Here is a 144,179-nt window from a genome sequence, read left to right on the forward strand (position 1 = left end):
AGAAACCGAACATAATTAATAAAATATTAAATAAATTGTACACGGGATTAACATATCTTAAACATTATATCACCCGTTAAAAAAAGACGTAAAGACACAATGCCAGGATTAAAGATGTAACAACTCGGGTTTTTCCACGTACAACTTATATCCATAACCCGACCCGTTTTAGGTTTGGGAAATTTTAACAATAAAAAGTATCACGTTTACCAAGGAATTTACATACAATTTATATTTATTTATTATATTTAACTAATATGTATTAAACTTTAGGAAATATACATTTTTCATCCTAAACTAAAGTTTAACCCTCTAATGTTTCCATCTTCAATCTATAGGAACTAAAATGCAATTTTTAACATTCTCTTTATGATCCATTTAATCAGATCCGTAACCAGGACCCGTATACCCAATCCGTGACCCGTTTAGGTAACTGGAGCCACAATTGTCGACCTAAACTTGGAATTTAATCATGTTTATGATTTCCCGTATCAATATCGGCCTAAACAACTCAATCAATTAGGAAATAAGATCACATATAATGCATATTGGCATATCTTATGAACCGACTTAACCTAAGAATTGATATATATTCTAAGATTCATCATAATTCAATTCATTCTGTCTGCACACCTCTCATACCAGCGCGAACCAAACCCCTAAGGTTAATTGAGATATCAACATCTGGATTAACTGTTCGTCGTTCGTCCGTGGCCGGCATTGATGTGATTCAATTAAGCCGTGTATAATCATCCAAATAGGTAATAAATTATATGTACAAGTTCGTTTTGATATGCTGATCATTAACCTTAACCTTAATTTAACAAACACGTAACGGATTTATCAATTGTTTCGGCTAGGGTTTATAATCAAATCCGGGTTAATCAGTTTCTGTATATAATAATTCGTTTACGATCCTTAAACAACTGACACACCAGCTCAGTTCGCTGGTGTGTGCGTTAAACGCTAGATCGGCCACGGGCGCGGGTTCGAGTCCCGGCCAGACGAAATTTTTGGATTATTTTTTATTTTGTTATTTTTAATTTATTTTAATGATTTATAGTATATTATAAATAATATTAAATACTAAATAAACAATATTTTATCTAAACCGACATCATAAAGTTAAAACGTTTTGTGTCAATCGGGTTCGTTACAAATTTTCGTGTATATATATATATCATATTAATAATAAACCGTTACTATTTTATTACAACTCGACACTAATATTAAGGTTTCTCAAACGTCTTTGTAAATTTGCTAGTATTTGTTATATATATGTATGATTCATTTTAAACAAAATTATAATAAACGTATTAAACATATTAAGATATTTTTACCATCGGATGTCGTTAAAAACTCCAAGATATAAATTTTACGATAATCATATATTTAGATGTTTATTATTATAATATATCTTAACTTATATTTGTTCAAATTAATTATTCGTAAATCTGATTTTATGACAAACAATGATTTTTATAATTAACTAATAATAATAATTCGTAGAGATCATTCGTTCCATAACGTACAAATCATGATTATAACTCAATCCACATCGAAATCCTAAATTCGTTACACGTATTATATCCTCTATAATGCACTCATAGTATTATTTAATTAGGATTCTTGTCGGTAATTCTCGAATAGGGTGATTATCGTTTTCTTGTCGTAAACATTTCCGTTTGGCTTATTCAATCAGGTGAGTTTTATCATTCCCCTATTTACTCAGTTTTCTAAAACGTTTTGGGGACATATGCGTATATCATACTATATATATACATATCTATACATATATATCAAAAAAATAGCAAACGTGTAATTGTGTGTGATTAATCAAATCTACTTGTTATGTGCTTATTTGTCTCTGTATGCAATCGTTTGACATATCCCCTTGGAGAGGGTTCTCATTATTGACCACCGCCCGATTCGCTTGGCAACGGTTTTATTCTTATTTGCTCATAGTTGATTTACCGGTGCCCGATTCGCTTGACAATGGTTTAGTCAACAATCTATTTGCTTATGGTTTGATTTCATTACCGCATTTATTACGTTTTGCTTATTTATTATATTAACATTATTTTTGGTGTCAAAAATTGGTGATAAACTCACTCAACATGTTTGTTGACAAAACTCCATTTTCTACGCATATGCAGGTAACTTGAAGTTGAAGTATGGACAATTAGAAAGACCTTAAGGTTACATCGAAGACAAAACTTGAATTTAAACGATTGTATATATTTACTTGAATTGTATTGTTGTATTGAATATTGTGTGCACATTTGAAATAAAATAATTAAATAGATATTGTCACATTTACATTATGATAGTATCTTCGAGCTGTGAGCAATCAGATCACGCCCCGGCATTTCTGCCTTAGGTTGGGGTGTGACAAAAGACACAATGACGAAAATTAAAAAAAGACACAATTATAACTAAAAAAAGACACAATAGATCGAAAAATATAACACAATGCCGAACAAAATATAATACAATGTTGAGTAATATAATACAATATCAAGAAAAAAAAGACACAATATCAAGGAAAAAAGACACAATCAATAACGAAAATAAACACAAAACACAATGATAAACAAAAAGACACAATGATCTTTTTTCACTCAACATTGTGTCCTTTTTTTAGAACGAGAAAGACGGTGGAAACATTTTTGTGTTTTTACTTTTTTCGTTTTTTTATTAAATTTTGAGTTATGATTTTTTTAAAAATTTGTTTGGGTTTTTTGTGTGACTACAAATTATTCTCATCATTCTTATTTTTGTCACTATTTGTAAAATAACTTGACCCTTCTTTTTATTCTTATTTTCGTCATTGAAATTAGTATTTAATAGTTACTAATTAACAAACAAATGGGTAATGAATGATTTTAAGGATTTAGCTTGGTTTTATATTGTAGGATTAATATGGGAGTGTCAACTGATAAATGAAAGTAGGTTTTATTAGAGAGCATAGATAAATTGTTTTATTGGAAACTATGGAATTTTTAAGGAAAAGAAAACAATCAACTCAAAGGGAAACCACATTTTATTTGTATTAGGCATATCTGTATTCATTGTATTTGTATGTCAAAATTAGTTGTTTTGTACAATCCTTTGTTGGATCCCGCTAATAAAATAATAACCTTTTGTTTATAACACTATGACCAAAGGGACAAAACAGCCAAAAGTAAAAGTAGTACTACTAATAATAATAATAATAATCGGCTTAAATGAGCTTTCTAATCACGTGGTTACAACTTCCCAAATGAAATGACAGGAAACAAGTAACTTTTCATGCCTACATGGTTTCATTAGAGTATAGTGTAAGAATATACATAACCTTTTGTTTATGTTATTACTTATGCAGATCTTACTATGATGATTACCATTAAAATGTAACCAAGTGAATGGTGCATGTTTCATTGATTTGTTCTATACAACTTAAACTTATTTGTTGCAAAAAAACAAAAAAACAAACGCAGGCACTTGCCTTATAAGTTAATGGCCAATGTTCAAACTTTTACTTAAAGTGGTTTTTCCATTTATTCATTTAGTGAGTGGTCCAGGTTGAAATCTTTAACCCATAGTTGTCGCAACCATTTACTGTAAATATATAATTCGAGGAAGAACGTCCGTTGCTAAGGCTGTAATCATCATTATTCTTATTTCCATGGAAAATAAAGTCAAACATGGTCAATATATATGGAAAAAAATTATGTGCAATTAAATGAATAATATCTACAAGCATTATTAGCGTACTTGGCCAGTCCACACGAGTTCTTTAAATATTCACCTAGCTACTCTTAGAGCAAACCAAGAAAAATAAAATACATCCTACTAAAATGTATAATTGAGCTTTGTACACTTGAAGAATTGAAATCACAATGTTTTCAGCTAAAAAAGTATTTTCTTTGGTCATCAATGTGTGGAGACAATCATAATAACAAATTGCGACTTGTGAAGTGGCTCACAAATTGCAATGTGTTTGAAGTTACATTACATGATTTTGTTCCAAGAATCTATGTATAGTTGTCTAAACATATGGATGCCCAAAGGAGAATACCTTTTTTGTTGGGAGGAAGTAGCACACTGCATGCATTCATTTGTTGTTTCCATCTTAAATCTTTTGATGAACCTTGAACTCTAAATGCATCATCATTTAAGCATATATTTCATTCTCTGTTCTCGTCCCCTGTAATCTAACTAAAAATAATAACTTTCTTATATGTATCTTATATTTTGAAAACCTTCCACATCCTATATAGGGATGACAATGGAACCTGAACTTGATGGGAAAAACCCGAAATCCAAAACATTTAGGACGGGCAATACCCTCCCTATTAGGGTATGGGATGGGTTCGGGAATCTTTGAAAAATTTCACGGGTTTGGGATAGGTATGAGATTTGGAATATGCCTGATTACGCGATCCGATTACCCTGTTTATCCGATTCTATACCCAAGTAGCCTGACGGGCAATACCCTCCCTAAGTTTTCTGTTTTTCCTAAGTTTTGGATTAATAATCGTTTAAAAACTGAATAAAATGAAGTTTTTTAAAGTTGATTTTTAAATTGGTTCAATATACCTAGACGGTCCGTTGTTGGCGTTGTTGGGTTGGGTGGGGGGGATTGTGTAGAAGGGGTGACATTGAGGGTGAGGTAGGGCCTGCATCTTTCTCTCTCTCTCTCTCACACACACATACATATATATGGATATATATAATGGGACGACAAACCACAATGGGGCGTTATGAAGAGGGGCTTCGACACCCCGCTTCCTACGTGGCTATGTTGTCCCTCCATAAAGGACAACCTTATTAGTCGTAAAACAAAATTGTAATATGTAAGTTTTGTTAGTTTTAGATTTCTGTACTTTTTAATCTCACTTAATTGTGATAAAAAGAAATGGTACTTATCCCTAACGGGTATATCCGAAAACCATGTGTTTACCTGACAATTATCCAACGGTTTTGAGATGAGTTTGGGATTAGCTTTATTAACCATGTATGGGTTTGGGAAAGCGTAAACTCATCCCAAACCCGACATATTTTCATATCCATCCTTGTCTATATATATTTTTTTTATTATTTCGTTCTATATAATTTAAATAATATGTATATATGTCGATATTTAATTGTATGGGTGAATATGAGGGATGAATATTGAGCCCTAATTTTGGGTGATGAACATGGTTTTCCCATTGTGAGGCGAGGAATGGAATGGTGAGTGAGATGGAATTGTGTTTTAATCTATGTAGTTAAATCGGCCGATATATCGGTATATGATATCGGTTCCAAGTATATCAGTGATGCCACCGAGATTATCTGTTTGGTCCGATAGGCCCATTTCCGGTTGTGAACTCTAATGCCGGTGATGCTTTTTCTGCCATAAATAACTGCCGAAAATCAAGAAAAAGAAAAAGGATGTGCCGGAGTTGGAGTTACTATCGGAAATGAAGAAGAAGAACGAGCGGCGCTTAATTTGTGTTTTAGCCTTTTAGGGTTAAAGTAAGTTTAAGTATTTTGACATTTAACCCCTCTCTCTTTCACTAGTTTACATAAAAGGTGTTAATCAATTTGTTTATTATAACAAATAACCTTCTTTATCTTCACTAGTTTACATTTTGGTCTTAAACTTATAAATTTATATTTAAAAATTATAAAATTAACATTATATGGATATAAAAATATACATATGTATAAATTTATGCATGATATTGAATAACCGATATCACACTGCAAAAAACGATATATCATGTATCCGTCCTAGAACGATATCTTATATTTTTCCGCATTAACTGCGTAAGTTTTTATTTGATTTCTTTAATTTTTAAGGGTTAAAACGGGGATGATATGTGAATGCTAAATAAGATTGTCCATGTGGACCAACAAATGTAAATAACTCGTACAAGGGTACGTAACTAAAATACTTAATTCCAACAATCATATTTAATTATTCGAAAAGATTTTATATTAATTATTTAAAAAGATTTCATACGTTATTAATGAATAATTTTTTTATATTAGAATATTGGGCATCTGGTTTGTTCGTTAGAGATTTTTTACTCATGTTTTTATTTTTCTTTTATTTTCTTATTTTTTTAATTTTGGGTGAACCTAGGTTCTAATATCAGGAGCATCAAACTTATAATAGATAATTGAAATTTTGCATCAGTGCCGAACTCAGGTCTTGGTGATTGGTAGATCTAATAGCTTATTGAAGAGTTAGAACGCCATTCAAAAAAGAAAAAGAAGAAAAAAGAAAAATATTTGTAAAGTAATAATTAGCCTTCCTTTTTTGACAACACCTTTCACAAATTACAACCAAAATCTAAATAGAAATGTGCATAAAATCGAATTAACCGACCCGTAACCGAGTTAATTGAATTAACCAAACCACTATAACCGAACCAAACCAAGAACTGATGGCCGATTTTAACATTTTATGAAAAACCGAAGTAAGTGGATCGGTTTTGATTATTCAAATTTCCATAGGGGATGCAACCGAACCGACCCGTGATTTAGTAAACCGTGTTTAACCACCTAATACACTACTTTTAGCTAATCTATAACCAAGGATTTTTTAAAAGTTTTACTTGGGTATGATTCTTTCATGTTGAATATTTTTTGTTAATAATATGGATTATATAAAGTTTATTTAATACATCGTAACACATACAAATGTCAAATGGTAGAGCTTAAATTATTTAACCCCAAATGTCTAGTTAATAACAATTTGTTTAGTGGTTACCAAATTTTCAAGCCCAAACTTCATACCCAATTCCATTGTTTTGAACTATTTAGTTAGGCACAACCATTTCATGACCAATTTCTAGCTCATGATTATCCAGCCCATAAACGAATAGCATCAACTTATAAAATCAATTAACCAAGACGGCAATTATCATACGCCAATAAACCGATAATTTAGGTATGGTTACGGTTATGGGCCAAACCAACCAGTGGCGTAGCCAGGAATTTCTTCTTATGGGTTCGGGATTTTTCGGTACTCGATTTTTTTCCGGTGTCAAGTTTTGGGCCTAAATGGGTCGGGTCGGATTGGTATTTCGGTCAAACAAATAAAATACAATATTAGTAAGCAACATTCAACACATAATTCTATTCAAACATAATTGTAAACGAAAGCATAAATATAATTGTAATTATAAATGATAATTAACATATATAATCAAACAAAAAATAAAATACAATTGGTTGGCGCTCTTTTAAAAAAACTATAAATATCCCCCTAAATGCACAAATTCAAAACATAATAGTAAACAACATTCAACACATAATTCTATTCAAACATAATTGTAAACGAAAAGCATAAATATAATTGTAATTATAAATGATAATTAACATGTATAATCAAACAAAAAGTAAAAGATAACCTTGTTTTTTCTTACTCATACTTGATTTGAAACCTTAAACACTTGAAGTAATCAAAGCAAGAGTCAAATTAACCGTTGTTGATCCGGAAAAAAAGTCTTTTGATTAAACTATGGACAAAGAAAAACAATGATACAAATAAATATCCTCATATAATAATATAATAAGAATGTTTTATTTTGTGTCTAGGATTAAAGAATACAGTGGAATGAATCTATATAATAATAAATGGATATCTTTGTTCAATTATACTTTGTCTTTTACTATAAAAGTCATTCGTCTATTCGACTATTCCAGACCATAAACATAAACATACACCTACACACCTGAAAGGGGATTAAGTCTGAAGAGCAGAGGCGGAGCGGCAGAACAGGGCAACCGGAACCGGTAACTAGCGGCGATTTCCGATTGACGAAGGTAGAAGAAGGAGCCAGAAGGTCGATTGACGAAGATAGTATACTAGTCAGGCCTCGTAAGAAACTGTATCGTCCAAGTTTTCGGCTTTTTTTTTTTAATTTCTATTATGTTTAAGATTGTTAATTGGGTTGGGCTTATTAACCCATTTTATTTATAACTCTAGGCTTTTTTTTATGAGTTCGAATATTTTTTTAAAATGATACTGGTTTCGCTCGTCGAAAAAGTATGGGTTCGCTCGTATATACGTATCTATAGATTACATATAAAACCGAAAATTTACTGGGTTCGGCCGAACCCGGTCCTAACTGCGTGGCTCCGCCACTGAAACCAACCCATACACGTCCTAACTCTGGAGCATTCGCGGTAAAGTCTTAAAAGACGTCCACAAACACCATAGAGGCTTGCAACGATAGATGCACGACCCACATACGCCCGGTTGTGTAGCCACACTTTTCGCTATTCTTTGGTTTCTCATTTGTGGGGAAAGACGTCCACGATGGATACATGCAAGGCAAACAACTTTTTTCACTGTTTGTGTAAGTTTAAGATGGTAATTATATAAATATTCATAAAATTTTAAAGAATAAACATATAAGAGACAAGAAAAACTCTTATGAATGTTTTTTTTTTCCTCTTATTTGGAAAGATATATTAAATTCAAAAAATGTTAAATGGGCCGGTTGGAGAATCTCTTCCCGCACCTTGGGCTGTAGCCTGTTAGTGGCAAGATATACTCAAAGTCCAAACTCCAAATTCCAAAATAGACACACACCAAAAAAAAAAGACACTTTTTTCACTGTTTGTGTAAGTTTAAAATGGTAATTATATAAATATTCATAAAACTTTAAAGAATAAACATATAAGTGACAAAAAAAACTCTTATGAATGTTTTTCTTTCTCTTATTTGGGGGATATATTAAATTCAAAAAATTAAAATGGGCCGGCTGGAGAACCTCTTCTCGCACCTTGGGCTGTAGCCTGTTAGTGACAAGATATACTCAAGTCCAAACTCCAAAATAGACACACACACTGACACAGAGGTGCACAAATCGGGTTCAACTGGAAAACCCGAACCGGTTCGAAACCGGTTTTTTCACACCGGGTTGTAAAATGGCACCGGTTCCAATCAAGAACCGGTTCGGTTCCCGACCCGAACCGATGCCCAGATATGCTAACTTTTAAGAACCGGGTAGGGTATGAACCGGAACCGGTTTTTACGTAAAAACCGGTTCCACCGGTTTTTTTTGAAATTTAAATATTATAGCCGTTAGGAACCGGTTCCAACGGCTATATAGCCGTTTTTGACCGTTGGAACCGGTTTTTTAACTATAAATAGGTTATTTTTTTACTAAAAATAGCAAGGTTTGTTTGTGTACTTGTTAAACCACTTCCAAAACTATAAAACACACTCCAAACCACAATTAACTTTAAACCGACAACAAATGGCAACTAATGATGACGTTGTTATGGTGATCGAAACAACAAGATGCCCCGATGTTTGGGTTCATTATGATTTGTGTCTCATGACCGACTCACATGAGTTGGCACGTTGCAAATATTGCTCGAAGTTTCTTAAAGCAGGGTCCAACTCGACATTACGAAAACATACGAATAAATATTGTCGAGAGAAAAGAAGTTTGGATGCTAAAAAACGGAAGTGGGAGAGTCGTCCGGCTCTACAACCCAAAAATAAGTATTCCCGGATTAAAACGACGGACTTTGTTTTTTATGTTTTAGTTGTTATGTTTAGTATCGTTTATGTTTTAATAATGTTTGTAATAGTTATTTTTTAAATAAATAAAATATTCGTCGTTATTAAAAAAGTAACAAAAATTAATCATGAGTAACAAAAGTAATTATAATAAAACAAATCAAAACTAAATATTAGTTGAACAAGTTACAAATAATTTTACCAAAACAAATAATTACAACTCTTCTTCGTCTTCATTCTCGTCTTCACCCTCGTCTTCGTTATCGGAAGAAACCCCGTCCTCCGCCTCCTCATCATGAATATGACGCTCTATTGGTATTTCGTCTTCAAAGTTCGCCTTGTGTTGTACACGATCCACCACATCCAAATGGTCCTTTAGGCAAATGCAAACCTCTAGAGACTCGGGAGTTAGTTTTGTTCTTCGCATAGATAACACCCTCCCACTAAGAGAAAAAACCGATTCGGAAGCAACCGTTGAGGCTTGTACGGCAAGCAAATCACGAGCCATGGCGGATAGAATGGGAAATTCGTTTTGTTTACCTTTCCACCAAACCAACAAATCAATATTGCGAATTTCGTCGACCGTTGCGCCCTCAACATAGTTTGCTCCACTATATCGACCAAGTTCGCTACTTGGTGTGTTTCCTCTTTGCCTCTTAGATGCCGATTCACGAATCCCATTCATCAAGTTTATAAGTGGGTCATTGCACGGCCTACTAGTTGTTGTTTTTTGTCACAAAAGACGATCTCGTGCTTGGACCATACATTTGAAAATAATGGTCATAAAGGTCTTGAAGGTTTTTGTTGAACTTGTCCTTCGCTTCCGTCGACAACTTCGGGTCAATCTCGTGCATACCTAAGTTGTCGAATATTTCCTCAATCGTTGTTTCAACCCCATTAACATTCCAATAGGGGTTTAATGCGGCGGCACAAGTAAAGACCGGCGGTATGTTTTCAAAATATTTTATGAACTTTTCTTTCATCACCGCAACAATATTTTCGAAGAGTTTGTTCTTCTCCGCAAAGCTTTTAAAAACACAAGACATATAGTACAATTCTTGCAAAACCCAACAACTAGTAGGGTAATAGACTCCCGATAATTTTGTTGTTGACTTTTTGAACACGTCAAGATACTCCAACAAATAACCGACTTGGACCCAAACACTTTCCGGAAACATATCGGCCTCGCGTTCTTCAACAAGATTGTTATGAAAAGCTTGTAAAGTTTGGCGTTGGGCAAAAGCACACTTTAACATATGACAAGTTGAGTTCCAACGGGTTGGAACGTCCCAATTCGGCCCCAAATACTTTCTTTCAACCGACTTGCAATAGTTCTTATATTCAAGATGTCTTCTTTTACCACTTTTGAAGACATCTTATAACATAAGTCTAAAGTATTTTAAATCATCACAAATGTTTTCATTGTCAAGACCTATTTGAACAACCAAGTTGATGATATGTGCAACACATCGGACATGAAAAAAATCCCCGAAACAAGGTGGTGAATATTTAATGATAAATTTTTCAGCCGCCTTAGTATTGTTTGAAGCGTTGTCAAACGAAATCGAAAATATTTTATTTCTCAAGTTGTAAGTCGTTATAACTTCATCAAGTAATTCAAACAATTTTTTGGCGGTATGTGGGAACGGGAAGTTTTCAAAAGCGATGGTGCGTTTCATCAATTGCCATGTCACCGAATCAACCCAATGAGCGGTGACACATATGTATGATTCGGGCAACCAGTGTGGTGCCGACCAAACATCGGTAGTTAAACTAACCATGGCTTCTAAAGAATGAAAAGACTCGATTAACTCTTTTTTAGCACACTCCCACAACCTGATACAATGACGTCTTAAGGTAATACGACTTACATGTGTGTATCTCGGTTGTAGAGTTTCGCGAATCAACGACGTCAACTCCGGGTCATTAAAGTGGTTAAACGGCAAACCTCGTTGAATAACGAACTTTGCCATTCTATCTTGAACTTGAGTCGTGTTGTAACGAAACAGTGTACCATCTTTACCCAAGTCAATTTGATCGGTCGCGCCAATCCCTTTCAACGCCTTGCAATATGGCTTCTCGATGTGCTTTCTCAAAGTAGAGTTGGAATCGTGCTTTAATATTGAACCACATAGTTTGCAACGAGCCTTTTGATAACCTTCGTCATCCACAATCAAATCCCAATTCTTCCATATGTATTGGTTGCGGTTATGGTTGACTACCGTAACAACCCTTGGGTCCTCCGTAACAGGAACGGGGGCAACTAAAACACTCTTCTTAGCCTTCTTGTTAGTTTTTTTGATGGGTGCCATAATAATATTTAGTTGGATGGTCGGGTAACGGAACGGGTTTGCTAAAGGAGTAGTATTTTAGTTTGTTTTTGAGTTTGGTGGTGAAATTAGTGGTGGAAAACAAGTTATATATAGGTTTGGGCATCAAAAACCGGTTCCAACGGCTATATTACCGTTGGAACCGGTTCCAACGGATCTATTGTCTCTCAAAAACCGGTTCCAACGGCTATATTACCGTTGGAACCGGTTCCAACGGCTAATTGGTGGCTAAAAAACCGGTTCCAACGGCTATATTACCGTTGGAACCGGTTCCAACGGCTACTTTGACTTTTGTTTGACTCTTCAAAAAAAAAACCCGCCGGAACCGGTTTTTCCGGGTACGAACCGAACCGGTTACAATTAAAAACCGGGTAGGAACCGGGTTGGAACTGATACTAACATACAAATATGAGAACCGGGTACGATTTTCTGGTACAAAAATACCCAAACCGGGTATTGTACCAACCGGGTTGGAACTGGAACCGGTTCCGGTTCGGTTCCACCAGTTAGGTTCCGGAACCGGTTTTTTTGTGCACGTCTAGACACACACACTTAAAAAAAGAAAAAAAAGCAAGGGCCTAACACTCTAAATTATACATATTGTACGTATATATTTTCTTGTAAATTTAACTTTTATAGATATATTTACTTGCAAATTTTACCTTTTATGGAGATATAAATACTTTTTAAATTTAACGTTTTATGGACGAAAGCGTTGAGTACGATACATATTAAACCTAAAACGGAATGTCCATAAATGTGTATACATATCACCTGAAATCTTTTCCGTAATTTAACGCAAAGAAACTCTTTATGCATTTGTTTAGTGAGATTAGATTCTTTTAGAGCACCTAGTAAATTATGTGCAGTGGCGAAACTTTGACGAAAATATTGAGGGGGTTGGGTGAAAACACGTATAACAATTTTCATAAATGGAAGGGGTTGGACTCAAATTTTCGTACATCGGCGGGTAAATTTACACTACGTATAAAAAAATTCAGACGAAAGCGAGTAAATTTACACTACTACGTAAAAAACGGAGGGGGTCGGGGCTACCCCTGTTCCTACTATCTTTCACCAATGATTATGTGTCCAATTTTTATATTTTTCAACTACTTTTCTTATTTTTATTTTTGTTATTTATGGGATTTGATTTCTCATCACTTGAAAAGACAAAAGCTTATCCTAACAGTTTGATTATTAATTTTGATGTTCAACTTTTATATGGATCCAAATATTTGTTTTTATAAATTTTAGAACTTGCATAAGTTATAGTTGTTAAAAAACATACATGTTGCGTTTACATGATAAAGCCAAATATAGGATTTATCTTGTTATTCGTTTAAATATAAGGACACATGCAGTAGAATGGGTCATTCTTCTTGGTGCTCGCTTTAGTAAGATTCACACTTGAATCGACCTTTATGGACGATTTGGCCACTTTTTTTTTTTTTCTAAATAATTATACCTCTAAACTTGAGTCTCGTTAAAACTTAAAACCTTTCAAAAGACCTATTGAGACGAGTCACTTGTGAGATGATATATGAAATTTATTGAAATAACCATATAATTAAAATAACCAACTCTGTGTATATCGCAATACCCGGATCAAAGGGCCCGCTAAGTAGGCACCTGAAGATGCATGAATACTCTTATATGACCTCGCATTACAAAATTTGAATCCTCCATCTGCTAAATAGAAAGAAAACGATGATTCCTAGGCAACGTTGTAAAAGTCGTTAGGCGGTCCTAGGCGGTCGACTAGGGAGTTGCGAGTACTCGGGAGTAGTCGGGGATTACTCAAAAAATACCTAAAGAGTACTCGGCCAAGGCGGGAAGTACTCGATCTAGACGGGGAGTAATCGGAGAGTACTCGGCGCTTACTCGGGAGTTTTACAACATTGATCCTAGGGACAAATGTTAGTATATATAATTCATCATATATTTATATAGTAACCATCAAATTATACAAAACTGATTTGATCAAATAAGAAAAACATGTTTGGTATTTCATTTAACAAAATATTAATCACTTATTGGAAAGGAAAAACGTAAATTATTTGAACCTTAAAACTTAATTTGAAAAGAGACACTAGTAATATAAATTTATTCATAGCTATGACATTTTATAGAATTCATAAATGAAACTTTGGTACGCAATATGAAATTAAATATTCCCGTTATTTTTGCTAATAAGAATTGTTTTTCTAGCATAACTCTTTTAACAAAATAATTAAAGATTAATAACGTCACAAAACAAGAAATGTTTTATCAATTAAGGTGGGAGGGCCGAGAGGAACAACCTTTTGAACCCTCTACTACCTAGCCCGCAGCCAGCATCAAATAATATGATAACACTCCATTTAAACCCACAGATCAATTTACAAATAGAAACAAAAACTAGTATGATGAGAATGATTTATCATTTATATAATAAAAAATCTCCTAAACAAATAATACAAAAATAATAAAAAATCATAACTAAAAATACAAAAAAGAAAACAAAAAAGTAAAACTAAAATGTTTCCTCCCATCTTCTTCGTTCAAAAAAAAAAAAAAAAAACACACACACAATGTTAATTAGGAAAGGTCATTATCTTTTTATTTATTATTGTGTTTTTTGTTTATTTTCATAATTGATTATGCTTTTTTTTTCTTGGCACTGTGTTTTTTTTCCTTGTTATTGTGTTATATTTTGTGATCTATTGTGTTTTTTTTATTTATCATTGTGTTTTTTGTTTATTTTTGTCATTGTGTTTTTTTCATCGTAATTGTGTCTTTTTTTAAAGAGAAAGACGGAGGAACATTTAAGTATTATGTTTTTTATTTATATTTTGAGTTATGATTTTTTTTTATTTTTCATAAATTTTTTTTATACCACAAATCTTTTTTTACACTTCTCATTTTTGTTTTATTTTGTATTTTATCATTTTCCTTAAACCCAATGCTACCCTGAGTTTCATTTAAAGGAAAGGAAATGAAGGGATGGAAAGAAAATGTTGTGTTTCTGAGTTTCATTAAAGGAAGGAAAAAACAATACGTGTGTTCTCGAGTTTCATTAAAGAAAAGAAAGCGAAAGGAAAGGAAAGAAAAATGAAGGCTTTTATAGTGTAATTTCTTTCTTTTCATTTTGGAAGGAATTGAATGTCTGGAAAGGAAAGGAAAATGAAAAGAAATGAAATGAATGAAAATGTTTTCTTTTTCCTTTGTTAAGTGAGCTCGGAAACACAGCGTAAAGGACGACACCGTCTTTCTTACCTAGAGTACCCAAGGCTACTCTCAACAGTAATAATACCCAATGAGCAACCACCCTTAGAAAAGATACATAACAAAAAAACAAAAAGAAAAGAAAGAAAGAAAGAAAAAAAAAACCTTATTTAAGGATTTAGTAAAAAAAGTGAAAAATATTATCACATTAACTTCATTGCAAGTTGGTAATGCATAACTTTCATAAAATGGTATTATTTGACAGTTGTAATATTATAGATATATTACCCAAAATTCATGGGCATATATGACAAATTTGCACATAAAGGAATTCATTCATCTTATGATTGATATCTTACCTGTAATGCTTGATTGTCCATCCTTTGTTACTAATTAAAACAGTCATTTAGTGCTTAAGTTACAAATTAAAGGTTGACTTTATCACTATATAATCTATTAATGCAGTATAACTTACACCTTTACATGCCACAAATTCAATATCTTGACTTTTGTAACTCACAAAAGTCAAATAGTTATCCATGATGTTAACAACAAAAAATTAAATGTAGTGATATCCATGAATTAAAAGTTGGAGATTTTCTAACTCCCATATCATTGTTTTCAATCAAAACCTGAAACAAAGTTAATTCCTCACCTATAATAGCAATGTTTTCGTCAATCTTCATAGCAAGTTATCCAAAAACCTCCATTTTTAATCAAGTTTCTTGTTTGATCATATCTCCAATATGGCTAAGAAACCAAGCTTGGGTCGCCAAAAGATCAAAATCGCCAAAATCCAGATAAAAAACCATCTACAAGTGACGTTCTCCAAGAGACGGTCCGGCCTCTTCAAGAAAGCTAGCGAGCTTTGCACGTTGTGCGGTGTTGAAATCGCTATTGTGGTATTCTCTCCTGCAGGGAAAGTTTTTTCCTTTGGTCATCCTAAAGTTGAGTCGATAACTGATCGGTTTCTAGCAAGAAGTCCTGATAATGGTCTCAACCCAACAAGTTTACATATTGTTGAGTCACATAGGCTTGCTAGCATTCCTGAACTAAACATGCAACTAATGTACATTCTTAACGAGTTAGAAGCCGAGAAAAAAAGAAGCGAGGTGCTAGATGAAATGAGAAAGGATGGCCGGAGCCAGTTTTGGTGGGAAGCGCCAGTTGAGGACTTGAGTCTGCATGAGCTCGAACAATTGAAGGACTCAATGGAGGAGCTCAAGAAGACTTTGGTCATACAAGCTAATAATAAAATTTATGCCGAAAATTTGGATTCTATTTCGCTATTTGGGATTAATAATAGTAGTGGAGGCAGTTTTGATCGCTATGAGATGAAGCCTGGTCCAATCGTTTCATCGTCTTCTGGTGCTTCTCACATCCGTAATTATGGTTATGTCCATGGTATGTAGTGAAGTTCATTCAGTTTGTTGATATCATGGGAGTTTTGGTAGTTAGTACCTCACTAGCTACTTCTTTTTTTTTTTGGATCATAAAATGTTTTACAAAAAAAATATAGTAAAAGTATAAAATAAAGTATAATAATGATGTTTTATATCTTGTTTTAAATCAATAATAATGTATATGAGTTACAAATTTGTTGGTTAAATGATGCAGATCAACTTCAAGAGTTAATTAAATAATTAGTACACTTCTATAAGCAATATTTTGGAGTAACAAGTTAATGACCATAACTTTTAAATCACAAGGTTTTATTTTTTGACTTATCATCCTCACAAGGTTTTTTTGAACCAAGTATTTGGAGACAAGTTGTTTTTTTTTTCATAAAAGGCTTTATCCGAAATATACTAAAAAGAATAATGAGAAAAATACGCCTGGGTATATCGGCCCATAAAAATACTGTCCATGCCTAGGGCTATTCACGAGCCGAGCCGAACCGAGCGAAGGCTTGCTCGTTGCTTGGCTCGTTTACAACCGAACCGAGCGGCTGAAATTCGAACCAAGCGAAAAACGAAACAAGCCAAAATCGAACCGAGCATTTTTCTAACGAACATCGAGCGATTTCGAGCATTTTTAATTTCTTTTTACTTTAAAGTTTTCAATAAGAAACAAGTTTTGAAGGCTGTAAATAATATATTTTGTAAACAAATTAGTACTTTTTAGACAAACGTATAATAGGTTGTAAATTTTTAGGCGAAAGAAGTTTGAAGTGAGATATAACTAACATGTAAACAAACTTTTAGTATTCTGAAAACTTGAATCGAACTAATAAAACTATAAAATTAACGGAATAGGAACAATTTTAAAGGGTTTAAAAAATTGTATACGTATATTTATGTTTGCTGTCTGTATATTTATATATTTGTTCATATATAATTATATATAATAGAAATTAAAAATATTCGAGCCGAACCGAACCGAGCAGACCTTTGCTCATTGCTTGGCTCGTTTACAAATCGAACCGAGCAGAGCGGCTCGTTTATAATTGAGCGAAAAAACGAACAAGCATTTTCCGAACGAGCAGCGAGCGAGTTCGAGCATCGAGTGGTTTGGACGGCCCTATCCATGCCTATACAAAATGACCATATAGTTAAAAATCTTGTTGGGCCAAACAATAACAACACGTGGGTTACATAAAATTGTAAAACCAACCGAATAGGCCCAAACAAATAGGGGTGTTCAGATTCAGATATCCGACTAATAGTTTTCAGTATCAAATATTTCGAAACTCTGCTTTTGTATAGTTTGAAAAATTAAGCCTAATGCAATCCAGCACTCCGGTAGAGATAACTTAGCTTGTTAAAAAAAAAGTCCAATGCAATACGAGTATGCTTTTGAAGGCTTTTGAACATTGTGTCTCAGCACTCCGGGAGAGATAGCGTTGTTCTAAAAAAAATCATATACGTAATTACTTGCATGTTTGTGTCTCAGATTCATAAATGAATAGAATATGGCTTTTGAAGGCTTTTGAACATAAGACATCAATCACATTTTTACCCCTTTTCTTTAAATGCTTTTCTCTACAAAACACAAGGCTAGCTATTTGGGATGATGAAACCGTCACAAATGCATCGCAAATAGCGCTTTACGAGTCTATGATCGATGGAAGAAAATAAGTCTCGAATCATTTCGTCTCTAATTTTATTGTTTATACCATAGGGATGAAATTAGTTATTAATTAGCAATGTCCTAAGGTGATATGATTTAAGGAAGCAAATATGTCCCAACTTGGAACATTTTAAAGCATAAATCATATACGTGTCGGTTTAAGCTCAACGTAAAAGTGTAGATACAACATTAGGATAAAATATATTCCAGCATATATAAAACATTTGGCGATCTTATAGTTTATTTGAAAGGCATAAAAAGATAAACACTTCAACAGTAAAGGCCGGACGTCCGGATGAAGTATTGGAGGCGATTAAGTCCAACACCTTTCTTCGAATCAAGAACAGGGCAAATACGCACCTCTTGGGTTGAAAGACATGGTGCAATTTAACTTTCTAAGATGCAGTCTGTGTTGGAAATCATTATCAAAAGAACAAAATGATTTTGATCAAGAACAACTGTTAAACTCTTTATTAATATAATCAAACTGAATAAACACATAAATTATTAACCCTACCAATCTATTTATACTAAGCTCAAAACTAAACCAACTATTACTCAACTCTTATAATCTTATCCTAATAAAAAGATAATTATAATAACTTTAAATAACTCATTAAACTTAAATAACCGATTCAAACTCAAACTCTAATAATTATCAAGGACTTAAGGTTAATCCTTCAGTCTGGCATAAGAGGCGCCGTGGTTTGTATCTCTTTTCTAGCTTCTTCCTGGTTTTTAGTTTCTATACAATTTCCGTTGTTGATAAAAATAAAACCAAAAGGATAGTAATTGCAGATAATGTTGAAACTGAGACAAAACAAATAACAATGTATGTAGTCATGTAGATTTGCTGATGTTGAGACGAATCGTAAGTCGTAACTCGTAAGCTTTAGGCGGCAGTCAACAAATTCGGTATGAATATTGGCATAAAATCAAATTGGATTGAGTTCGTAAGGGATAACACAATGTAGAGGCGGGAGGTGTACGTGCGTCCATGTGAAAACTTGAATACATTAAACAATCTTAGATGGTGGAAGGCCTATATATGAACACGTACGTAGATTCTCATCTTTTAAGTTTTAATAATCATTCAACAACGAACCAACAATATGTCGATTGCAATACCGATGGAAAGCAAACACTTTGACCTTTTCAAATAAATTAAAGTAAAGTTGTGTACGTACAAAATGCATCATAAAAGGATTTTTTTTAACTGCTAATTTTTCTCACCTTATTTTATGCTGATGTCCAAGTGAAACTAATAAACTATAATCATTTGATAGTATAACCTTTACTACTATACCAAAGTACCAAACTACTTAAGTAGTGGTTGTCATATCATAAATGGATATCCACATAGTACTTAAAAGTATGGAGGACTCATATAAATCTGATTTTGTTTTATAAATTTATAGGTCGTTTTCAACAATATTTAACTTGATTTATGGATTACTCACTCACTATTCAAAATATAGTGAATAGTAAGTTTTGAAAATAACCCATTACAAAAAAAATCCATAAATCTCCACGTTTGGAAGTAATGAAGACGACTTAACGTATCGGTCTTTGCCATTTATCTTGTAATGGTGTGTGTATATATATATATATATATATATATATATATATAAATATCTAAAGTCAACAAATGCCACCGACGATAAACATTACATCATCCATGATTCTATTTTCCGTGACATTATAATAATATATTATGCTATGTTGCAATGAACATATAAAAAAATCATTTCACAACTCATATATATTACATGACAAACAGCCAAAACAAGAAGCAAATATCCACAACATGAAGATATCATTTTTCACTTTCCTTGTTATCTCCACCTTAGCACTCTCTTCCGCATAATCTCCTGTCCTCGACACTAACCAACAGCCACTCGTAACCGGTCCATCATATTACATCATGCCCGCCGTTAGCGGTAGAGGCGGCGGCATAAAACTATCCCCGACAACATTTAACCAGACATGCCCGCTGGACATTGCACAAGAAAACAACGAACAATTAAAAGGTGACCAGTTGAATTTTCAACTGGCCATCCTAAACAGAGGCGGTGTCATTCGTGACACCGCTGATCTAAATATTAGATTCACGGGTGCAACGACTTGTGGTAAGCCTGCGGTTTGGCGGATTGAAGAGGTCAATGGGCAACGAGTTGTGACGAGCCGTGGGACCTTAGGGAACCCGGGCGGGGCAACGATAAGCAATTGGTTCAAGATCCAAAAGTTTGATAATGATTACAAGATAGTTTTTTGCCCCAGTGTTTGTAACACTTGTAGGCCAGCTTGTGGAAATATTGGTACTACGATTGCTAAAAATGGGCGTAGAAGTTTGCTTTTGAGTAATGACCCTCTTAAGGTCAAGTTCATAAAGGCATAAAATTGTGGGTTAATTATGAAACTAATAAGTCTTGTTATGTAATGATAATAATAAATGGGTTGTCATAAAGTCATAAATCTTATTATGTCAATAAAAGATGCGTGGTTGAAAAGTTGAACTGATATCTGGCTATATGTATTATGTTTATGAATTATTGGTAATTAGTTATACATGAACTAATTACGTGTTGAAATATTGATGGGTTTGAATTTGTAATTGATTGTAACTGGATTTTTAATGTCACGTACGTACGTATACGTACTTCGGAATCCAGCCGCCTCCAGCTATCACATTCAAAGTCCGTATACAAAATCACAAACGACCAAAAAACTACAGACTTACCGACGGATTTCTTAGTGTTATGGACAAAATTGTCGTGGGTAAACCATCAATGGCAATATTTAATTTTGTAAAATTTGATATTAACTTTTTAAAAATGTCGTGGGTAAACCATCAATGGCAATATTTAATTTTGTAAAAGTGATATTAACTTTTTAAAATTTTCAAGAAAGCAAAATTAAGTCATACTTTTTTATAACAGCTAAATATATTGTACTTTATAGGATCTTATCCTTGACTTCAACTTTTATTTTACATCTTTACCATCTTACCACCCCCAAAGTGGAAATGACAATTAAGTTATAATTAGAATTTAATAAATCTAATCTAGGGTTTTCATATAGGATGACGCATAGATGTCATTTACGCAGTTTTCTATTTTATCATCTTTTCTTTTAAACACAATAAGGAACATGAACCCATTTAGTTATGTTATAACCTATGACCCGATTTCTCTTTAAATACAACCATCTTCATATGAAAATTAACACTTTGTAAAAAGTTGAAAAATAAATTATTATGTGATACAAGTCTCAAACCCAAGATCTCATGTTTCAAACTAAAGATGCTTTACAACTCCACTTAAGTAGTTATTGTGTTAGTATTATTGACTTATAAATAATATATTGTTAATTTACTTATCATTATTAATATCATATGAATCTATAAAGTATGTTATCATGTATATTACTAAATTTAACTTTTTTGTTGTTTTTAATCACCCGTATATCATACGGGCTCTATCATAGTATATAGTATACCAAAATAAAACTTTAATTATGATAAAATTAAAAGTAATTAATAAATTTTTATACAAGATATATAAAAGAATCTAGTGTGGTCCTGATGATGACTAAGTATAGGAGAGGTTGTCTCGATCCTGAGTCTTGTCTGAATAAATCGTTTATTCTCTCTTAATACCATATTTCAGTCATCCAATTCTGAGTGTTACACGCTTTCCTGCCTCTTTATTGTAATCAGATGCTATTTATCGAAAAAGAATATATAAATCACATGAATATTTTGGTAATTCTGAAAAGTCAAGGTTAATAAATCAATTCAATGACAAAGGTCTTGTAGTCTTATCAGGTTTGTGGTAAGTTGTATCACCCATTGTGGGTGAAGCTTCTAGCTTAATGGCAGATAATAATTATGTAGATTTAAACAATGTACGCACTAGCAAGTATAAAAAGTTTATCAATTTAATTGGTCAAATAACTATTTTGATGAAATCCTCTTAACTAAATTAGATAATTTTGTTCATTAAAATATAAATCACCTCTGTTTTTATGGGTGTAAAACTTTTCTGGTTTTGTAGAACAAGTTTCAAGTCACTACTTCGACAATCTAAACAGTCACATTCTTACGGTTCTCACTTTTATTTTTTTAAAATAGCAAAATGTATTTAATCGTTTGGTACACACCTACCGAACTTCATAATTCCAAGTTGCAAATGAGATATGATCGTTCGACTTTTGCACACAGTTACGTGCCGCCTAAAAATAATAAAGCCCCAAATCACATCCTATATATACGTGTTATACCATGCAACTAAAAGTACACCCCAAACAACTTCAAGACTTACACAATAACACAAGATGAAAACATTAGCCTTGCTTCTCCTTTTCTCCACAATCTCACTCTCGTTAGGCCAAGAATCACCCGATCCAGTTCGTGACATAGATGGAAACATCCTCCGTTCTGGAACCGAATACTACATCTTGCCTGTCTTCCGAGGAATGGGCGGCGGCTTAACGCTAGCCCCCACCCGCAACGAGTCATGCCCACTAGACGTAGTCCAAGCAGACCTAGAAGTGGACAGTGGCTTGCCATTAACATTCACTCCAGTGGACCCGAAAAAAGGAGTCATTCGGGAAGCCACAGATCTTAACATCATATTTTCGGCTTCTTCAATATGTTTTCAGTCAAATGTTTGGAATCTCGAGGAGTACGATGGACAATTGATCGTATCGGCTCGTGGCGTGGCTGGAAACCCTGGTCGGGAAACGTTAAGCAACTGGTTCCAGATACAAAAGTACGAAGATGATTACAAACTTGTTTTCTGCCCGCAAGTGTGCAGCTTTTGCAGGCCGGTTTGTGGAGATATCGGGGTTAAAATTACCGAAAATGGAACACGACGTCTGGCTATAAGTGATGTGCCTTTCAAGGTTCAGTTCAGGAAGGCATGATCGTGATCGAACTTTGTACGGCTACGAATGAATGGATTTGGTTATTTATAATAGCATGTGTTTAAATTGTATATGCAAGAATAAATGACTATAGACTATATAGTCTTTTAAGTTGTAATCGTAATTCAATAAGAAAATGAAGTGGTTCGTAATTATATTTGCATGTGTATAATGTATATGTTTATATATAAACACCTTTTATCATTTGAGTTTAGATCGCTTATTCCCCTCTTTAATCCGTTCAAATTAATCTAATTTGTCTAGTGATAAAAGCCTAGGATGTTGAAGTTTTCAGCTTATGGGGCTTTTTTTAAGTCAGACCCGAAGTGTTAAATAACCATTGTTGAAATCCTCTCGCAAGTAAGAATCAGAAAAGGCGTTGGTTAAAGAAAACCTATAGCTGGTTACTTAATTTTAAATGTTTGTTTAATTTGTTTTTACTCTACATGTTTATTTTGCAAGAAGTTTGTATTTGCCATTTTTTTCTTTTTGTAAAGTACTTATAGGGCTCTAGCTAGCAGACAATTAATATTGTAAATTATTCAATCACTTTGAAGTTATGTCTTTGTTTTGCTTTGGTATGACATAGTAAAATTTAAGTTGGGTTTTCCATTCAACTTCAAAGCAAAAAAGTTGTGGCATAGGTTGCCACTTATATTAATAGTCACTGATGCACACATGTATTTCTTATGATTATGTGCCACTCATCTCAGTTTAATGCAAAATACTAACCAATCATGCATTCCAAAGCAGTCATGGGGTTGGTAACCCAGTGATAGCGGCAAAACCTATTAAACATCTAAAGATCTTGAATTCAAGTCCAGAAAAGTACGAAATTTGTCGTTCAAAAAACAAAATAGTACACATCCATAGCAAACTTGATCAGCGCGACTTCCAGCAAGGGTTCAACCTCTTGGGGCTGTCGAGGCTTCCCCCCCGACCCCATCAGGGTTGTACACCCTTTGAGATTGTATGCATGGCTTAGGGGCTTCACCACTTAGAACTCTTGAGGTTTCATCCTGTGTGTATACTCCCCTTTTAACTTGATTCAGTGTTAATATACTCCCAATTTCTCATTTGGTTTTAACTAAATCTGATTTCGCTAAAATCTTATTAATGACACCAACAATTAGAATATTGTTGATTGTTGCCGGAAATGGGAATTTATCTTCAATTGTATCAAAACAATCTTTACATCAAATGCGCACAAATCGTGTTGCTTAAGAAGCAAATAACTAAAGTTTATTGATTTCTAGATTCAAAAAGAATTAATGTTTTGTTGACTTCCGAATTAGGATGATATCAAGATTGATTGGGAACTTCGATCTTGCTCTTTTATTATATATTTTTACTAGTTTTTATCTCACGTATTACGGGATCGTTTTACATTATCTATTTCTAATATTTATATATCTTTTTGGATTTTAATTTTATTTATTGTAAAGAAGTTAATAATATATTTAAGGTTTGATAATAAAAGAGTTTCACAAATAAATAAGATGTTATAACACAGTTTAAAAGCTATATATCTGGGTTTGATGAGACTCATGACCAGATGATGACCCGCTTATTTTTTTTACTATAAAATTGTTTCTAAAAAACCATTTTTAGTATATCCTATCTTATAGGATTTTCATATAGGATATTTGGTGATATTAAATTTTAATTTAATGAGATGTTATAACCCGTTTACTATTTGGATTTGGTGAGACACATACTCGTGAATTCCGGTCAAATGCATGAGAAGCCTCTATTTAAAAATTAACAATCTGATGGTTTGAGAGAATATAAGAAGCAAACATAGAACTTTTAAATATTTCGTTTATACATATTTAACATTATTTATCAAAAAAAATAAGTTAGAATCTATCTGGATTTGGTGAGACCCATACTCGTGAATTCCGGTCAAATGCATGAAAAGCCTCCATTTACAAATAAAACAATCTGATGGTTTGAGAGAATATATGAAGCAAACAGAGAATTTTTAAATGTTTCGTTTATACATATTTAACATTATTTATTTAAAAAAATAAGTTAGAATCAAGATTTATCTAAAAAATAAGTTTGCTTCTTATATTAAGATTTAATATAAATTGGATGTCGTTCAATGATAGAGCACTCACTTTACTAGTGAGAGGTATGTGGTTCAAACCTCACTATCACCAATTTATATGGGAGATATGAGGGATAATCTTGGCTTGCCAGGGTTCGAGTCCTGATCTCACCCGGTTTTTACCGGCTCCTCGTTGTCGTGCCGTTTGGCGGGCGTGGGGGTCGGGTTTTATCCGGGGAATCCCTCAATTGGTGGACCGCTAGGGGCTCCGTCCGGACTCATGGCTGGCTCGGGCTACCTTCAGCCAATGGGGGCCGCGTACGCGGCGTTACTTAGTTGGTCGTTTGAAAAAACAAAGAATCAAGATTTAAAAACTACTAGCTAGTTTGCCAGACCGTCGGTTTTTGACCAAATATGCATACTATAAAGGGAAAACTTGAAGATGTAGCGTGTACAAATTGCTTCATATTCATTAAATAATATATTAACTTAAGTAGATCACATGCCTAACTTCGTATTCAAAGATGACAACCAGATCGGATATCATTGCGAGGCATCCAGCTGACTTAATCATACATACAGATACAATCACACAATTACGTGCAGCCTGCAACTCTTCCCATAGTCTTATACTCTTATCCAGATATATCCCCTATAAATACATCCTTAAACACATAAGAATTCAACAAAACAACATCATGAAAACATTTATTTTGTTTCTTCTTTTCTCCACAATCTCACTTTCTTTAGCCCAACCCTCTCCCGATGCCGTTCGTGACATCGATGGGAACTTGCTCCGTACGGGCACAAAATACTACATCCTGCCCGTCTTCAGAGGACGTGGCGGTGGCGTAACACTAGCCGCCACAAGAAACGAGTCGTGCCCACTAGATGTAGTCCAAGAAAACTTTGAGCTCGAAAACGGCCTCCCATTAACATTCACACCTGTCGACCCTAAAAAAGGCGTTATTCGAGAATCCACCGATCTTAACATTATATTCTCGGCTTCCTCAATTTGTGTCCAGTCGAACGTTTGGGTACTCGAGAGGTACGAGGGACAATGGATTATAAGCGGTCATGGAACCGCAGGAAACCCTGGCCCGAAAACATTAAGCAACTGGTTTAAGATAGAGAAGTATGAGAGTGATTATAAGCTTGTGTTTTGTCCCACAGTGTGTGACTTTTGCAAGCCTGTTTGTGGAGATATTGGTGTTGTGATTGCTGAAAATGGAAGCAGACGTCTAGCTATAAGTGATGTGCCTTTTAAGGTTAAGTTTAGGAAGGCATAAATTATAATAACTTGTTTGTTATTTTTATATACATACTTGTGTTTAAATAATATGTAAGAATAAAGGACTATGACTATAGTTTTGTAACCTTATTAATAATTATATGATTTTAGATATCATTGTACTAATTTAAACCGATCATATTATTAAGGAATTAAATAAACTTAAATCAAACAAAATAATAAAAACGCACCTTATATTTAATTAGTTTTATATTTATACAGTTATGAAAATATACGATTTTATTTATTTTTCTTCACAACAAAAAAAGTATATATCATGCTATATTGAGCTTTTAAACGATTTTTTTTTTACGAATACACACACTACTAGAAAATATACCTTTAAGGCTTTAATGACGTGCAATGCGCGTCATTAACGGGTAGAGGACACGCAAAATCGTGTCAAGGAGGGCCATGTCATAAAGGAAGACATGCATTTGCGTGTCATTTGTTTTTGATACGCATTCATGACACACATTTATGACGCGAGCTTTTTACATGCGTTTTTGACACGCATTTGCATGTCATTTTTTAAGTGTTTTAAAAAATATATTTTTTATAGAATCACTAATTTTCACATTAAATGACAATTAACATCTCAAATATAAAATAAAATACATACATTGAACATTTCCATCCATTTCATTCAATATTTCATAAAATACAAATTATAAACATTTCAAAAGTAACAATAACATTGATGTCAATACAAATTACAAAATTTCACCGGAGAATGAAGTTTGTCACAAAAGTCGATCATTCTTCACAAATTCCATCAATATTAGCATTCGTGAGTCCGTCTTCCCTTTTCCAACCTGGGAAAAAATTTTGGTAGCAAGTGGTTTTCACTCAGGAAGTTAATTCTGGTAACAAAATATATTTCACTAAGTAACTAGCACGAAGATAATTCTGACAACAAGTTGTTTTCATGTAAGATTTGTAGATAAGGATGATTGATAACTCACCAGCGTGTTGAAGCATACTCGGTGTAAGGTGGTTGTGAAGTGATTTCTCATGCAAATCCAAAATCAGCTATTTTTATTACATCCATGGTAACTGCAGAAAGAAAACGTTTACAAAATAAATTTGAACATGAAAAGAAAACGCAAATTAAAGTGACAATGGTAAAGCAAACCTAGATCTCAAGTTCAGTGACTGCAAGTTCACATTTAAACTGAGCAAAAGCTTCCTCTCTTACAAGCAATTGCAGATAAAAAGTAAATTTATATATCAGTCAAAAGATTTCAAATGATACAATAATGAAAAATAGGTAGTTAAATACATGATTTGTTGGACTTGAAATTCTATTTGGTTGTAAACACCATGCCATGTGTCTGTTTCCACCTTGACTATGAATCGTATTAGTAATGAACAAACAGGTCTAAGCAGCAAAAACTTGTTTTGCAGTGAACTATAATTAAAAACAGTTTGTTTAGAGAGGTGATGATATTAAGAGAAATATAAAAGTACCTTGTCATGTATTTAACAAGGCTTGGAAAGGAAGTCTTTACTGAGTGCCCAGCATAACATCTACTCACACTATCCTCATCAAGAAGATCTTATTATCTAATAGATGACACATAAATGTTAGATTTCAAGAAAATGTGTAGACAAGACAACTAACTTAAGTAATATGTCATATGCTTCAACAGATACACCAAAATGCAGGTTTAGAATAAAAATAAATAAATAAATAAATAAATAAATAAATAAACGCTGCTGGGCCGGAATATAAAAATGCAGGTTTGCACTTCTTTTCAGTTGCAAATTGCAACTGTACTGTGTTGTGCAAGAACCTGAATATATATACCAAAAGCAAATAGTTAGTTATGGTGGATAAAAACAATTAAGGAAATAAACTAAGAATTGTACGTTAATAGACTTGTACATTGCAAAACACCCAATAACCCAAAGAGACCTGAAAACAATCAAACTAAAACTGTATACACACACCATGATACAATTTATAATTCATCTATTTATGTCTCTCCTAAATGGCATATTACTATACATTAATCTTTTAAATCCCTTACACAAAAGTAATAAACACGGTTTGGCCAACTAATTCCCTATACATCCATAATCAAGCATCACTATAGATTATACCGACAGTATTCCCTGATGGAATGAGATTCCATGTGTAATGGAAGATTCCATTCCGTTGAGCAACCAAACATCACTTTTTTCATTCTCACGCAATGAATCATTTCATTCCCCCTGTTATTGCTTCATACCAAACGCTACCTAATTTCTCAATCTCATTTAATTTATATATGACAATTTACAATTCAAGGGTAAGCTTTATCAACGTTCATTATTATTATTACTATCCACTTGGTGGTCTCAAGTTTAATTTAGACAAACCGTTTTAGCTTGTAGTCTCTTGAAATCATTAAAATGAAATATGAACTAACTAAGATAACTATTCAATAAAAACGAACTTAGAAACTATTAAAAGAGTATGAGATAAATAAATATATCATATATAATTTAGACCATATCGTATATAGTGATGTAATTAAGATGACTAATACTTCCCACACATGTTTGATTGGCTTACATAGCATTCACACATGCAAGATCTTCGTATTCTACTTGATATAGATTGATGCTTTTTTTTCACTCATGTTCTAGGTTGTTGATTAGTATATCACATATCCATATCCGATTCAAAACTGGCTTATTGTTCTTCAATTGATCTCTCGATTCCCACATGTTTATTAATTGATTTCAGTTTGATTCTTGACGAGTTCTTAATTTATATTGGTCTCTTCTTGGTCGTTGTTGCACTTTGATTTTATAATTGATCGTTGCTTATTGTGATTCAATTGATGGGTCTTTTTTTCAAAATGCGTTTCGATAAATGATGTTGGTCAGCTATCGAACTTGATCACTCCTTGGTTTTTATCGTCTCACCTGAAGAACTTTGGCTCTAATACCAATGTTTGACCTAGAGCACACAAATAAACACATCTTGATTGACGAACACAAAACAACTTAGTTTGTGATAAACTCAACCCCGACTCTTTTCTTTGTTAATCAGCTCATATGTAAACTCAACACCCAAACATTGAAAAATAGCTCAATATTTAAACTTCAACAAACCTAATAAACTTGAACAAACCTAATCTATTATGATTCTAATACTCATTAAACAAACAAACAAATACATAGAACCAAACTCGACAGGCATAATTAATCAACTAAACGAGTAGCGACACGGCTTATTGGCCGCTTGCATTTTGTTTCGATGTAATCACTACTTTTACCATTTTTTTTATAAATAGCATCAACTAAACAACTCAAATTCAGTATATTTCTCATAACTTGAAGTGAAGTCAAGAGAGATTGTAAAAACATATAAAGACAAAAAATGCAAATTTAATTTTTGCAATGGAAATATATTATTAAAATGAATATACATAATTGAATTTGTAATTAATTAGATATATTATTCACTTTCTCTCTCACCCTTCCTCTCTCATTTATGTTAAATACATCACAAAATTTTCTCCATGACATATAATATATATATGTTCTTGTGAAATCTTTATTCTAGAATAATTTTCACAAGATGAAAATAGTATTACTTCTTTTGTCAATAATCTGGCTTTTTACAAAAAAAGCCACTGCCAATCCAATTCTTGATACTAATGGAAAATTTCTCCAGTCAGGAACAAAATATACATACTCGATGAAGCCGGGGTTGGCTTAACGCTAGCAAGGATAAGACACAAGGCGTGTCCGCTTGATGTAGTTCAGCCCGCTTGAAGTGGTATCATCCTCCACCTCCTTATCTCCCTTGTTGGTCAATTTGGCATTTAAACATTTTTCACAAGTGCAATTTTCACAAAAAGTTGATTCATCTGTTTTTAATTTCACTTCATTTTGGAAAACCATTTCATTTTGACCAACACATTCATTCTCATCACTAACATCATTTACCACCGCCTCAACAAACTGCGGTGGTGACTCAACTTCAACACAGGTAATTTCAAAATGAGGTACAAACTTACCGCGTTGATGTGCACACTATTACCTTTCTTAGAGCTTGAACTAGCATATTGCGGGTTTACTATAGTATCACTCGGTAACTGGCCCGCATTCTTCTGAAATCTCGCCACGTCTGCTGAGAGCCGACCAATCTGCTTTGACATTGCCTCTGAAGACTTATCCCTTAACTCGAACTGTCTCTGCGTTTCCTTCTGATTATCTGACACAAGCTTCAATAACACATCGAGTTTTGAATGTATTGACTCGTCTGAATTTCCTGAACTACCCTTCTGCTGGTCCTGATTCTGATTACCCGACGAACTGTTACCCCGGTAACCATCTCTGTTATAACCCCGACTATCACTCTGACTGTTCGAACCCTGCTGATAACCGCCCTGGTGGTAGCTGTTCTGCTGTCGATTCTGACTGGACCCCTGAAAGTTCGGGTTTGACTGACTCGACGCGTTCCCGTATCTGAAATTCGGGTGATTCCTTAGGCCCAGGTGATATGTATTTGAATTGAACCCTTGACCCTTAGAATCCCCGTACACGTAACTGACTTCCTCCTCGTCGGGGTACTCGTCATCATCATCAAACCCAGGGAAATTTTCTGTCTTATGCCCCAACTCGCCACAATCTGCACAAACCGAGAATTTCACCCCGACTTTACCAACCTCTTTCTTTTTCTCTTGTCGATAACACGCAAGTTCACATTCTAACTCAGCAATTCTGTCTGACTCGCTCGAGGCTGATTTAACCGACGGGGTGACCCCGTGTTTTCGCCTTCGGTCTGCAGCTGCCTCTGCCTTGGAATCTTCACACATAAATTCCAAAATTTCTCAATCATCTTCCTCGGGTTGATTCAACAACTGACTATTACACGAAGCTTTTAAATGTTTTCTGTCTTCATATGTCAACCCGTCTACAAAAGACTTAACCAATTCCCACAACTCGATCTGATGGTGCGGGCATTTCCTTATCATTTCCTTGTAACGAGTAAAAGCCTCATGAAACAGCTCACCTGGTAATTGTCAAAAGTGTCTAATCTCCATTCGGGCCTCGATGGTCTTCGACTGTGAATAATACTCGTTAAGGAACACTTGCTGCATCTCACCCCAGTTCTCTATACTGTGCATCGGAAGCGAGTTGAACCAGCGTTTGGCTTTGTCTTTTAGTGAAAACTAGAACAACCGCAACCGAACCTCATCCTGATCATACGTACCATCACCGATAGACCCGCAAATAGCTGAAAAATCTGACAGATGTGAATACGGGTCTTCAGATCCCAATCCGTGAAAATGGGGAACTATGTTGATGTAGGACGGACGGGATTTAAATGTCGGCTTTCCCTGTATGTGAATCTGTGGGACAATTGGTGAGGAACCATCTGAAATAGCCGGTCTGAACCGACTGTTAACACCCTGAACCGGGAGCCCATAATTCCTTCGTCTAGCTCTCGGTTCCTCAAAACCTTCCCGGTTAACCTGAATCGACTGTCTTCGTTCCTCCCGGTATCTTCCTATACCACCTCGATCCGGATTTCTGTTCCTCCACCTGTTATCTCTCACCCTAACCGGTTCCTCAACCTCATCAACCTCTTCAACCTCTTCAACCTGTATACCCTCATCTGCATTTCTCGGCTCAAACCTGTCATTCGTTGGTCCTCGTTCTTCCTCATCCCCCTCTTCTTCGTCTTCAGTGTGAATACTGACATGGTCAAAATCTCGTATAATCGGCTGTTGGTGACGAGGGGTGTTGTTCGGGACTGATGGCCCGGGTCTGTCAAGGTTTCGGTTTCAGTTTCTGGATTGTCGGGCTGAATTTTGGGGTTGTTGATTTGTGTTTATTGGTGGTAACTGGTCATTATTGGGTGGATTTTGGTTATTCGGTGGGTTAAGTTCGGGTTGGAAAACATTTATCTCGGGTGGTGGGTTTTGGTTTTGATTTTGGTTCTGGTTCTGACCTTCCATGTCTGGCTGTCTGATCTGAGCTCGGTTCTGCCGAGCTAACCGTAAAATTTCTGGCTCGTAAATCAGCGGAGAATTTCTTCCTGAATGGCGGGTGTGCATAAACCTGTTACCTGCACAACGAACACATCCCGCGTAAAATGGGAAAATAAAGTAAACTAAACTAAAAATAAAAATAAAAATAAAAACTAAATTAAACGAAGAAATCAATTACACAAAAACACTAAGCGCACTAACTCCCCGGCAACGGCGCCATTTTGATGCTAGACTGTCACTATCTAGTCAAAAACTATTAATTCAGTGTTCCTAATCACCTAAGCAAGCTAGGGTAAGTAGAGTGTCGAACCACCAGGAGTATGTGGTCAGTGTGCAGTGAAACTGATTCCTAACATTATGAAGTAGTTCAAGTAAAGTGCTGATCACACTAGCAAACAGTTTGGTTTTATAGTAAATGAACAAGTAATCAAGTATTCAATTAATCAGACAAAGCAAATCACACCCGGGAATCCAAGTACGTAACCTAACAGCAAACTCATGCAACTTAACAAATAAACTATCCTGTGTCAACTACAGACTGACTAACCGGTTAAACCTTAGGCATCCACGCTCGCTAACACATGGCACTGGTTATCAAACGGTCCCTGCCAGTGTGACTCAACTAAGGGAAAACGTATGCTTTCTTGCAATTAACAGGTCAAAACAATCCTACAAGCAATTATCATAGCAACTGGCACACTCGTTCTGATCGAAATAAACCTAAACTGACGTTGTGTACAATCATACTAGACATCAATACTCATAGATTAACATCAATGATAGTTACAATCAATTCGTTCTTAATACATGAGAAAACTGAAAGATACAATACTCTACATCCCGGGTATGACTCGAAGGATCTAGCCGCGTCTCAGCATCTCTCGGGCTTCGTTTATGATGTTATGGAACATATATGAGGCCTTGAGATGATTGGAAGTGATGGTAGCTTTCCTTGCTGCTCTGAAAATCGCCTGGAAGGTGAATTCCCCCGTCTAGGGTCGTCAAGATGTAATATAAAACAAAACCCTAACTTTCACGATTTTGGGGACCATCGCGCTACGCGATGGACTAAAGTCAATGCAGAACATAATGAAAGGCATCGCGTAGCGCGATGCCCTGTCTTCCACACCCATCGCGCTACGTGATGGGTCACTTCACTCAGAAAGTCCATATTAATGTCTCGGTTTGCGTGCTGGACATCCAGGGTCTTCATTCCATGCTCGTACAGGCCCAAATTAAGCGCGTTAAGTACCTGTAACCTGAAACACAATAAACATGTATGGAGTACCAAAGTTCCTAAGCTAAACGATTAAAACGACTAAGTTAGCAAACTAAAATATGTACAAATAGACCGAACATCAGAAACCCTAGTGAAGATACCACAAGGAACTGGTTCGAGATAGCGAAGTGTAAAGATGGTTACAAGCTTGTGTACTGGCCTAAGGTGTGTACCAATTGCGGGACTCCTACTGGACATATTGGTGTCACGGTTGCTGAAAACGGAAGAAAGGTTTTGTCCATAACTGATGATGTGCCTCTCAAGATTAGGTTCATCAAAGCATAATAAATTCTTAATTTATGCCTATACGTATATTTATGTTTGCTGTCTGTATATTTATATATTTGTTCATATATAATTATATATAATAGAAATTAAAAATATTCGAGCCGAACCGAATCGAGCAGACCTTTGCTCGTTGCTTGGCTCGTTTACAAATCGAACCGAGCAGAGCGGCTCGTTTATAATTGAGCGAAAAAACGAACGAGCATTTTCCGAACGAGCAGCGAGCGAGTTCGAGCATCGAGTGGTTTGGACGGCCCTATCCATGCCTATACAAAATGACCATATAGTTAAAAATCTTGTTGGGCCAAACAATAACAACTCGTGGGTTACATAAAATTGTAAAACCAACCGAATAGGCCCAAACAAATAGGGGTGTTCAGATTCAGATATCCGACTAATAGTTTTCAGTATCAAATATTTCGAAACTCTGCTTTTGTATAGTTTGAAAAATTAAGCCTAATGCAATCCAGCACTCCGGTAGAGATAGCTTGTTAAAAAAAAAGTCCAATGCAATACGAGTATGCTTTTGAAGGCTTTTGAACATTGTGTCTCAGCTCTCCGGGAGAGATAGCGTTGTTCTAAAAAAAATCATATACGTAATTACTTGCATGTTTGTGTCTCAGATTCATAAATGAATAGAATATGGCTTTTGAAGGCTTTTGAACATAAGACATCAATCACATTTTTACCCCTTTTCTTTAAATGCTTTTCTCTACAAAACACAAGGCTAGCTATTTGGGATGATGAAACCGTCACAAATGCATCGCAAATAGCGCTTTATGAGTCTATGATCGATGGAAGAAAATAAGTCTCGAATCATTTCGTCTCTAATTTTATTGTTTATACCATAGGGATGAAATTAGTTATTAATTAGCAATGTCCTAAGGTGATATGATTTAAGGAAGCAAATATGTCCCAACTTGGAACATTTTAAAGCATAAATCATATACGTGTCGGTTTAAGCTCAACGTAAAAGTGTAGATACAACATTAGGATAAAATATATTCCAGCATATATAAAACATTTGGCGATCTTATAGTTTATTTGAAAGGCATAAAAAGATAAACACTTCAACAGTAAAGGCCGGACGTCCGGATGAAGTATTGGAGGCGATTAAGTCCAACACCTTTCTTCGAATCAAGAACAGGGCAAATACGCACCTCTTGGGTTGAAAGACATGGTGCAATTTAACTTTCTAAGATGCAGTCTGTGTTGGAAATCATTATCAAAAGAACAAAATGATTTTGATCAAGAACAACTGTTAAACTCTTTATTAATATAATCAAACTGAATAAACACATAAATTATTAACCCTACCAATCTATTTATACTAAGCTCAAAACTAAACCAACTATTACTCAACTCTTATAAACTTATCCTAATAAAAAGATAATTATAATAACTTTAAATAACTCATTAAACTTAAATAACCGATTCAAACTCAAACTCTAATAATTATCAAGGACTTAAGGTTAATCCTTCAGTCTGGCATAAGAGGCGCCGTGGTTTGTATCTCTTTTCTAGCTTCTTCCTGGTTTTTAGTTTCCATAAAATTTCCGTTGTTGATAAAAATAAAACCAAAAGGATAGTAATTGCAGATAACGTTGAAACTGAGACAAAACAAATAACAATGTATGTAGTCATGTAGATTTGCTGATGTTGAGACGAATCGTAAGTCGTAACTCGTAAGCTTTAGGCGGCAGTCAACAAATTCGGTATGAATATTGGCTTAAAATCAAATTGGATTGAGTTCGTAAGGGATAACACAATGTAGAGGCGGGAGGTGTACGTGCGTCCATGTGAAAACTTGAATACATTAAACAATCTTAGATGGTGGAAGGCCTATATATGAACACTACGTAGATTCTCATCTTTTAAGTTTTAATAATCATTCAACAACGAACCAACAATATGTCGATTGCAATACCGATGGAAAGCAAACACTTTGACCTTTTCAAATAAATTAAAGTAAAGTTGTGTACGTACAAAATGCATCATAAAAGGATTTTTTTTAACTGCTAATTTTTCTCACCTTATTTTATGCTGATGTCCAAGTGAAACTAATAAACTAAAATCATTTGATAGTATAACCTTTACTACTATACCAAAGTACCAAACTACTTAAGTAGTGGTTGTCATATCATAAATGGATATCCACATAGTACTTAAAAGTATGGAGGACTCATATAAATCTGATTTTGTTTTATAAATTTATAGGTCGTTTTCAACAATATTTAACTTGATTTATGGATTACTCACTCACTATTCAAAATATAGTGAATAGTAAGTTTTGAAAATAACCCATTACAAAAAAAATCCATAAATCTCCACGTTTGGAAGTAATGAAGACGACTTAACGTATCGGTCTTTGCCATTTATCTTGTAATGGTGTGTGTATATATATATATATATATATATATATATATATATATATATATATATATAAATATCTAAAGTCAACAAATGCCACCGACGATAAACATTACATCATCCATGATTCTATTTTCCGTGACATTATAATAATATATTATGCTATGTTGCAATGAACATGCAAAAAAATCATTTCACAAATCATATATATTACATGACAAACAGCCAAAACAAGAAGCAAATATCCACAACATGAAGATATCATTTTTCACTTCCCTTGTTATCTCCACCTTAGCACTCTCTTCCGCTCAATCTCCTGTCCTCGACACTAACCAACAGCCACTCGTAACCGGGCGGGGCAACGATAAGCAATTGGTTCAAGATCCAGAAGTTTGATAATGATTACAAGATAGTTTTTTGCCCCAGTGTTTGTAACACTTGTAGGCCAGCTTGTGGAAATATTGGTACTACGATTGCTAAAAATGGGCGTAGAAGTTTGCTTTTGAGTAATGACCCTCTTAAGGTCAAGTTCATAAAGGCATAAAATTGTGGGTTAATTATGAAACTAATAAGTCTTGTTATGTAATGATAATAATAAATGGGTTGTCATAAAGTCATAAATCTTATTATGTCAATAAAAGATGTGTGGTTGAAAAGTTGAACTGATATCTGGCTATATGTATTATGTTTATGAATTATTGGTAATTAGTTATACATGAACTAATTACGTGTTGAAATATTGATGGGTTTGAATTTGTAATTGATTGTAACTGGATTTTTAATGTCACGTACGTACGTATACGTACTTCGGAATCCAGCCGCCTCCAGCTATCACATTCAAAGTCCGTATACAAAATCACAAACGACCAAAAAACTACAGACTTACCGACGGATTTCTTAGTGTTATGGACAAAATTGTCGTGGGTAAACCATCAATGGCAATATTTAATTTTGTAAAATTTGATATTAACTTTTTAAAAATGTCGTGGGTAAACCATCAATGGCAATATTTAATTTTGTAAAAGTGATATTAACTTTTTAAAATTTTCAAGAAAGCAAAATTAAGTCATACTTTTTTATAACAGCTAAATATATTGTACTTTATAGGATCTTATCCTTGACTTCAACTTTTATTTTACATCTTTACCATCTTACCACCCCCAAAGTGGAAATGACAATTAAGTTATACTTAGAATTTAATAAATCTAATCTAGGGTTTTCATATAGGATGACGCATAGATGTCATTTACGCAGTTTTCTATTTTATCATCTTTTCTTTTAAACACAATAAGGAACATGAACCCATTTAGTTATGTTATAACCTATGACCCGATTTCTCTTTAAATACAACCATCTTCATATGAAAATTAACACTTTGTAAAAAGTTGAAAAATAAATTATTATGTGATACAAGTCTCAAGCCCAAGATCTCATGTTTCAAACTAAAGATGCTTTACAACTCCACTTAAGTAGTTATTGTGTTAGTATTATTGACTTATAAATAATATATTGTTAATTTACTTATCATTATTAATATCATATGAATCTATAAAGTATGTTATCATGTATATTACTAAATTTAACTTTTTTGTTGTTTTTAATCACCCGTATATCATACGGGCTCTATCATAGTATATAGTATACCAAAATAAAACTTTAATTATGATAAAATTAAAAGTAATTAATAAATTTTTATACAAGATATATAAAAGAATCTAGTGTGGTCCTGATGATGACTAAGTATAGGAGAGGTTGTCTCGATCCTGAGTCTTGTCTGAATAAATCGTTTATTCTCTCTTAATACCATATTTCAGTCATCCAATTCTGAGTGTTACACGCTTTCCTGCCTCTTTATTGTAATCAGATGCTATTTATCGAAAAAGAATATATAAATCACATGAATATTTTGGTAATTCTGAAAAGTCAAGGTTAATAAATCAATTCAATGACAAAGGTCTTGTAGTCTTATCAGGTTTGTGGTAAGTTGTATCACCCATTGTGGGTGAAGCTTCTAGCTTAATGGCAGATAATAATTATGTAGATTTAAACAATGTACGCACTAGCAAGTATAAAAAGTTTATCAATTTAATTGGTCAAATAACTATTTTGATGAAATCCTCTTAACTAAATTAGATAATTTTGTTCATTAAAATATAAATCACCTCTGTTTTTATGGGTGTAAAAACTTTTCTGGTTTTGTAGAACAAGTTTCAAGTCACTACTTCGACAATCTAAACAGTCACATTCTTACGGTTCTCACTTTTATTTTTTTAAAATAGCAAAATGTATTTAATCGTTTGGTACACACCTACCGAACTTCATAATTCCAAGTTGCAAATGAGATATGATCGTTCGACTTTTGCACACAGTTACGTGCCGCCTAAAAATAATAAAGCCCCAAATCACATCCTATATATACGTGTTATACCATGCAACTAAAAGTACACCCCAAACAACTTCAAGACTTACACAATAACACAAGATGAAAACATTAGCCTTGCTTCTCCTTTTCTCCACAATCTCACTCTCGTTAGGCCAAGAATCACCCGATCCAGTTCGTGACATAGATGGAAACATCCTCCGTTCTGGAACCGAATACTACATCTTGCCTGTCTTCCGAGGAATGGGCGGCGGCTTAACGCTAGCCCCCACCCGCAACGAGTCATGCCCACTAGACGTAGTCCAAGCAGACCTAGAAGTGGACAGTGGCTTGCCATTAACATTCACTCCAGTGGACCCGAAAAAAGGAGTCATTCGGGAAGCCACAGATCTTAACATCATATTTTCGGCTTCTTCAATATGTTTTCAGTCAAATGTTTGGAATCTCGAGGAGTACGATGGACAATTGATCGTATCGGCTCGTGGCGTGGCTGGAAACCCTGGTCGGGAAACGTTAAGCAACTGGTTCCAGATACAAAAGTACGAAGATGATTACAAGCTTGTTTTCTGCCCGCAAGTGTGCAGCTTTTGCAGGCCGGTTTGTGGAGATATCGGGGTTAAAATTACCGAAAATGGAACACGACGTCTGGCTATAAGTGATGTGCCTTTCAAGGTTCAGTTCAGGAAGGCATGATCGTGATCGAACTTTGTACGGCTACGAATGAATGGATTTGGTTATTTATAATAGCATGTGTTTAAATTGTATATGCAAGAATAAATGACTATAGACTATATAGTCTTTTAAGTTGTAATCGTAATTCAATAAGAAAATGAAGTGGTTTGTAATTATATTTGCATGTGTATAATGTATATGTTTATATATAAACACCTTTTATCATTTGAGTTTAGATCGCTTATTCCCCTCTTTAATCCGTTCAAATTAATCTAATTTGTCTAGTGATAAAAGCCTAGGATGTTGAAGTTTTCCGCTTATGGGGCTTTTTTTAAGTCAGACCCGAAGTGTTAAATAACCATTGTTGAAATCCTCTCGCAAGTAAGAATCAGAAAAGGCGTTGGTTAAAGAAAACCTATAGCTGGTTACTTAATTTTAAATGTTTGTTTAATTTGTTTTTACTCTACATGTTTATTTTGCAAGAAGTTTGTATTTGCCATTTTTTTCTTTTTGTAAAGTACTTATAGGGCTCTAGCTAGCAGACAATTAATATTGTAAATTATTTAATCACTTTGAAGTTATGCCTTTGTTTTGCTTTGGTATGACATAGTAAAATTTACGTTGGGTTTTCCATTCAACTTCAAAGCAAAAAAGTTGTGGCATAGGTTGCCACTTATATTAATAGTCACTGATGCACACATGTATTTCTTATGATTATGTGCCACTCATCTCAGTTTAATGCAAAATATTAACCAATCATGCATTCCAAAGCAGTCATGGGGTTGGTAACCCAGTGATAGCGGCAAAACCTATTAAACATCTAAAGATCTTGAATTCAAGTCCAGAAAAGTACGAAATTTGTCGTTCAAAAAACAAAATAGTACACATCCATAGCAAACTTGATCAGCGCGACTTCCAGCAAGGGTTCAACCTCTTGGGGCTGTCGAGGCTTCCCCCCGACCCCATCAGGGTTGTACACCCTTTGAGATTGTATGCATGGCTTAGGGGCTTCACCACTTAGAACTCTTGAGGTTTCATCCTGTGTGTATACTCCCCTTTTAACTTGATTCAGTGTTAATATACTCCCAATTTCTCATTTGGTTTTAACTAAATCTGATTTCGCTAAAATCTTATTAATGACACCAACAATTAGAATATTGTTGATTGTTGCCGGAAATGGGAATTTATCTTCAATTGTATCAAAACAATCTTTACATCAAATGCGCACAAATCGTGTTGCTTAAGAAGCAAATAACTAAAGTTTATTGATTTCTAGATTCAAAAAGAATTAATGTTTTGTTGACTTCCGAATTAGGATGATATCAAGATTGATTGGGAACTTCGATCTTGCTCTTTTATTATATATTTTTACTAGTTTTTATCTCACGTATTACGGGATCGTTTTACATTATCTATTTCTAATATTTATATATCTTTTTGGATTTTAATTTTATTTATTGTAAAGAAGTTAATAATATACTTAAGGTTTGATAATAAAAGAGTTTCACAAATAAATAAGATGTTATAACACAGTTTAAAAGCTATATATCTGGGTTTGATGAGACTCATGACCAGATGATGACCCGCTTATTTTTTTTACTATAAAATTGTTTCTAAAAATCCATTTTTAGTATATTCTATCTTATAGGATTTTCATATAGGATATTTGGTGATATTAAATTTTAATTTAATGAGATGTTATAACCCGTTTAAGGGCTATTTGGATTGGTGAGACACATACTCGTGAATTCCGGTCAAATGCATGAGAAGCCTCTATTTAAATATTAACAATCTGATGGTTTGAGAGAATATAAGAAGCAAACAGAGAACTTTTAAATATTTCGTTTATACATATTTAACATTATTTATCTAAAAAAATAAGTTAGAATCTATCTGGATTTGGTGAGACCCATACTCGTGAATTCCGGTCAAATGCATGAAAAGCCTCCATTTACAAATAAAACAATCTGATGGTTTGAGAGAATATATGAAGCAAACAGAGAATTTTTAAATGTTTCGTTTATACATATTTAACATTATTTATTTAAAAAAATAAGTTAGAATCAAGATTTATCTAAAAAATAAGTTTGCTTCTTATATTAAGATTTAATATAAATTGGATGTCGTTCAATGATAGAGCACTCACTTTACTAGTGAGAGGTATGTGGTTCAAACCTCACTATCACCGATTTATATGGGAGATATGAGGGATAATCTTGGCTTGCCAGGGTTCGAGTCCTGATCTCACCCGGTTTTACCGGCTCCTCGTTGTCGTGCCGTTTGGCGGGCGTGGGGGTCGGGTTTTATCCGGGGAATCTCTCAATTGGTGTCCGGACTCGTTAGGGGCTCCGTCCGGACTCGTGGCTGGCTCGGGCTACCTTCAGCTAATGGGGGCCGCGTACGCGGCGTTATTTAGTTGGTCGTTTGAAAAAACAAAGAATCAAGATTTAAAAACTACTAGCTAGTTTGCCAGACCGTCGGTTTTTGACCAAATATGCATACTATAAAGGGAAAACTTGAAGATGTAGCGTGTACAAATTGCTTCATATTCATTAAATAATATATTAACTTAAGTAGATCACATGCCTAACTTCGTATTCAAAGATGACAACCAGATCGGATATCATTGCGAGGCATCCAGCTGACTTAATCATACATACAGATACAATCACACAATTACGTGCAGCCTGCAACTCTTCCCATAGTCTTATACTCTTATCCAGATATATCCCCTATAAATACATCCTTAAACACATAAGAATTCAACAAAACAACATCATGAAAACATTTATTTTGTTTCTTCTTTTCTCCACAATCTCACTTTCTTTAGCCCAACCCTCTCCCGATGCCGTTCGTGACATCGATGGGAACTTGCTCCGTACGGGCACAAAATACTACATCCTGCCCGTCTTCAGAGGACGTGGCGGTGGCGTAACACTAGCCGCCACAAGAAACGAGTCGTGCCCACTAGATGTAGTCCAAGAAAACTTTGAGCTCGAAAACGGCCTCCCATTAACATTCACACCTGTCGACCCTAAAAAAGGCGTTATTCGAGAATCCACCGATCTTAACATTATATTCTCGGCTTCCTCAATTTGTGTCCAGTCGAACGTTTGGGTACTCGAGAGGTACGAGGGACAATGGATTATAAGCGGTCATGGAACCGCAGGAAACCCTGGCCCGAAAACATTAAGCAACTGGTTTAAGATAGAGAAGTATGAGAGTGATTATAAGCTTGTGTTTTGTCCCACAGTGTGTGACTTTTGCAAGCCTGTTTGTGGAGATATTGGTGTTGTGATTGCTGAAAATGGAAGCAGACGTCTAGCTATAAGTGATGTGCCTTTTAAGGTTAAGTTTAGGAAGGCATAAATTATAATAACTTGTTTGTTATTTTTATATACATACTTGTGTTTAAATAATATGTAAGAATAAAGGACTATGACTATAGTTTTGTAACCTTATTAATAATTATATGATTTTAGATATCATTGTACTAATTTAAACCGATCATATTATTAAGGTCTTAAATAAACTTAAATCAAACAAAATAATAAAAACGCACCTTATATTTAATTAGTTTTATATTTATACAGTTATGAAAAGATATGATTTTATTTATTTTTCTTCACAACAAAAAAAGTATATATCATGCTATATTGAGCTTTTAAACGATTTTTTTTTACGAATACACACACTACTAGAAAATATACCTTTAAGGCTTTAATGACGTGCAATGCGCGTCATTAATGGGTAGAGGACACGCAAAATCGTGTCAAGGAGGGCCATGTCATAAAGGAAGACATGCATTTGCGTGTCATTTGTTTTTGATACGCATTCATGACACACATTTATGACGCGAGCTTTTTACATGCGTTTTTGACACGCATTTGCATGTCATTTTTTAAGTGTTTTAAAAAATATATTTTTTATAGAATTACTAATTTTCACATTAAATGACAATTAACATCTCAAAATATAAAATAAAATACATACATTGAACATTTCCATCCATTTCATTCAATATTTCATAAAATACAAATTATAAACATTTCAAAAGTAACAATAACATTGATGTCAATACAAATTACAAAATTTCACCGGAGAATGAAGTTTGTCACAAAAGTCGATCATTCTTCACAAATTCCATCAATATTAGCATTCGTGAGTCCGTCTTCCCTTTTCCAACCTGGGAAAAAATTTTGGTAGCAAGTGGTTTTCACTAAGTAACTAGCAGGAAGTTAATTCTGGTAACAAAATATATTTCACTAAGTAACTAGCACGAAGATAATTCTGACAACAAGTTGTTTTCATGTAAGATTTGTAGATAAGGATGATTGATAACTCACCAGCGTGTTGAAGCATACTCGGTGTAAGGTGGTTGTGAAATGATTTCTCATGCAAATCCAAAATCAGCTATTTTTATTACATCCATGGTAACTGCAGAAAGAAAACGTTTACAAAATAAATTTGAACATGAAAAGAAAACACAAATTAAAGTGACAATGGTAAAGCAAACCTAGATCTCAAGTTCAGTGACTGCAAGTTCACATTTAAACTGAGCAAAAGCTTCCTCTCTTACAAGCAATTGCAGATAAAAAGTAAATTTATATATCAGTCAAAAGATTTCAAATGATACAATAATGAAAAATAGGTAGTTAAATACATGATTTGTTGGACTTGAAATTCTATTTGGTTGTAAACACCATGCCATGTGTCTGTTTCCACCTTGACTATGAATCGTATTAGTAATGAACAAACAGGTCTAAGCAGCAAAAACTTGTTTTGCAGTGAACTATAATTAAAAACAGTTTGTTTAGAGAGGTGATGATATTAAGAGAAATATAAAAGTACCTTGTCATGTATTTAACAAGGCTTGGAAAGGAAGTCTTTACTGAGTGCCCAGCATAACATCTACTCACACTATCCTCATCAAGAAGATCTTATTTTCTAATAGATGACACATAAATGTTAGATTTCAAGAAAATGTGTAGACAAGACAACTAACTTAAGTAATATGTCATATGCTTCAACAGATACACCAAAATGCAGGTTTAGAATAAAAATAAATAAATAAATAAATAAACGCTGCTGGGCCGGAATATAAAAATGCAGGTTTGCACTTCTTTTCAGTTGCAAATTGCAACTGTACTGTGTTGTGCAAGAACCTGAATATATATACCAAAAGCAAATAGTTAGTTATGGTGGATAAAAACAATTAAGGAAATAAACTAAGAATTGTACGTTAATAGACTTGTACATTGCAAAACACCCAATAACCCAAAGAGACCTGAAAACAATCAAACTAAAACTGTATACACACACCATGATACAATTTATAATTCATCTATTTATGTCTCTCCTAAATGGCATATTACTATACATTAATCTTTTAAATCCCTTACACAAAAGTAATAAACACGGTTTGGCCAACTAATTCCCTATACATCCATAATCAAGCATCACTATAGATTATACCGACAGTATTCCCTGATGGAATGAGATTCCATGTGTAATGGAAGATTCCATTCCGTTGAGCAACCAAACATCACTTTTTTCATTCTCACGCAATGAATCATTTCATTCCCCCTGTTATTGCTTCATACCAAACGCTACCTAATTTCTCAATCTCATTTAATTTATATATGACAATTTACAATTCAAGGGTAAGCTTTATCAACGTTCATTATTATTATTACTATCCACTTGGTGGTCTCAAGTTTAATTTAGACAAACCGTTTTAGCTTGTAGTCTCTTGAAATCATTAAAATGAAATATGAACTAACTAAGATAACTATTCAATAAAAACGAACTTAGAAACTATTAAAAGAGTATGAGATAAATAAATATATCATATATAATTTAGACCATATCGCATATAGTGATGTAATTAAGATGACTAATACTTCCCACACATGTTTGATTGGCTTACATAGCATTCACACATGCAAGATCTTCGTATTCTACTTGATATAGATTGATGCTTTTTTTTCACTCATGTTCTAGGTTGTTGATTAGTATATCACATATCCATATCCGATTCAAAACTGGCTTATTGTTCTTCAATTGATCTCTCGATTCCCACATGTTTATTAATTGATTTCAGTTTGATTCTTGACGAGTTCTTAATTTATATTGGTCTCTTCTTGGTCGTTGTTGCACTTTGATTTTATAATTGATCGTTGCTTATTGTGATTCAATTGATGGGTCTTTTTTTCAAAATGCGTTTCGATAAATGATGTTGGTCAGCTATCGAACTTGATCACTCCTTGGTTTTTATCGTCTCACCTGAAGAACTTTGGCTCTAATACCAATGTTTGACCTAGAGCACACAAATAAACACATCTTGATTGACGAACACAAAACAACTTAGTTTGTGATAAACTCAACCCCGACTCTTTTCTTTGTTAATCAGCTCATATGTAAACTCAACACCCAAACATTGAAAAATAGCTCAATATTTAAACTTCAACAAACCTAATAAACTTGAACAAACCTAATCTATTATGATTCTAATACTCATTAAACAAACAAACAAATACATAGAACCAAACTCGACAGGCATAATTAATCAACTAAACGAGTAGCGACACGGCTTATTGGCCGCTTGCATTTTGTTTCGATGTAATCACTACTTTTACCATTTTTTTTATAAATAGCATCAACTAAACAACTCAAATTCAGTATATTTCTCATAACTTGAAGTGAAGTCAAGAGAGATTGTAAAAACATATAAAGACAAAAAATGCAAATTTAATTTTTGCAATGAAAATATATTATTAAAATGAATATACATAATTGAATTTGTAATTAATTAGATATACTATTCACTTTCTCTCTCACCCTTCCTCTCTCATTTATGTTAAATACATCACAAAATTTTCTCCATGACATATAATATATATATGTTCCTGTGAAATCTTTATTCTAGAATAATTTTCACAAGATGAAAATAGTATTACTTCTTTTGTCAATAATCTGGCTTTTTACAAAAAAAGCCACTGCCAATCCAATTCTTGATACTAATGGAAAATTTCTCCAGTCAGGAACAAAATATACATACTCGATGAAGCCGGGGTTGGCTTAACGCTAGCAAGGATAAGACACAAGGCGTGTCCGCTTGATGTAGTTCAGCCCGCTTGAAGTGGTATCATCCTCCACCTCCTTATCTCCCTTGTTGGTCAATTTGGCATTTAAACATTTTTCACAAGTGCAATTTTCACAAAAAGTTGATTCATCTGTTTTTAATTTCACTTCATTTTGGAAAACCATTTCATTTTGACCAACACATTCATTCTCATCACTAACATCATTTACCACCGCCTCAACAAACTGCGGTGGTGACTCAACTTCAACACAGTTAATTTCAAAATGAGGTACAAACTTACCGCGTTGATGTGCACACTATTACCTTTCTTAGAGCTTGAACTAGCATATTGCGGGTTTACTATAGTATCACTCGGTAACTGGCCCGCATTCTTCTGAAATCTCGCCACGTCTGCTGAGAGCCGACCAATCTGCTTTGACATTGCCTCTGAAGACTTATCCCTTAACTCGAACTGTCTCTGCGTTTCCTTCTGATTATCTGACACAAGCTTCAATAACACATCGAGTTTTGAATGTATTGACTCGTCTGAATTTCCTGAACTACCCTTCTGCTGGTCCTGATTCTGATTACCCGACGAACTGTTACCCCGGTAACCATCTCTGTTATAACCCCGACTATCACTCTGACTGTTCGAACCCTGCTGATAACCGCCCTGGCGGTAGCTGTTCTGCTGTCGATTCTGACTGGACCCCTGAAAGTTCGGGTTTGACTGACTCGACGCGTTCCCGTATCTGAAATTCGGGTGATTCCTTAGGCCCAGGTGATATGTATTTGAATTGAACCCTTGACCCTTAGAATCCCCGCACGTAACTGACTTCCTCCTCGTCGGGGTACTCGTCATCATCATCAAACCCAGGGAAATTTTCTGTCTTATGCCCCAACTCGCCACAATCTGCACAAACCGAGAATTTCACCCCGACTTTACCAACCTCTTTCTTTTTCTCTTGTCGATAACCCGCAAGTTCACGTTCTAACTCAGCAATTCTGTCTGACTCGCTCGAGGCTGATTTAACCGACGGGGTGACCCCGTGTTTTCGCCTTCGGTCTGCAGCTGCTTCTGCCTTGGAATCTTCACACATAAATTCCAAAATTTCTCAATCATCTTCCTCGGGTTGATTCAACAACTGACTATTACACGAAGCTTTTAAATGTTTTCTGTCTTCATATGTCAACCCGTCTACAAAAGACTTAACCAATTCCTATAACTCGATCTGATGGTGCGGGCATTTCCTTATCATTTCCTTGTAACGAGTAAAAGCCTCATGAAACAGCTCACCTGGTAATTGTCAAAAGTGTCTAATCTCCATTCGGGCCTCGATGGTCTTCGACTGTGAATAATACTCGTTAAGGAACACTTGCTGCATCTCACCCCAGTTCTCTATACTGTGCATCGGAAGCGAGTTGAACCAGCGTTTGGCTTTGTCTTTTAGTGAAAACTAGAACAACCGCAACCGAACCTCATCCTGATCATACGTACCATCACCGATAGACCCGCAAATAGCTGAAAAATCTGACAGATGTGAATACGGGTCTTCAGATCCCAATCCGTGAAAATGGGGAACTATGTTGATGTAGGACGGACGAGATTTAAATGTCGGCTTTCCCTGTATGTGAATCTGTGGGACAATTGGTGAGGAACCATCTGAAATAGCCGGTCTGAACCGACTGTTAACACCCTGAACCGGGAGCCCATAATTCCTTCGTCTAGCTCTCGGTTCCTCAAAACCTTCCCGGTTAACCTGAATCGACTGTCTTCGTTCCTCCCGGTATCTTCCTATACCACCTCGATCCGGATTTCTGTTCCTCCACCTGTTATCTCTCACCCTAACCGGTTCCTCAACCTCATCAACCTCTTCAACCTCTTCAACCTGTATACCCTCATCTGCATTTCTCGGCTCAAACCTGTCATTCGTTGGTCCTCGTTCTTCCTCATCCCCCTCTTCTTCGTCTTCAGTGTGAATACTGACATGGTCAAAATCTCGTATAATCGGCTGTTGGTGACGAGGGGTGTTGTTCGGGACTGATGGCCCGGGTCTGTCAAGGTTTCGGTTTCAGTTTCTGGATTGTCGGGCTGAATTTTGGGGTTGTTGATTTGTGTTTATTGGTGGTAACTGGTCATTATTGGGTGGATTTTGGTTATTCGGTGGGTTAAGTTCGGGTTGGAAAACATTTATCTCGGGTGGTGGGTTTTGGTTTTGATTTTGGTTCTGGTTCTGACCTTCCATGTCTGGCTGTCTGATCTGAGCTCGGTTCTGCCGAGCTAACCGTAAAATTTCTGGCTCGTAAATCAGCGGAGAATTTCTTCCTGAATGGCGGGTGTGCATAAACCTGTTACCTGCACAACGAACACATCCCGCGTAAAATGGGAAAATAAAGTAAACTAAACTAAAAATAAAAATAAAAATAAAAACTAAATTAAACGAAGAAATCAATTACACAAAAACACTAAGCGCACTAACTCCCCGGCAACGGCGCCATTTTGATGCTAGACTGTCACTATCTAGTCAAAAACTATTAATTCAGTGTTCCTAATCACCTAAGCAAGCTAGGGTAAGTAGAGTGTCGAACCACCAGGAGTATGTGGTCAGTGTGCAGTGAAACTGATTCCTAACATTATGAAGTAGTTCAAGTAAAGTGCTGATCACACTAGCAAACAGTTTGGTTTTATAGTAAATGAACAAGTAATCAAGTATTCAATTAATCAGACAAAGCAAATCACACCCGGGAATCCAAGTACGTAACCTAACAGCAAACTCATGCAACTTAACAAATAAACTATCCTGTGTCAACTACAGACTGACTAACCGGTTAAACCTTAGGCATCCACGCTCGCTAACACATGGCACTGGTTATCAAACGGTCCCTGCCAGTGTGACTCAACTAAGGGAAAACGTATGCTTTCTTGCAATTAACAGGTCAAAACAATCCTACAAGCAATTATCATAGCAACTGGCACACTCGTTCTGATCGAAATAAACCTAAACTGACGTTGTGTACAATCATACTAGACATCAATACTCATAGATTAACATCAATGATAGTTACAATCAATTCGTTCTTAATACATGAGAAAACTGAAAGATACAATACTTTACATCCCGGGTATGACTCGAAGGATCTAGCCGCGTCTCAGCATCTCTCGGGCTTCGTTTATGATGTTATGGAACATATATGAGGCCTTGAGATGATTGGAAGTGATGGTAGCTTTCCTTGCTGCTCTGAAAATCGCCTGGAAGGTGAATTCCCCCGTCTAGGGTCGTCAAGATGTAATATAAAACAAAACCCTAACTTTCACGATTTTGGGGACCATCGCGCTACGCGATGGACTAAAGTCAATGCAGAACATAATGAAAGGCATCGCGTAGCGCGATGCCCTGTCTTCCACACCCATCGCGCTACGTGATGGGTCACTTCACTCAGAAAGTCCATATTAATGTCTCGGTTTGCGTGCTGGACATCCCGGGTCTTCATTCCATGCTCGTACAGGCCCAAATTAAGCGCGTTAAGTACCTGTAACCTGAAACACAATAAACATGTATGGAGTACCAAAGTTCCTAAGCTAAACGATTAAAACGACTAAGTTAGCAAACTAAAATATGTACAAATAGACCGAACATCAGAAACCCTAGTGAAGATACCACAAGGAACTGGTTCGAGATAGCGAAGTGTAAAGATGGTTACAAGCTTGTGTACTGGCCTAAGGTGTGTACCAATTGCGGGACTCCTACTGGACATATTGGTGTCACGGTTGCTGAAAACGGAAGAAAGGTTTTGTCCATAACTGATGATGTGCCTCTCAAGATTAGGTTCATCAAAGCATAATAAATTCTTAATTTATGCCTATACGTATATTTATGTTTGCTGTCTGTATATTTATATATTTGTTCATATATAATTATATATAATAGAAATTAAAAATATTCGAGCCGAACCGAATCGAGCAGACCTTTGCTCGTTGCTTGGCTCGTTTACAAATCGAACCGAGCAGAGCGGCTCGTTTATAATTGAGCGAAAAAACGAACGAGCATTTTCCGAACGAGCAGCGAGCGAGTTCGAGCATCGAGTGGTTTGGACGGCCCTATCCATGCCTATACAAAATGACCATATAGTTAAAAATCTTGTTGGGCCAAACAATAACAACTCGTGGGTTACATAAAATTGTAAAACCAACCGAATAGGCCCAAACAAATAGGGGTGTTCAGATTCAGATATCCGACTAATAGTTTTCAGTATCAAATATTTCGAAACTCTGCTTTTGTATAGTTTGAAAAATTAAGCCTAATGCAATCCAGCACTCCGGTAGAGATAGCTTGTTAAAAAAAAAGTCCAATGCAATACGAGTATGCTTTTGAAGGCTTTTGAACATTGTGTCTCAGCTCTCCGGGAGAGATAGCGTTGTTCTAAAAAAAATCATATACGTAATTACTTGCATGTTTGTGTCTCAGATTCATAAATGAATAGAATATGGCTTTTGAAGGCTTTTGAACATAAGACATCAATCACATTTTTACCCCTTTTCTTTAAATGCTTTTCTCTACAAAACACAAGGCTAGCTATTTGGGATGATGAAACCGTCACAAATGCATCGCAAATAGCGCTTTATGAGTCTATGATCGATGGAAGAAAATAAGTCTCGAATCGTTTCGTCTCTAATTTTATTGTTTATACCATAGGGATGAAATTAGTTATTAATTAGCAATGTCCTAAGGTGATATGATTTAAGGAAGCAAATATGTCCCAACTTGGAACATTTTAAAGCATAAATCATATACGTGTCGGTTTAAGCTCAACGTAAAAGTGTAGATACAACATTAGGATAAAATATATTCCAGCATATATAAAACATTTGGCGATCTTATAGTTTATTTGAAAGGCATAAAAAGATAAACACTTCAACAGTAAAGGCCGGACGTCCGGATGAAGTATTGGAGGCGATTAAGTCCAACACCTTTCTTCGAATCAAGAACAGGGCAAATACGCACCTCTTGGGTTGAAAGACATGGTGCAATTTAACTTTCTAAGATGCAGTCTGTGTTGGAAATCATTATCAAAAGAACAAAATGATTTTGATCAAGAACAACTGTTAAACTCTTTATTAATATAATCAAACTGAATAAACACATAAATTATTAACCCTACCAATCTATTTATACTAAGCTCAAAACTAAACCAACTATTACTCAACTCTTATAAACTTATCCTAATAAAAAGATAATTATAATAACTTTAAATAACTCATTAAACTTAAATAACCGATTCAAACTCAAACTCTAATAATTATCAAGGACTTAAGGTTAATCCTTCAGTCTGGCATAAGAGGCGCCGTGGTTTGTATCTCTTTTCTAGCTTCTTCCTGGTTTTTAGTTTCCATAAAATTTCCGTTGTTGATAAAAATAAAACCAAAAGGATAGTAATTGCAGATAACGTTGAAACTGAGACAAAACAAATAACAATGTATGTAGTCATGTAGATTTGCTGATGTTGAGACGAATCGTAAGTCGTAACTCGTAAGCTTTAGGCGGCAGTCAACAAATTCGGTATGAATATTGGCTTAAAATCAAATTGGATTGAGTTCGTAAGGGATAACACAATGTAGAGGCGGGAGGTGTACGTGCGTCCATGTGAAAACTTGAATACATTAAACAATCTTAGATGGTGGAAGGCCTATATATGAACACGTACGTAGATTCTCATCTTTTAAGTTTTAATAATCATTCAACAACGAACCAACAATATGTCGATTGCAATACCGATGGAAAGCAAACACTTTGACCTTTTCAAATAAATTAAAGTAAAGTTGTGTACGTACAAAATGCATCATAAAAGGATTTTTTTTAACTGCTAATTTTTCTCACCTTATTTTATGCTGATGTCCAAGTGAAACTAATAAACTAAAATCATTTGATAGTATAACCTTTACTACTATACCAAAGTACCAAACTACTTAAGTAGTGGTTGTCATATCATAAATGGATATCCACATAGTACTTAAAAGTATGGAGGACTCATATAAATCTGATTTTGTTTTATAAATTTATAGGTCGTTTTCAACAATATTTAACTTGATTTATGGATTACTCACTCACTATTCAAAATATAGTGAATAGTAAGTTTTGAAAATAACCCATTACAAAAAAAATCCATAAATCTCCACGTTTGGAAGTAATGAAGACGACTTAACGTATCGGTCTTTGCCATTTATCTTGTAATGGTGTGTGTATATATATATATATATATATATATATATATATATATATATATATATATAAAATATCTAAAGTCAACAAATGCCACCGACGATAAACATTACATCATCCATGATTCTATTTTCCGTGACATTATAATAATATATTATGCTATGTTGCAATGAACATGCAAAAAAATCATTTCACAAATCATATATATTACATGACAAACAGCCAAAACAAGAAGCAAATATCCACAACATGAAGATATCATTTTTCACTTCCCTTGTTATCTCCACCTTAGCACTCTCTTCCGCTCAATCTCCTGTCCTCGACACTAACCAACAGCCACTCGTAACCGGGCGGGGCAACGATAAGCAATTGGTTCAAGATCCAGAAGTTTGATAATGATTACAAGATAGTTTTTTGCCCCAGTGTTTGTAACACTTGTAGGCCAGCTTGTGGAAATATTGGTACTACGATTGCTAAAAATGGGCGTAGAAGTTTGCTTTTGAGTAATGACCCTCTTAAGGTCAAGTTCATAAAGGCATAAAATTGTGGGTTAATTATGAAACTAATAAGTCTTGTTATGTAATGATAATAATAAATGGGTTGTCATAAAGTCATAAATCTTATTATGTCAATAAAAGATGTGTGGTTGAAAAGTTGAACTGATATCTGGCTATATGTATTATGTTTATGAATTATTGGTAATTAGTTATACATGAACTAATTACGTGTTGAAATATTGATGGGTTTGAATTTGTAATTGATTGTAACTGGATTTTTAATGTCACGTACGTACGTATACGTACTTCGGAATCCAGCCGCCTCCAGCTATCACATTCAAAGTCCGTATACAAAATCACAAACGACCAAAAAACTACAGACTTACCGACGGATTTCTTAGTGTTATGGACAAAATTGTCGTGGGTAAACCATCAATGGCAATATTTAATTTTGTAAAATTTGATATTAACTTTTTAAAAATGTCGTGGGTAAACCATCAATGGCAATATTTAATTTTGTAAAAGTGATATTAACTTTTTAAAATTTTCAAGAAAGCAAAATTAAGTCATACTTTTTTATAACAGCTAAATATATTGTACTTTATAGGATCTTATCCTTGACTTCAACTTTTATTTTACATCTTTACCATCTTACCACCCCCAAAGTGGAAATGACAATTAAGTTATACTTAGAATTTAATAAATCTAATCTAGGGTTTTCATATAGGATGACGCATAGATGTCATTTACGCAGTTTTCTATTTTATTATCTTTTCTTTTAAACACAATAAGGAACATGAACCCATTTAGTTATGTTATAACCTATGACCCGATTTCTCTTTAAATACAACCATCTTCATATGAAAATTAACACTTTGTAAAAAGTTGAAAAATAAATTATTATGTGATACAAGTCTCAAACCCAAGATCTCATGTTTCAAACTAAAGATGCTTTACAACTCCACTTAAGTAGTTATTGTGTTAGTATTATTGACTTATAAATAATATATTGTTAATTTACTTATCATTATTAATATCATATGAATCTATAAAGTATGTTATCATGTATATTACTAAATTTAACTTTTTTGTTGTTTTTAATCACCCGTATATCATACGGGCTCTATCATAGTATATAGTATACCAAAATAAAACTTTAATTATGATAAAATTAAAAGTAATTAATAAATTTTTATACAAGATATATAAAAGAATCTAGTGTGGTCCTGATGATGACTAAGTATAGGAGAGGTTGTCTCGATCCTGAGTCTTGTCTGAATAAATCGTTTATTCTCTCTTAATACCATATTTCAGTCATCCAATTCTGAGTGTTACACGCTTTCCTGCCTCTTTATTGTAATCAGATGCTATTTATCGAAAAAGAATATATAAATCACATGAATATTTTGGTAATTCTGAAAAGTCAAGGTTAATAAATCAATTCAATGACAAAGGTCTTGTAGTCTTATCAGGTTTGTGGTAAGTTGTATCACCCATTGTGGGTGAAGCTTCTAGCTTAATGGCAGATAATAATTATGTAGATTTAAACAATGTACGCACTAGCAAGTATAAAAAGTTTATCAATTTAATTGGTCAAATAACTATTTTGATGAAATCCTCTTAACTAAATTAGATAATTTTGTTCATTAAAATATAAATCACCTCTGTTTTTATGGGTGTAAAAACTTTTCTGGTTTTGTAGAACAAGTTTCAAGTCACTACTTCGACAATCTAAACAGTCACATTCTTACGGTTCTCACTTTTATTTTTTTAAAATAGCAAAATGTATTTAATCGTTTGGTACACACCTACCGAACTTCATAATTCCAAGTTGCAAATGAGATATGATCGTTCGACTTTTGCACACAGTTACGTGCCGCCTAAAAATAATAAAGCCCCAAATCACATCCTATATATACGTGTTATACCATGCAACTAAAAGTACACCCCAAACAACTTCAAGACTTACACAATAACACAAGATGAAAACATTAGCCTTGCTTCTCCTTTTCTCCACAATCTCACTCTCGTTAGGCCAAGAATCACCCGATCCAGTTCGTGACATAGATGGAAACATCCTCCGTTCTGGAACCGAATACTACATCTTGCCTGTCTTCCGAGGAATGGGCGGCGGCTTAACGCTAGCCCCCACCCGCAACGAGTCATGCCCACTAGACGTAGTCCAAGCAGACCTAGAAGTGGACAGTGGCTTGCCATTAACATTCACTCCAGTGGACCCGAAAAAAGGAGTCATTCGGGAAGCCACAGATCTTAACATCATATTTTCGGCTTCTTCAATATGTTTTCAGTCAAATGTTTGGAATCTCGAGGAGTACGATGGACAATTGATCGTATCGGCTCGTGGCGTGGCTGGAAACCCTGGTCGGGAAACGTTAAGCAACTGGTTCCAGATACAAAAGTACGAAGATGATTACAAGCTTGTTTTCTGCCCGCAAGTGTGCAGCTTTTGCAGGCCGGTTTGTGGAGATATCGGGGTTAAAATTACCGAAAATGGAACACGACGTCTGGCTATAAGTGATGTGCCTTTCAAGGTTCAGTTCAGGAAGGCATGATCGTGATCGAACTTTGTACGGCTACGAATGAATGGATTTGGTTATTTATAATAGCATGTGTTTAAATTGTATATGCAAGAATAAATGACTATAGACTATATAGTCTTTTAAGTTGTAATCGTAATTCAATAAGAAAATGAAGTGGTTTGTAATTATATTTGCATGTGTATAATGTATATGTTTATATATAAACACCTTTTATCATTTGAGTTTAGATCGCTTATTCCCCTCTTTAATCCGTTCAAATTAATCTAATTTGTCTAGTGATAAAAGCCTAGGATGTTGAAGTTTTCCGCTTATGGGGCTTTTTTTAAGTCAGACCCGAAGTGTTAAATAACCATTGTTGAAATCCTCTCGCAAGTAAGAATCAGAAAAGGCGTTGGTTAAAGAAAACCTATAGCTGGTTACTTAATTTTAAATGTTTGTTTAATTTGTTTTTACTCTACATGTTTATTTTGCAAGAAGTTTGTATTTGCCATTTTTTTCTTTTTGTAAAGTACTTATAGGGCTCTAGCTAGCAGACAATTAATATTGTAAATTATTTAATCACTTTGAAGTTATGCCTTTGTTTTGCTTTGGTATGACATAGTAAAATTTAAGTTGGGTTTTCCATTCAACTTCAAAGCAAAAAAGTTGTGGCATAGGTTGCCACTTATATTAATAGTCACTGATGCACACATGTATTTCTTATGATTATGTGCCACTCATCTCAGTTTAATGCAAAATATTAACCAATCATGCATTCCAAAGCAGTCATGGGGTTGGTAACCCAGTGATAGCGGCAAAACCTATTAAACATCTAAAGATCTTGAATTCAAGTCCAGAAAAGTACGAAATTTGTCGTTCAAAAAACAAAATAGTACACATCCATAGCAAACTTGATCAGCGCGACTTCCAGCAAGGGTTCAACCTCTTGGGGCTGTCGAGGCTTCCCCCCGACCCCATCAGGGTTGTACACCCTTTGAGATTGTATGCATGGCTTAGGGGCTTCACCACTTAGAACTCTTGAGGTTTCATCCTGTGTGTATACTCCCCTTTTAACTTGATTCAGTGTTAATATACTCCCAATTTCTCATTTGGTTTTAACTAAATCTGATTTCGCTAAAATCTTATTAATGACACCAACAATTAGAATATTGTTGATTGTTGCCGGAAATGGGAATTTATCTTCAATTGTATCAAAACAATCTTTACATCAAATGCGCACAAATCGTGTTGCTTAAGAAGCAAATAACTAAAGTTTATTGATTTCTAGATTCAAAAAGAATTAATGTTTTGTTGACTTCCGAATTAGGATGATATCAAGATTGATTGGGAACTTCGATCTTGCTCTTTTATTATATATTTTTACTAGTTTTTATCTCACGTATTACGGGATCGTTTTACATTATCTATTTCTAATATTTATATATCTTTTTGGATTTTAATTTTATTTATTGTAAAGAAGTTAATAATATACTTAAGGTTTGATAATAAAAGAGTTTCACAAATAAATAAGATGTTATAACACAGTTTAAAAGCTATATATCTGGGTTTGATGAGACTCATGACCAGATGATGACCCGCTTATTTTTTTTACTATAAAATTGTTTCTAAAAATCCATTTTTAGTATATCCTATCTTATAGGATTTTCATATAGGATATTTGGTGATATTAAATTTTAATTTAATGAGATGTTATAACCCGTTTAAGGGCTATTTGGATTTGGTGAGACACATACTCGTGAATTCCGGTCAAATGCATGAGAAGCCTCTATTTAAATATTAACAATCTGATGGTTTGAGAGAATATAAGAAGCAAACAGAGAACTTTTAAATATTTCGTTTATACATATTTAACATTATTTATCTAAAAAAATAAGTTAGAATCTATCTGGATTTGGTGAGACCCATACTCGTGAATTCCGGTCAAATGCATGAAAAGCCTCCATTTACAAATAAAACAATCTGATGGTTTGAGAGAATATATGAAGCAAACAGAGAATTTTTAAATGTTTCGTTTATACATATTTAACATTATTTATTTAAAAAAATAAGTTAGAATCAAGATTTATCTAAAAAATAAGTTTGCTTCTTATATTAAGATTTAATATAAATTGGATGTCGTTCAATGATAGAGCACTCACTTTACTAGTGAGAGGTATGTGGTTCAAACCTCACTATCACCGATTTATATGGGAGATATGAGGGATAATCTTGGCTTGCCAGGGTTCGAGTCCTGATCTCACCCGGTTTTACCGGCTCCTCGTTGTCGTGCCGTTTGGCGGGCGTGGGGGTCGGGTTTTATCCGGGGAATCTCTCAATTGGTGGACCGCTAGGGGCTCCGTCCGGACTCGTGGCTGGCTCGGGCTACCTTCAGCTAATGGGGGCCGCGTACGCGGCGTTATTTAGTTGGTCGTTTGAAAAAACAAAGAATCAAGATTTAAAAACTACTAGCTAGTTTGCCAGACCGTCGGTTTTTGACCAAATATGCATACTATAAAGGGAAAACTTGAAGATGTAGCGTGTACAAATTGCTTCATATTCATTAAATAATATATTAACTTAAGTAGATCACATGCCTAACTTCGTATTCAAAGATGACAACCAGATCGGATATCATTGCGAGGCATCCAGCTGACTTAATCATACATACAGATACAATCACACAATTACGTGCAGCCTGCAACTCTTCCCATAGTCTTATACTCTTATCCAGATATATCCCCTATAAATACATCCTTAAACACATAAGAATTCAACAAAACAACATCATGAAAACATTTATTTTGTTTCTTCTTTTCTCCACAATCTCACTTTCTTTAGCCCAACCCTCTCCCGATGCCGTTCGTGACATCGATGGGAACTTGCTCCGTACGGGCACAAAATACTACATCCTGCCCGTCTTCAGAGGACGTGGCGGTGGCGTAACACTAGCCGCCACAAGAAACGAGTCGTGCCCACTAGATGTAGTCCAAGAAAACTTTGAGCTCGAAAACGGCCTCCCATTAACATTCACACCTGTCGACCCTAAAAAAGGCGTTATTCGAGAATCCACCGATCTTAACATTATATTCTCGGCTTCCTCAATTTGTGTCCAGTCGAACGTTTGGGTACTCGAGAGGTACGAGGGACAATGGATTATAAGCGGTCATGGAACCGCAGGAAACCCTGGCCCGAAAACATTAAGCAACTGGTTTAAGATAGAGAAGTATGAGAGTGATTATAAGCTTGTGTTTTGTCCCACAGTGTGTGACTTTTGCAAGCCTGTTTGTGGAGATATTGGTGTTGTGATTGCTGAAAATGGAAGCAGACGTCTAGCTATAAGTGATGTGCCTTTTAAGGTTAAGTTTAGGAAGGCATAAATTATAATAACTTGTTTGTTATTTTTATATACATACTTGTGTTTAAATAATATGTAAGAATAAAGGACTATGACTATAGTTTTGTAACCTTATTAATAATTATATGATTTTAGATATCATTGTACTAATTTAAACCGATCATATTATTAAGGTCTTAAATAAACTTAAATCAAACAAAATAATAAAAACGCACCTTATATTTAATTAGTTTTATATTTATACAGTTATGAAAAGATATGATTTTATTTATTTTTCTTCACAACAAAAAAAGTATATATCATGCTATATTGAGCTTTTAAACGATTTTTTTTTACGAATACACACACTACTAGAAAATATACCTTTAAGGCTTTAATGACGTGCAATGCGCGTCATTAATGGGTAGAGGACACGCAAAATCGTGTCAAGGAGGGCCATGTCATAAAGGAAGACATGCATTTGCGTGTCATTTGTTTTTGATACGCATTCATGACACACATTTATGACGCGAGCTTTTTACATGCGTTTTTGACACGCATTTGCATGTCATTTTTTAAGTGTTTTAAAAAATATATTTTTTATAGAATTACTAATTTTCACATTAAATGACAATTAACATCTCAAAATATAAAATAAAATACATACATTGAACATTTCCATCCATTTCATTCAATATTTCATAAAATACAAATTATAAACATTTCAAAAGTAACAATAACATTGATGTCAATACAAATTACAAAATTTCACCGGAGAATGAAGTTTGTCACAAAAGTCGATCATTCTTCACAAATTCCATCAATATTAGCATTCGTGAGTCCGTCTTCCCTTTTCCAACCTGGGAAAAAATTTTGGTAGCAAGTGGTTTTCACTAAGTAACTAGCAGGAAGTTAATTCTGGTAACAAAATATATTTCACTAAGTAACTAGCACGAAGATAATTCTGACAACAAGTTGTTTTCATGTAAGATTTGTAGATAAGGATGATTGATAACTCACCAGCGTGTTGAAGCATACTCGGTGTAAGGTGGTTGTGAAATGATTTCTCATGCAAATCCAAAATCAGCTATTTTTATTACATCCATGGTAACTGCAGAAAGAAAACGTTTACAAAATAAATTTGAACATGAAAAGAAAACACAAATTAAAGTGACAATGGTAAAGCAAACCTAGATCTCAAGTTCAGTGACTGCAAGTTCACATTTAAACTGAGCAAAAGCTTCCTCTCTTACAAGCAATTGCAGATAAAAAGTAAATTTATATATCAGTCAAAAGATTTCAAATGATACAATAATGAAAAATAGGTAGTTAAATACATGATTTGTTGGACTTGAAATTCTATTTGGTTGTAAACACCATGCCATGTGTCTGTTTCCACCTTGACTATGAATCGTATTAGTAATGAACAAACAGGTCTAAGCAGCAAAAACTTGTTTTGCAGTGAACTATAATTAAAAACAGTTTGTTTAGAGAGGTGATGATATTAAGAGAAATATAAAAGTACCTTGTCATGTATTTAACAAGGCTTGGAAAGGAAGTCTTTACTGAGTGCCCAGCATAACATCTACTCACACTATCCTCATCAAGAAGATCTTATTTTCTAATAGATGACACATAAATGTTAGATTTCAAGAAAATGTGTAGACAAGACAACTAACTTAAGTAATATGTCATATGCTTCAACAGATACACCAAAATGCAGGTTTAGAATAAAAATAAATAAATAAATAAATAAACGCTGCTGGGCCGGAATATAAAAATGCAGGTTTGCACTTCTTTTCAGTTGCAAATTGCAACTGTACTGTGTTGTGCAAGAACCTGAATATATATACCAAAAGCAAATAGTTAGTTATGGTGGATAAAAACAATTAAGGAAATAAACTAAGAATTGTACGTTAATAGACTTGTACATTGCAAAACACCCAATAACCCAAAGAGACCTGAAAACAATCAAACTAAAACTGTATACACACACCATGATACAATTTATAATTCATCTATTTATGTCTCTCCTAAATGGCATATTACTATACATTAATCTTTTAAATCCCTTACACAAAAGTAATAAACACGGTTTGGCCAACTAATTCCCTATACATCCATAATCAAGCATCACTATAGATTATACCGACAGTATTCCCTGATGGAATGAGATTCCATGTGTAATGGAAGATTCCATTCCGTTGAGCAACCAAACATCACTTTTTTCATTCTCACGCAATGAATCATTTCATTCCCCCTGTTATTGCTTCATACCAAACGCTACCTAATTTCTCAATCTCATTTAATTTATATATGACAATTTACAATTCAAGGGTAAGCTTTATCAACGTTCATTATTATTATTACTATCCACTTGGTGGTCTCAAGTTTAATTTAGACAAACCGTTTTAGCTTGTAGTCTCTTGAAATCATTAAAATGAAATATGAACTAACTAAGATAACTATTCAATAAAAACGAACTTAGAAACTATTAAAAGAGTATGAGATAAATAAATATATCATATATAATTTAGACCATATCGCATATAGTGATGTAATTAAGATGACTAATACTTCCCACACATGTTTGATTGGCTTACATAGCATTCACACATGCAAGATCTTCGTATTCTACTTGATATAGATTGATGCTTTTTTTTCACTCATGTTCTAGGTTGTTGATTAGTATATCACATATCCATATCCGATTCAAAACTGGCTTATTGTTCTTCAATTGATCTCTCGATTCCCACATGTTTATTAATTGATTTCAGTTTGATTCTTGACGAGTTCTTAATTTATATTGGTCTCTTCTTGGTCGTTGTTGCACTTTGATTTTATAATTGATCGTTGCTTATTGTGATTCAATTGATGGGTCTTTTTTTCAAAATGCGTTTCGATAAATGATGTTGGTCAGCTATCGAACTTGATCACTCCTTGGTTTTTATCGTCTCACCTGAAGAACTTTGGCTCTAATACCAATGTTTGACCTAGAGCACACAAATAAACACATCTTGATTGACGAACACAAAACAACTTAGTTTGTGATAAACTCAACCCCGACTCTTTTCTTTGTTAATCAGCTCATATGTAAACTCAACACCCAAACATTGAAAAATAGCTCAATATTTAAACTTCAACAAACCTAATAAACTTGAACAAACCTAATCTATTATGATTCTAATACTCATTAAACAAACAAACAAATACATAGAACCAAACTCGACAGGCATAATTAATCAACTAAACGAGTAGCGACACGGCTTATTGGCCGCTTGCATTTTGTTTCGATGTAATCACTACTTTTACCATTTTTTTTATAAATAGCATCAACTAAACAACTCAAATTCAGTATATTTCTCATAACTTGAAGTGAAGTCAAGAGAGATTGTAAAAACATATAAAGACAAAAAATGCAAATTTAATTTTTGCAATGAAAATATATTATTAAAATGAATATACATAATTGAATTTGTAATTAATTAGATATACTATTCACTTTCTCTCTCACCCTTCCTCTCTCATTTATGTTAAATACATCACAAAATTTTCTCCATGACATATAATATATATATGTTCCTGTGAAATCTTTATTCTAGAATAATTTTCACAAGATGAAAATAGTATTACTTCTTTTGTCAATAATCTGGCTTTTTACAAAAAAAGCCACTGCCAATCCAATTCTTGATACTAATGGAAAATTTCTCCAGTCAGGAACAAAATATACATACTCGATGAAGCCGGGGTTGGCTTAACGCTAGCAAGGATAAGACACAAGGCGTGTCCGCTTGATGTAGTTCAGCCCGCTTGAAGTGGTATCATCCTCCACCTCCTTATCTCCCTTGTTGGTCAATTTGGCATTTAAACATTTTTCACAAGTGCAATTTTCACAAAAAGTTGATTCATCTGTTTTTAATTTCACTTCATTTTGGAAAACCATTTCATTTTGACCAACACATTCATTCTCATCACTAACATCATTTACCACCGCCTCAACAAACTGCGGTGGTGACTCAACTTCAACACAGGTAATTTCAAAATGAGGTACAAACTTACCGCGTTGATGTGCACACTATTACCTTTCTTAGAGCTTGAACTAGCATATTGCGGGTTTACTATAGTATCACTCGGTAACTGGCCCGCATTCTTCTGAAATCTCGCCACGTCTGCTGAGAGCCGACCAATCTGCTTTGACATTGCCTCTGAAGACTTATCCCTTAACTCGAACTGTCTCTGCGTTTCCTTCTGATTATCTGACACAAGCTTCAATAACACATCGAGTTTTGAATGTATTGACTCGTCTGAATTTCCTGAACTACCCTTCTGCTGGTCCTGATTCTGATTACCCGACGAACTGTTACCCCGGTAACCATCTCTGTTATAACCCCGACTATCACTCTGACTGTTCGAACCCTGCTGATAACCGCCCTGGCGGTAGCTGTTCTGCTGTCGATTCTGACTGGACCCCTGAAAGTTCGGGTTTGACTGACTCGACGCGTTCCCGTATCTGAAATTCGGGTGATTCCTTAGGCCCAGGTGATATGTATTTGAATTGAACCCTTGACCCTTAGAATCCCCGCACGTAACTGACTTCCTCCTCGTCGGGGTACTCGTCATCATCATCAAACCCAGGGAAATTTTCTGTCTTATGCCCCAACTCGCCACAATCTGCACAAACCGAGAATTTCACCCCGACTTTACCAACCTCTTTCTTTTTCTCTTGTCGATAACCCGCAAGTTCACGTTCTAACTCAGCAATTCTGTCTGACTCGCTCGAGGCTGATTTAACCGACGGGGTGACCCCGTGTTTTCGCCTTCGGTCTGCAGCTGCCTCTGCCTTGGAATCTTCACACATAAATTCCAAAATTTCTCAATCATCTTCCTCGGGTTGATTCAACAACTGACTATTACACGAAGCTTTTAAATGTTTTCTGTCTTCATATGTCAACCCGTCTACAAAAGACTTAACCAATTCCCACAACTCGATCTTATGGTGCGGGCATTTCCTTATCATTTCCTTGTAACGAGTAAAAGCCTCATGAAACAGCTCACCGGGTAATTGTGAAAAGTGTCTAATCTCCATTCGGGCCTCGATGGTCTTCGACTGTGAATAATACTCGTTAAGGAACACTTGCTGCATCTCACCCCAGTTCTCTATACTGTGCATCGGAAGCGAGTTGAACCAGCGTTTGGCTTTGTCTTTTAGTGAAAACTAGAACAACCGCAACCGAACCTCATCCTGATCATACGTACCATCACCGATAGACCCGCAAATAGCTGAAAAATCTGACAGATGTGAATACGGGTCTTCAGATCCCAATCCGTGAAAATGGGGAACTATGTTGATGTAGGACGGACGGGATTTAAATGTCGGCTTTCCCTGTATGTGAACCTGTGGGACAATTGGTGAGGAACCATCTGAAATAGCCGGTCTGAACCGACTGTTAACACCCTGAACCGGGAGCCCATAATTCCTTCGTCTAGCTCTCGGTTCCTCAAAACCTTCCCGGTTAACCTGAATCGACTGTCTTCGTTCCTCCCGGTATCTTCCTATACCACCTCGATCCGGATTTTTGTTCCTCCACCTGTTATCTCTCACCCTAACCGGTTCCTCAACCTCATCAACCTCTTCAACCTCTTCAACCTGTATACCCTCATCTGCATTTCTCGGCTCAAACCTGTCATTCGTTGGTCCTCGTTCTTCCTCATCCCCCTATTCTTCGTCTTCAGTGTGAATACTGACATGGTCAAAATCTCGTATAATCGGCTGTCGGTGACGAGGGGTGTTGTTCGGGACTGATGGCTTGGGTCTGTCAAGGTTTCGGTTTCAGTTTCTGGATTGTCGGGCTAAATTTTGGGGTTGTTGATTTGTGTTTATTGGTGGTAACTGGTCATTATTGGGTGGATTTTGGTTATTCGGTGGGTTAAGTTCGGGTTGGAAAACATTTATCTCGGGTGGTGGGTTTTGGTTTTGATTTTGGTTCTGGTTCTGACCTTCCATGTCTGGCTGTCTGATCTGAGCTCGGTTCTGCCGAGCTAACCGTAAAATTTCTGGCTCGTAAATCAGCGGAGAATTTCTTCCTGAATGGCGGGTGTGCATAAACCTGTTACCTGCACAACGAACACATCCCGCGTAAAATGGGAAAATAAAGTAAACTAAACTAAAAATAAAAATAAAAACTAAATTAAACGAAGAAATCAATTACACAAAAACACTAAGCGCACTAAGTCTCCGGCAACGGCGCCATTTTGATGCTAGACTGTCACTATCTAGTCAAAAACTATTAATTCAGTGTTCCTAATCACCTAAGCAAGCTAGGGTAAGTAGAGTGTCGAACCACCAGGAGTATGTGGTCAGTGTGCAGTGAAACTGATTCCTAACATTATGAAGTAGTTCAAGTAAAGTGCTGATCACACTAGCAAACAGTTTGGTTTTATAGTAAATGAACAAGTAATCAAGTATTCAATTAATCAGACAAAGCAAATCACACCCGGGAATTCAAGTACGTAACCTAACAGCAAACTCATGCAACTTAACAAATAAACTATCATGTGTCAACTACAGACTGACTAACCGGTTAAACCTTAGGCATCCACGCTCGCTAACACATGGCACTGGTTATCAAATGGTCCCTGCCTGTGTGACTCAACTAAGGGAAAACGTATGCTTTCTTGCAATTAATAGGTCAAAACAATCCTACAAGCAATTATCATAGCAACTGGCACACTCGTTCTGATCGAAATAAACCTAAACTGACGTTGTGTACAATCATACTAGACATCAATACTCATAGATTAACATCAATGATAGTTACAATCAATTCGTTCTTAATACATGAGAAAAACTGAAAGATACAATACTCTACATCCCGGGTATGACTCGAAGGATCTAGCCGCGTCTCGGCATCTCTCGGGCTTCGGTTATGATGTTATGGAACATATATGAGGCCTTGAGATGATTGGAAGTGATGGTAGCTTTCCTTGCTGCTCTGAAAATCGCCTGGAAGGTGAATTCCCCCGTCTAGGGTCGTCAAGATGTAATATAAAACAAAACCCTAACTTTCACGATTTTGGGGACCATCGCGCTACGCGATGAACCGAAGTCAATGCAGAACATAATGAAAGGCATCGCGTAGCGCGATGCCCTGTCTTCCACACCCATCGCGCTACGTGATGGGTCACTTCACTCAGAAAGTCCATATTAATGTCTCGGTTTGCGTGCTGGACATCCCGGGTCTTCATTCCATGCTCGTACAGGCCCAAATTAAGCGCGTTAAGTACCTGTAACCTGAAACACAATAAACATGTATGGAGTACCAAAGTTCCTAAGCTAAACGATTAAAACGACTAAGTTAGCAAACTAAAATATGTACAAATAGACCGAACATCAGAAACCCTAGTGAAGATACCACAAGGAACTGGTTCGAGATAGCGAAGTGTAAAGATGGTTACAAGCTTGTGTACTGGCCTAAGGTGTGTACCAATTGCGGGACCCCTACTGGACATATTGGTGTCACGGTTGCTAAAAACGGAAGAAAGGTTTTGTCCATAACTGATGGTGTGCCTCTCAAGATTAAGTTCATCAAAGCATAATAAATTCTTAATTTATGCCTATATGTAATACTAGATCAGAAACGGTTCTATTACATAAGTTTAATACAAGAAATATTAAATACTTAGTAATGAAGATTTAGAAATAACAAAATGATATGTTTGAAATTACCTATAAATTATTAACCAACAATTTAATTTATTTGTAGTCAAATAGCTTATATATTAGATATTGTATGACAAACTCGGTTGGCAACGATTCTAAATTTCTTTAGGGTTTCTTCTGATTTAGCAATTATTCTTTAACAAAGTAGGATCTACATTTTGTTCTTAGCATGCTTTTGCTTAAACAGATCGAAACTGAATATACCTTGCAGCCAATCAATCCCAAACTGATCTTGATCAAACAGATCAACTGATCTGAGAAACTGACTTCCTGATCCGTTATGTGACTCATTATCTATGTCTTAGCTTTAAACTAAAGCTTTAAAATATCGCCAATTAACCGTTATTCTAATTCAAAGATTCTGACAAAAGATGATAAAATGTTTCATTATGAATGACATAGAAAAAGAACATCATGTATAAAATTAGTATGAATAGAACAGACTTTTGTATTACAGTTTCGAATAGGATGGATTAAAATTCTATGGATCTATAAAGGTTGAATGAATATGCGAGAAAAAAATTGTTGTTAATCATAATTTCTTTTTGTCTTTATCGTCTTATACTATAAATATCATTTATTGAATTTTACATATTTATCCTCTACACTCAAAAGTGCATATAAATTGATTTATTAAAAAAAGTTTGATCTGATTTGATTAAAGATATAAATATTTTTATTATATTAATATAAAATAAATACTTGCATATATTTAATCCCTATAATTTAGGTATATAGTTATTTATTTATAGGATGGATTGATATGTTTTGATTACATTGACATAAATATGTTTTTATTAAAAATAGAAGAATGGCTTGAACGAGAAATTTAAACTAGGAATGAATCTCTAAGTGAGATGTGTCGCTAATTATTTTCTTTTATTATAATATGTAGATATGTAATATATATATATATATATATAGGATTAGGTTCATTTCAGAAGTGTTTCTTATTGCGAGAAGTGATTCTAAGCAATCACATCATTTCTTTTTAATTTTTGATTATTTAAATACAAGGGTACACAAGTAAAATATAAGTGTTTTGTTTTGTAACTCATATTCGTTAATGGTTTAGTTAATGATAAATTACCAATTAATGGTAGTTACAAATTATTGTTGTTATTATTATTATTACATAGAAATCAACACATGTGTGCGTGTGTATTTGATCAAACAAAAGCCTGATTTATATGAAAATAGTAATAATATAATAATAACAACAATAATAATAATAATAATAATAATAATAATAGGAAGGCAACGACTAGATTAATATTTTTACATAATTCATACCTTACATTTTAGGTGTAATAATCCGTAGTACATATAATTTTTAACTTTTTGTGAATATTGTATTCACATACACTTTATTTTGTAAAAAAAAATGTAAAAAGGAAAGGAAAAAAAAAAGAGAAAACCTTGCTATTATTATGAATTTAATCTAAAATCATTTTATTCTAAAACATGGTTAATTATTATATTTTTCTATTTGATCTCAATGCAAAGTTTTTTTTTCCCTCGATATTAATCAACTAATGTAGTGTGGGTGTTATGTAATGTAGATATAGCTACGTAATTTAGTGTAAACATATTTTCGAATGTTGTGTATCTGTACGTGTAGTCATAACTAATGTAGTTTAGGTACACTTTCGAATGTTGTGTAGACATAACTAATGCTGTGTAGACATATCTAATGTAATGTAGGCGAAACTAATATAGTTTATGTACATTTTCAAATATTGTGTAGACGTAACAAATATAGTATAAGCACACTTCAAATATTGTGTAGTCCTTACAAATATAATGTACATGATTATTAAATTGCACATCCCTACATAGCCAGCAAATCCTTACACAACCAACATGCTTGGAAAACGATTAAATGAAATATCACTACACAACCAACATATGTCTATATAACTTTTTAACGGCCTACACAATGTTTTTTTTTCTTTTAATCAATTAATGTAGTGTAGGATTATCTTAGTAGCGTAGCTACGTAGTGTTGTGTAGGGATACTTTCAAATGTTGTGTAGTCATAACTAATGTAGCGCATACATATCTAATTTAGTGTAGGAACATTTTTAAATGTTGTGTAGTCATAACTAATGTAGTGTAGACAAATCTAATATAGTGTAGGCAAAATTAATGGAGTGTAGACACACTTTCAAATATCGTGTAGTCATAAATAATGTAGTTTAGATATATCTAATGTGGTGTAGACAAAACTAATGTGATGTAGGCATACTTTTAAATATTGTGTAGTCATAACTAAAACTAATGTTGTGTAGGAATCAGTTTGCTTATACAATATAGTGTAGGCAAAACAAATGAAATGTAGACTTAACTAAATATATTGTATATAACTATATGAAAAATGATTAAATACATAATATACATAATTATAATGAAATAATATAAAATTATATTAACTATCTAATGAGCATTTATTACTCAGTTAAAGTAACCGTTGAACACATTAAAGTCTGGTTTAATGATGCATACACCACAATGGACATATCTACCCTTTTTAATTAAATATATGTCATAAATATATATTTTTAATTACGAATTTACCATTTTCATTGTAGACCATTGATTAAAAACAATCAATGGTTCATATTCATTTCTCGCGCTTCTCGCTATAATATCACTTTTGCAAGATCCATTTCCTATATATATATATATATATATATATATAAAATTAATAATGGGGTATAAGAAATTAAAACACAAAAAAAAAGTGTCCCTCATTTAAGTGAAGTTAGCTAATGAAGTTAACAAATTGGACTGAAATGGAAAGAAAATGAAATCACAAGAAAGGAAATGACAAACGAAAATGTGGACAAAAATGACAAGAGTGAGCAAACTAAATGGATGGAAATTACCGTTTACTCTATAATTGGTAATTTTAACTTTAATTTTAAATTCTCTCTACTAGAAATTGAGCTGGGCCCTGGGAACGCATGCATAATTGGGTGAGTGGCGGCGTAAGCCATCAAAAAGCCCACACCATTTTACATTTTGTGGGCTCAAACTTTTGACACGCAATACCGTTGGGCCAATTAATTACTGATTATTGATAATTGATAAAGAATTTCATCATGAAAAAAGAAAAAAAAAACATTTGTAGGTTCATATTTATTGATGGAAGATTCACTAACGGATCATCGATAGATTATTACAACTTTTACTACATCCATCACTAGTTTTTATTATCAGTTTATCACATAATATTACATGCATCACAAGTATATCCAAGTAAGTACAACCATCCATCATATATGTTGTCACGCCTTCTTGAACATGACCTTAAGAGGCTTATTATTTAAAACCAAACTTCTACGTCCCTTTTCATTGATCGAAGAACCAATATCCGCACAAACCGGCTTGCAAGTGTAGCACACCGAGGGGCAGTACACCAACTTATAGTGATCATCGTACTTCACTATCTTGAACCAATTATCTATGGTTCCTGGCCCGGGCTGTCCCAAGATTCCTTGGCTCGACAGAGTTCGTTGACCATTAAACAGGTTGACCCGCCAAACTGTGCTTGGGGCACATGTGTTAGGTTCAGAGAACTTGATGTTAAGGTCAATATTTTCCCGAACGATGCCATCTTTATTAGCGGGTATAAAATTTAAGGGTAGCCCGGTTCTCTCTTGACTAACTTCTTGCACCACTTCAAGTGGGCATAGTTGGCCGCTTCCACGGGCTAAAGTTAGGCCGCCGCCGCCACCATATGTGGCGGGCAAGATGTAATAGTTGGTGTCCGATCGGAGGATGTTACCGTTGGTGTCACGGATAGGAGTAGGTCGGAATAGGAGGCATGAGGAAAGTGAGAGTGTTGAAAAGATGATTAAAATGACTATAAGTTTCTTCATTTTGTGGATTTATGTCGTTATGGGCATGTATTTATAGTCGTATAGGTCCAAAATAGATTTATGGGTGTTGATGATATATGATGTTATGTGGTGGTATGTGCCGAATACAGACACACATAGCTAAAAATAAGCATTAAAGGGGAATGTGACGCACAACCCAACATAATTATATGTACCATGGTTTGTTATAAAAGGATAATGCTTATGAAAGTTTGGTATAAATCATTTTTAACTAAAAAAAAAAAAAAGCATAGTTGTAAGAACAATAATGAGTATTTAAATGGTGTGTATAAATTAAGAATTTTCTTGTCATGAAATGCGTTTTAAATATTCTTACTTTCTGTAGGTAAATTCATACAATGCATTTGCCTTGTATATTGGTTGTTTTAGATGATGTCTACTAATCAATCAGTGAAGAACTATGTAATCCGTTATCAGACTACTTCAAGGTTCCTTCAAGGATAACTGAGTAAGAGCATTCGTATTCAATTAACCAAATTTTGTGAGTGAGATTTTTATAATGTAAGGTATTGTGAGTAGAAGACAGAAAAAATGCAGTGATTTTTCTGTAAATTTGAAAAGCTACTATTTACCACCTATGATTTTTTAATATTTTTTAAAAATGGTTGTGAGTAGATGAAAGACAAAAATGTAATAATAAAGGTATAAAAATGTATTATTCAATTGAAATAAAAAGAGAGAAGATAATGACTTTAATGTAATTTTGAATTTGAAGATAGGGGATGAGTTGTAACTTGTAAATGCTCAAAGTGTTGTGTAACACGAGGTCGCAGGGCCTGATTGGGCCATGTGCAGGGTGGCGACTGGCGATAGCACAAGGCCCGCTCTCCTGGTGGCCCAAATTTTTTTATATATACATACATACCAGACATGAATACAAATTGGCTTGTAGACTTGTAGCCTACCAGTTTGTGCATCTCATGTCCAATCAGGTGGCGCGCATTCGACCACCTTTTTTCCTGGCCCAATCCAATCTATAACCCAGCCCAATACTTTGTTGCAGCCCACACCCACTTGAATGAAGTTAAGTCCACGTACTTATTTTTATTTCAAAACCAAAACATCACACATGATTCATGGATGCTCCAAACATGGCTGCCAAATTATAAGACAAAACAATGGATTAAACAAGAACAATCATCTGATTCAATTAGCTTTAAATGATAAGTCAAGATCCTTATTCATTTATTGTTCCCATTGCACACAAACTTATCAAGGATCTTGACTTATTATTAATTCACACTAAACAAGTAAACGATGAACCCAGTGACGAATTGGGGTCATTGTGAACTTGTAGTGGTAGCCAATATTCCGATTTATGCCTATATGCATAGCCCCCTTGTAGAGTACAAGCAGGATATGCATGCACAAATCAAATTTGGATCCGTGGATTATTTTGGTAGACTTTTATGTACTAATAATTATTTTTTTCTTGTAAAAGTCAGCTCTTGCTTAGTTGTGTGCATTGCTGATCACTTAATTAGAGTGGCTTAATTTATTAAAGGTGTTGGGCTTTGATTAGTTGCAGCTGTCATGTCATGTTGAGTTGCTTGGAAGCAACACACTTAACACACAAGTAGTGGAGTGGAGTAAAGGGAATAAAATACTAAAACAAGATGCATAAAATACTAAAGCAACATGTACTGCTCAATATCCACCTGACATACATATTATATATGTATAGACAACTTTTTTTTTTCTTTTACATGTATTTGATAACCTGCATTAGTTTGGACCCGAGTAGGGATGAGCAAAAATCGGTAAGGTACCGATTGGTATTGGTATCGGTACCGAAATCTGTACCGATTGGGTATCGTAATTGGTACCAAGGTTTTGAGTTTTCAGGACCGGTACCAGTACCGGTACGGTACAGTACGATAACGGTATTTCCTGAATTTTACCTTAAATACCGGTGCCGTCCCGGTACCGTACCGGTACCAAACCGAACATTTCGGTACCGGTACCGGTACCAAAAATTTGCGATTTTCGGGATCGGGATTTTCGGTACCGGTACGGTACCGAGCTCATCCCTAGACCCGAGCAAGTGATAATACTATCCGAGCGGCCAGGTTTGATGTTTCCAACCGAATCAGAAACTAAGCTCGTATTCGGCTAGCCTCTAGGATCCAACTTGTTGCTCGACAAGTTGGCACGTCATTTTTCTCAATTATGATAACGTCGTATATATTTTTACGAAAGTTTAAAGTAGCAAGTTACAAGAATAAACATTACCAAACTACCACTATACTAGCAAAGGAGATAAACTTATTTGAGTCAATAAGTGAATTACTCGACCCAAATCAACTTGAGTTTGTATACTAGCGAGCTAACTTCATCTCAAACTTGACTCAGACTTATATATGAGCTCATAGGCTTAGGGGTGTTCAAAAACCATTGAAATCGTCTTATCTGTCCAAACCGAGTTACATCAGCCGATTCGGCTAGGTTATGAGTCAATTGGTCTGGTTTACGATTTGAAAAATTGGTGTTTCTCCATTCGGTTTACAGTTCTATGCTTTGAAATCGGCAGCAAAACCGAAATGGCCGAAATTTAAAATACTAATAAAAAATAGTAACACTACGTATAAGTATTTTTAGTTATGATGTGTACATCTTATTAATTTGACTTATTTTGTTTTATTGGCTTTTTTCAACTGTTTAGCCCTTTGAATGCTCAAAAGTTAAGATTTGATTTTTTAAAGCCTACTATTTTACTGAACTTACTAAGATTTAATTGTATCATTCATGGTATATAAAACCGGTCGAAATACTCCATTAATATTCGTTAAATTGAACCACAAACACCCATATAAGCTAAGCCAAATCAACTCGAGTTTTAGCGAGTTGCGGTACAATTACAAATTTAAAAAGCCTTATCGATCACCATCAAATGAACATACATGTATATATATATTGTAGCTTAAATAGGGTTTCCAAAGTAATTAAATATAATATAAAGATTTTCAATTAAAATCCTTTACAAGGAGTGGGGAGAAGGTGATGAAAGAAGGAAACCCATATTAAAGTGATTCTTTGCTTTGCCTAAAACTTACATACACGCACCATTTGGTGCTTTTACGTGCCTCACACACATAACCACAACCAATCAAACACCTCAATAATTCATTAGCATGTAATATCCAATTATTAACTTGGAATAGATTTGGCACACCTTGTGGACAATCAACTAAACTTATTGATAGGCCATTAATATTGATAATTGGTTAAATCATAAGTGACAAAGTTTACTTATTTTAAAATGAATTTGATGTTTATGGCTTGAACTTTATCTTTATCATAATGCTACCCGCAACTTCATTCACTAAAAAGTAATGTTTATATCGTAAATAGTGGTGTCGGTGTGATTACGAGCTAATTGATTGCCATAAATGAATCGGGTAGTGAAGTGAACCCGAAAGGCTAATGAAAAACAGTGGAAAACAGCATTTGAGCAATAATCAAATGGTTTTAATTTTTTTTTGGAATGACCAAAGAATAAAGCTTGATTACCCGGGGTAATTCAATGGCAAAAGACGACCTCACACGCTCGTGATCGTAGACAGTTTTGGGTACCCCAAGCCCACCATCTCCTGTTTCAGGGAAAAACCGTCACCTGAAAACCCACTGCGGTAAGACCAACTGGGATCAGATTCAAACTTGAGATATTACAGCCTCCAACCCAAATCTTCACTTTCCTCCATGAGTTAAGTGCATTCTCATCCAACCCTTTATATTATGTGATGAGAGTTTTTATAATTTAGAAAGTGATTTAAGGTGTTGTGAGTGAAGAGTTTTTATATTTTAGAAAAAGTAGTGATTTTTCTATATATTTGAAAAGTTACTGTTCATCCCCTATAATTTTTTAATATATTTTAAAAATGTTTGTGAGTGAAGGAAAGAGAAAAAGTAATGATAAAAGGTATAAAAAGTATTATTTAATTGAAACTGAAAAAGAAAATAAAATGAGTTTTAGTGTAGTTTTTGGTTTGGGATAAGGGGTGGGATGAGAATGCTCTAAAGCCATTGGAATCAAATGGTTTTACTGAGACATCATGTGAGTATTAATGTAAAAGCGATTATTGAGATATAATAAGATAACATTAAGAATGCGCGTCTTTAGGAAGGTATATGGTGAAGTAGAAGCAAATGATTGGGCTAGGTGATCAAGAGTTGTGCTTTGTGCTAAAAAAGTTGTAAAGTGCTTGTATAAACTATAATGTGGAGGGTTAAATGCACATGAAATGATTCGTTACATAATGCCGGTATTTGTTTATTAAGATAGCATAGATTTCAATATAGACTTCTAGTTGTTTTAAACTAAAGAAATGAATTAAAAATTATGTTTTTTATTAGCTAGTTTAAACAGTTAATGATTATGATGATTGTTTTGTCCCTTTGGGTAACATTTTCCATGTTGCACTCAAGGATACACTTGGTTAATTGACTTAACTAAATATCACTGTGATCACCACCGTCTCCGATCACCGCCGCTTTCAAACAACCTCTTTAGTCACCTACAACCACCACCTTTAACTTGCCCACATTGTCACTTACCACCATCTGTTATCTGTATATTTTTAGTTATTCTAATGTTTTTTATGAATAAAATAAATAACAAAGATTGGTATATTATAGGTGTAGAGTGTTAAGAAAATAATTAATATATAAAAGAAAAAAAGAAGCGGAGAATCCGTGTAAACAGGCTAGCAATAGAGAGTGGTGGTGAAGTAATGGCTTGCCTTGCTTCTCTTCCAACCACCCTCGAATCTCTCTTGCACTCACTCTAATGTCAAGCCTTACTCTTTCTCTCTCTATACATACATATATGCATATTTATATCAACTCTACAAATATAGGATCTCTCATGTGTCATGTCACATTTGTTTTCGATCAAATTACATACTAACAATGTATTTTCGAAAGCAATTATATACTAGTTTTTACATATTTTTTTTAAAAAAAACAACGTTAGTATATTGCTTCATTCCCACTTATAAGATCCCCGTAAAGATTTAAGAATTATTGTAACTAATATTTTATCCGGCGCGTTGCGCTGGGACAGGTTGGTAAAATTCATGCGATGGTAAAACCCAAGCGTTGTTGGTCTCAAGCGTTGAGACAGTAAGTCGACGCAAATTCGGTCAGTTTAAGTTATGTGTATTATTGTGCTGGAACTAAAACAACACAAAAAAAATTTTTAATCTTGAGGTGGACCAATGGGGTGGAGTCAGCCAGTAAAACTCGATTGTTGGTAAAACCCAACTGTTATAAATCGTGGGCGTTAAGACGATCAGTCTACGTGAATTCGGTGGTTTTTGTTACGTTTGTTATGATACCAGAACTAAAAAAATAAGCATTTGGTTGTTTTCGTTACGGAACTAGAACTAAAACAAATACGGATGGCAATGGATCGGGTTTGGGTCGGGTTTAGGTATTCCTAAACCCATACCCAGTTATAAAAGTCTATCCCAAACCCGTCGGGTTTTCATCGGGTAATTACCCGTCGGGTTTCGGGTTTTCCCATCGGGTTTCGGGTTTCCTATCGGGTTTTGACAAAATACCCGTCGGGTATACCCAGCTCAAAACCCGTCGGGTTTCTACGGGGTTTTGACAAAATATAACTAATCGATTTTAAAGATGGTTACCATAAAGGTAAAATATCTTAAATAATTGACATAAACAAATTTCGACAAATAATCTATTTGGAATATAGTATATATATAATATAAATAAGCTATATCGGGTACATCGGGTATATAATCGAGTAAATGGGTCTATGTTATTGGGTAATCGGGTCGGGTAATCAGGTATATTAGAAATCCCAAACCCATCCCAAACCCGCGAAAAATTTCAAAACTAATCCCAAACCCGTCCCAGACCCTAACGGTTCGGTTATTACCCATCCCATTTATGTCGAGTTTCGGGTTTTCCCATCGGGTTCGGGTTTCATTGCCATCCCTAAAAACAAAACGCTATGAGTTTACGCGAATATGGTTGGTTTCCATCATGTTTGTTACGATACCATAACTAAAACAAAACAAAATTGGTTTTTGATCGATTTTTATCACTTAAGTTACGGACTTTAACTAAAAAAAATATCACTAATAAGATGCCGCAAAGTGGTCAATGGAGGACTTTGTGGCACCAAAGTTATAAATTATTATATATAATACGCAGGTTCTAAGCTATACATACATATACGTGCATTCTAGTATGTTGAGAACCATGGCATCCGTATAAGCATATGTGCATATTGTTTTAATAAAAAAAGGTAACGTTAAAAAATTTGGGTTGCTTATTTCTCTCCACAATTCTTTTATTATTCTCTCTTTATGCGTATCGTGTGTTTGTGCGTGTGTGCACATAGATAGTGTATCCGAATATACACATTAGACGAAACACTATTTTTGTTGATCTAAACTTAGAAACATATTGATATATGGTGATGAGAAAGGGCATCGGACGCCCGTAAAAAGCATGGCCGTTTGTCAAGATAGGGTGAAAAGGGAAATGCGACGCCCGTACTATGGTAGTGAGAAAGTGTGTTTGTAATCGATCAACATAGACATACTAGCATGAAGCGCCCGTCTCCTTCACTATAAATGGTCCAAGAAATAGAGACATTATTGTTATTGTTTTAAATCACATCCGAAATATAGAAAAATAACAAAAAAAATAAAAAAATTAAAAAAAAAATCAGATAATAAATCTAGATTACCATCTCTCTATTTTCTAATTACCGTTCAAAAAAAAAAATCTCTCTATTTCTAATTATAAGCCAATCCAATGCTAAAAGTTAAGAAGAGTATTAGTGGACTAATTCACACTTACCAGTTACCACACATCACGTCATAATCCACCTTCTCTTATCCACCCACACACAACCTTATATATATATATCCACCAGTCACCACCACCTCCTAATTACTCTTCATTCTCATTCTCCACCCATGGATCCCACCACCCTCCACCAAACCACCACCTCCGGCAACGACAACGAAAGCGGCCGAATAGATCCTCCCAACATCATCAAAGGCAAACGCACAAAACGTCCAAGACCCACCATTCTAACTCACTCCACCACCTCCTACAACCCTTCTCCGACGTCATCTTCTGATTTTCCCGCCACTAGCACCACCACCGAAGACGAAGACACCGCCAACTGCCTCATTCTTCTCTCCAAAGGCCATAATATTCATAACAACAATATGAACATACCCGAATCCTCATGTTACAAGTTTAATAGCAAAAAATACATCAACGGATTAACCGGAACGTACGTGTACGAATGCAAAACATGCACACGAACGTTTTCATCATTTCAAGCCCTCGGAGGCCATCGCGCTAGCCACAAGAAACCAAGAATCACCGAACCGTCCGAAACACAAAAACAAGCGTTTTCGGACGAGGATGAACCCTCTTCGGTTTCTCATAATATGCACCAAAGGATTCAATCACCCAATTCCAAGAAATCATCATCAAAGCTTCACAAATGCTCGATATGTGGCTCGGAATTTAATTCCGGACAAGCATTGGGCGGACACATGCGGAGACACCGCGGTAATATTATTACCAACACCAACACCAACACAAACACCACATTGTCTTTGATACCTTATAGTCCGGTTACAACAACGTTGTCCGTGGTGGCGGACGATCAAGATTATCAAAAGTCAACGAATGATGGGTTGTGTTTGGATTTGGATCTTAACCTTCCAGCGTCAACATTAGTGGATTGTCATTACTGAAATTACAAAGGTGCAAATTATGATTATTTTTGTATGATAATTGATTACTTATTTAGTTAATCTTGCGAAGGTAAGATGTGAAATTGCTCATCATACCCTCAAATTGATTTCTAGTTTATTTTATAATATTATTGTGGATGTAAATTTTTTTGATTATTGGGTCACATTGTTGATAAATTTGAAATGTTTTCATTAATTGAACTTGAATGATGTGTTATTATTATTATTATTATTATTATTATTATTATTATTATTATTATTATTATTTTAATTTGATTTTGGTTTTTAAGTTTGTGGAAAGTGGCATTCGTTTCTTGTTCCTCTCTTATTATTGGATTTCTTGTTTTTCAAGTGAGGAAAGATAGGTTGGCAAGGTATTGTCATTACCATCTTAATCATAAAGTCAAAAGGATTTATCTTCCAATAAGTAATTATTAATTAATTAATTAATTAATAAGGTTGTTAAAACCGTACCGCACTGGTAACCGGCCACCTAACGCACTGGTAACAGGCCACCTAACCGATTCGACTATCTTACATGGTTGAACTAGTGTTGGTTGGACTGACTGGTTGTGGTTGGATAAGTGAACTAGCCCGGGTATTAAATGACTGGTGATCTAGTTCAGTAGTACGCTCGATTTAATGACTGGTTCGCTTTTCATCGCATTGGGTGTTTGTGAGTGTTAAAATAGCATGTTAAGAAACAAAATTTGGAACGCTTTTTTAGCCACAAAGTTGTAACTTTTAGTTTGAAGTAGAATCTCAATAAAATAAGGAACTAAACTTATACAATTTGTTGGGTATGAGTTTTTTCTTAAAAGCTTGAAGCTTGAAGTCCCTAAAAGCGCATAAAAGCTCCTTGCCAAACATACCCAATATCTACCCAAGTTTTCGCTTTTTACGCGATATCTATTGTATAAATTTCTATATTTAAAAACATATAATAACTGATATAATTATTAAGGTTAACTAAACCTTTATTTAAACATTTAAACAAAATTATTTTTTAATACACAAAATCGTTGAATTTAGTAATTATTTTCATTAAAATTGATAATTTTTATTAATCATCGATTGTAAGTAAAATTACTAAAATCATAATGTGGTCCAATTGCACGTGTAAATCATGTGATTTCTTAGTGTCATGGTGTGACATGACAATTTTACATCTTCAAAAGCTCATCACAAGCCACGAATCCACCATGTTTAATCTGGCAAAAGTATACTATAATAACCAATTTTATGGTTTATGCTTCGCTTCGGCTAGTTATGTGCTAAAGCTTGAAAAGCTCATCACATGTTTCAAGGATTACTAATTCCTAAAGTTCGATAGTCAACTCGACTTTTCTTGTTCGAACGGGCTCTCTAGTCTTGACTTAATATGCATAACATGATCTCTGTAGATGCTCGTTTTCCGATAAATTTGGCTTGTACAGAGATTAGTGGTTTACATATTAATTAATAATGACACGAACATAGTTAATAATTTTAGCTAACGACCGTTAAAGAATATATGTTTGAAGCAACGTAACAATTTATTGAGCGTTCCTTGTGGTTTTGGCCTTGTTGCCCTTCTTGTCACATGTATGATAAATTGTTATATAAGTTGAAGAGAGTATATTGGACATTTTACATGTATTAATACACAAAATGGCAAGTTCGTAACCCGTAAGTGCAAAGTCGAGCCTTCCTCTTGAGTTTTTATTTCGTTTTTTAACTAAATTTTGATATAGCTTGATTAAAGAAAAGTTAAGGCCAAATAGAGTCCCAACTGTAAAGGTTCTTGAATAGGTGTAGCAGAATTTATAATGTAGCACCCACTTTCCCAAAGTCAACTAGATTGTTATATTAGGGCTCGCTACCAAGAATGTCACAATTGGTCTCACAATACTTTGTTGACAAACATAGAGTGATGCGTTTGGTGTTTGGAAATCAAACCAACAATCGAACTAGCAACGTGATGGTTCATCAATTCAATCGATTGATCCGGTCTTAAGAAACATGTTAACTAGCTAAGTGAGAGACGAGTATTTGCATATTGCTACCTTTTTTTTTTATATAACCGGTTTTGTCCAATTCACTCAAAATTGGTTTGCTACTTTGTATATGAACAGTTTATTAGTTTTAACTAGTTAGGCTGATAATTTTATTTGTGAGGGCCCAAACCGGTATAACATGGTCTCTGTATATGGGCCTAATTAATTAGGGCCTCACTTTTTTAAATGGTCTTAGGCCGAGTTGGATCAGTCTTTTTAACTCTCAAGTACTCAAGTATGTGGACCGAGTTGTAAGACTTTATTTGACTTTCTAGCATCATGTATCCTGCCATTTGATCAACCATCAAATGCACATTCTTAGGCCCAACCAACAAACGGGTTCGAGTCAATATGGATTTTAAGCAAAATGAGCCCGGGTCAAAATGGCTTTTTTAAATAAAATATCAATTTGGTTCAGGTCGAAATGGGTTCTTGCCAAAATGAAGTCAGGTTGATATGACTCGTTTTTAGAAAAAAGAAGTATTAAAATGGTTCACTTGCTTATATTTTGATGGTGGCTAGTGGCGGCGGAGTAGTGGATGCATAGGCAGCAGTGGTGGTTTAGCAATGGCAGTGGGTAGTTTAATAATAGTTATCTATTTTGACCTGTTGGCTAGTTTAGCAGACTCAAGTTGACGCCCCGTTGATTTATTTGAGTAGACCTAATTAGTATGCACTAATCCTAAGCCGCTCGGTACATATTTTATGGTGCTAATGGCAGTGGGTAGTTTAATAATAGTTATCTATTTTGACCTGTTGGCTAGTTTAGCAGACTCAAGTTGACGCCCCGTTGATTTATTTGAGCAGACCTAATTAGTATGCACTAATCCTAAGCCGCTGGGTACATATTTTATGGTGCTCTGCTTGCAAACTCTTTTTGTGAACACGAAGCAGATGCATACTTTGGTGGTTAGCGCGAGTTACTAAACTCCATTGACTAATGCAAGTTACTAAACTTTCATTTAAACATTAGTTGGTGGTTAAAAGATGAATCTTGACCTGTGTTGTGTGACCAAAATCATTTAGAGCGATCAGAAAGTTTGGGTTTCTTAACTAGCTTTAGCTCGGGCTCAAGCTTGAATGGAGCTCGAGTCATTTTGTTAATTGTTAAAAAAATTATTGAAAATAGTATTCTTTACATAAACACAAAACTTTAACAGATGTGCGACACACGAAATGGAATGTGTCTTAAGTAAACTTCCACTATTTGACCCGTTTAACATGTAAAATAGTTCTCATTTTATTTTAACTTTTCTTTTGTATAGGATGAGGGCGCTATGTAGGTGGACGTGGAAACTTTTTAAACTAAATTCGGCTCTTTTATTATTATTTTATAATCTTTTTGTCAACAAAATTTTTATTTATTATCTTAATTATTTTAGTGGATTTGAGGTTTTCTAAATCCCGTTATCACAAATTAGCAAAGTGTGTTCGTTGGCCGTAATTAAGAGTTATAAAAATAATACTTCTGTTTTTAAAGAAAATAATCAAATAAGTTATGATGATGCGCTTTGGTATCAACGTCAAGTCGTTTCTCACTTTCTTGAACGACGAGCAACAGGTTTGCTTCACTTGCACTCCAAAATGCTACTGATTTTTTCAATTTTTTAACAAGTTTAGGTAAACCTTAATTTATATGTTTCATTTTAGTTTTTTATTTGATACAAAATTGTCAACTTAGTTTATTAAATTAATAGTTATACATGTTCATGTTTTTTCTTAAAGTAATCCCTAAATGGTGGTTGTATTATTCCTTTACTTAACATTAATATAAGTATATAATTTCTTTTGGGTCTATGATCACACTAGTCAGATTAAACGAATACAGGATTTGGCATTTTTCTTGTGTTGAAAAAGAAAAGTGTTACCTTCAAATAACATGTGGGGTTTAAATTTTAATGCTTGTAATTTAGTGTGTGTGAACCATTTTGCTTTGAACCATGATGACAATTTCTTACCTTGTACCTTATTTTTTTTTTCTTACTCTTATTTCATCCATCACACAATACACATAGCTAGATACAATAAGTTTCTTCATTGAAACCGAGAACCAAGTCTATAACAAAATGAACTCTTATATTTATATAAAAAGACCATTTTAAATATCTTTATATATTATCTATTTATAAAAGTAAAAGAGACTTTTGGTGCCACAAAATAGGTTCAACAAATTTCAAATATATAAGATACTAGGTTAGATACCTGTGTAGAACACGAGTTTAACAAATTTTATTTTATAATTCTAAAAACATCTGAAATATTTGAAGAAACAATTTGGTATTAAATATAAAAGGTAGAAACCTACATTTTAGTTAAAATAATTTACTAACACATTAATCTTAAAACATCTAAAATATTATATGATTGGACACAATATAAATAATACATTTATTCACGTAGTGAGCAAAAAAAAAAAGACAAAAATTGGTAAATTGTTGAAACTAAGGACAAAATTAAGTTACAATCAAATTTGACAAAGTGAAACATAAATCACAAATCTCGAAATATCTTTTTGTACACAACATTAGATGTCTTATTTGTAAGTTTACCATCCGTGTCTAATATTAATAATTTGACTTCGCCTCTGCTCTTCACTCTTGATAGTGTCACATACAACTGTCCATGACTGAAAACTGGATGCTTTAAATACAAACCAACTTTTAATAGTGATTTTCTTTGAATTAGTTTAACGTTAACAGATTATATTGGGCATAAATCAATCAATTTAACGGATTAGATTGACTATAAGTCAATCAATTTAGCATATTATATTGAGCTTAAATTATTCAATATAACATATTATATATTTAAAATAAATTCCCTACTTAAACTGATTTGCCAAAAAACCATGGAGTTTGCCATAATAAGATGAAAGTTATTTATAGAACGGATTAAATTGACTATAAGTCAATCAATTTAGCAGATTATAGGATGCTTAAATTATTCAAAATAACATATTACATATTTAATGTTAATTCCATAATTAAACTGATTTTGCCAAATAACATGGAGTTGGCCATAATAAGATGAAAGTTATTTATAGGTTATATACATCTATTTATTTTTATTTATGAATATATGAAACATGATTATAATTAAAATCATACCATTGTAAGAGGAGAACATTCGGCTCCGCATTTGCATGGAAGACACACGTGTCAAGACCAGCAGTAACCTGCTATGCATCTATCCAACGCAGCATGCGGTCCATAGCTTCCTTAATCCGAGGACCTGTAATTGTGGTTTTCACTGCATCATTAAGAGCCAAAAAGAGACTGAAAACACACAAATCTTACAAACTTGAACATATATTCAGCAAAGTTACTAAAAAACAAACTAAAAATTGATTTAGTATTCATAAATCAATCAATAACGATACACTAAACATGGACATCAATAAGCTTTTGAAATACATAGATTTCAATTACTTACTTACTGGCAGTGTAATCACCATAACCCATTACAGGAAAATCTTCATGTAACGTGAATCGTGGGACAAACTGGCAGTGTAATCCACATAATGCATTAGTTTGTTTGGTTCAGTCCGTTTAATGAAGTCCGTATTGCATGCTTAACTAAAACTAAAACAAAAAACGAAACCATCAGTTAAATACGTATTTTATATATGAATAGTTAATATTTATTAACACACTAACATTACTAAGAATATATAATTGTACCTAAAGCTATGCACCACAGACCAGCAAGAGAATCAAGATACTTCTTCCCATTGATATCATAGACATATGAACCCTATCAGAACGTGAACACAAAAAATTTTATAAAATGAAAGTAAAATAATTAGCATCATATCATAAACAAAATCCATAAGTATTATGTTCATAGCATTTACCTTAGACTTCTCTATCACCAAGGGGTGTACATCATTACTCTGTCAGCTGGCAGTAAAAGGGGCTAACAAACCGTGTCCTTTATACCTATAATTGAAATCAAATGTCAAACTGGAATCAGTTGAATTAGAGAAAACAAACTGAATTATATTAACATATAAGAAGTTGCATCAAACATACCCCTCGTCACGTTGCATCAAACTGAATTATTTTTACAATTGTTTGGATATTCAAAATTATTTTTTATTATTAATCTAAGATAGACAAACCTATAGTGTAAAGTTTATATATATACATATCTTCGCATTTTGATACATATAATAATGATTTATGAAGACAATTAGATAAAACAATAAATACATAATCATCCGAAATTTACAAAATTGAAGACAATTAGTTAAGACAACAAATACATAATCGACTAACAAAAATGAAATAGCAGGAAATCGAACCTTAAGAAGAATAACGAACACGATTTAGAGTTTATATCAAAAGAAAATAAAGAATAAAAAGCACATATCCATAATTTCATACATTATGAAATCGAAGAATAAACAATGGTGAGATGTTGCTTGTTAATCAATTCATGCCTAAATACATAATGAAATCGATTTAGAGTTTATATAACTAATTAACGAACACCGAATTAAATGAGAAAGCAAGAACTATAACATTCCTGCAGTGCAGGTGAGGATGATAGATGTAATGAATCTTCTAGTGCTGGATCGAGAAGAAGAAAGATTTGAGTTTGGGTGTGCTAGCATGCCTGAGGTCCCGAGACCGGTGGAGTATGAGCGGTTGTCGGCGGGACCAATGGTGGAATCCGGTGAGAAAAAGGGGGTGGCGGTGGCGGGTGCAACTGCAACACCGGAGAAGAAGGGAGCTGAAGGATGATTTAGGGTTTCTATGTAAGACGACGATTCAAAAGTGGTTAGAGGGTGTTTGGGATTGATTTTGAAAAATGGTTATTGGCTTTTTCAAAAAGCCAATAAGCAAAAAAGGTGTTTAGCAAATGTAAAACCCCTTTTTGTATTAGCTTTTTGATTGGCTTGAAAAAACACTTTTTCAAAAGCCCCAAGTTAGGGCTTTTCAAAAATACTTTTGGTTTTTTTATTGGATTTTTACTAATCTACCCGTCATTTACTCTTTTTGGTCATTTTATGTAAATAAGCTAAGCCAAAAATTTTTTTAAAAGTGCTTATGGCTTTTTCAACCACATAAGCTAATCCAAACACTTTTTTTAAAACTTCTTTTAAAGAGCCAGAAGCCAATAAGCATTTTTGAGAAAAAAACACTTTTAGAGTTAAATAAGCAAACCCAAACACCCTCTTAGGCTAATAGATGAATCGGGCCGGGTATATGAAATGAGTTTGTAAATGGATTGTGGTGGGAGGCGGGAATAGGAGACAGTTGATGGCTTAAATGGAAGACACGTGGCATGAAGAAAGTTTTATTTATTTAATAGTATAGATTTGTGAAAGTTTAGCAACTAAGTCTTTGTGGTGCATTGGCTTTGGTTATGGTGTGAAAAGGTGTTTACTTGACTTTAGTTTATTTTTTCATTTGTGCCATTAGCATACTCTTATTTCATTTGTGCCATCCGCGTAAGTTTTTTTTTCTTTGGGTTTTTTTTATTGTTTTGAATTTGATAACTAAACGGTTATTCATACTAACTTGCCGCCGCCACGCCCAGGGCCGACAACGTTACCAATGATTGGGTTTTAGCGACTTTTTTGTTTTACACAAAACTACCTATTCCGTAAGACCCTAATTGGGCCAAGTGGACGCACCACATTCGTCCAGCCATTTTGTCCTTTTTTTTGTTTTTGTTTTGCTTTGATTCCCATACCGTAATGGACGTGATGGAAACCGACCAAATTCATGTAGACTCACCATCATTATGTCCGGGACCGACAATGCTCGGGTTTTATCGAATCACTGTGCAACGTTTAGTACCGACAACACTCGGGTTTCACCCTCGCCCGGGTTTTACTGAACTTTACTTTATTACTACTATATATAAGTATGAACTTTGGTGCCGCAAGTGCCCTATCGGGTCAATTGGCGGCATCATTTTGGTCTGTGATTTTGTTTTTGTTTTTTGTTTTTTTTAGTTCGGTTACTATAACGAACGTAAAAGAAACCAACCAAACGTCATTTTTAGCTTTACTTCCGGTAGCATAACAAACCTCACGGAAACCGTCAAATTCACGCAGACTCTTCGTCTCAATGCCCATGATCGATGACGCTTGGATTTTACTAAAGCGCAAGTTTACCGACCAACCTCCCCACCCCCCAAATTGGCCATAGGTCCACCTCAATTTTTATATATATATTTTTTGTTTTTTAGCACCGGTACCGTAACGCACGTAATCAAAACCAACCAAAATTTGTGTCGAGTTGTTGCCTTAATGCCCGGGACCGACAACACTTGGGAACCGTCGGGGTTTGCCGACCAAATAAACACCGTTTCAAATATTTTGTTTTTTTTATATTAATTTGACGAATTAATTTTTTTGGGTTTAACGCTCAGATTTTACCAATGATGTGTATACTGTAACGAACGTAACCGATACCGACCAAATTCGTGTCAACCCACCGTAGTGACGCTTGAGTTAGACAGACGCCCGGATTTCAACGCTGACGATTTACCAGCTGCCCCGGTTGCGCCGGGTAAAAAACTAGTTCTATATTAAAAGTGCATTTTGAAGGTTCGTGACTTTGAAGGCTTGGCATCCTAAGGCTAGTTTGGATCCTCCCCTTTTACAACTTTGCTCGTTTGGTAATTTTAGTCTCCAAGGTTTAAGAGTTTAGTTAATTCTCTCCAAAACTTGAATTAAGTATTTAATAGGAATTATGGTTAATTGAAAAAATACATAACTAATTAAACTGATACCGATCAAATTCTCATCACTTTCCTATCACAAAACACAGGTTTAGTATCACCTAGTTCATAAAGTACTTGCATGTTCTAATCTGTAAACAAGTACAATAATAATGTAGCGAATCCAATGATGTCAGACAGAGTGTAGTGGGCGACAAATTTAAACGATGAGGGGCAATAAATTTGGGTGATGAGGGACAATAGACGAGAACACCGCCCCCAATTTTATAGCCTAATCTCCTCATACTTAATTGATAACGTACAAAAAGATTAATTTATAATCACTTTGTCAACAACCATACATACATACATAAACTATTCAACGAACCCCCTAACCATTATTCCAAGCCTTATTCTCTCAAACACAATGTACATTACATCTTCCAATGCAGCATGTACGTACACTACACAAAACTTAAACCAGAAATAACAATTTTCTCTCTGGAAACCAAAATAATCGTACATGAAAACCCACACATATGAGAGAAAGTGTGTGCGTTCGATTTCCGTGTTAAACAAGCATCCATTCATGTAGCTTCATCTACACTCCTAATAATAATAATAATAATAATAATAATATTATCAAACAGACGTCTAATACTAGGGCGCCAAAATGAGTGATGAGATGATGACGTCATGGGTAGCACCTGGATCATCCAACGGACGAGGAGCTTGTGAGGTATTACTTGAGGCGGAAGGTGTGTGGAAAGCCGTTTCGGAAGTGGATGTTTACAAATTGGAGCCCTCGGAGCTTGCTGGTATACTAGTATGTAGATTGATGGATTCATTTCTTCCATTTTTCTTTCTCATTTGTTCAATTTTATGTGTATGTGTGTTTTCGGTTGAAATTGCTCGAGATCGGCTCGAATCAAGCCGAGGTTAACGAGCTCAACTGGCCTTTTGTTTAGTTTTTTTTTTGTTATAATTAATATATATTTATTTATTACTCACGAACTGGGCTAGAACTTTAAATGGAGAAATGAGACGAGCTTGAGCTCTCCATATTAAATTAGCTGAGCCTGAGCTTTAAAAATAGAGCTCGAAACTAGCCAAGCTTGAGCTCTTTATAAGTTAAATGAGCCGAGCTTGAGCTCTCTATATTAAATTAGCTGAGCTTGAGCTTTAGATATAGAGCTCAAAACGAGCCGAGCTTGAGCTCTTTATAAGTTAAACGAGCCGAGCTCAAGCTTTAGAAATAGAGTTCGAAACGAGCCGAACTTGAGCTTGAGTTCTCTATAAGTTAAACGAGCTGAGCTCAAGCTTATTGAGCTTGAAACGAGCCAAGCTTGAGCTAGACTTTGAGCTCTTTATAAGTTAAACGAGTTGAGCTTGAGCTCTTTATGAGTTAAACTTCCCCTAAATTTTCCCCAAATTGTTCTAACTAGGTTTGTTCTGTAGCTGTAAGGGTTTTAAGATATTATTCTTACATTATGGACTTTATGAATTGTTGGATTATTCATCCTTGAAGACAAGAGACCTTGAATGGTACTTCTTTAGCCCTGTAGACAGGAAATATGGCAACAGTTTACGGTTGAACCGTGCTACTGGTAGAGGCTATTGGAAAGCAACCGGAAAAGACCGAGCCATTCGCCATAAGTCTGAAACCATAGGGATGAAGAAAACACTGGTGTTCCACAGTGGGCGGGCCCCGAATGGCAAGCGAACTGATTGGGTAATGCATGAATACAGACTTGTGGATGAAGCATTGGTGAGAGCTGGCATATTGCAGGGTGGAAATTTGGTTCACTCATGATTATTGTATTTGTATTTGTATTTGTATGCAGTCATATAGATAGCTGGATACATATGTTATTGTGCTATTATCATTAAAGTAGTTTCTGTTTTTGTTTTATTGGTCGCGGAAAAGGATATGTTTGTGCTATGCAGAGTATTTCAGAAGAGTGGTTTAGGTCCGCCCAATGGTAACCGCTATGCACCGTTTCTAGAGGAAGATTGGGAAGATGATGCAGCCCTTTATGTTCCCGGTGGAGAGACCGAGGAGGATATATCCCCCGGTGATGAGTACCTGACTCAAGGAAATGGCATTGTGCAGGTATTATGTTGTATTCATATTTGTTGTTATATATGTGTGTATGTATCTATGTGGAAAATGACTAAAATACCCTTGCACATTCTAATACAATGAAGCTATAACTCAAAGTTTGTGTGCATACATGTGCAAATTACCAAAATACCCTTGTGATCTTGTGCTACCAAAAGTCCCTTTTGTATTTGATAATTGATATCTAAATTGATCTTTTACTTCCATCATGCAAGAATTACAATGTTTGATTCAACACATGTTAGCAAATTCATTGACTAACTGGCAGACCAAAATACCCTTGCACATTCAAGCCAGAACAAATGGCCAAAATACCCTTGCAATTTGTTTATTTTTGTTAATGCATATTATAAATGCTACAATGAAGTTGTGACTTGTAGTTTGTGTGCATACATGTGCAATTTACCAAAATCCCCTTGTGTGCCTGTGTTCTTGTCTTCTCATACATATGAAACTCATTATCACAGGGACCTGCTGCCAACGTGATCCTGTTAAGAAGTGAGCCAATGGTGGACCAACAAACTGTATTGTACGTCTGTAAACGAGAAAGGTCTGAAGATTGTGTTGTAGATCACGGGCCCGAGCTAGAAACCATCTCTTTGTTTGACAACAAAAGGTCAAAGAAGAGTGCTGACCCGATCGCCAATGTCAGCAATGGGAACTGTTCAGAAGACTCGACCACAAGTCAAACCCAAGTGCACTCATGGAGTTTCCTCTGCTGCAGTCTCTTGAAGCTAGTAAAAGTCAACCAACCGGTCAACCCTCCTTCCATGCCTCCACTCTTGAAAAATCCGTGCCACCTGGATACTTAAAGTTTATTAACAATTTGGAAAACGAGTTTCTTGACGTTTCAATGCAAAGAGAGACTATGAAGATTGAAGTGATGCGTGCCCAAGCGATGATCAACATTCTTCAGTCCCAAATTGACGTGTTGACCAAGGAAAACATTGACTTGAAAAGGGGCGTGTAGTTTTGTAACGTGTACTTTGTTTTGTGCATATGTACCTTGTTTTTAGACAAATGTTAGAATGGGCTGAGTTTATTTTAATTAAGTCATTTGCTTAGTCTAAAACTTCCAATTGTTTGGTTACTATTTCTTTTTTACTTTGGTGCTCAAATAAGCTTAATCTGCATCATTTACAGCATCATAGGTTTTTGGACAAGTTTATGTTCCTTTTTACATAGAGGTAGTGTTCTTTACGTGTTTAGTAAAAAATAAGTTTTTCTCATCTGGTTGAGGGATTTAGTTTCATAGTGGATATTGAGGTAGGTTTAGAGGGCGTGTGACTGTACTAATAAAAGTTGGTAAAATAATCGATTTTTGTTGGATTATATTATGGGTCAGAACAAGCGGATTTTGTGTAGGTCGACTAAATAACATGTTAACAAGGGTGTTCAATGGGCTCGGCTAATTAAGCACTAATTTTGTATAATTTCCCTTTTATTTTTTATAATTAAGGCTTAGATTTTGGGCTGTGTGAATTAATCGGACATGACTAGGAGAGTCGTTGGCACGCCAGTTTCTAAATAAACAAGCGGTCGATGTTTTATGACATGCATTCGCTTTGTTGGTTATTTAATATGAATTATATCATGAACTAACAAAGTTAGCATATCTTAAGGGAAAATGGGCAAAAGCAAAGTGTCGTTCAACACCCATTATTGTCAAGAATGATAGACATGTCGAAGAAGAAGAAATACAAAGAAGGTGAATTGTCAAATATCATAATACCGAAACCAGAAATATGTAGCTAGAGGGTCATCATACATATTTTGGCTTTCATATATAATTTATATTTGATAAGGTATAACAATTATTTACTGAATTAATAATAAAAAAATGTAAAAAGACAAATGAAATAAATATAAGCTAATCAAAATAAATTAACAAAGTTATAAAATTGTTAAAAAGACTGAATATACATATATAAAGTTTATACTTAAGTGAAGAAAATATTATTTTCGATTGAGAGGTTTTTAATACAGAGTTTAATATAATTTTTTTTTGTTTTGTGTTTAAAAATGATGAACTATATAAAAACAAGTGTATTTCTTGCCCATCTCAACCATATGCCACACAGGGATTCTTTCAACTCTCATGTTACGCTTTCTTGTACTCTAAGCAAACCTTTTTTTTCGAACTTTAGCAACAATTCAAACGACTAATAAAGAATACTTTAGATTGCTAGACACAAGTATACTTTCTATAGTTTTTATAGCTCTTACACGATAACAACAAGAAGGTTTAGAGATGTTGATGCTTGAGTGAGTTGCAAATTGTACCACTACGCCTATTGGTATTGCTTGGTATACTAGTTCAAGGTATTTCTAAACGTAAAGACGTTCCTACAATATTTTATAAGAATCAATATAAAATACCTAGATTTTCATGAATGCTTCTAAAATTTTCGAAGATGTTTAAGACTAGGGGTGTTCAATATTCGAATAGGACTCGAGGAACTCAGAATTTGATTCGAATCACATTCAACTTTGAAGGTTCAAATTTGGCTTTCAATCATTCGAAATTCTTCGCGTTAGTAATCGAATTTCGAATTTATTACGAATTTATGATTTTTAATTCAAATTCAAGTTATATATTTTATTTTTATTATATGTACCCACGTATATTTGAAAAAATCCGTTAATTAAAGTTTAACATTTTGATTAATAATTCACGCAATTAGACTTGTTTTTTTGTTGTTTAAAAATGTAAGTACTTTTAAAACTAAAATTTAAATAGACTATTATTCTTATACTTATTGGAATTCAAATTTAAAAACCAAATCAAATTGGTTATTTTGAATTCGATTCGGGTCTAATCAATTTCATAATCTATTACAAATTCAAATTCAATTTTCAGGATTAAAAATTCAAATAATTCGAATATTTCGGTCTATTAAACCTCCCTAATTAATTGATTTTGTTTAACTAAGAATTTTGTAGCACTCATGAGTCATGATGATGGTTGAAGAATAATCTAGAATATTCTAGATATATAATTTTAGTTTGGTCATAACTTATCTATTCTTATTTCTTTCTAACCCTTTATCCAAAAAATCGTATTAAAATTAAATCCAGATATTAGAAAACCAAATTAAAAAGTCGGCATTGGCTACACACACCAACTCGTTTTCCAATTCTCTGAATCGTTTGAAGTTTGAATGAAACCCTAACCCTAGGTCTTCAATTGACCTCTAAATTCAGTCGTATACATGGCAGTAATCGTTGATTCGTTACCAGCAGCACCAGCTTCACTGGCTCCTGGATTCAGATTTCATCCCACGGACGAAGAACTCGTGTGGTATTACCTCAGGCGTAAGATTTGCCGTAAACCGTTCCGATTTGACGCGATTTCGGATGTTGATGTTTATAAAGTCGAGCCGTGGGATCTGCCAGGTCAATTGACTTAATTCGGCTCTGTTTATGTTCAATTTTTGTGTTAGTTTGGGTTTCTGAGATTGCTAAAACCGAGATTTTAAATTATTAATCGTTGATTGGTTGTTTCATTGCTTAGATAATACTGATCTAGACGATATGGATAGAATTCATAGCTAGGAGTGTGAAGAAACTGATTCGACGCTGAATAAACCGAATAACCAAACGGAAAAAACTGAACTGAACAAAAAGTGACAGTTTGGCTTTAGGTTTATGTAAAATTGAACTAATTCATTAATTAATTCTTATGTAACCCAAATATATTATTAATTAACAAAATGATTAAAACCAAACTTCATTATTTTGGGACAATTTTTTTTCTGGCTCAGATTTTTGCAAGCTCAAATGGGATTATTGGAAGACTAAAAACGAAAACAAACGGTTTTTAAAAATTCTGAAATTTTTCGGTTCGGTTTTAGCTCAAAACTGAGACAAACTGAACCATGAACACCAGCGGTAATACTTTGAAACTTTTGTGAAACTGTTAAAGTAGAGCTAATATTTGGTTGGTCATATTTGGGATGCAGGTTTGTCCAGAATCAAGACTAGAGACCTAGAATGGTACTTTTTTAGTGTTTTGGATAAGAAATATGGAAATGGATCGCGTACGAATCGAGCAACTGATAAGGGATACTGGAAGACTACTGGGAAAGACCGTGCTGTTCATCATAGGTCTCGATTGATTGGCATGAAGAAAACATTGGTGTATCATATTGGTCGGGCACCAAAGGGTGAGAGAACGAATTGGGTTATGCATGAATACAGATTCATTGATCAGGAGTTGGAAAGAGCTGGAGTTGTTCAGGTGAGGAAGATGCGGTTTTGATTTGTATTACATAAGCATACACACACACACATGTGGTTGATTTTTGATCAGTTTATGTTTGTTGTCTTCTGTTATGTTGATGTTGTATTGTCATAAATCATAATAACTTATTGTGGATTTGGATTGGCAGGATGCGTTTGTTCTTTGTAGAATCTTCCGGAAGAGCGGTTCCGGGCCGAAAAATGGTGAACAGTATGGAGCACCATTTGTTGACGAGGAATGGGAGGATGATGAGCTAATAATGGACCCGAAGCAGGACTTTGGTCAGGTGCTTGTTGATGTTGATGATGCTTATCTAGATGCAGATGACCTTGAGCAGGTTTGGGCTTTTCCGTAGCTGTCATTTTAAACATGCTTTCATGTATTCTTACCTTTTTATTGGTACATATTAGGTCTAGTAAACATGCCTGATTTAAGAATTAAGAGTATGAAATCTCCTCTTTGGCCAACTATTTTTATGTCAATGTAGTGATATGATCATTAGAAACATATAACAGTTAGAAGTATCTAGAGAGTGTGACTTAATTATTATTTACAACATTGCCGGTTGAAACTTTAATACTTCATTAAGCATTTGCAAACAAAGATGAGGGGAGGCGGAGGGGCTGCACTTTGGAGATCTCGACACCCTCTAGCTTAAGTCTGTTTGGGATTGTTTGGTTTTAGGTGAGATCATTCAGAAGCACATTTTTTGAGTAAGGTTTCATCAGCATGTTCACTTTTATGACTTCATTTATGTGTTCATAATGATGCATTTCTTATTTCAGTTTTAAGTTTTAGAAAATGAGTTTGACTAGTCAGTTGACTTTCTTTTTGTTCATTTGATAGAAGTTCACGACATTTAATTCAGTATTTCATATTATTATTTGTAAACCTTCTTACATTGTGATTGAAGACTGACACTCAAAAGATAAAGTGAATGTATCTGCTTTTAAGCGTATTCTTTTGTTCTTCATCTATAGAACTAACTCCCAAAGGTCATCATGCGCGTAATTAAAGAAACATTTACATACAATGATGTTCTCAGTGAAATCAGACTATCTTATTTATTTTATAATCAATTTTCCTTTACCTTAGATTCTTGGCTCAGACACGACAGAGGAGCAACGCCCCCTTCAATTGGAACTTCATCAAGGTGATGATGTCACCAGTGGTGATGCATTCACAGAAACAGTCGATGACCAACAAAATCTAATGGTGGGTGAGGGTCAACTTCAGGCTGACCAACCGGACGGTCCAAAGTTGTTTGATTTGCCCATACAAAACGAGTTGGACCCGAATTCAGTGAAGCATGAATACATTAGTGAACCTAACGATACCGAGGGTTTTGATGTGGATTATTTGCTAGATCAACCATATTTTGATGCTTCTACCAGTGACTTCCAAGTGAACGAAAGTTCATTCTTGGAAACAGAAGACCTTAAAAATGTCGTCAAGACAGAGCCTGGTCTTAACATGTTTGATGAGTACCCCACGTTTCTTATTCCACCAACTGATAACTTGGAATACGCTTTTGATTCATTAGGAAATGATGATATTCTCAAGGTAAAACACCATTTTTGCAATTTCTTCTTTTCTTTTATAGTTAATGTTGTTGTATCATACTATCATAACCTAACTCGATTCTATTTTTCAATAATCAGAACGCAAACAAAGAAACTCATCAATTTAGTGAAGTTAGTCATGAGTTCTTTGAAGTGCAAAACAGTGATTTTGCCTCTACTTCAAATCAAGAGAATCCAGATTTGGCAATGGTTAACTTGGAAAGATCTCCCGAGACTTGTGAAGCAAGTCAACAACCGTTTGAAGGACAGGGTAACGATTGTGTTCCCTCTTTGAAGCAAGAGGATGCAGATTTGCCGACAGGTAAGATTAGAAATCATACATTTCCTAGAGGTGAAATTTTCAACCTGTTAATTTATGATGGGTCAACGGGTCCAAAGGGAAAACATAAAAGATTAGCTTATAAGGACTCGACCAAAAGCCAGATTCCATAGATTCAATCGTTATTGAAATAGTCTAATTTTTTTGATCATTCATTGCACACTAATTGTCTGTAGGGCAAACTGCATAAAATAGAGACAAACTTCATGCCATTTTGACTAGCAATTACCAGTTTTATGATTAAATCTGTAAACAGCAGATGTGGCACTGGTTGCTGCTATGCCAGCTGACATCAGATCCCATACATGCCGAAGGAAAAAAAAAAGAAATTAAAAACTAGTTCAAAAAGACCTTTTAAAATTTATTTTCTAAAAAATCGTAAAATGTCAAATCAGATGCCATATGGCATATACTCGTACACTAAAATGACGGATGTCACAGTAGGAGTGGGTGATGAAGAATAAAAATAGGTGGCGTTCAGGGGTGACCTTACTCATTAAATAATCACGTTTAGGGTCAACGCTGCCTGTTTTGACCAGTGCAACCGTCCATTTTGACACCTCTGCTTGATCTAAATTCATTGCCTACTTTGGTTCGTGCAGATTTTGCATACCCGTTTTTGCACAGGGGGAGTTGCATGTTGGGAAAGATGTCTTCTTCATCTGCATATGCATCAGAATCTTCTGCAAAATATATAGCTGCTGCTTCACAAGCTTCCACTTCAATTCGTGTTACAACAGGGATGATCAGAATAAGAGATGTTTGTTTCACAGGGAGCAAGTTGGACCTGTCGTTGACCAAAAATGGTCATCTCAACATTGTTCTCTCATTGCAGTTGGAGCAAAGTGAGGTTAATTCTGAAAACTCACATGAAACCCCTGGTTTAACTTCTCGAAAGCATAGTTCTGTTTCGCGAAGCTGGTTGTACTGCTTGTTGTTGTGGATCGTGGTTCTTTCGTTGAGCTTCAAAATCGGCAGTCTTGTTTGTCCCAAGTCGTTCATGAGCTGAGCGGGTCCATGGTCAACCGTCAGGTTTGTTGGTCACCAAGGAAAGCTTCTAGATGCTTCTCGATTAATCTTTATTCCACACTGTAGCGTCTTTAACAAAATGATGTTGTCATGGAGGCAATGTTTTTTTCCTTAAGTTTTCGGTTGAAAGTTGGTAAGAACATTAAAGAGATCGCTGGGAACAATTTCGCTGTTTCCTGTCTGTTTATGAGTTGCATTTAATTCACTGGTCTTAATGCGTGTATGTGCATCATAGGTGTAAATTAGCCTAACCTCGTCCTATGATAAAACTTCATAATCTCGTTTACAGCAATAAGCACATGTGTTTATGTATTACCATTACGACGGCCGTCGGGTTGAATAAGCAAACCCAAATCTGAAAATTTGACTCGTGTATTATTTGTTTCGGACATAAATTATAAATAACTTGCAGGCATGTTGTTGGTCGACCCGCCTAATGTTTATTTATTTGCGAATTTGAGTAATACCAAGCGACTTGCAACAATTTAAACAGCCAATTATGTGATTAACCGCTTAGTTTGTCCACGGTTTGCCATCATAGAAAAACTAAGATATCGAAAATGAAAGATAAAAAAGAATAAAATTAAAATGTTTTCAATTACTAAGTGGCAATGAAAGCATTTTATTTTAATGCCGAACGAATTATCTGAATTATTATGATGGCGATATTTAATATGCTTTAAATTTGGGGCTTGTAGACAAGTAACCCAGCTTTCATCAGTTTTAGGAAAAAAATTATTCTAGTTGTAAAATAGTTTTAAAAAAAATAAAATATTAAAATGGACAGGAACACGAAGGTGTGACAAGTGACAATGATGGAGTATATTCCTTTTTCATCATCGGACATTCAACCCTCGACCTAGTCACCTTTTGTCGAAAATAAAATAGCCGGCGTACAACCCATGCCCAATCATAATATTCCAAACCTCCGGTGATAACAACGTAATTACCTCGTACAATTAACCACTATAAGTTGCAAAAACAACATACAACTTCCTTCAATATCTAGCCCACAATGGATACTTTTGAGGACATACCCATTGGCCAATCCCCGAGTCCCAGAACGAGGGGTGGTTTTGATTCCCAGACGGGAATCTATCACTCGCTCGCCCAACTCGGGAATGGCAACAAGATTCCCACCAGGGCTAATCTCGACATCGCCACATTTGTGTTGTCACAGTTTCCAAAACCCGACCAAGCGGAAAAGAAAGTCGCATATATAGACACGGCTACGGGCCACCGAGTCACGTACCGTCAACTCCAACGGTCAATCTACTCATTGGCAACGGGGTTGTATCACGGGCTCAGTGTCAGTAAAGGCGATGTAGTTTTCGTGTTGTCACCGAATTCAACCCTCTACCCAGTCATATGTCTAGCCGTGTTTTTAACCGGTGGGGTCCTAACCACGGCTAACCCACTTAACACCGAGTCAGAAATAGCCAAGCAAGTGCTCGACTCGGGTGCAAAACTAGCCATTGTGGCTCATGGTGAGGCTCACAAGTTGGTGTCAACCAATGTCCCAACCCTCCTTACCACCCGCCAACCAAACAGAAACGACCTCTCGGTAGAAGAATTAATCGAGTGCTGTGAACGGATGGAGTTGCCCGAAATCCGGTTGACTCAGTCGGACGTGGCAGCGATACTATACTCCTCGGGGACAACTGGAGTGAGCAAAGGAGTCTTGTTAACACATTCTAATTTCATTTCTACAATGACACTCCTAAAATGGTCAACTTATAAAACCTCAGCAGACAAAGATGCCTTCTTATGTTTCCTACCCATGTTTCATATATATGGTCTTGCATTTTTTAACATGGGCTTACTTACTTTGGGTGCAACAATTGTTTTGATACAAAGGTATGACTTTAAAGGAATGTTAGAAGCTGTACACACTCATTAAGTGAATAACATTCCCGCGGTCCCACCGATTATACTAAGTTTGGTTAAGTATAACGAAGGCGGGTATGACTTATCGTCTTTGAGACGAGTGGGGTCCGGTGCTGCACCCTTGAGTAAGGAGCTCGTGGATCGGTTTAGAGCCAAGTTTCCATGGGTTCACCTCCGGCCTGGGTACGGGCTAACCGAGAGTTGTGGGGCTGCAACGTTGTTTCTTAGTAATGAAGAAGCCAAGGCTCGTAATGCTGGTTCGGGAAAGTTGCTACCGACGTTTTGTGCTAAGGTGGTTGATGATGAAACGGGGTCTGCTATGCCGCCTTATCAAGAAGGAGAGCTGTGGCTAAAGTCACCGACTATTATGAAAGGTTATTTAGGGAATGAGGATGCAACCGCTGCGACCATTGATTCGGATGGGTGGTTGAAGACCGGAGATCTTTGTTATTTTGATGACGATGGGTGTTTGTATATTGTTGATAGGATAAAGGAGCTCATAAAACATAACGGGTATCAGGTATACCGCGTTCATTACATAACCAATTTTAAATAGAGGCCACTGCACTACTGTGTATGTATACGCGTGATTAAATGACATAAGCTATAAATGTAGGTAGCTCCAGCAGAACTAGAAGCGATACTACTGAGCCATCCTCAAATACTTGATGCTGCAGTCATACCGTGAGTTTATGTGTGCTGTGTGTGTGAAAATGTACATGTAAGTTTTCAGATGATCTTAAAATATTATTAAATATTGTAGACTCGAAGATGAGGACGCGGGAGAGATACCTATGGCTTATGTGGTGCGAGCAGCAGGGTCGCAACTCAATGAAGAACAAGTCATACAATTTGTTGCCAGTCAGGTTTGTCTAAATTACACCTTCACTGCCTCTAGGTGGAATATGGACTGGTCATGCGGGTTAGATAATAGATAAACGTGTTAAAATTGGTTCGGTTCGGTCACGTATGCAATAGAAACATACTTTTCAGCTATTTTGTATTCGGCCAGTTTTGAGATAAAACATAACCCAAGCGGGCCAAACTGACTCGTTCATAAAGTATATGAATGATGGTTTGATTGAGATTCTTTGCTCTTTAGGTGGCTCCATTCAAGAAGGTGAAGAAAGTTTCCTTCATAAACATAATACCAAAGTTGGCTGCCGGAAAGATATTGAGAAAAGATTTAGTGGCACTAAGCAAACAACAGGTCCGGTCAAAGCTTTGATCACCATATGTGATCGATTACGAAGCAGAAAAGTTTCAAGAAATTGATCTACTGTTCTATAATTTTATGTTAAGACGCATCAATAAGACCGGAGATATGTGTTGGAGGAATACTCGAAAGGAATTATTGTTCTTGTGTACAAGTAAACATCACATACTTACCTATGTAACTCCTTGTGTAATCAGTATAGTTTTAGAAACAAGATTTTGAAGATTATTGAATACACGAGACCGCCTAAAGGCTAAAAACAATTCCTACTGTATCATAAGCTCTAACTATGTCAACAAATTATCAAGAAACTAAAATTTAAAAGACAACCGAAAATGAATCCAACACGAACGATAATATAATACCTCTTACGGTTTTTCATAGAGAAGAAAGTGATGTTATGACATCCAAAACAAGAACCGTTATACGAAATCTATAATTTACTACACTTCTCTAGGAAACCAAGGGGTGCCGATGTATATTGACTTCCTATGTAGATATCTAATAGCATAATACCATAAGCAGCAATATATAGCATTTACCTGCAGACAGTAAAAAATATCATAAGACTACAGCAAAGGAGGTAGGTGTGTAAACGAGCCAAGCTGCTTGTGAGTTACTCGAGATCAGCTCGCTAAAAGCTTGAATCTAGCTGAACTAAAATGAGTTTTGAGCCTAAAAATAAGCTTGTTAATAAACGAGCCCCAGCCAAGCCGAAGCTTCACTTATAGAGCTTGAGATGGCCCGCAAGCCTAAACAACCAGCTCGTGAGCTCAAACGAGCCTGATATTTATACAAATTTTATTTAATATATTAAATATATGTTTTTAAAATAATTAATATTGGATGTAAAACTATGATATAAATAACAAAAAAATATATATTATGTTATATATAAAAATATATTAAAATAATTACAAATTCATATAATTTAATTAATAAGTAATATTCGATCTGAGCTCATCTCGGCTCGTTCACACCACTAAAAGGCGACAAATGGCAGAGCGGGACACGAGGCTTGGTTTAGGTCGAAATAGGTTCGGTTGACCTGAACACATTTTGTTCAAAACTCATTTGTTTCCAAAATGGTCGGTGTGTCAAATATGACTATTAAAATTATACTATTTCAGTCATAATAATTCTTTTAATAGAATTGATTTACGCGATTCTATGCATTAACATTTCACATTGGACAAGATTAGACCCAATTCCAAGTTCAAGCTTCAGATATAAAGCTAGAACGAGCTGAGCTCGAGCTTGAGATCTCGTAGTTAAATGAGCTCAAGCCCGTCTCGGTTCGTATACACCACTAAAAGGCGGTAAACGGCAGAACGGGCAACTGCTAAAAAATGTAACCTCTTGGTTTAGGTCGAAACGGAACCTGTTGGCCTGAACACATTTTGTCCAAAATTCATAATTTTTTTCTAAAATAGTCTGTGTGTAAATATAATTATCAAAAGTATACTATTTCAATCATATTAATTCTTTTAATAGAAAATTTTAGTAGATTAAATGCATTAACAGTTCACATTGGACAGTTCAACTCACGCGACACGTTTTATTCATGCAGCAAAACTTTCATTTGACCCGTTTGACGTGCTAGAGACAAAACATAATCTGAATAGACTGATTCATAAATAAACAATTGAAATCGTCACCTCTACTGATAAACTTAAAAAACGAGAAAACATACCAGGGAAATGACTTGACAACAGCCTCCGAAGAACCCTTGAGCAAATAGTTTTCCACAGGCAAAATAAGCACACTCAAGGGCTTGTTTGGTGGCGGGATAAGGTTCAAAACCTTAAGCTTCACAAACGGGCTTTGTTTGTCAAGCATGCTATGCGATATCGATAGAAGCTTTAAACAAATAAAAAAATACTTAAAATAGAGGATATTAATATATCATCCGTTTATGTTCAACGAACAAACTAACAAGTAACAACATTATGATACATTAACGATACCTTAATAGTTGACGGAGAAAGATGAAAATATTCAGCATTTCGAAGGAACCAAAGGATCCTAAGCAGATTAAACTTCTGGTCATACACATCAGGATGACCAATATTCCAATCAGTCACTTGCGGAAACGAAAAACAACAATCAACATACACAGTATCCAACTCAGGCATATCCGAGGCCTCAAACTCCATTGGAAAAAGCCCCCCGAGCTCCACCCTCTCAAGCTTCGGAGCCGAAACCACAACCTTCTCATACGGAATCGGCTGATAAAAACACGAACTAATCGTCAACCTCTTCAGCTCGAACCCAACCACTTCCATCGCACGCAACTGACACTGCGACTTGCAGTTCACCAAAAACAACTCTTCCAAATTATGAAAACACGAAAACGGGTTGCTCACAACGATTTTAACCCGCTCCAGACGCAAACTAACCAACCCCGAAAACACCGGAAACGCACCAAACTCCAGCATTCCCTTTAACCTCAAACATTTCAACAAACCACCCGAAACACTCAAACTATCCAAGAACGAAATCGGGCGGCATTTCGTTAAATAATCGGACGTATCGACACTCAAACTACCGACACGGTGCAGACCCGCATAGTTCAAAACCTTAGCTAAAGCATTATGATCAGTACTCTTAATATTAACACTATCAAGCTTAATTAACCGATTTCGGGCAGCTAAAACGTTATCGATGAAGTTATCGAAGGCGGGTTTGGGGTTACGGAAGCTAATGAACTGGGAAGCATTGAAATTGAGAACAGGCATTGAAGACCAGAGATTTACCCACCGCTTGGACAAGATTGAAGCTTGGACCGCTAATTTGGTGTCGATGAAGGAGAAGATGTAGAGTAATAAGACATCTGGTAATAAGCTGAGTCGGTCTTGTTGCGGTTGATCATCATCATCATTATTATTATTATTGCTGCTGGAGCTTGCAATTTTTCTTTTCATGGTGGTTTGTTGTTGCAATGTTTGCATTGTGTGAAATGGGGGTGTTGTGGAATTAATATGGGGGTATTTTACATACTTATTATTTTTTTTATATATAGTTTGATTGTAAGTTATAATATTAAATGACCAATATGTCCTTACATTTTATTTCTTTTTAATTGAAAGAGAGAAAATATAACTTCAAGATATATATAAAATTAATTTAATAACAAAGGAATAGTAATAAATAAACATAAAACTTTTTTATCATGAGTGTTTTTTTTATGAAAGTTTGTAATGTTTTATTATTGGTATTTGAATAGTCATGATGGCGACTTCTGTAGTCATATGATCAAGAAATAACCTGAAAATTGATAAGTGTTAGATGTACATTCTAAGGTCCGCATGAGCACATGTCAAGTAACAAGTTAAGATAAACATTACATACATACATACATACATACACATATCAAATACACACACATACATAGTATGTGGGTTGTTAATGGCTAGGCGAGGGGTTCCGCTAATGCCTTTTAACTATCTTTATGTTTTATGTCCTGCAAGCTGATGGCTCGTAGTGACAAATAGTGTTTGACTCCACATTTCAAAGCCATCAATTTCAGTACAATCTAGCATCCTATCCAAATGAAAAAATATTTCAATTCCAAGACTACCAATTCCAGGTAACCCGCTAACTATAAGCTTCAAAATTAGCTCGCTTGCACGTCCTCGGTAGATTATGTACATTCCACACTCGAAGAATGATCTTTTCCATGTTTTGAAATTATGATATCACCAATCCCAACTAACTTGCTAACAATGATCTTTAGCGTTAGCTTGCTTACATGTCCTTGATAGATTATGTACTAACAATGATCTTTAGCGTTAGCTTTCTTACATGTCCTTGGTAGATTATGTACATTTCACGTTCAAATAAATTTAAACTAATGGATTAAAATGGTTATTTGAGTCAAATCATAGAAACTAAAACCGTATATAAAAGATCATATGTAATCTTGTGTATTCTAAACTTTTTCTTGGTGTGCTCTTGTTACAAAAGTATAAATAAGCTGTTTTTTATAATAAAAGATTTAATCTATTTAATATATTAAACATTTGTTTGGATCTGTTACGAATAATCAATTGCGAGTGTTCATATTTTCCAGGATATAGGATAGAGAAGTTTGAGTTTGTTTTTATGTCTTTTATTTAGTGGGAAATAAATGTGGCGTCGTTACACATCTTTTTTTTTTAATTATTTTTGAATGATAGTATCGTCACACACCTAAGTTCAAAAAGCCGGTTTTGAATTAGAACTGTTTCTTAAATAAAATTATATGACATTGACATAAACGGCAACATCCGGTGGTCCCAAGAAGAAAACATTGATTGACATAGATAGCGACATCTAGTGGTTTCAAGAAGAGGTTACCAGTCGCTATCATTAATGGGTCTAAGAAGCCATTGAAGATTCTTCTGAATACTAGATAGCGACATCTACAGAGACCACTACCTAACGTCATTGTAAATGCGATTGTACATGTAACTAACAAAGTGACGCACACACGTATGTGTTATAATATCTGTAACAAATCTCATTCAAACATCAATAAAGAAGTGTCTTTAACTCTCATTCATTCATTCTCGTCGCTATTGCACACCCTTGTCCCAACTCCTGATTATATTATCAGATAAGGTACATATCACTGTTATACTAGTACCCGGAGCCCGGAGGTATTTGCTTTAACAAACTCAGTTTTTGATCCTTTTTATTCCGTTTAACCGTTTTCAAAGGAGTTCTTTAAACAGATATCAAACTAGCTGTACAGCTTGAGACCAAGACTGGTTTCAAAATAAGTTTCATCAGCTTATACATAACCCATTTTTTAAATTAGTTTCTTTTTTACTTGGTAAATATAATGAACTTAGATACCGAATACACTTCATTTTTCAAAACAAGTGTGTGCTTGTGATCGATTGAAAAAATTATAGAGAATTCTATGAAATGAGGTCAAAATCGATGTTCTAGAGGTTGTGAGAGGAAACTATATTCAAGAAACATAAGACAGAAAATCTTCTTCATGAGTATTCGTACATAGGTTTGAATGCAGGTGTGGAATTTTATTATGCAATAAATAAATTATTGAGCAGGAGCCAATTGTTATTCCAAGTATACAATGCATAAATTAATCAGAAAACCAGTGAGGCAAAAATGACATACTCTACGGAAAACCATCAAGAACTTTCTTTAATCTTCTTCCATGATCAATTTGTAATCTGCTTACAGTATCGAGTAAGCTCGGATAACCTCAACAATTGGCGCCCGACACAATGGACATTTCCCATCACCACGAACCAGCTCGTTTGCACATTCTGAACATGTGCACATGTGCCCGCATCTGTATGACAAAAGGGTATTTTAGACATTTTACTAACAGTACAAGTCAATTTTAAAGTTGAGTTCAAAAAATAAAAGGAATACCTGTACAACAAAGAATCAATATGGCTATCACAACATATACAGCAAGTTCCTTTGTTCACTTGACCAAAAAAACCTGATCCGTCTTTTGAAGTTTCTACAGCAATACCTGCATAAAAAGTAAAATGATACTAGGTTTTTTTTTCTTTTTCTTTTTTCAAAATCGAAAGGGCAGAATGGTAATTACACTTAAGTGTGGTGTCTGAATGTACCTTGTCCACCTCGTGATCGATTCAAGGCAGCAGAAACTTCGTGTCTGACAGACCGTTGCAGCTCGATTTGCATGTCCATGCACGCCTCTAGCATCTTCTGCATGTGATTCATTCCTTGTTGCAGTCTTGCCATATCTGCTCTCAAATCATTAATCATTTCCCATTCCTGCTTCATTAATGTTCAGTCATTAATTGCACAAACAAGATTGTTGGATTACAAGTAGAATTCAATAGAGGCACTCTCATTGGTTGTGTTTTAATTTTTGAAGAGCATATGCGAAATTAAATGATCATAATTCATAACCAACAATGGGTTGTAGGCGATAGTATTTGTGCGTGCTTATGCTATTTGAAGTTATATTAATCCAATAATCATGTTTGACCATTATGATTATTAAAAGTATTTAATAAGTAAGACCAATAAGACTGAGATGACCGTACAAGTCTCTCAAATTAGGCTTAAATAAGATTGTGTAATTTGTGCATTGCTTTTTTAGGCAATACCCTTGACCATATTACCCTTCAACAATTATATTATGTGTTTATCATCTCTTTTGGTGAAGGCTAAAATCTAAAATAGTCAAGCCTATCAATTTGGTGGTATACAACTAATGTAAATGTAAATGAGGCGAGCTAAGCCCTAGCTCGTCTAGGCTCGAGCTCAAGCTTGTTGAACTTACGAGAGCTCGAGATCTATTTCTAAACGAAAACTTGAGCTCGGCTCATTTATTATTTATTAATTAATTTCTATATAATTATACCTACCTTAATACATGTTTATAACTAATATTTTTATATATAGCATATTATTTAGTTATTTCAAGAGCAGCTTGGCTCGTTGGCACCCCTGTGTACAAGTTACCTTTTGATAAAATAGAGGTAAATTGGAAATTATGTTTTGTCTCAGCTTGTTGATATTAATTACTGAATTAATTATTCGATTCAGAATCTGCTTATCCAAATATTAACAACAGATGCAAACACAGGATAACTTACAAGTTCAGAGCGATGATGCATTGTGCGACGGGACCAACTAGAATAAGGAAAATGATGCCAAATTGGTTGTGGCGGAGGTACCGGTGGCGATGGAAGAACCAATGAAGGCACACCACTATTCACATCCTGCTGATTCGGGTCAGTTGGTTCATCCTGGTCAACCTCTGGTGAAACAGGTGGCTGGTTCAGATCCCAGTCAACGGGAGCATGACCTTGACATATGATTGAATCAATTGGTCCAAACTCTCGCGAAAATCACTTCGAAGAAGATTAGAAACACTTCTTCTACAATAAACAAGGAATTCAGTCAACGCAAAAGCAATAGGAAAAGATAAACAGCTGTAAAAACTAAAAGAAAGAATTAAACGGATGGTCCCTGTGGGCTGATCTTAATTTATTTTTCAGGTAATGTTAAAGGTATTTTAGTCGTTTCACATGCTCTTAATGAAGCAAGTTAACGCTCACCCACTCGAGAGATCATTGGTGTTTGGATGTAAACCACAAGAACTACCCGTGTAGCTCTCAAGTAAATAGTGTTTGGACGTAATTCTATCGTTTGAAGTTTTAATAATCAAATAATCAGATGTCAAACCGTAGTTACTGTACCTGCTTAAAAGTTCCCGGAGTTCGATGCTGTAAATATTATCATCATCAGGTGGGTGAAACCTATTGACACGGCCCAAATGCAGCATTCTTGGCGGGTCAGAAGGCCCGTTGGGCCAGTTTTCAATTGATTCGTGTGACACATCACCATCAGTTTCTGAAGTTTCTTGAGGCCAATCATTACCTGAATTTTCTTGCCAATTTATTCTAGCATCTTCCGAATTTCCGTCTCTCCATATATTATTGAACTCAATATAACTGCTGCTTTCCTGCTGCCACTCTTCTGTCTCATCTTCATCAATGTTTTCTTGTTGATTTGAGTTTTGAGCGGATGCATCCGATGTAACGGTATTCAAGCTGATTATGCGGTCGGTTACCTGGTGAATGTCGGTTTCCTGGGCCGACGGTTGTGATTGGTCTTGGTTGTCATGTTCGAGCTCCTGTGAAAGTGTAAGTGTGAGGCTAAATCGCTTGTAAGATTAGTGATGTTATTGTTAAAGGTTAGTGGTATAAGAATGGATCTGCTTACTTGACCATGAACTATATTTTCTGATCTGGACCGGAACCCTATCCTGGTTTAAGAGAAAACCATGTCATCAAACGACAGTAACAAAGAAAATCTTATACACGAATTCAGGACTATTTAACTAGAGCTGGCATTTTGATACGCTTATAAGTAAATGGGTCGGGTTAGGCTTCACATAAATGGTTTTCTAAAAGTTAGCTATAATAGTATAATTAACTGAACCGGAAGTCTCCCACACTGTATTTAACACATTAATTGTTTACAAAACTCAAAAAATAAAAGAGAAGAAAAAAACTCTCAATGACCCGACCCGACACATATTAACTAGTTACCTGTTTTGGCATGCCACTCAACCCTGCCCCATTTAGTGTCAAAAAAAGTACTATAAAACTATGGATTCTTAAAGCAGATACTAAAATGGATATGAAGATTTGAAGCAGAAAAGATTAAATAAAGCATACCTTAAACCTGAAACAGTGTGACGTCGTCTCAACTGAACCAATTCACTTGCTGCAACTGAAGAAGGCCTTTCTTCCTCTACAGGTCTTTCATTCCTTAAGAATCTGCCTCTCAGCAATGACTGGAAAAATGAAAACAAACTTCAAAACTTCATGTAATCATATAATCATATGCAAACATGGTTACATAAAACTTTTAGAAAAAACAAAAACAGAACTAACCTGAATACGGTTGCGATGCGCAAAATCAGAAACCGCTCGATATTCTGATAAACCCTGAAGTTCCCTCTGTCTTTCTCTTTCAACCCTCATAAGTAGGTCAACTAGAGCCTGTCTACCACGCAATCTAAGCATATCCCTTCTAACATGCTCTGGTTGACCATCATGTTGACCACCCGTCCTTTCACGACCGCCACGTGCACCCCTCTGCTGACTTGTCATTTGCACCCATTCCCTCACATTCCTCACTCTTTCCCGCTCAGTTTCCCCGAGCCACTCAGCCCTCGAACTATTATTATTACTCTGTGCAACATCAGGTGCATCCCTCCACCCTTGAACAATGTGCCTAACCCTCTCCCGTTCAACCTCGCCAATATCAGGACTTTGCTCACGGCTCGAACCGTCACTATCTTGATCCCGACCCTCGGTCCGTGGTTCCATTAGATCATTTGACCAAGCTCCACACTCGTTTTCAGTTTCACTCCCTCTGCCTTCAGTGGCGCTTGAAACAATCGTGCTCGAGTCCAAACTTCTTCGCGGGACCCTTTCACGAACCCGATCCAACACATGCTCCTCTTCTAACTCTCTCCACATCTGCAAAAGTGAAGACGCACGGGTGCTCGATCTCTCAACACTCCCTTGATTCCTTGGAGACTGAGACTCCCTCAAGAAAGACGAATCCAACATCGAAACAGTTTGCAGACCCGCAAGAGACATCAACTCAGACTCCCGGTTTCTTCTTTCGATCGTCGTAATCACTTCTCGAGCCTGCCTCGCAGCCCACGTGGTCAAAACCCGAAACTGCCGTCTGCTTACAACAGAAGATTCTGCCAGACCATCATCATCATCATCATCATCCTCTGATGATGCAAATGACATACAATCATACAATCTTTCATAATCCAAACAACCATTATTATTGCTCTCCGCCTTCTGTGGAAGCTGCTGTTGAACAACATCTGTCATCTTATAACTAACCCTAAAACACCCAAAATCCCAACAATAAACACAAAATTGACAAAACCCTAACCCTAACTCTAAATTGATACAAAATACTCGTTGCCGTGTGACAAGATTAATATCATCTGGTCAAACAAACAGTCAACGATGCAATTGAAGGTGAATATCGAACGAATTGAACCGTAATCCATTGCAATCAGTGGAAGACAGCACGAGCAAACAGTGATTTACGAACGAATTGAATCTCGAAATCGCAAGGAAAACGTACCTCTGAAGTTGTAAAGAAGAGCAAAATCAAAATTCGAAAAGCAAGTTTGTGAAGATTGTATATTAATATTAAATATATGTTAATATTGGTTTGAATTTGGTGAAAGTTAATGATGAAATTTGAGCGCCAATGACCAAGTAAGTATCCAACAACAAGGATGAAAGCTTAAAAATAATGCTTAGGCTGAGGGGTGTGGGGGGCGCGAGGGGGCGCGAGTGGGGGCGCCAGCCAATAATATTGTGACGTGTGGCAGAGAGAGAAACTTGATAAGATGGGTGTTGGTTGTGGTGCTCGCGCCCCGGGACATGGTGTGGAGGGGCGCGAGAGGGGGCGCGAGCGGTTTTTTTTTTATTTTTTTATAAATGTATTAAAAAAACGTATTATTAAAAAAACTCATAAATTATTTAAAAAAACACACATTTTTTTGAAAATTCATAATAAAAAAAAACATACTAAAAATTAAACAAACAATAATATTTAATAATAAAACTAATCTAATACAAGATCATCTGGTCGCCTCGCCCACAAATGTTCAACCAACTCATGTCGAAGATCCCCGTGTATCTCACGGCTCTTGATATTTGCTATGTTATGAAGTTTTTGTTGATCACTGATTGTGGACGGTTGTGGCGGAATGTCACCTTGGTAGTTTTGGCATATAGCTTTGCCCTCGTCTTCTAACGTCATGTTGTGTAGGATAAGACACGTGTAGACGACGTCCATTATCCTCTCCCGAGTCCAATAACGTATCGGGTTCGCCAGAACATAATATTGTTTTTTTATAGCTCCAAAAGCTCTTTCAATATCTTTTTCTAGCAGACTCTTGCTTCTTCGTAAAATACTTCCGTAGCAGCCGTGCATTTTTGAAGAGGGGTAAAACCGGGAAGACCCCTAGCATCCTCCCTTTGTTGAAAAAAGGGATACCGTGCCTCTAAATCACTCGCTATACGCGTGAACAATTGCCTGCTCATTCGAAAACGAGTTCGAAAATCCGACTCCGCGTATACCGGTTGAGGGCTAAAATAATGCCTCATCAAAGTATCGTTAGCACCCGATCGATCACGATCACGAGGTGGTGCTCTAACCCTCGGGAGTCGGGGTTGATGGGCTTGATTTTGCAAGAGATTTACCACGGTTGCGGTCAAAACTCCCCCTACATGAAGAAGCAAATCATCCTCTTCGGAGGAGTCGGAATCAGACGAGTACGACGACATTATTTTTAAAAAAAAATTGGGACGATGGGTTGTTTGATATGGTTAAAATGGGTTGATGGTATGTGATATTGGTATGTGATATTGGTATGTGATTGTGGTATGTGATATTGGTTTATATATAGGAAAAAAAAAAATTTTTTAATAAACATTATGAGCCCAACGGCTCTATTCACGCAACCCAAGAACCCTTCACGCTATTCCCAGCCGCTACCCCTCTTGCGCCTGCCTCTTTTTCCGCGCTCGCGCCCCTCTCGCGCCCCTCTCGCGCCTCGGTGGTGTGGTGCTCGCGCCCCGGGGCGCGAGCGGAAGGGCTTTCGCGCCCCTTCTCGCGCTCCGCACCCCTCAGCCTTATATTTTGCTCACTATTTTATGGCTTCTTGTTTTCTGTATACCTTTGAGTTATAGGGTTTTAAATACTTTTTTTTTCCTTCACCTCCGTGAGACCGTAGTGCGAGAATTGAATGGACTCTGTAGTAATGTTGGGTTCGAGAATCAGATGGAATCTGTAAACCCTCATTCAATGTCAGGTTCGAACCCGAGATTTAAGCTCTGATTCTTCCTTTAACCCATATATCTATGAAAATGAGCCAAATGAGAAAATCGAACGGGCATCTCCACTAGAAAGGGCAAACCAACTAACCACTAGATCAAATTCACAGGAGTAGGCTTTTAATTTAAATACCTCACATATTGCTTACCTTTACGTGTATTTATTATATATACCAACTATAATAACTTCTGAATTGAAATAACATAAACTAATATAAAACAATCGGCCAGTTTGATTTTATGTATTTTCAAAAATTAAATTTTTGATTTGGTAGCCATAAAAATCAATCTGATCGCATAAAAACAGGAAAACCTAAGTAATTTATAAATGACAAAAGAAATAGTGTTGAAATATTAGTACCAAGTTTGCATTAGAATTAACTATTACTTTTTCTTTAACGGTGTTGATATTATTAGTAGATTAGTAAGAAAATTTCAATAACAAAGGGTGGATTTGCTCGATGAATTTACACCAACATTCTAATTGACTATTACTTACAACCGTTTTAAGATTGGCTATTAAAGTTGAGACCGGTCCTATTAGCGACCGATTTATGATAGGCTCCTATGGCCGTCAAAATTTTATTTTAAGTAGGATTGGGTTTGCTAATTAAAATGGGGTTGTGACACAGCTTGTTGCACGTTTTCCTGACACTTCATTGTAATCGTTTGGATGCTTCAATATATTTTCTTTTAAACTTTTATTAGCATTTTATGTCTAACCCTGGCACTGTTAGTGACCAATTTTAAAACAGTGTGTCATTCTCTAATATAGCAAATTGTTTTTCAAAACCTAATTATATTTGTTTGATCACAGTAAAATTAAATGTTAAAAATTATTTTTGTTGTAAAACCAAAGTTTGAAAGCATATATTCTTAGATTGGTGGTTGAGGTGCAAGTGTGCAACTTGATTGTGATATGATAGCAGATATGGATAGCTAAACCACTAAATAGAGTTAATTGCCCGTTTGCCCCCTGTGGTTTGTCAAACTAGCACGTTTGCCCCCAGTGGTTCCGAAATAGCACCATTGCCCCCTGAGGTTGTTTTTTTAGTACCCGGGTGCCCCCAAACATGAACGTCCGTTAGTTTTCACCGTTTGGTGTCATATCTTCTAGGGTATTTTCGTCTTTTAACCCAGTGGTTCCGAAATAGCACCATTGCCCCCTGAGGTTGTTTTTTTAGTACCCGGGTGCCCCCAAACATGAACGTCCGTGAGTTTTCACCGTTTGGTGTCATATCTTCTAGGGTATTTTCGTCTTTTAACTGCATAAAGATGGAACGTCACAGTCAGTTTAATATCAAAACATGACATAGTGTTAACAACAAAATGCATAAGCAACATGTTTAATATCCACCCTTAATTCATACCAAAATGGTGGCAAACATAAGCCGCAATAGTTTTAGGTAGTTTTAGACAACAAGACATCTACTAATGTTTAATACAACCAAGTAGCATAACAAAACAAGTTTAAGTAATATAATCAAAGCAGTTTCAACTAGCAGGAGCAGCTCCATCATCACCTAGCAAAGCACCTAAAACAGAGTCATCACAATCCATATCAGTAGCAGTTTGACCAACACTTTCACCACCATCTCCAGCAGCAGCTTGACCAGCAGCTTGACCAACACTTTGACCTCCATCCCCAGCTACATTCTTATGTTTTCCGCAACCTCTTGAATTGTGCCCTTTATCACCACACATCTTACAAGTTACAGTGCCACCCTTCCTTGTCAATTTTCCAGCAACTTCCATATTATCTTCAAGCTCCACCTGGTCCTTTCTTCTATTCTTCCTAGGCCTGCCTATTTGTGCTCTATGAAATGGTGCAATCAATGTTGTTGGATCCTGACATTTTGGCCATAACTTAGGACCATTCAGTGGCCCAATCTTGTACTTGTAAACTTCTTTCCAAGTATCCATAAAATAACATGGATTGACCCATGTCTCTAGTGGACCAACTTCTTGTTTGTGAACAACCATATCCCAGTTGACAGCAACAACATGCTTACATGGAATTCCAGACAATTCCCATCTCCTGCAAGTGCAAACCATTTTCTCCACATCAACTGCATATTGACCTCTAGTCCCAGTTACCTGCCACCTTTTATCACCACACCACTTTACAATGCAACTTGGTGCATTTTTCTTATTTCTCTCTAAAATGATTGTAGCCTTTGGTGTTAGTGGACCATTCCATTTATCTTGTGCCTTCATCACATTGATGATCCTTTTCATCAAGTATTCTCTTATAAATTCCAAGCATGATATTATAGGCTTCTCTCTCCCATCAACAGTTTTTGAATTCAAGACCTCACACATGTTGTTGAGTAGAACATCACTTTGTGCTCTTCCTGTTCAATTATAACCAAAACAAAAAAGTTACCTCATTGAAACCTCATATTGATTAAGAAACATTTGAACAACAATGTACCTGTGAAATGAGACCTACTCCAATGTTGTGGTGGAATACCAGCCAACCACTTATAAGCTTCAATATTAAATTTCTTCAACTCTTCCATTTGTTCAATAAAGTCAGGAACTATTTGACAATTGCATAAATTAAGACAGATCTAACCTTGAAAGTACAATAAAAGTATTAACTGCATAAATTGATTAAGTTACCTGTTGTTGCAGTTGCACATGCCCACAAGCAATCCTTGAATGCTTTGCCTCTCCACTTTAACTTCATATTCTGGTGTATATGCCTAAGGCAAAATCTGTGTTCAGCAGCTGGGAATACTTGTGCAAGAGCTGGAATCAAGCCCTATTTAGAAGGAACATAAAAGATGTTAATTAACAATTTATGAGACATAAGGTTAAAAATAAGACAGATCTAACCTTCTGTCTATCTGAGATGAAAGTGAAATTGCTGTTACTTTGTAAATCCAGATCATCTTGAAGGCATTCTAGAAACCAGGTCCATGAACTTTTGTTTTCTGCCTCTGCAATTGCATATGCCAATGGATAGATTCCATTGTTAGGATCTAACCCAACAGCAACTAACACTTGACCTTGGTAAGATCCCTTCAAAAAAGCCCCATCTAACCCTAGTAATTCCCTCCCACATGCCTTAAAACCTTGCTTTAGAGGACCCAAGCAGATGTAAATTCTTTTGAATACTCTAGTTTGAGAAGATGGGTTAGGCTCTGACTCAACATCAATCTTCACTGTGGTGCCTGGATTTGCATTCATGAGCTCCATGGCATAGTCCCTCAATTTTGAATATTGTTCTTTGTAATCACCCCGGATCTCCTTTGAAGCTTTTACCTTTGCCTTAAATGCTTTAGGTCTGGAAACATTAAGTTCATACTTCCTTGATACCTCCTCCTGGATGGTTTTGGCAGAAATATGTGGGTTGGATCCCACAAGGTTAAGCACCGATTTATCTTTAGCCATGAACTTGGCAGTCAAATAAAGACTATCTCTTGATTGTACACAAGTGTGCTCAGGCTTGTAGGTCTTCACCATCCAAGTTTCAACCGAATCTTTCTCCTTAGATATGTATAACACATAAGGACAAGCTGCCTGTAAAAGTCTTTCTTTTCTTTTTCTACAGGCTATTGAATTGGCAGTAGGAGGATCTGCTGGTATTTGGTTGGGCCTGATAATAGGGTTTTTTTTTCTTGGGCTAGCCCTTTTAGCAGATATTTGTAAAGGCCCATCACCTTTATTGAATTGAGGAACACTTCCTTCACAAATGACTCTAATCCTATTTACCTCATCTTTCTTATAGGATAACTTTCTTTTAGTTTGAATTGCTTGCATTTCAACAAGCTTCTTAGCCTCTTTTTTAGTTCCAAATGTTTGACCAACAAAAAATCTTGCAGCTTGCATATGATTCTTGCCCTGCAACAAGTTAATCCCACAATTAATAACTAGTAAAAAAACAAAAGAGTACAATGAATATAACACTAACCTTTTCTTTACGTCTGATTTCCCTCAACATCTTGTTTCTCTTAGATGACAGGTCGGTAGTTGAATCATCACTCATGCTATCAAATGACTCGTCATCATCTACATAGTCATGGAAGTCCCTCATATCAACTTCCATGTCATCCGCATATTCATTTTCAATGTCCACATTGAAATCACTATCTTGTGAATCATCATCTTCACTAGAATCCTCGATGCCACAATCAGTCTCACCATTGTCAACCTCATTCCCATTATCACCCGTACATTCGTTATCACCCCCTGGGTAGACCGTAGAAAAATCAAAATCATCAAAGTTATAACCATCTACAACCGGCTCACCCCCTTTTGCATTCTCACCCCCTTTTGCATTATCACCATCCTTTGCATTCTCACCCCCTTTTGCATTATCACCATCCTTTGCATTCTCACCCCCTTTTGCATTATCACCATACTCAATCATCAATAATTTTCTTCTAGGAACCATTTTTTTCCTAGGAACAGCAATGGCATTAGCATGAGCATCTCCATCATCTATTTCCTCAATAACAACCTTAGATGTTGATTGTGGTGATTTCAAATAAGTATCCACATCAGATTTATATTCTTCAATGAACAAGTTAATAATCTTATTTTCAGCCACATATTTGGACAAGTTAAGCACATCAGCATCACTACCTAAAGCTACTAAACCAGTATCCAAATCTTTACCTGGTATTTGAAAATGATAATATAGCGGAACATCATCTTTAAAAAATTCTAGCTCACGCAACATCCAATGGACTTCAATCACAGAAAACACATCTATGTCCACATCATCTATAAATGCAACCTTACCATTAGCATATCTTCTACCTGGAAAGTTCCTAAATGCACCACCATAGTTTATTCGTACAGAGAACAAATTAGGTTGTCCAACTGTTACAAAAAAACAAAAACAAACACATATAAAACATATAAACAGCAAAATTTAAACTGAAATTAATGATTCCAGCCTTTCAAGAATCGCAATTGAAGAAGGTGCTAAACCTTACCATATCTTATATGGGGGTTAAGGTTAGAGTATTTCTTCCTTAATTCCCAAGCCATCGTTCAAACAAAGATTCACTGGTATGAGTTTGAAAACCCTAGAAGAAATCGAAGGATGTGGGGGTTGAAGGATCTGCTGGTATTTGGTGTATAAGTGAAGAAATCGAAGGACGTTCCATCTTTATGCAGGGGGCAATGGTGCTATTTCGGAACCACTGGGTTAAAAGACGAAAATACCCTAGAAGATATGACACCAAACGGTGAAAACTAACGGACGTTCATGTTTGGGGGCACCCGGGTACTAAAAAAACAACCTCAGGGGGCAATGGTGCTATTTCGGAACCACTGGGGGCAAACGTGCTAGTTTGACAAACCACAGGGGGCAAACGGGCAATTAACTCCCACTAAATATGAGTGATTAGAATGTGAAACCTTAAAAATCATTGACTTTATTATGATTTGAGTTGTGATTTGATGGTTTTTTTAATTTTAAAGTAAGAAAAAGTGCTTAACATGAGGTGAAGATGAAATGAGGTACATTTATAAATCTAAAACATAGATAGCAAACATGATAATAGAATCAGAGACTCGTTCATACATATTATATAACATTTAGTCTTCTAATTTATATAAATATAACTAAATTTAATAAAAGTACTTAATCGACGGATGTGATGGTTTTCATTTAAAGGTTGAATCTCGACAGTCTTAACTGACTCGTGTTAGGCCATTATCAAACCTGTCATGTTAGAGATAGATCAAGAACACTAATTGATCCGTTTAAATGGTGTTCTGATTGATCTAACAACGTATAAAAAAATTCTAACAAGTTTAAACATGTATAACCTTTTAATTTTTCTAAATGAATAACCAACTCAGCTACACACAAAATGCTGAATGCTTTAGTTTTCTAGCCTACATAGGAAGATGTACGTTACGTTTCAAGCCTACATATTCTTATTCTTATAATGTTTGGTGTTTATTACTTTTGATGAAAATCCTAGTGTGATGCACATTTCTATGTTATTGTCTATTTGTCTACATTTCTTCAAACCTAATCCTTCCATAATATGTTTTGAATTATACTTGTTCTACTAATGGGAAATTTTACAAAAATGTTATTACGTTTATATAATAATAATAATAATAACCATGACATATCTTGTATATATAATAGCATACAAGACATGCAATAGTTTCAAGATAGGTACTAGTGTACTAGATCGATGAGACACAACATCGTTGCATAAAGTTTTCATAATAAACAGTTATGTACAAAAAACAATCATGAGAATACAAGAAACTAATTAACATGATAGACGTGACCATCACATGTAGAAACTAAAATTAGGGCTTTCAATTTATGACACGGACCTGTTAACACGACACGACACGGGTTTTAACAGGTTTGGGTTTGAGCTTAACAGGTTTCGTGTCTTAAACAGCTCGACCTGTTTAAGACATGTTTAAATTCGTGTCCTAACATGTTAAAAGACCTGTTAACCTGTTAGTAACCTGTGCAGATTTTTATTTTAAAATATATATATATACGCTCCTAATTCTTAAACTTAAAGTCATACTTACAAATGACATTTCATTAATGCCCGTCAGAACCCGATATTATGTTTTTTATGGATGTTATCCTTTGCTTATATGGTTTTTTGTTTCAAATATGTTATGGATTTGTCGTCTTTTGTTTCAAGTATGTTATGGATTTGTGGTTTTTTGATTCAAATATATTATGAATTATCTATTAATTAAAATTTTTATGCTCGTTTTGAATATTTTGGTTTCGTTACACATGTATTATTCATTGTGTCTTTAAATAAGTCCATTAACAGGTCTTAACAGGTTAACCTGTTGCTAAACAGGTTTGTGTTCATGTTTGGAAAAAATGACACGATTAGTTATCGTGTCGTGTTCGTGTTTAGCACAACAGGTCATTGTGTCTTATCGTGTCGTGTCCGACATGTTATGGCAGCCCTAACTAAAATATCTCTTTATGCATTAGACCTGCCATATGATGAAACCATATAGCTATCACTTTTTAAAATCATATAATCGTAATAACTATTAAGTTCTCATAATAATACAAGTGAGTCGTTCAAAAAAATATACAATTGAGCCATGCACCTCAATTTAATATTAACGGCCTTTGGCCTACTTAATTTGTCTAATTACTCTTTAGAAACTGAACTCCAGAATCAATCAATCATTCATTCATACACAACAAAATCCAACCTGTAGCCAGACTATTGGTAGATCAGGAATATGGTGAGATGTAGACAAACCCTGTATCTATTCCAAGGGATAAAGAAGTAGTTTCCAGTAAGACCTTTGGTTCAAGAACCAAATCTGAACGTTAAAATATAAACACAGTAAAACAAAGAGTACTAAAAGATATATTATTAGTGTGCTACCAATATATATAGTTCCATATAAAAGAAACGAAGGGGAACATCCCACAAGCATAAAACATCGGTTCCTAGCCCATAACCTTGCCCATGCAAATATACGTACTCATTTTCCAATCATATTTTCCTCTTGTTTTTTCCACCTTAACTTTTTTCCATCTCTTCCTTTACGCCAATTTCCTTTTTTTTATCGTGTCTAAATGGAGTTGAGTTTAACTTTTAAGCATATTTACATGGTAATGATTAGACTAGTAGTTGAACTAAATAGAGAAACATTGTTGGGTAATTGGGTATGACTTTTATTTATATACAGATATAGAGATGAATGTGATGATAAACTTATTGTGTTTATCACAATTTAATGACCTTACAGAAAATTAACAGGAAGTTTCCAAGTGTAATGAAGATAGTATAAGTTCTTAATGTGTTCTAGAGTTGTTCGATTTCCGATAGGTGAATTTCTCCCATCCAATTACGCAAAACCTGGAGGCTTCATCTAATCCATAAACAAGTGCCCCAGTTAATAATATTTGAGCTTAAAATTTTCTTACGAGCCCAAAGTATTTCTACATACAAACGACTTATCATGCATAAAAGGCTACATTTGAGAAAAAGCACAAATGCGTACCCTCATGTGACTTTCATGTGATCTGATATTCTGATGATAAATCAGATGGGGTTGGAAGGATGACCGTGCAAACACAAACGAGGTATCAAACTTATATATATAATGTTAAAGAAGAATAAAACCTATAATTTTAACAAAATGAGTAATTCAATCTTTATCTTATTATCTTATTATATATAATAACTTAAATGGAAATGCTGGGAAGCAATGTAATTTATTACTATTATTATTGACAATAACCATAAAACTTGCTATATTATTATTAGTGAAACAGTGACAAATATTATACAACTCACTCTATTATTGACAACTAATAGTCAATTCCGAATAAGTAGATTGTAGAATTTCTTTTATCTGCGATTAATTATGAAGCGTTATCTATCCATCAATCTTTGGCTATTTCTATAACATTTGTCACATAACATGTGCTTAAAATAATTAAAATTATGAAGTACAAAAACACGATGTTTGTCTAAAAATAATCATGATAGGTTATACATTCACAAAAACATAATATAGTTTCACAGAACAATTCACTTGTATTTATACATTTATTTTGGTTGGGTCTAAATGAATAGAAATTGCGTCTCTACATAAATAAGAGTATATAGTTAACATATCAGCGATCTAGCTAATGCTCATAGTTTATTTGCTAAAAAACTATTTCTAGACTAGAGTTTATGTCTCTCTTTTTAATATCAAGGTCACATCAAGTTCTTTAACACAAATATGGTTTAATAGCCCCAAGGTTCTAAACCAGGCCCTCAATTCTACCTTAGTTGAACCATGTGTATTCAATTATTCATTCTCCAAGGTTGACCAACCAACAAAAATAAATTACAAAAGTTCAATGTCCAAATCAAATGAATGATTGATCTTTGGCTTCTTGGAGATGGAGTTTTGTTGAAATCCTAGAAATAGGTGATGGGAACAACATGGGCATCCTAAGCATAACAAGCATGTGCATGGTAACAAGTGCTTGTGTCACTTTATCCCAATGCTTTTGTCTTCATAGTAATAGACAGCCTTCCCATTCCACCTACCCCCATAATCCATGCATCCATGGACCCTTGTGTTATAGCTTATAACTTATTCTCATGCAATAATTATCATACATGATCATGTTTGCTTAGGATTTCTTTAAACTTTTTTCCAAATAATAATTTGTTCTAGGAATGTGGCATGTAGCTATGGCTAATGGCCCCTCAGTTTAATCATAATTTAGGACTTTAGGTTAAGCCTTTTCTCTTCTTAAATTCTCCAACTCACTAAAAGGGGTTCTAGTTAATGATTGATTAACTTTTCAATTAAATAATTATTTAAGAATTATTTGCATCCACTTTGTTGGAGTTCTTTTTGGATAAACTGATGTGCAGAATGGAATACCTTTTGAATGGGAACCAAAACTTGAGCCAATCAATGCCACATATAATGATCACCATTAAATGAACAAGAAATATAGAAAGGCAAATACAGAATTTGGTCCCTTAAACGTATGTGAAATGAATCCAGCCTGACGCGTTGCCCTCTACTCGCTCAAACAGCATGACCCAACTCCAAACTAGGAACGGGGAATATCTGACGTATTTGAAATGAACAGATGTTGCAACAAAGCTTGAACCAACCATTCACAATTCTAGGTTCCCTCAATGCCCAAACCACTTCAGTGCACTCACTTGAGTTACAAGCTCGCATTATCAAGTTCAAAAGTAGGGAACCCCCGTCTACCACTTATAAGCAGTAGCATGTTGCTTCTCATTCCCGATGTGGGACAGATACAAATGCTTATAACCTTGTCAATTGTCTTGTTAAAAAGATGAGTTATATAATAACATGTTAAAATGTAACAAAACAATGTCAATAAAAGAGGTACAAGTGAACATCTTGCTGAACAGCCCTTGTCTAGTTACAGGAAACCAACACCCTGGTTCTCCAACTCACATGCTTGCTGCATTTGTCCAAGCGAGCGCTCTACCATCTGAGCTACATCCCCAGCACGTGTAATACTTTGTACAGATTATAATTTACAGAACTGGTAAGTAAGCTGAGTAATATGAGGCACCCAACCAAACTGATATGATTTGGCTTGTTTAATACTTTCAGTGACTCTTCTTTTAGTTGTAGGACATGATAAATAAGGGTGAGCAATTTGGTTTTGATCCAAAGCCGAAAACAAACCAACCTAGTTTGGTTTTTGCACTTGTGTTTGGATTTATATTAGCTCCCTTCTATGAATTTAAATTTCCTAAGGATTTTATTAATTTTATTATTACCAATTGTTTCACATTTTGGTTGGTTATAAGTAGTCGGTGGTGACGCCTGTAGAAGTACATTTTGATGTAAATGGTTATAGGGAATCGTGCCACCGGTGACGATTAATTTTGGACCGACCCATTCATTATAACCCCGTATGACTCGTGGGAGACTGAGAGCACAAGTCCCAAAAGTTACGGAAATAGACCCGAAATTATATAATCGGGCCAAGAGGTAAAATCAAGCTAGCAACTAATATTAATGCAGAATCCAATCTGTTCTTGAAAGTTGAAACACTAAACCAGCAAATACATTTCGGTGTTCAATATTCTTATCATGCAACTACAAACTGCCCAAATGGATAAAAAGAAACCGATAAAATAACAGATTTTAGATGGAATGTAACATTTTGAAAGGAGGTGCAACAATCTTTAAATACTATCATATCCCACCTGTTCCAAGAGGTTGCCTTGAGGTGTCTCCAGAAGCCCATGCTTGATAGTCTTTCACCAACTGCACATAATATGTTCACACTACAATTTTTCAAGATATGCTAAAGGCGAACGGGCCAACGGGACTAAAAAAAATCAAAAGAAAACAGAATAATAAAAGTATGGCATGCCTGTGCCATAAACCGGGGAAGCATAATCTTCAGTATCTGCTCAAGAACTCGGGTGCCACTTGATTCAATGGTACCAACTGGGATTGCCCGGAAAGGAAAAGGAATGTTAATGCTAACCTGAACATAAAATTTCAACAATGAACATACAATTCAAGAATTGTAACGATTTTGCGTTGGTGAACTAATTCAAGATTAGAAATAGCATAGCGATCACCTCGATAACAGTATCGGACGTGAGTTCTTGCATGGAAGGACTGCTTTGACTCTTATCACATGATATTCTATTCACCATAGAAGCTGCATGCCCATACCAAACTAGTGTCAATGGTGTCCTGAAAAGCATTATTAATATAACTTAGAATAAAGTAGCATCTTAGAGTATTAACTTCTACATCAAGTTTTTAGCTTTTTGTTAGGATCATAGATTGAAATATGATGTACATGTTTCAAATTGAATATTATATCAAACTTGATTTTTTCTATTTTATATTTGTGCTTTCACTCTGCGTCAATACTACACTGCTACGTAATTCCAAAAGTCAAATCTTTTTACGCTTGTGAACTAACTACTCTATTTGTTGAGTTTTGTTATATGAGACTACAAATGGTTGTCATATTTATCTCAAATATAAAGAAAACATGTCAAAGTTAAAAGGCTAATGATGTGCTCACCATCAAATTTATCATTTTGTGCAACCACAATCGGGGACCCTTCAAGCTGAAATGAGTCAAAACACAAAAGTTCAAGGTTAATGAAACCACAGATCATACATTATAGTATGATTAAGATGCAATTTTAAAGACTTAAATCACCTTACACGACACAAGGTTAATCGAACAGCCATTAGGTTGTTCCTCAACTCGAACCAACAACACAGGACAAACCTCAAAAGCAAAAAACTTGAATTTGTACACATAACACCTGAAAGTATTGTCGTCAATCCGTTCGATCCTTTGAGCATCAAGAACAGAGTATTGACTTGCAGGGAGACTCATATACTCCACTGACATAAACACCATAAAATTGAAACCAAATCAGATGATTTAATTCATAGATTGATTATAGTTTCCCCAATTTAGATTCACGGTTCCCAATTGAGCTACAAACTTTCAACCATAAAAACAGCTCAACATAAAACCTTAAATCATAAATTAAACCAAATCAAATTATTTAATTTAAGGGTGTGCACAAAACCAAGAAAACGAACTGAAACAAAAATTGACGGTTTGGTTTTATGTTATTGTAAAAATCGAACTTGCGGTTCGGTTTTGGTTTCGCTTGTAATAAAAACCGGAAAAAAAAATGTGTGTTTCTCTTTAAACCCTCCCCAGACCCTACTCTATGAGTGGGATTTTACAGCGTATGATTGATTGATCATCTTTTATTTTTTGTTTTACATAATAATATATTTGAGCTTAATATATATCTAACTCAAATATTTTATCCCAAATGTATAATAATTAATCAGTTATTAATTAACAAAGTGATTTAGGCCCAAATTCGATATGTTTGGCCAAAATTTTCAAGCTCAAATGGCAAAACCAAAACCAAATTGAACCCAGACCAAAAACCGATAAAAAGCTCGAAACGAGCCGAGCTTCTCGTGAGCTGCTTGAGATGGAATCAATAAAAAGCTCGATACGAGCCGAGCCCAAGCCTCAATATAGCTCATTTAGTTATCGAACCCAAGCTGAAGCTTTGTATGGAAGCTCCATTAGGCTCATCAAGCCTTATGTATTTTTAAATTTTACCTCTTTCTAACTTCTATGAATTAATTTCGCACTGCACAGCCGAGCTTTGGCTTTCTTAAGGTATTATACGAGCTCAAACTAAGCTTAGTCTCATTTAAAGTTTTTCTCAAAACACATAAAAACAATTGAAAAACAACACACGAGCCGAGCACAAGACTAGTAGAGCTCGGGTTGCGGCTGAGGGTTTACACTCCTGCTGGAACCATGGGCGGATCTAGTGTGGGTTCACCGGATTCACAGGAACCCATTGAGTTTCGGATTTTTAGTAAAACGTCCATATAAAAAGACTGGAGTGAACCCACATATAAAATAGAGTGAACTCAAACATAAATTGAACAAATGCTCTAGTGGTTAAGTCTCTACTTAATAGATGGAGATGTCTGGGTTCAATTCTCTCTTGTTGCATGTTTTCTAATATTTTTTATTCAAAACATATTTAGGGTTTCTTTTTTTCACTCTATAGCCCACACTCTCCATCACAATCTTCACCATACAATAGAATGCCTATGCTATATACATTAACTTCAATATTCAAGCAAAGGTTAAGCCATGTACCATCAAGTATTGTTGCACATGCCTCCATGTTAGCTTTCCTGTGTTGTGTAATTCTGTTGATGCATTGTTTTTTTTTTTTAAATATTTAGGACTACGTTCTTGGTTTAATAATTTATTTACCGGTGCTTATGCTTCATATATACATCTAGATATGGGGAAAAAGATGAAGATGTGGCCTAATTAAACAAATAGGATTGTTCTAAGTGTAAAGGTGTATGCAATTGTAGCATTTGTATTTATGTTTATGAAACTTTATCGATTTATGACTTGTGAAATTAAGATGAAATTTAAGCGTAGTTTTAACTGCGTGTAGGAAAAACGCGGTCATTAGCCCACTCGTATAGTTACACCAATGGCAAAGGCATGCGGATTATTTGTTGTTTTTTAATGGAGACGTTTTTTTTATTACTGTATCGTATTTTTATTATGTGATTAACTTTATCCGACCCAAACCATTGAATCGACCCCAAAATTTTTATGCCTAATCCTATGAATTCGGAGCACCTAAAAATAAGTAAACCCACTAGAAAAAAATCATGGATCCGCCATAGGCTGGAACTAGAAACAGTAAACCATAATAATGCCCTAAATCATAATAATAAGTTCGGAATTAATCATAACAAACATTACGTAGAGGGCGTTCGAGTTGACGGACAGACACAGACTCCGTCCGGCGAGCAACGAATCGAGCTTTCGGCACGGAAGATGAATCTGCTGTAACAGAAAGAGGCTGTTTCGGCAAATCGTCTGAATTTGATGACGTGGCGTTAGGTGGGTGAATTGAACGAGAATTTGTAGGCTTTGTTCTGAATTGAGTTGAACTTAAAGAAGAAGATGATGAACAATAACAAGAATTGAAGGTTAATGCCATTGCTCAAGAAATCAAAACTGTTTGAACAAGTGAAGTGAAGTGAAGTGAAGTGTGTGTGAATGAGATAGATAGATAGATGTGGTAGAGGATAAGCCAACGGGTGAGAGGTTAAATCAGGGCTCATGTTAGCTTAAACATACGTTGCTATGCTAATTTGCCCCGAGTGCTAAATGGCGCGGTTTTAACCACCTAACCCACAACCTTTGAACGGATCGACTTTATAATCAACACAAAATAACGTAAACTACAACACCATATCACAAACACAGTAGTGATTAGTTACGGTAAGTTAATAAAATTAAATTTACACCATTATTCTTAATACAAATCCGTCCGTTTGCTGTGATTTTTCACCTATATGAAGGAATACGTTTTAATATCGCCCATTGATTTTCCAGTTGAACACTTTTTTTTATTATTAAAAATGCATTCGTTTCTTCTAGCTTTTCAGATTATCCACAGAGAAACCGTCAATATTGCTTATATTATGACATATGTTTCTTTCGCTTTCGTTTGTTTAATAGGAAAATCCAGGATACCTTGCACCGATTGTAGTTTATCGGATTAAACAAGTTGTTTACACCTTCTTGCATGCCACTTTTTTCTTATAGTTTTCTCATTGCATATTAATGGAGCTAGAAATAAGATTTTTAGAAGAGGATGGAACATCTAAAAGGTATGATGTAGCTTCTTCAATTCTTTTATATTTGGATTTTCCTATTCATAAATTTAATAATATATATCAGAAAAAACGAAACGAGTACATTCTTAAAGTTATAATTGTACATGCAAATTCTCTTACAACTGAATATGATGAACTATGTAGTGAATCTCTCTGTGATTTATTATTCTGCTTACAAATGCCATAGATTTACTAATATGTGAATAATAAGATTATTGTGTAAAAATTAGTTATGTGGTCCATAGCCACCATCATCGTCACCGTATCCTGACCCATAACCCGACCCGTATCCAGACCCGCTCCCATACCCCGAGCCTTGACCATTACGCCCTCCACCACCTCCACCTCCACCGCCACCGCCACCACCTCTCCCACCACCGCTTCCATATCCCGAGCCACTACCACTCCCATACCCGGACCCACTTCCCGAGCCATTCCCACTACCACCGCCACCACCTCCGCCCCCTCCACCACCACCGCCACCACCACCTCCTCCCTTCCCACCACCCGAACCATAACCTGAACCACTTCCTGACCCATAACCCGAACCCGATCCACTACCATTCCCTGACCCTCCACCTCCACCACCACCACCTCCTCCCCCTCCACCGCCACCGCCTCCCTTGCCGCCGCCACCACGTCCATATCCAGAGCCACTCCCTGACCCATAACCCGACCCGGAACCCTGGCCACCATCTCCAACACCCGAACCACCACCACCACCACCTCCTCCTTGCCCACCACCGCCACCACCTCCTTGACCACCAGTCTTCTTAGAGGATCTAGCAGCAAAAGAAAGGTCCACAACGATCAAAACCAAAAATGCAATGGCTATGATCTTTGAGTTTGCCATTTCCAAACTCGTTATGATCACTAGAATATTTTACTATGTTTTGAGGCAATGTAATGTAATATTATTTTGTGATGTGAATTGTGAAATGTGAATGTATGTTTGAGTTGTGACTTGTGTGGTGCAACAAGAGCAAGGTGCCTTGGCTATTTATAAGCATTGCAAACCTCAAAAGTTAGAATTACTTGAATTAATAATAATAATAATAATAATAATAATAATAATAATAATAATTGTTTAGTAGCTTCCAATTGATGGATATGATAACTCAAAGTGAGATAGTGGTGGGGGATGGTGGTGGTGCTCTCTAGCTAGCCAGCAACCTCTTTGGTGGTTGACTTCACTTTCACTTTTGACTAACACAAGCATCACCACCGTTCACACAACTCCACGTGGCAACCTTTCCTCACAAATAAAAAATTAATACTTCTTGTTTAGTTTACGCATGCCAGATTCACACAATGAATTTTGAGATTTTATGATCTTTCTGTTTTGTTAAGAAAATGTTATATATTACTATATTTATTGGTGGACAATTAGTATGAGAAATTTAAGAACTAAATGAAATATTTTTTTAACCGTTAATCTATTTGGAATTTTTTTGTGAATTTCGTTTATTTTTTTAAATGCATTGATATTACTACTTATTTAGCTATTTTAGATCGTTGTAGTTTATTAATAAAAAAAAATTATCAGAGCTTGCATTTCATGCTATTGATTCAATTTCTACACCATTGATAGCAATCAATTCAAAAAATAAGGAGTTAATGGCCATTTTCGTCCCTGTGGTTTGCTACTTTCGCCACTTCAGTCCAAAATTTGTATTTTTGTCAATTTAGTCCTCATAGTTTTAAATATTAGCCAATTACATCCTATCCGTCTAACGGCATCCAACTATGCCGTTAGTTTAAGGGTATTTTTGTCTTTCTCCTTTTTATTTTGAGTTATTGGTCATTTTCGTCCATGTGGTTTGATACTTTTGCCAATTCAGTCCAAAGTTTGAAATTTTGTCAATTTAAGTTAGTTTTTTCTATAACCCTAGAGAGCATTATCCAAGCCAAAAACAAGTCTGCATTTACTCTGTCGACAGCAGTAATCATACCCCCTCCTCTCGTATTTAGTTTCTAGACGGTTCCTAAACTCTCCCCCATGGTGGAATTCAATGGTAAAGTGGTCAAAGCAATTCCGTGAAACCGAATTGTACGGAAAAAACTAAAAATCGTTTCTTTGATGAAAGCATAATATTTAGGGTTTAGAGATTAACATATCATAACGAAAATCTGGGTCGTAATCAACTATTATACATTAATCAACAAAACAATTTTTAGTTTTTTGTGTATAATTCGATTTCAGGGAATTACCTTGACCACTTTACCATTGAATTCCACCATGGAGAAGATTTTAGGAAATGTCTAGAAACTAAATATAAGGGGAGGGTATGATTACTGTTGTTAACAGAGTAAATGCATACCAGTTTTTGAGGTTGCTCGATGGTTTTGGGCTTGAATTATGCTCTTTAGGGTTATAAACAAAAAACATAAAAAATAAAAAAAACTGAATTAAACTGAACATTAAATTGACAAATTTTCAAACTTTGGACTAAATTGGCAAAGATATCAAACCACAGGGACTAAAATGACCATTAACTCAAAATTAAAAGGAGAAAGACAAAAATACCCTTAAACTAACGGCATAGCTGGATGCCGTTAGACGGATGGGACGTAATTGGCTAAAATTTAAAACTATGAGGACTAAATTGACAAAATTAAAAATTTTGGACTGAAGTGGCGAAAGTAGCAAACCACAGGGACGAAAAGGCCATTAACTCAAAAATAAGCTTATGGAAGGAAAGACTTTGGGCCAGCAGGAAGCGAAGGGAATGAGTTCAGGCTGCTTCTCCCCAAACTTCCTTTTCCCTGTGTCTGTTCTGCATGCGCTTCGCGCGTCATTGGCACTTTGCTCTCCTCTTATTCTTCATTGGATGGTTCGGATTGACTTCGTACTTCTTTCCCAACTAAAATAGAAAAAGGTTGTATCACATCGAGATGATGATTCGTTTTCCGCCCCCAATGAGATAGGGAATTTGTAACGCCCTAGTATTATTATACGTTTATCACTTAGTCACATTAATTTACGTGAGTTACCACACTAACACTTTATATATGTAAAAAAAATTGGTTGTTGAAGTCGTCTCACTGTGAGCAATTTTTCTATTGTTTGAGAAGCTTGTTTCCGTCCCACCCTCCTTAAACCTTACTATTAACTTTTGTTAATATTGTGTAATTTTTGTTTGTGTTGTAAATGTATTGCGAGTTTAAGTTTGTAACCATGGTTATAAAGGCTGAGATAATTCTATGGATGCTATTGTAATTACACCATTCCACTCTTCATGATGAAAAAAAGACCATACGAGTCGTATGGCCTTTCTGTGTGACCTTTGTCAATGGTGTGTTACCATAATCTCTTCTGTGTTACTCAAATGTCTAACACATCTTACAACCCGTATGATTTTCAAGAATATCAACTCCTACGACCCGTATGATTAGCCATTTAGCCATACGGCTTCGTATAACCCTTCATAAAGTCATACCACCCATATGATACATCAATAATGCGCGGTTAGCATATCTATTGCATGCGTATAGCATGCACCAGCTTTAATCCAAAATATATATTTACATGCCTAGCCTAAAGTCTACTTTCACTCAAACCATATAAGTTAATAAGTTATAACATAAACTAGAAATAATATATTATTTTTAGTTTTAGCTTTAATTCTTTAAAGTCCTTAAAACAGACGTTCAAAACATTCATTCATATGATAAAAAGTTATAACAGGTGACCTTTTCTCGGTGTATAGATTAACGACAAGTGTATATAAATGTAACGTATTTTTTGACATTAAAACTTGAAAAACTTATGAATACTAATTATTAAAAACCAAAGCAAAAAAGCTAGGTTCACGCGTGACAGATGTAGAAAGCAGAGAAAGAGAAAGAAAGATGAGAAGAAATGGGCAAAAGGACACCACAAGTGCATATTCCACTTTCTTAAAATGCCACCAACTCCCACTTAGATTTGATAGATGGATGGATGGATGGATGGATGGATGATGCATTTTGTTGGGGATTCAATTGTTGTTTGTATTTGTATCAGGACGTATGCAACACGAAAGGCACGAACAAACATGTCATGTGGACACACTTTAAAAAAAGAGGTAGGTCCCAGCAGAGCCCAGTTGGACCCGCAAGACTCGCCTTGAACAGGGACGTCTGCGCAATGACCAACTGCTCCAGCAGGACCCACCATGCTCAAAGAACCTTACGCGCAGTACGCCAGCTGTACCCGCAGGGAAAGCCTCCCAATGGTGAAGTACCCCGCCTGTTCCCGCAGCTGCGGATACAAGCCATCAGGAAAGGCTACCCGCACTAACAGCAAGGCTACACGCACAAGGCATTCGTTACTTCAGTAGTCACATGAAGGAATGAGCAAGGCGGGAATACTCCCGCCTAAATGAGCCAGTCCGTATGCTTCTGGAAGGTCTTTCGTACTATACCTACTAAGGTATGGGCGGAACAGACAATTTGACCAGAGCAGCCCATGAACTAATCACAGGGTGACAGCTCACCGACAACAATACGAGGAGGAGCACCCTCTAGTACTGTTTGTCACTATTAGCCGCTGCCTACTCACCAACCCTTACGATGGGACGTGCGCAGCCTACAGTTGGTGGAACAGTGCGTAAACCGGCATGAAAGGAACAGTATACAGCCGACCTTATTACTGTTGGCCGTAACCTATCCACCAACCAGCATGGCCTGTGCGTAGTCCACTGTTGGTAGAACATGAATACTATTCAGCCGGCTGTACCTGCTTGGAAACCTACCTTCGGCTATAAATACTCCAACACCTTGGAATGGTAAGGACATCATCTGATATCTCAATCTTATCTAGCAATCTCTTAATATACACTTATATTCAGAGCAATCTAGTCTGATTCTCACGCCGGAGGGTGGTCACAAGGAGGAACCCCCCCTTCTCAGTGACGAGCTTACGGTGTCTGTTTTGCAGGTCCCCTGAAGAACAACCTTCTCTGCTGGACCTCATCCGTGGGAAACATTACTTAACCCCCAGATTATCTATAATCTGCCCGTGGGTTCACCTAGTGTTTCTTCATTGGCGCCATCCGTGCATAAAAGCTAGAACTAATTTAGTTTTTTCAAAATTTCTGAAGAAATGGTTAACGTTACTCCGGTCCCAAGGCCAGTAACCGACCAAGAAACCCCGGTAACCACAACCCCAGCATCTGGGGGGAACACCGGCGGTTATACAAATCTTACGAACACTACCCCGACTACCCAAGCCGGGGCAAGTGCAGTAAATATTCCACTGGGGTTCACTGATGCCCAGTTGGAAAAAAGAACGAGGGCCCCTCGCCAAACACTAGATCAAGTGAAGGCGTGGGCCGAAGCACGTCAAAGAGAGTTCCAAGCTGAATTGGATGAACGCTTGCGTTCAGTTCAACAGGCTGACGAATTCGGCAGTACTCGCCAACAGCTCAATATGAACAGCGAGTGCGAGTACTCAGACGAGGAGAGAGAAGAATCCGATACCGACGCAAACCCTCGCCATAAGGCGAAAGGGAAGCGTAAGGAAACGGACTTCCAGCCAAAAAGGAATTTTGGGGAAGCTTTTAAACCAACAAATGCGGAGAGAAACCCGCGTGACTTCTCAAAAACCTTTAGGCCAACTGCTACAAATGCAGGAAAGTCAAAGTTCGCAAGGACATTGCGGAAGCAATCGCCCCGAGAAGTGCCAAGCAAATGTCCAACATTGGCACTTATGATGGTCTATCCGACCCAGACGACCACTTGAACAGATTCATTGCGGGGGCAACCGTCAGTAACTGGACGGAACCCACGTGGTTATATGTTCCAGATGACTCTGGTTGGAGCGGCCAGGGCATGGTTCGACCGTTTACCGGTCCACCACATATATGACTGGGCGGACTTTCAGAACAAGTTCAGCCAGTACTTCAGCCAACAGAGGAAATACACTGAAGAACAGTGGACGATCCTCAACTGCGTTAGAGAGGATGATGAATCTTTATTAGACTTCATCACCCGCTTTAACTCCAAAAAGCTAAGTCTCGGCAACGTAAGTGAAGATCTTGTTCGCGCCGCTTTCATCCAAGGCGCCGAATACCCGGAGCTTATCCGCACATTGACGGGTAAGGATGGCATGCCATCAACATGGGATGCCATCATGATGGCGGCCAAGCGCTTTGCCGAGACGGAGAAGCAACTGGGAAGGGATCTTCCCCAGAGTACACACCTCTACACGCAGAGGACAAGAGAGAACAATGTCCGGATCGCCCGGCAGAACAAAAAGAGGAAGCTAGGTATCTGGCAGTCAAGGGTAAACTTTGACACCTCATCCAGCTCTCAACCTCTTGTTGGCAGAAGAAATCACACACACCCTCCAAGCCAAAAGCACCGGTGGACGCCACTCACCAAAAGCGTCACGGAGATATTTGCCACTGAAAAGCTACCGTGGCCAAAAGCTCCAATGATCCGGCAGCGACCTAGTGCGGATCAGAGCAAATCCTGTGACTTCCAAGGGACAAAAGGTCATGGTACGGAAGAGTGTACATCCTTGAAGGATATTGTTGAAGCATTCGTCAAGGATGGAAGACTGGCACACCTGGTGGCATCAATCAAGAAGGGAGGACGGAACGACAACCGATACCGAGGCAACGGACGGAAGCCCGTTGACATCAGCATCAACATGGTTCATGGTAATATCAGAGGAAGAAAAAGGCGAACGATAGAACCATGTACGTGGAAGGAAGCTGAGGTGCGCTTCCCGCGAGTGCCAGGAGGACCCAGCAAAGAAGGCCCTATCGTCATCAAAAGCCAGCTGGGGCACTACATCACCTCCCGCACTCTTGCTGACAACGGCGCCTCGTCAACGGTGATGTACAGGCAGTTCTTCGACAAGCTAGATGACGAAGACAAGGAACGCCTGGAAACGATCTGCGCCTCGATGGAAGGGTTTGATGGCAGCACAAACACCCCCTGGGTATCCTATCTTTCCCCGTCACTCTTACGGATGGGAAACACTCCCGCACAGAAGATGTGGACTTTGTCGTGATGAGGAAGCCACACCATACATACGACATCCTCTTCGGGAGAGATGGGATGGCAAGGTTCAACGCCGTGGTATCCTCAGTCCACGGCATGATGGGATGGCCAACAGCTGAGGGTGTAGCGATGATCACCGGCATTCCCCAGGTATGCATCGCATCTGTCTCATCTAAACCCAAACCAAAGATGGCTAAACCAACCATCACCGAACTAGAAAGATGGGCCTTCAACGGCAAGTACCCTGACCAAGCCGTCACCATTGGCCCAACAATTGTTGATCACACACGCACCTTACTTAAGCGCTTATTACAAAAGAACGCTGACATCTTCGCGTGGACACCAGCTGACATGACTGGTGTACCCCGAAGTAAGGCAGAGCATAAGCTCAAATGCGATCCGGCTGTTACGCCGATCGTACAAAAGCGCAGAGTAATGGGGCCAGAACAAACTAACGCGTGTAGAACCCAAGTCAAGGAACTCCTTGACGCAGGCATCTTACGCGTTAGTAGATATCAAACTTGGGTTGCAAATCCCGTTATGGTACCGAAGAATGACAAACAATGGCGCATGTGCATAGATTTCAAGGATTTGAACAAAGCATGCCCCAAAGATTGTTATCCGTTACCTGAAATTGATCTTAAGGTGGATTCGTTGGCACCATTCCGCCTTAAATGCTTCCTGGACGCGTATAAGGGGTACCATCAAATCCACATGGCCGTTGATGATCAGGACAAAACCGCTTTTCGGACGCCCGATGGCACATTTTGTTATCAAATGATGCCATTCGGACTTAAGAATGCCGGGTCCACATACCAACGCCTGATGGACAAAGAGTTTCATTCCCAAATTGGGAGGAACTTAGAAGTCTACATGGATGACTTGGTCATCAAAAGCCCTGACCCAGAAGCGATGTTGAAAGACATCGAAGAAACTTTCAACACGCTCAGGAAGATAAACATGAAGCTCAACCCGAGCAAGTGTGCCTTTGGAATGGAAGAAGGGAAGTTCTTGGGGGTCATCGTCACTAAAGATGGCTTCAGAGCGAACCCTGAAAAGGTCGAAGCCATTATCAAAATGGAATCACCTACTACCATCAAACAGGCTCAGACACTGAATGGACGACTAGTGGCACTTAATCGCTTTTTGGCAAACCACGCGGATAAGTCGTTTCCATTCGTGTCAACATTGAGAAACTGTTTAAAGAAAACGCACTTCCGCTGGACACCAGAAGCGGAAGTAGCTTTTCAGGAGATTCGGTCACGCTTGATCGAACTCCCAACGCTGACAGCACCAAAAGCGGGAGAGGAGTTAATCCTATACCTTTCCGCAACTGATAGAGCAACCGAGGCAGTCCTGCTAGTAGAATGAAAAGGCATCCAGATGCCAATCTATTACGTCAGCCGTATCCTAACAGACGTAGAAACCCGGTACTCTACCCTCGAAAAATTAGTCTTAGCACTTATACACGCTTCACGCAGGTTAAGACGATATTTCCAGGGTCACCCAATCACCATTCTCTCCAACTTCAAACTTGCAAACGTTCTAGGCAAACCCGAGTTATCGGGACGCCTAGCCAAATGGGCAATTGAGTTGGGGGAATCGCGATAAAGTATAAGCCAAGACCAGCCATAAAAGGCCAGGTTCTGGCCGACTTTATTGCAGAAGTGCCTGCATCGCGGGAAAAAGAGTGCCAGGAAGAGGCTCAACCCTCTCCAGCACAAGACATCAATGATGTCTGGCGACTCCACATTGATGGGGCAGCCAATAACGAGGGTTCAGGCGCAGGGCTAAAGCTAACCAACCCAGCGGGCCAAGAATACACTTACGCTATTCGATTGGATTTTCCAAGTACGAATAACGAAGCCGAGTATGAGGCATTCCTGGCTGGGCTGAGAATTGCGCGTAAGATGGGAGTGAAAAACTTGGAAGCCCACGTGGATTCCATGTTAGTAGCCAATCAAATCAACGGCACGTACACGGCCGTGAACGACACAATAGCCCTGTACCTCGCACAAGCAAAATCCCTTATGCGCGATTTCAATGACTGCAAAGTCATACACGTCAAGCGAAGTGAAAACAAATCTGCGGATGCGTTAAGCAAGCTTGCATCATTAGCCTTCACCCACTTAGGAAAGGATATCCGCATTGAACTCCTCGAGACACCATCGGTCCCGCACAAGGAAATTTGTGTCATCCAAACCGGCACGGAAACGTGGATGACACCAATAATAAAATACCTTGCGGCAGGTACACTACCGGAATCCAAAACACAGGCAAGAAAACTACGCTGTAAAGCACTGAATTATCAACTCATCGATGACATCCTTTACAGACGTAACTTTCTTGGCCCACTCTTAAGATGCGTGGACAACCAAGATGCTGACTACCTCCTAAGGGAAGTACACGAAGGCATCTGTGGAGTACACGCAGGTCCCCGCGCTGTTGTAGCCAAGCTAAACAACGCGGGATACTTTTGGCCGGGGATGCATACGGATGCACTGGCATACATCAGAAAATGCAGGTCTTGCCAGCTTTACGCACCCAATACGCACCGCCCGAAGAATGAACTTGTTCCAGTCACTTCTTCATGGCCATTTCAGAAGTGGGCCATCGATGTGACAGGCCCATTTCCTACAGCAGCAGGAAATGTTCAGTTCCTAGTGGTAGCCATCGACTACTTCACCAAGTGGATAGAAGCAAAACCTTTAGCCCAAACAACCGCGAAACATATCAAAAAATTTATTTGGGAATTTATTATTTGTCGTTTTGGACTTCCACAGAATTTGGTGAGCGATAACGGCACCAACTTTGCTGACAAGAAGCTACAGCAGTGGCTGAAAGAACTTCAAATCACCCACACCTTTACCTCTGTGGCACACCCGCAAGGTAATGGTGAGGTGGAAAGAGCAAATAAGAGCATCGTCGAAGGCATAAAGAAAAGACTCTTGGAACACAGATCCGACTGGGTGGACGAGCTTCCGCACGTCCTTTGGGCAAACAGAACGCTGAAGAAGGCCAGTACGGGAGAAACCCCGTTCAGTCTCACTTATGGCACTGAAGCCATGGTCCCGGTCGAAATTGGTTTACCCTCACCAAGGGTCTTGATTCAGCCAGAAGACAATGATGCGGAAAGACGGTTGGACCTTATGCTAACCGAGGAACGCAGAGACTTAGCCGCAGTGCGTGAAGAGAACTACAAGTGGCAAATGCAAAAGTACTACAACACGCGAGTAAAACTCTGCAACTTCAATGAAGGAGACTACATACTGCGTAACAACGAGGCTTCGAACCAAGAACGCCCAGGAAAGCTGGCCCCGGTCTGGGAAGGGCCATACATTATCAAAGAAGTCCTGGGAAAAGGCGCATACCGGCTCGAAAGGCTCGATGGCACTCCCATCCCAAGAACATGGAATGGAACTCAATTACGCAAATGTTATATGTAGATCAATTCTAAATTTGTAAAGAAAAGGCCTAGAGCCACTTCTAATGGAAATGATTCTCCTTTCACATGGTGTTGATAGCCTTACATTTATACTTATGAACTTCCCACACTGGTGCCGGTATTCACCGCATAAATGGGGGAAGAAGTAAGTCATTACGTGTGGAAGGCGGCGAAACCCGCATAAACACAACGCTAAAAATAAGGAAAACCTACACGCAGGTCAGATGTAAGTTAAGTTTAGCCATCCTTGTAAGTGCAAGTGACGGTCTTACCCGCACAATCACGAACAAGGAAGCAAAACTTCAACCTATCATCTACCACGTTCAAAGGTTAACTTATTCTGAACACTTAGAAAATTTCAAAGGAAAAGATGAGGAAAACTTCCACGCAGGTCAGATATAAGTAAAGTTAAGCCATCCTACTAAGTGTAAGTGACGGTCATACCCGCACAATCATGAAAGAGGAAGCGAAACAAACTTATAATTTACCACGTTAAAAAGTTAACTTATCTAAGTACTAAAGAAATTACTAAGTTAGATCAAAACATGCGTAAAATAAACAAGGCAAAGAACAAACACAATCTTTATTTCATCAAATTCAAACATTACAAAGATAGCTATACAAAAGCAAAAATATACGCTAATGGTGGAAAGGGATCTTCAGAATCAGGCTTCAGGACCACTTCCACTTGGACCCGCTCCATCAGTAGAGCGTGGTGGTTCAAGGAAGGCTTTAAGAATAGCTAGCCCATCATCAGCAGCAGCGACTTCGTTCACCTTCTCCACCACAGGATGCGGGAAGGCGGCATACTGGTTCACTGCTTGGTCGTAAATAGCTTCAGTATCCACGTCGTACAAAGGGAAGTTGGAAGGCGGGATGCCTTTCTCAACGAACCCTAGACCAAGCAGGAAGCCGGCCTTTTCCCCATCCTCATGAGAAGCGTTGAGGGCTGCGCTCATAGCATCGTCATAAGACGTCTCTGAGAAGACCCGATGCACAACCTACAAAGAAAAAATACAAGTATCAGAACCTTTTCTATTTATAAAGAAAAGCGTGAAGACATGAAGTTAGACTTACCTGAGACAACGCTTCTCGAAGAAGCCATTCCTTGGCAACCAGGGCTTCTTGGAGGGCAGCTTGAGCTTCGTTACGGGCGCGATCGGCTTCTCTCTTGTTGAGGTTGGCAAGCAACACTTCTTTAGCCGCAGCCTCTTCGACGCCCTTCAGCTTACGCTCAGCATGGTCAAGCACCCCCCTCTGGTCCAAGATTTCTTGGAGCTTTTTGGCGTCTTCCATCGCCAAGGCATCATGAGCCTGCTGGAGAGCCTCTAATTTGGCTTTAAGTTCTTCATTCTCCACGCGTAGAGGCTCAGCAACAGCTTCAGCCTTGGTGGCCCTCTCGGTTGCGTTCCTCGCAGTTTCTTTAGCCAGCCGAAGCTGTTCATTAACAGCTTGGGCAGCCTTGGAACGGGCCTCGAGTCGTGCCTGAACTTCAACCTCGAGGGCCTTGAAGGCCTTCTCCTTTTCCGCAGCTACGGCGGAAAGCCTTTGGTTCTCCTCCCGGACAGCCCGCGCCTGAGCCACTTCTTTAAGGCGAGCTGCTTTTAACTTGTCGTTTTCACGACAAAGCAGCTCGACACGCGGCTGCATCCGGGCCAGGAGAACCCGAAGCTCATTGGTTAGCCTACCCTCCTGGTAGCTAGCCATGGCTTCCCCCAACGCACCACTGGGAGCAGCGTGGCGAGCCCATTCCACGCACTCCACAGGGGTACGAAGGGTTGTTCCTCGGCGAATGTTCCATCATGGAACATACACTTCATTGGAATCCAACACTGCAAAAAACATAAAGCGGTTAGGAAAAGATGATAAATATATATATATATATATATATATATATAAAATGGGCCAAAAGAACCCTACGCACCTGTGGGGTCAATTACAGGCCGATAGCCGCCGAACCCATCACCTGAACCCAACGGAAATCCATCCAAGAGGTCAGGCAGATGGGAAGGTGGCAGAGATTGGCGAGAAGCCCCATGCGTACCTGATGGATCGGCCGTCGTTGCCGATGGCGGGGACATGGTAGCAGCCGCCGCGGTCGCAGCTGCAGAATCCGCAGCAAAAGTTACCGCCGGCTCGGTGAAAGATGCTGTAAAAATAGCACTCACAGCCGGCGGTGACGTCATCACAACTGGAACAGTCGGCTCAACGGAGTGAGCAACTGAACCAGTGGAAGCAGGCGCAGGCGCAGCCGCCTGGGTCGTCGCCTCAGGTAGGCTGACCGGGCCTACCGTCATTGGCGGGGAGGTACTCCTCTGCGCTCCACCCTGGAATGCGTCAACATCCACGCCTGCACAAGGAAAAGTGTTAAAAGATGTTAAGCTATGAAGATAAAAGCTAAAGGAAATTGGTACTTACGGGTTTTCTTGAGCCTGAAAGTACGGACAGGCGGGGATGAACCCGATGGAGCCGGCCTCTTCACGCCGGTCACCGTTGTCATCCTGGGCTCTTCGGTGACAGTTGTCACAGCCTCAGGAATGGTGATCTTGTCACCACCGGGATTCCCCTCCACCTCTTCGCTCTCGGTCTCCGAGTCAGACCGAGGCGCTGGATCGGCTGTGGAGGCCACCTTCTCCTTCCCCTTCCCGCCGGCAGCCTTCTTCTTCCGCACCAACGGAGGACCATCTGCGGATTCCTCATCAGAACATACGATTAGAGGAATTCCAGCAGAGGTTTCAACATTGAGGGGTCGAGGGTCGAAGAGCGCTTTACCTGGCCGACGGGCGCTAAGGATCTCATGGCCTAGCGGATAGACCTCCACGAACCGATCCGCCGTTTGTTCTAGGATGGGCAACTCATTCTCATCAAGAGCGCGAGTACCCATCCGTGCGGGACCGTCAGCCTCCCGCGGGTTCAGGAGCGAATGCAAGTCGTTCCCCTCTGAAATAAACAGGAAAGAAGTTAGAAGAAATTCAAAATCAACAAAAGGAAAAAAGGCATACCGTAAGGAACAGAGTTCGAACCGTATTCGAGGACGATCGGAATCTTGCGCGCATCAGCCTCCTTCCACACCCGGCTCATCCCCAGCATCACCATCCCGGACTCCGCAAACCGGTAAACCGGAGATTGGACCCGAGATATCTTCGCAAACCATTCCGCCTCCTGGTAGCTGGAGGCGTGAAGGCTGGGAAGTGCTTGCCCGTTCTTGAATTTCATGGCAATGGGGATGGCGCGAGCGGATATGAAAAAGAACTCCCGCTTCCACGAGCGAAGACTGCGCTCGGTCGCGTAGATCTTTAAACCCTTAATCCGGGTTGTCAACGTGTACCACCCCTGGATGCACCTCTAAGTGTAGAAGGTCATCAGGCGGTCAACATAGGGCTCAATGCCCAGTATCCGGCACACCCACTCAAAGTGGCGAATCTTAGCGATCGCCATGGGGTGCAACTCGGTCAAATGAACACCGTGCCTCTCAAGGACACGGTAAACAAACTTTGTCAATGGGAACCTAAGATTCCCATAGACAAAGAATGCAGCATATACCCCGATCTTGCCTCTGGGGGCATCGTACACCGTCTGGTGGGGTTCAGGAAACTCAGGCTCGAGAGACTCGAGCATGAACTTCCTGACGACGTACCGATACAGATCGCCAGGCAGAGCACCCTGGCACTCGCCAGCAGTACTCTTGTCATCAACAGCAGATTCGAGATCACGAGACATCTTGTAAAAGAAGAAGAAAACGATTTCGGGAGAATGCTTGCCTGAAAAGGTGAGTATTCGCCGGAAATCGCAAAGAAGATGAAGAGAAGAGTGAAAGTGTGGATTACAAAGAACCCTCTCCCCCTTTATATAGTAATCGCAATTAATGCGATGAAATTAATGCGGAAGAGAGAGAAAACGAAGGTGCAATGAAACTATGACACGTGGCAAAAAGCAAGCTGGCAACAGCTGTTGACAGGACGCATACCATTAATTTCGCGGCCACGCGCCCGAAAAATCGCGCCCACGCGCCTGAAAAAGCGTCTGGAATGACCATGTACTGTCACGTCACCATAACTTCCTGCACGTCCTGACACAGTCAGAAGAAACCGTCGCACGACGTGTCAGAGGTTTGGACTGTTCTTATCCTTCCACCAACTCTTCGAATTTCAAAATTCAAAATTCAAAAAGATTCAAAAGTAAGCGGGAAAATACCCCTTACCTTGGCAACCAAGTAACCGTAAGACGGATGCGGGTACAGTGTTAAGGCAAAACCCTTCACGTACCTAGCACCCGCAGGGAAGTGAAGCCAAGAATAACTTGGCAACCAAGTAACCGTCAGACGGATGCGGGTACAGTGTCAAGGCAAAACCCTTCACATACTTAGCACCCGCAGGGAATTGACGCCAGGAATACCTTGGAAGTAAAGTAACCGTAAGACGAGTGCGGGTACAGTGTCAAGGCAAAACCCTTCACGTACTTAGCACTCTGCAGGGAATTCAAACCAAGAAGGATCTTCTGGGCCATGCTTGCGGAAACGGGAATAACATCCCCGCACGATGGAAACGTCGAGAACTATATTGTTTGAAACTCCAAGATGGAATTGGTGGTTTTAGCATAATTGATCACTATGTTGAAAACTACCAAGACCCCATGGAGAATCCACACAAGTGGGACTCAACGCTCCTGACGTGCGAGGAGGTTACAAACCTACCCGCTTCACACCCAAAGATCAAGCAGAAAAGTCGGGAATTTCTGCGTGACATCAGGAAAACCGCGGGATGAATCACCACGGAAAACCGAAAAACTAAACCCTTTTCAAAACCCCTTGCTAAGTCCAAAAGTTCACCTCACTTATTAATAATTCATGAGAAGAACATTGGACTGGGGGGACTTGAAGAGGTAGGTCCCAGCAGAGCCCAGTTGGACCCGCAAGACTCGCCTTGAACAGGGACGTCTGCGCAATGACCAACTGCTCCAGCAGGACCCACCATGCTTAAAGAACCTTACGCGCAGTACGCCAGCTGTACCCGCAGGGAAAGCCTCCCAATGGTGAAGTACCCCGCCTGTTCCTGCAGCTGCGGATACAAGCCATCAGGAAAGGCTACCCGCACTAACAGCAAGGCTACACGCACAAGGCATTCGTTACTTCAGTAGTCACATGAAGGAATGAGCAAGGCGGGAATACTCCCGCCTAAATGAGCCAGTCCGTATGCTTCTGGAAGGTCTTTCGTACTATACCTACTAAGGTATGGGCGGAACAGACAATTTGACCAGAGCAGCCCATGAACTAATCACAGGGTGACAGCTCACCGACAACAATACGAGGAGGAGCACCCTCTAGTACTGTTTGTCACTATTAGCCGCTGCCTACTCACCAACCCTTACGATGGGACGTGCGCAGCCTACAGTTGGTGGAACAGTGCGTAAACCGGCATGAAAGGAACAGTATACAGCCGACCTTATTACTGTTGGCCGTAACCTATCCACCAACCAGCATGGCCTGTGCGTAGTCCACTGTTGGTAGAACAGGAATACTATTCAGCCGGCTGTACCTGCTTGGAAACTTACCTTCGGCTATAAATACTCCAACACCTTGGAATGGTAAGGACATCATCTGATATCTCAATCTTATCTAGCAATCTCTTAATATACACTTATATTCAGAGCAATATAGTCTGATTCTCACGCCGGAGGGTGATCACAAGGAGGAACCCCCCCCCCCCTTCTCAGTGACGAGCTTACGGTGTCTGTTTTGCAGGTCCCCTGAAGAACAACCTTCTTTGCTGGACCTCATCCGTGGGAAACATTACTTAACCCCCAGATTATCTATAATCTGCCCGTGGGTTCACCTAGTGTTTCTTCATTGTCCAAACCGAAATCTTAATTCAGTTTTCAAATTACTGATTTTCCTACATAAATATCAGAATTTGAATTTTATTTATTTATTTTTATCTATATTAGGACTGTCATTTTAAATCAAATTACCCAAATTCAAAGCCACCCAAATTAGAGAATACTCGAAAACCTCGAATCTAACCAAAACGAATCTTAAATGGGTTAGTTATCGGGTTGGGTTGTTCGGGTTTGGAAAAAGTCACCCTCTATACTTCTATAATAAAAACTATAACATTGTAAGACTATACAAATGACAAAAAGATAGCGTTATAGGAAATTTAAGAGTTTAAGTAAATTACATGCGTTAAAAATATGTTGTACAATCCAATAAGGTATAAAATAATTAAATTATTGTTTAAAGTTAAAGCATTACTCATTGTTACTTTGCCCCACATTGATAAAGAAACACAATAGAGGGACCACCTATGGCTATAAATTGCATAACTTATGCACTCGGTCATTTGGTTAAGTTTTATTTTTTGCCATTTGGTAAAATTAAGTTACATATTTGGCCTTATAATAAATTAAGTTGTAAAGTCGAGCCAAACTAAATCGAGTGAGCCAACTAGATTTTTAATTGAGTTGAGCTCGACTTTAAAATTCGAGCTTGATATTAACTTACAGCTGATCCGAAGGCTAAGCCTAACTACTACCTAAGTGACTGAAGGTTGTGGTTATGGTCATGGTTGTCACTTTGGTAGACAAAACACCATAGTTCATTGCCTAAGTGATTGAAGCCTTGAAGGCTGTGATTATGGTCATGGACTCATGGTTGTCATTTTGGTAGACAAAACACCATAGTTCGTTGTGGTGGTATTCGCTCTCATATTCTCGACGATTGTTTGCAATATTTTTAGAAACCGATGGAAGAAAATGAGCACAAACTTTATGTTACGCTAAAAGGGTCCATGGTCACGGTTGGTTAATGTGCATAGCAGTTGTCACGTTTTAAAATATCATAGTCACACATCACTGATCTTAACTTTTACGCTTCTATTGGTTTTTTTCTTCTTTTCTTTGCGTTTTTTTGTAATAGACGTCCGTGTGGTTAAGGTCATATATCAAGAAGCAAAGAAACAAAATACAATATTCAAATTCGTAACCATAAAATGGTCGATATGCACGTACATGCACGCCCCTATATTGCCATGAACCAAGTAGATGCTACGGTCATTCAAAGTAAGGATCAAAAGTGAAATAAAATATAACATAACACTAAGAACGTAATAAAACAAATTAACAAAATTAAATTAAGAGACAAGTTTATGATATTGAAAATATACGGGCACAAGAGAATATTACTAAATTTCAAGACATAACTAAAGATATCACTAAATTAATTTGATGATAAATTGATTACATAGTTTCATAAATGGCTATGATTATTCACACACCCTTGACTAATCCACACCCCCTTTAACATGGGGTTTCATACGATAGTATATCCCCTATACGATCGTATGTAGGGTGTGTAGATAACCAAAAGGTGTATAAATAACATATCCCTTCATAAATTCCAAAAGATACATGCATTGAAAACGCGTAAACGATCTAACCTATTAAACAACAGTGTTAGTCGTTTTCAATTTGACATTGGAGTTGACCTTCTAGTCACATCATTAGTTTGAAAATAATTAGGTGTGAATGATAATGATGTTATCTTGGATTAAGTGGACGGTGAATTACGTTTAGGAGATAACAACGTTAATTTGTGAAAACATGTTTCCTTTACAAACTAATGATAGTGCAAGTCAATGTGTTATCTTTTAAATTATTTTATTAATGTACTAGGATAGAGCCCCGTGTGATACACGGGTTTTTAAAAAGTAAAATAAAAAGGTTAAATTTAATAATATACATATTAACATATCTTATGAATTCATAAGATATAAATAATTTACTAAAATACATAGATTAGTAAGAATAATTTGTATTTGCATTTTAAAAGTAATGAAATGAAAGGTTGTGAATTTATACCAATTAAGAAAAAAAGAAAATTAACATCAATTAATCATAATTGAGTTGGTAAGCCATAAACATTTTAAAAATAAGGTATTGAGTTCAATTCTCACCAACAACATATTTTTTATTTTATCATTCATGAAGGAAAAATTGTAAAAATAAAAACTTGTACACTTGGAGCCTATGTGAAGGGTCTAATTAAATGACAAGTGAAAAAAGTGTTGCTTTAATATATAGGTAGATTCAACAATTCATTTCCACCA

At 36.4% G+C, this 144,179-nt stretch overlaps 7 protein-coding genes and 9 pseudogenes across 10 annotated transcripts; 12 read left to right on the forward strand and 4 right to left on the reverse strand.

Moving 5' to 3' along the window:
• Positions 1–15,582: 15,582 nt before the first annotated feature.
• Positions 15,583–16,463, forward strand: LOC143609153 (agamous-like MADS-box protein AGL61 pseudogene; annotated as a pseudogene).
• Positions 16,464–19,927: 3,464 nt separating this feature from the next.
• LOC143609150 (kunitz trypsin inhibitor 5 pseudogene) lies at positions 19,928–20,540 on the forward strand (annotated as a pseudogene).
• A 1,882-nt stretch (positions 20,541–22,422) lies between these two features.
• Positions 22,423–23,076, forward strand: LOC143609149 (miraculin pseudogene; annotated as a pseudogene).
• Positions 23,077–25,717: 2,641 nt separating this feature from the next.
• LOC143609127 (kunitz trypsin inhibitor 5-like) lies at positions 25,718–26,439 on the forward strand. Its single transcript, XM_077083973.1, has one exon. The coding sequence runs from the start codon at positions 25,798–25,800 to the stop codon at positions 26,386–26,388; it is 591 nt and encodes a 196-aa protein (XP_076940088.1). The 5' UTR covers positions 25,718–25,797; the 3' UTR covers positions 26,389–26,439.
• A 12,330-nt stretch (positions 26,440–38,769) lies between these two features.
• LOC143609131 (miraculin pseudogene) lies at positions 38,770–39,435 on the forward strand (annotated as a pseudogene).
• Positions 39,436–42,071: 2,636 nt separating this feature from the next.
• Positions 42,072–42,792, forward strand: LOC143609129 (kunitz trypsin inhibitor 5-like). The gene has a single exon (XM_077083975.1). It carries the CDS (start codon positions 42,151–42,153, stop codon positions 42,739–42,741), a length of 591 nt encoding a protein of 196 aa, XP_076940090.1. The 5' UTR covers positions 42,072–42,150; the 3' UTR covers positions 42,742–42,792.
• Positions 42,793–55,120: 12,328 nt separating this feature from the next.
• LOC143609132 (miraculin pseudogene) lies at positions 55,121–55,786 on the forward strand (annotated as a pseudogene).
• Positions 55,787–58,418: 2,632 nt separating this feature from the next.
• Positions 58,419–59,139, forward strand: LOC143609128 (kunitz trypsin inhibitor 5-like). The gene has a single exon (XM_077083974.1). The coding sequence runs from the start codon at positions 58,498–58,500 to the stop codon at positions 59,086–59,088; it is 591 nt and encodes a 196-aa protein (XP_076940089.1). The 5' UTR covers positions 58,419–58,497; the 3' UTR covers positions 59,089–59,139.
• Positions 59,140–69,907: 10,768 nt separating this feature from the next.
• LOC143609154 (kunitz trypsin inhibitor 5 pseudogene) lies at positions 69,908–70,669 on the reverse strand (annotated as a pseudogene).
• A 6,949-nt stretch (positions 70,670–77,618) lies between these two features.
• LOC143609138 (zinc finger protein ZAT5-like) lies at positions 77,619–78,418 on the forward strand. The gene has a single exon (XM_077083979.1). It carries the CDS (start codon positions 77,621–77,623, stop codon positions 78,416–78,418), a length of 798 nt encoding a protein of 265 aa, XP_076940094.1. The 5' UTR covers positions 77,619–77,620.
• A 9,384-nt stretch (positions 78,419–87,802) lies between these two features.
• Positions 87,803–90,221, forward strand: LOC143609139 (NAC domain containing protein 52-like; annotated as a pseudogene). Its single transcript, XR_013149375.1, has 4 exons — positions 87,803–87,955; positions 88,658–88,897; positions 88,982–89,242; positions 89,719–90,221. The product of XR_013149375.1 is annotated as an NAC domain containing protein 52-like (transcript).
• A 2,242-nt stretch (positions 90,222–92,463) lies between these two features.
• LOC143609121 (NAC domain-containing protein 53-like) lies at positions 92,464–96,527 on the forward strand. The gene is made up of 6 exons (XM_077083970.1): positions 92,464–92,647; positions 93,214–93,491; positions 93,643–93,831; positions 94,590–95,057; positions 95,156–95,378; positions 95,999–96,527. Exons 1-6 carry the CDS (start codon positions 92,464–92,466, stop codon positions 96,403–96,405), a joined length of 1,749 nt encoding a protein of 582 aa, XP_076940085.1. The 3' UTR covers positions 96,406–96,527.
• A 913-nt stretch (positions 96,528–97,440) lies between these two features.
• LOC143609124 (putative CoA ligase CCL5) lies at positions 97,441–99,689 on the forward strand (annotated as a pseudogene). Its single transcript, XR_013149372.1, has 4 exons — positions 97,441–98,832; positions 98,929–98,996; positions 99,076–99,178; positions 99,415–99,689. The product of XR_013149372.1 is annotated as a putative CoA ligase CCL5 (transcript).
• Positions 99,690–101,090: 1,401 nt separating this feature from the next.
• On the reverse strand, positions 101,091–102,452 carry LOC143609140 (putative F-box/FBD/LRR-repeat protein At4g03220). The gene is made up of 3 exons (XM_077083981.1): positions 101,496–102,452; positions 101,222–101,388; positions 101,091–101,127 (listed from the first exon to the last, which is right to left on the reverse strand). The coding sequence occupies exons 1-3, from the start codon at positions 102,450–102,452 to the stop codon at positions 101,091–101,093; spliced, it is 1,161 nt and encodes a 386-aa protein (XP_076940096.1).
• Positions 102,453–104,593: 2,141 nt separating this feature from the next.
• Positions 104,594–108,893, reverse strand: LOC143609120 (uncharacterized; annotated as a pseudogene). Its single transcript, XR_013149371.1, has 8 exons — positions 107,931–108,893; positions 107,712–107,830; positions 107,254–107,296; positions 106,728–107,164; positions 106,122–106,406; positions 105,126–105,291; positions 104,917–105,022; positions 104,594–104,833 (listed from the first exon to the last, which is right to left on the reverse strand). The product of XR_013149371.1 is annotated as an uncharacterized LOC143609120 (transcript).
• A 16,972-nt stretch (positions 108,894–125,865) lies between these two features.
• On the reverse strand, positions 125,866–126,492 carry LOC143609141 (uncharacterized). Its single transcript, XM_077083982.1, has one exon. The coding sequence runs from the start codon at positions 126,490–126,492 to the stop codon at positions 125,866–125,868; it is 627 nt and encodes a 208-aa protein (XP_076940097.1).
• Positions 126,493–144,179: the final 17,687 nt, after the last annotated feature.

The sequence above is a fragment of the Bidens hawaiensis genome, unplaced genomic scaffold (genome assembly GCF_021521415.1).
Source record: "Bidens hawaiensis isolate Kalapana, Puna unplaced genomic scaffold, B.hawaiensis_p1.1 tig00419494_1, whole genome shotgun sequence".
NCBI lineage: Eukaryota > Viridiplantae > Streptophyta > Magnoliopsida > Asterales > Asteraceae > Bidens > Bidens hawaiensis.

Coding starts and splice junctions, on each gene's coding strand:
- LOC143609140 (XM_077083981.1), bottom strand. CDS start 102,452: ATGAAAAGAAAAATTGCAAGCTCCAGCAGCAATAATAATAATAATGAT. Junction 101,389..101,495: donor TTTCTCCGTCAACTATTAAG/GTATCGTTAATG, acceptor ATTTGTTTAAAG/CTTCTATCGATATCGCATAG. Junction 101,128..101,221: donor GTTGTCAAGTCATTTCCCTG/GTATGTTTTCTC, acceptor TTTTGTCTCTAG/CACGTCAAACGGGTCAAATG.
- LOC143609138 (XM_077083979.1), top strand. CDS start 77,621: ATGGATCCCACCACCCTCCACCAAACCACCACCTCCGGCAACGACAAC.
- LOC143609127 (XM_077083973.1), top strand. CDS start 25,798: ATGAAAACATTTATTTTGTTTCTTCTTTTCTCCACAATCTCACTTTCT.
- LOC143609129 (XM_077083975.1), top strand. CDS start 42,151: ATGAAAACATTTATTTTGTTTCTTCTTTTCTCCACAATCTCACTTTCT.
- LOC143609128 (XM_077083974.1), top strand. CDS start 58,498: ATGAAAACATTTATTTTGTTTCTTCTTTTCTCCACAATCTCACTTTCT.
- LOC143609141 (XM_077083982.1), bottom strand. CDS start 126,492: ATGGCAAACTCAAAGATCATAGCCATTGCATTTTTGGTTTTGATCGTT.
- LOC143609121 (XM_077083970.1), top strand. CDS start 92,464: ATGGCAGTAATCGTTGATTCGTTACCAGCAGCACCAGCTTCACTGGCT. Junction 92,648..93,213: donor CGAGCCGTGGGATCTGCCAG/GTCAATTGACTT, acceptor TTTGGGATGCAG/GTTTGTCCAGAATCAAGACT. Junction 95,379..95,998: donor GGATGCAGATTTGCCGACAG/GTAAGATTAGAA, acceptor TGGTTCGTGCAG/ATTTTGCATACCCGTTTTTG.